We start from the raw sequence: 144,179 nt of genomic DNA, 5'->3' as shown, positions 1-144,179 counted from the left end.
GCGCCTTTCCTCGCCCGCCTCCTTTATTCTTTTTATACCCTCTTTTTTAAACAGAGCCGTAATAAAACACGGTTCGAGGCGCCGGGCCGTTATTGCAGGCGAGTGTAGCGGAGTAAAACGGCGATTGCAGCGCCACGGCAGTCTAGAACAGGTGCTGGATGCGCTCGGAGCTGCGTCTTTTCCTGGAGAATAAGTGCTCCTGGCTCCTGGAAACGTTCTCCGTCCTTTGACCGTCTTTTAACGGTTTGGACCTAAAGGGGATTGATGAGGAAGGTCCGATTAAGTTTACAGGGTGCATACAATGAAAGCTTTCACGACAGGTTGTCTTCGTTACTGAAGAATCTTTCGGGTAGTATGGCCGTAGTCTTTGTAGCTTCTTTCGTTTCGTCTAGAGCAGAGTTGGACGCCTTCAGAGGTGCTCCTGGTTTTGTCCAGCTCTGCCGACTGACGGGTCGGACGTTGGAGAGCAACGCAAGTACCCCTAAAGTAGGACGAGTTAGAAGCTGTGACACGACTGTCACACATCGCTCTCCGCTATTGTTTCATTTTTCTGCCATTACTGCGTGGTTATTTTGATGAGAGTACTGGGTATTCAACTTGAAGGGAGGCAACTTCTCAGCCAAGATTGCATTTGTAAAACCTCTGTTTACGATGACAGGTTTCGGTAAACAGAGGTTCAAAATGGTTCAAATGGCTCTGAGCACTATGGGACTTAACATCTGAGGTCATCAGTCCCCTAGAACTTAGAACTACTTAAACCTGACTTACCTAACGCCATCATAAGCATCCATGCCCGAGGCAGGATTCGAACCTGCGACCATAGCAGTTGCACGGTTCCGGACTGAAGCGCCTAGAACCGCTCGGCTTACGTGGCCGGCGGTGAACAGAGGTATCATCGTCTGATCCATGAATAGCGTACATAACGTGTAATGCACATGTCATACATATAAAACATAGAGTGTTATTACTACACCCCGAAAAGGTTAATTCAAGTGCCCAACTAGAGCTAAATGTATTCCATATCTCTAATTGGACACTTGTATTAACCATTATCGATTTCATTATTTTTATTCACATGTCTAATTCCGTAGGACCAAATTAAGGAGCAAATCTCCAAGGTCATGGAACGTGTCAGTACATAAAACTACAACATAAAGGTAATAACAGATAAAATAAAATGTTTATGAACCCAAAAGAGTCAAACCATAACTTCAAATAAACGCAATCAATAATGTAACACACAGGAATCATATTAATTTTCCGAGGGACTCCTCAGCAGAATAGTAGGAGTGACTCATGGGGAAACTGTTCAGTTTCGATTTGAAAGCGCTTGCATTATTACTAGAATTTTTGAATTCTTGTGGTAGCGTGTTGAAAACTGATGCAGCACTATACTGCACATCTCTCTGCACAAGAGTTAAGGAAGTGCGATCCAAATCAGATTGGATTTCTGCCTAGTATTAACTGAATGAAAGCTGCTGACTCTTGGGAATAAGCTGATATTGTTAACAAGAAACGACAGTAAAGAATATATATAGCGAGAAGCCAATGTCAGAAAACCCAGACTAGTGAACAGGGGTCGATAAGAGGTTCGCGAACTTACACCACTTATTGCCCGAACTGCCCGTTTGTGAGCCAAAAATGTCCTTTGAAGAGCTACCCCAAAATATAAAACCGTGCGACATAAGCGAATGGAAATAAGCAAAGTAGACTCCTTTTCGCGTCGAACGACCACTTACTTCAGATACCGTTCGAATAGTAAAAATGGCAGCGTTGTCTTCGAACAAAATCCTGAACGTGGGCTTCCTACGACAGTTTACTGTCTATCTGAAGTATGTGTAATAATTATTCACTCTGTGTATTACGTTTTGCACATTGTATACTATTTTTTATAATATCCTTTGCACTTCATGTACGCCATTCACGGATCGGATAATGGTAACTCTGTTTAGTGAAAATAGTCATCATAAACAAAGATTTTAAAAATGTAGTATTGGCTGAGGTGTTCTCTTCCTTCAAGTTGCATATTTACAGATCGCCTCTTGTCACTAGGATGACCGAGTGATGGGCATTTTTGCCTGGGAGGAAATATTTCCCCTTTTTTGTCACTGGGAAGGGGCACTACCGGCAGTGTTGCCAAGTAGGGGGAAAAGTAACTAAATATGGCGTATTTAAAAAGCATAACAGCGACTAAAATTCATGTTTGAGATTGACGACTTTGTTGGATTCTGCTTGCATATATTACGGAAAATATGAAGATGTTTCACTTCCATAACTCCCAAATTGTATTCTAAATTCGGTACTTCTATAATAATTTTGCAATATGTAGACAGGCATACGGAGAAAATAAGTACGCAAAATGTCTCTCTTGCGATAGTGGATTCTTTACTGTGTGAGGAAAACGAAAGAATTTGTTTGCCATTGTAAGAGGCGAGTAAGCCTTACTTCAGCTTAATCACACTCAATTTACGTACCAAAAATAAATGGTAAAAGCTTTCCTGAGTAAATGAACATAATTTATTCCTGTATTGCACGACCTAAGATGCTAGAGCAACTTGCACTGTGAAATCCCTCTAGACCAAAGCGCATAGGAAATCGTTGTTATTCATACGAACCACCTGATTCCGTGTTCAAGATGATAGGGACAATGTCAAGTAACACGAGACATTCTGCTCCTGACAATGGAGCAGCCGGACCTATACAGTCATCTTCAAGAATGGAGGAATATCTAATTGAGAATGAGAAATTATTGTAAAACACATTATTTTCGATAGTATCTGATTATCATTATCAATTTCATTTGAATATTATAACACATTTTAAGTGAAATTTGATATTTTATTTTTATTTATGTATTTGTTTTAAATTTGGGGTATTTTTATTAAAAACGACGACACTTTAAATAGGTTTTGGAACTTTCAGTGTCACCGAGTTGGCAACACTGACTGCCGGTGTGGTCTCTAGCTCCTGTCTGTTGGCAGAAGTGGGTTGGGAGTCTCATTACAAGAGGCGAGCATCCCCAGGAAGTTGAGCAGTTTTGCGCAAGTGCGGCCGCAGCCCACTCCGTGCTTTTGCTGGCTAGGGACAACGCGTATCCTCGCTGAGTGTAGAGACTGCCGTGTCGCTACTACTGTCCCCAGAGAATAACTTAGCATGACAATCTTGCCTTTCCTTTACAGACATCAAAGGACATGGCGACGCCCAAGCAGCGTGAGAAGATCGGATGCTTTCAATTTTTGTGGTATCCAATCGAATGAGTCACTGCCATCACCTTGGTTGACCAACTGGTGAGACACAGACCAGTACCAACCTCGTGTTTTTTAATGTGTTTTTTTGTACACTAAGAGTGAGATGTTTCTGCTATATTCCCCTGGTTTTTCGTTAAATAAGCTATTTTCTGGTTCGTCACATAGGCAACAGCATTGAGTCATCCTCTCAACATGGATTTTTTTCCTGACAGTTGGGAGTTGACAGTGGAGAAGGAAATTTGTGGGATTCGTTTCCCAGCTGTTGTCTGGCACAACCTATGTGATTTTTGGAGAAATGTGTCGCAAACGCGGTAGCACGACCCTTATCCTGAGCAATTCGCAACTTTCTTGTTCTACCACGGAACTTGTGTTTTCTGTTTGATTATAATTTTTGGTCACTTTTGTCTTGTCAACTCTGAATTCGTGAGCTGCGTTTTCTCCGCACGCCTTTTGCTAACCCTCTCTCCTAACTGTATTAGCGTCATTTTATGTAGTTTATGACGTTTTAGAGAACATTGCTCCTTGTCAATTTTATGTGTATTGCGTTCATCATAAAGAGCAAACAAAAATATCTGTATTCTGACATAATTGTCGTAAGGGGTGTGACCGAAATATAACTTACATGTTTATTTGACAACAATAGTGAAGCCGTAATCATGCATCTCGTAATTATTGTCAGATGTATGGTCATAATTCCCATTGCATACTACGGTCGTAGGTTCGAATCCTGCCTCGGGCATGGATGTGTGTGATGTCCTTAGGTTAGTTAGGTTTAAGTAGTTCTAAGTTCTAGGGGACTGATGACCATAGACGTTAAGTCCCATAGTGCTCAGAGCCATTTGAGCCCATTGCATAACCTCTAACTGATGTTTTACGCTTAAAAAGCTGTCGTAGTTGGTTGAAACCGGTAATGTAATCCTTTCTTTTTAAAGAAAATATTTTCTGTACTTTGACTATGGGTTCACTATTGTAGTGTCAAATGAACATTTAAAAAACAAAAATTTGTTATATGCAGACTTGACTTAGATTTCTAGCTCCCGTAATTGCTCTGCAACTTTTCTATAGTGAGGGGACCCACAAATATAATCTGTTGTGTAACTAAGTTGTAGTTCTCAGTGTGACACAGTATTTGTTGTATATAGTGGTCAAACACTATCAACTTCTGTTCGAATTTACAGAGGCACACCATCGGCTTTCAAAGTTTACACTTAGTCAGCAGAGAAAATCCCTGTTAGTGATAAAACTTAACTATCAGGCTGTCATCTCTCAAAGATAAAACCTATCTGTCGACTCTGTAGAGCTACTGTTCATATAAGATTAAATTTCAAGACTTCTTCATTCCTGTAAAAACTGCCCCTATGTTTATATATTTAGATGAATTTTCAACACCCTTCTATAGAATTACATCTCAAATACTTCGGTCCATTTATTTTCCGGTTTTTCCAAAATCTATAATTCACTGTCATAATACTGTGGGCTCCAAACGCACATTCACAGAAATTTCTTCCTCAGATTAAGACCTATGTTTGATTCTAATAGGCTTCTATTAACCAGGAATGTCTTCCTTGCCTGTGGTGGTCTGATATTTATTTTCTCCTTGCATCGTCGGTCATGTGTTATTTTGTTTTCAAGCTATAGCCACTGCCCATAAATCGTTAAGAATTTTGCATCATCTTTTCTTTTAAAGTTGTCCCCATTTTCATATATTTCGATGGTTTCTCTATATATCCGTGGGTAATCGTTCATCATTCTGGATAAAATTGTGCTTTCGGTAAACTTTGCTATAACTGATTTTTCTGTTTTGCATAGCCGGCAAAGACTTTTGTGTTCCTTTAGGCGTGTATTCACGCTTCTCCCTTTAATTACAATGTGGACCTTACCTCACGTACATGGAATGCTGTAAAGCCCGTACGCTGAAAGTGGACGGATTTTCTATTTATAGATATGAGCGCCTGACATATTTTCTTTGTTGGTCTAAAAATCGAACTGATGTTATTTTACTGTTATATCTTACCGATCTGATCAGTTACTTTTTTAATAAAAGGACGAGAAACAGCTTTCTTCCATCGTTGTTTGTTCTCCGGGACGATGTTAATTATACGTAGGACTCTATCTACTAACTTTCGTGTACAGCAGTTTTTCTCAAGAGCCTGCTTCAGACGTTTTAATTTCGGATGTAGGTGGTACGTGGTGCTCCAAGGTCTCAAACTGTTTCCACATACGGAGCCAATGTTCGAAAAAGAATACTTCAGAATGTTGAATGAGCAATGTACGTGAGTGATATATTCGTAAACTTCCTATGTTCCATATCAAATGAAGGGTTACCCATGGATGTCGAGGACGTCATCTTTAAAAACAATCATGGGTAGTGTGCCCACTGCCAAGACTCGAACAGTTACATTTGATGACAGGCTGTCGCAGATGAACCCTTTAATTTCCAATGGTCAACGGATTCAAGATCGAAACCATTGCCTTGAAGACAAACATAAAGTATATCTACAGGACAGGTGGCTTGTAATTAGGGAAGGTTTATGAGGATCTCTCCATTGCCAAAAGATTTCAGACTAGTCTCCCATTCGGATCTCTAGGAGGGGACTGCCAAGGCGGAAGTGTCCAGGAGAAAAAGACTGAATAACCAACGAAAGGGTAACGTTCTACGAGTCGGAGCGTGGAATGCTAGAAGTTTGAACGTGGTAGGAATTTTTTTTTTTTTTAGTCTTCTGTCTGGTTTAATGTGACCCGCCACGAATTCCTCTCCTGTGCAACCTCTTCATCTCAGAGTAGCACTTCCAGTCTACTTCCTCAACTATTTACTCGGTGTACCTCTGTCTTTCTCTACAGTTTTCCCCTCTGTTGCTCCCTCTAGTACCATGGAAGTCATTCCATGGTGTCTTAACAGATGTCCTGTCATCCTGTCCCTTCTCCTTGGCAGTGTTTTCCATATATTCCTTTCCCCTCCGATTCTGCGCCGAACCTTCTCATTCCTTACCTTATCAGTCGACCTAATATTTAACATTCGTCTGTAGACCACATCTTAAATGCTTAGTTTCTCTTCTGTTGCTGTTTTCCCACAGTTCATGTTTCACTACCATAAAATGCTGTGCTCCAAACGTACATTCTCAGAAATTACTTCCTCAAATTTAAGCCTATGTTTGATACTAGTAGACTTCTCTTGGCCGGGAATGCCATTTTTGCCAGTGCTAGTCTGCTTTTGATGTCCACCTTGTTCAGTAGAGAAGCTACAAAATCTGAAAAGGGAAATGCAAAGGCTCAGTGTACACATCGTGGGCGTCAGTGAACCGAAATCGAAAGAAGACAAGGATTTCTGGTCAGGCGAGTATATGCCAATATCAGTAGCAGCAGAAAATGGTATAAGGGGAGTAGGATTAGTTATGAATACGAAGATTGGGCACAGAGTGCGTTACTGTAAACAGTTCAGTGACAGCCATGTTCTCATCAGAATTGACAGCAAACCAGCACCGACGACAATAGTTCAGTTAAACATGCTGACGTCGCAAGCTAAGATGAAGAGGCAGAGAAAGTGTATAAGGATAGTGAACGGGTAGTTCAGTACACTGCGTGAAGGGAGATAAACATCTAACAGTCATGGCGGATTGGAATGCGGTTGTAGGAGAAGGAGTAGAAGAAAGGATTAGGGAAGAATATAGGATTGGTACAAGGAATGAGAGAGGAGAGAGACTAATTGAGTTCTGCAATAAATTTCAGCTAATAATAGGGAATACTCTGTTCCAGGATCACAAGAGGAGGAGGTATACTCGGCCGAGAGATACAGAAAGATTCCAGTTAGATTACATCAAGGTCAGGCAGAGATTCCAAAATCAGATATGGGATTGTAAGACGTACCCAGGAGCAAATATTGATTCAGATCACAAATTAGTGATGATGAAGAGTGGGCTGAAGTTTAAGAGACTAGGCAGGAAGAATTAATGAAACAATATGTGTAATACGGGAGTACAAAGGAATGAAGAGACACGCTTTAAGTTCTCTACGGCTATAGATACTTCGATAATGAATACCTCAGTAGGAAATTCAGTTGAAAAGGAAGGGACTTACTAGTAATAACTGCTTTCGATTCATGTAACCTGAGCACATAATTTGTCAAATTTCGCAATTGGTGGATGTGCAGTGAAAGTAAAATTCGCGCGGGTAATTACGGAAGCTGAAAATCACCGGAAAGAGTAACTGCTGCAAAATATCTAGGCGTCTGGACTGACCTAAACTTACTAGTAATAACCGTTGTCCATTCATGTAACCTGCGCACATAAGAGTTGACAAATGTCGCAGTTGGTAGACGTGCAGTGAAAGTAAGGGGCATAAATGACGTAAATTAGATAGTAGTTATTACAAGAAGTACTATGTTCCAGGTTGAAAATATTGTCATTTATCAAATAGTAGAGGACTGTGGAGGTAAATTAACGAAAAATAGGAGAATTTAGAGTTCTTATGATGATTTATCGACAGTTGTCTTTCTCACTCACCATTCGCGTATGGAATACGGAAAGCGGGAACAAATAATAGTGGTAGTAAATGTAACCTCTGCCACACACCTTAAGGGGGCTTAAGCAGTACAGCTGTAGATTCAGATAATTTGAGAAGACAAGGTTCTGACAGTCACCTGCGTGCAACATGATAGATAAGCAATACAGGTTCCTGGAGAAGATAAGAGTAAAGAACGAAAGAAAGAAAGAAAAGTCGCTAAGTTTAGTTGTACCTGGCGTCCGTTGCTAGAAAAGATGTAAACAAATATACCACTGAAACTTCCTGGCTGATTAAAACTGTGTGCCCGACCGAGACTCGAATTCGGGACCTTTGCCTTTCGCGGGCATGTGCTCTATCATCTGAGCTGAGACGAGATACTGGCAGAAGTAAAGCTGAGTCGTGCTTCGGTAGCTCAGATGGTAGAGCACTTGCCCGCGAAATTCAAAGGTCCCGAGTTCGAGTCACGGTCGGGCACACAGTTTTAATCTGCCAGGAAGTTTCATATCAGCGCACGCTCCGCTGCAGAGTGAAAATCTCATTCTGGAAATATACCACTGTCGGATGAAAGTGGCTGTGTACAACAGCAGAAAACATCTTCAAGATATACAGGGTGCGTCAAAAAAATGTATACCACTTTGGACTGTCAGACAATTTATTTCCCGTTCTACAAGGTTAAATAGCTATGTTTCTTCAACAGGTGGCAGCAGTGGCAAGGAATAAGTGCAACATGGCGGACGTGCGTTTGAGCTTTGAAGCGCGGAAGCAGATAATTAAGTGGTACTGGAAGTTTGAGAATGTCCCTGCGGTTCGAAGACAGTGGAGAAGTGAGTATGGTACAGAACCACCTTCAAAGTTAACGATTACACCTCTACGAGACAAATTCGAAATTCGTGGAACAGTGTGTGATGTGCATAAAGATCGATCAGGGCGACCTCGTACAGCTACAAATGATGATTCCACAACTGCGGTCTTGGAACTGTTTCAGTGTTCGCCTCAAAAATCTTCAAGGCAAGCGGCACGTGAGAGTAATGTAAGTGCTAGTAGTGTGCTACGCATTCTGAAGAAAGGCAAGTTTCGTGTGTACATTCCAAGGCTGGTGCAACAGCTAAGTGACGACGATCCAGATCGAAGGTTAGAATTTTGTGAATGGGTTCAGGAGATGGTGAGACGTGAACTGGGATTTCTGGATAACATAATTTGGTCGGATGAAGCCCAATTCAAACTCAATGGAACTGTCAATAGGCACAACTGTGTGTACTGGGCTGAAGATTATCTTCACATTACAGTTGAAAAGTCTATGAATTTGCCTGGTGTAATGTGTGGTGTGGTTTGTCTGCAAGGGGACTCATTGGGCCTTTTCTCTTTGAAGGTACTATTACTGGAGAAACGTACCTAACAATGCTTGCTGACTCCATATTCCCTGCCACTCGTGCATTATACGGTAATGATGAGTTTTATTTCCAACAAGGTGGCGCCCCGTCGCACTATCATAGGGACGTACGAGCATACCTGGATCACAATGTGCCAGGCCAGTGGATAGGACGCAGGGGACCAATCGAGTTTCCTGCACGCTCTCCAGACCTCACGCCGCTGGATTTCTTCTTATGGGACACAGTATAAGATGAGGTGTACAAACGTAAACCACGTAACCTAGACACACTTTGGAATGAAATTCAGGTGGTGTGTGCAGAAATCTCATTGGACACTGGTACGATGTACGTAAGCAGTGGTGACTCATACTCAGAAATGTATTGATGCTGAATGCCACCAGTTTGAACATTAATCACATTTGCAAAGTACAATTATTTTTCCAATTGGACTTTAAGCTTTCCATTTACAGAAATTTAACATTCTAGAACGGGAAATAAATTTTCTATGACGCTTCAAAGTGTGTATACTTTTTTTTGACGCACCCTGTATTATTTAATGTACAACTGTGTTCTCGTGCAGCACCTAGCGCTCTTAGATTTTAAATGAAAGCCTGTTAAAACTACGCCACTGATGAGACTTTCTGCCTTCTTGGAGATGAGCCGAAGCTCCAACAAGAGACGTGGATTTGCGCCTGACAGTTTCCTCTCGAGAGGTACGCCAGTCGGAGTAACGGGTAGGATGTACCTGCCGCTGGCGTGGAGGGAACTTTTTAATCTCATCTGACGAGAATGCAGTTTTCATTCTTACACTGCAAACAAAAATGTTTTCCACAAACTTGTGCGCCGCTCGCCGTCCAAAGGCAGAGCCGTTTTTGTGGGCGTTCACTTCTCCTTCCCTCCCCCGCCCTACTCTCCCCACCCTTCCACCATCTCCTACCCTCAATCCTTCCTCCTCCTCTAATATTTTTTTTTCCTTTCCTTTCTCTAATGGAATTGTAGGAGGGAGTATAAAATCGTAAGTTATTTACGAGGAGTAACTAACAGGGCGATAGCCGGAAAGCTGCTTTCAACGTTTGCTCTTCTCTCTGTTCACTTTAAATGTTCCAGTCTGTACTCCAACTCCCGATTCCCTTCCCTGTTTTCTGTCCTTCTCCTCTCCTCTCATGGTTGGTTCTCAAACCTGCGCCTCTTCTATACATAACAGAAATTAAAGTCCTCTGTCTGTTTCAGAAGCTATTGCGGGGATTGCTTTCGTTAATAGACAGAATGATTTACGAGGAAGACTTATAAACGTCGCTACAAATTACGCAAAAGTAGTCTGACCGTAGATATTTAGTGCTACCCGTGCGAAACTGTGTCGGTAGGTAGTTTCATATATTTTTGAAAAACTATCACTTGCAATAAAACTACAATCGGCATTTAAGTGCAGCGAAAAAACCATAAATAGGCAGAATGATAACAAACCAAACCCAATCATTATTTGTCACATAACCCACAGTTAGAAAAAACCATATTAATTATAGAACATATGTCCACTCGTGATCATTTGTATCTAGATAACCGTTACGCATTAATAGCATCAATTTTTCTTCATTTATTCTTTTTTAAATAACGTTATGATTTATGTCAATGTCTCTCTAACTACAGATTTTCATATACTACATGTCAAAGTGTAACTCTTTTTCTACCTTTCGGTAATTTTCATTGACAGCATAGATACGCCTTGCATGGTAAGTGATTTATCCATAGTGTACAATTGGGATGACTTCTACAATATGTGACACAGTTTCTTTTTTCAAGGCAAGTTAATACGCTACTGTAGTCTGGCCTTGTGCGTAACTCTGTTAACACATTGCGTAATGCATAAATCGGATGCTTTCCTGCACACTATAATTATAATGCTGTTAATATATGACGCTGAACTACATACAAATTATTATGACTGTTCGCATGCCCAGCAACTGATGTTTTGTAAAAATATAGGTTTTATGACGAATGTTATGTGACGAGATTCAGAAACAAATGGCTCTGAGCACTATGGGACTCAACTGCTGTGGTTATCAGTCCCCTAGAACTTAGAACTACCTAAACCTAACTAACCTAAGGACATCACACACATCCATGCCCGAGGCAGGATTCGAACCTGCGACCGTAGCAGTCGCTCGGTTCCGGACTGCGCGCCTAGAACCGCGAGACCACCGCGGCCGAGATTCAGAAACGCCGTAAGTAAACTGTACACTGACTTTTAAGTCAATAAAAATTTTAATTTATAAATACCAAAATGCAGAGATTTATTCTTATCGATATTTGCAGACCTGTCACAGAAAATACATTATAAATAAAAGTGTTATGCGTATGGTGAAAAATACTCTTTAATTATAGTAAACTTACTATGAAAAAACCAATAGTAATTGATAACTGAAAGCAATATTTGAAAGTCTGCAAGAAACTGAGTTTCCTAAGAAATGCCCAGAAAGCATTCACTCGTTTACGGATTAGATCGAATCAGAAACACGACGTATGTGCACAGTACAAGTGACAGAAGCTTACATGAATAAATAGTATCCATACAACATCAATTCTTTTAAAATTTTTCATTCGTCGCAAACGATGTTTCTGGACAGATCGGGACTACGTGAATAATGATTTAAGTAATAGAGTATCACACCCGTTCGGTTTTTTTCCACGGATAACACGTCAAAGTTCATAAATTTATTTACATTTTAGAGTGTAGTGAGTGTGTACATTGGATGTGATGTCCGCGTATATGCTGTTCTGTTTCTCTTTCACTTCAGACGCCTTTTTATATTCTCAAAGTATCGTTCCTATTTTACCACGCAGAAATTCACACACACGCAGCATCATTCACGGTGTCAGTTTACGTTAAATCATAATATAGTAAGGAATGCGTCATTAAAAATCTGGTATTTGTCACCTATGTAGCAAACAAATGAAACAAGGGAGTTTGCTGTGATAGACCAGAAGAATTCTCCAGGGAGGTAAGAAATTGTGTCTCTATTGAGAATGTAATAAATGGATTTAAAGGTACAGTAAAACCAAATTAGATGGGACATAGGAAAGAAGGAGAGAAGAGCGGATGAAGTAGAGAACGTACTGGGGTGGGGCACATAGAGCTCGGAGAAGAATGGCCAAGCCAGCGCCAAAGGCGCCATTGTGCGCTCGCGAGATTTATTAGCGAGTTTTAAACTTGAGACTAGGAACTGATTACTTTTCGTCAGTTCCATTTCAAATGAACATCGCCTCTGGTGCGCAGATAGGGCACTGAATCAGAGAATCGGAATAAAGACGGTCTTATTTGCAAGCTGCACAGAATCTCGCGGCCAAGAACCTGAGCATTACAGCCACTCTAGTAAACGTTAGATGGATTTCCGCGTGACGCTTTACCTCCACGAAATCGCAATGAAATCCATCATTCCACCAGCGGTCCAGGCTACCATTAGACTGCAAGCTCAAGCAATCGTAACGCCTTATCAGAGATGCAAACTGCTCCCTTTCATGTAAGCATTAGGTCAATTTTAATAACTGCCGCAGCTGTTATTTAGTCTCGCTCCTCACGTATACGCGAAAAATGTGTATAGGGCAGACCCTTATACTTGAGGTTGGTGCTTGTAAGAACTGTTTCGAGCGCAAAAAAGTCTGATTTATCCTAAAAGATTGTTTCAACCAACATGTTTTAACGCGGCAGAAGGTTCTGTTTTGAAATCGTCATGAATTATACATCCACGTGGTAACGTAATGATGACTGATGATTTCTATGACTGATCTGGTGGAACGATCCTTACTAGATGTCGATGTGTTTTCCAATATGATTTTCATAAAATTTTAACCTGTAGAGAACAGCTGGTCGAAAATGTTTCATAATACTACACCTGTTTCAGATGCAGACAACTCACAATTTATGATTTGTTTTACAAGAGATGCAGATACTTTACAAACATCCCTAAATTAATAATAGTTCAGTAGAAGTTCTATAGCTAACTGCTCAATCTTTCCTTCTGGTCTCCTTTTGTCACGTGCGTGTCAGAATTATTTATGTCCGAATTTCGTACTTCAGATGTACACTGATGAGACAATAGCCTGGGATAGCGATACGCACATATACAGATGGCAGTAGTACCTCGTACACAACGTATAAAACGGCAGTGCATTGTCGGAGCTGTTATACGTACTCAGGCGATTCATACGAGAAAAGGTTTCCGACATGATTATGGCTGCACGACGGAAATAAACAAATCTTGGATGCAGAATAGTAGCTGAAGTTAGACGCATGGCACATTACATTTCGGAAGTCTTTAGGGAATTCAACATTCTGAGATCCTCAGTTTGAAGCGTCTGCCGAGAATACCAAATTTTAGGCATCACCTCTCACCGCAGACAACATAGTGGCCGACGGCCTTCCATTACCGGCCGAGAGCGGAGACGTTTGTGTAGAGTTTTCAGTAGTTACAGGCAAGCAACACTGCGTGAAATAACCGCGGAAATCAATGTGAGACTTACGACGAACGTATCTGTTAGGATAGCGCGGCGACACTGAGCATTAATTTTCTATGGCAGCAGACGACCGACTCAAGTGCCTTTGATAACAACACGACATCACCTGCTGCGCCTCTCTTGGGCTCGAGACCAAATGCGTTGCACCACAGACGTCTGGAAAACGGTGGCCTGGTCAGATGAGTCCCGATTTCAGTGGTAAGAGCGGATGGTAGGGTTCGAGTGTGGCACAGACGCACCAAACCATGACCATGGTTGTCAAAAGGGCACTGTGCAAGCTGGTGATGGCTCCATAAGAGTGTGGGCTGTGTTTACATGGAATGGACTGGGTCATCTGGTCCAGTTGAACCAATCATTGACTACAAATGAATATGTTCGGCTACTTGGAGACCATTTGCAGTCATTCATGAACTTCATGTTCCCAAACATTCCACCGAGCCACAATTGTTCGCGACTGGTTTGAAGACCATTCCGGCCGGCCGAAGTGGCCGTGCGGTTAAAGGCGCTGCAGTCTGGAACCGCAAGACCGCTACGGTCGCAGGTTCGAATCCTGCCTCGGGCATGGATGTTTGTGATGTCCTTAGGTTAGTTAGGTTTAACTAGTTCTAAGTTCTAGGGGACTAATGACCTCAGCAGTTGAGTCCCATAGTGCTCAGAGCCATTTGAACCATTTTTGAAGACCATTCCGGGCAGTTCGAATGAACGATTTGGCTACCCTGATTACCCGACATAAATCTCATCAAACATTTTTGGGACATAATAGAGAGGTGAGTTTGAGCACAAAATCCTGCACCAGCAATACTTTCGCCGTTTCTGACGACTACGGAGGCAGCATGGGTCAATATTTCTGGAGAGGACTTCCAACGACATGTTGACTCCATGTCACGTCGAGTTGCTGCACTGCGGCGGAAAAAAAGATGTCTGATTCGATATTAGGAGATATCCCCTGACTTTTGTCACCTCAGTCTACAGCTGTTACACACGATGGTTGCTTCAGTTCTTCAAACGGTAACTTACTTCTTCAATTGGCCCTTCTCCTTCCCTTTCCTTCTCTTCCCCCTCCTACTCCTGTCTGTATCCTTCTTCTACTACTACCTTTCCCTCTTCCACTTCTTCCTTCTTCTTCTCTTTCTACTGTCTTCTCCACATCCTCCTCCTCTTCTTCCTTCTCCTCCTCCTCATCCTCCTGGTTCTACTACCATCTATTTTTTTTCACTTCAACAGCGTCTTCTCTCTACCTACACCTATTAATCATCTATTCTCTACCTTCTTGTCCACCTTCTCATCCTCCCCTTTCTTCTTGTATTTTCTACCTTTCTATCCTCCTCCTCTCCTTTCTTCTCCTTCTTCTACTACCTTGCCCTCTTCTAACTTCTCCTCTATCCTCTTCCTTCTTCTCTTGCACATCCTTTCTGCTTCCTCCTCATGCACCACCTCATCATCATTCTTCTGTCATCTCTTCTTCCAACACTTCATTCACCTATCCTATTCTTCTGCTTCTACCTTCTCCTCCTTCACCTGTTACTATCTTCTCTTCCTCCTTCTGTCTCCTCTTCCATCTCCTCCTCCGTCACTCCTTTATTTCCTATTTCTTCTTTGTCCCATCTCTTGCACCGATTCACCACGTAGGTCTTCATGTCTGGAAATGGGACTAGAGAACTGAAGGAACAGAATCATATTCACTCGGAGTGTCCTCCATTTAGAGCTAATGTCTTAGGGGAGTGTGTTTCTACAGTAAGCCGAGGACGACGCGACGATTGCCGCCTTCCCTCCCCCTGAGCGCCCCTGAAAGGCGAGCGCCGGCTGCCCGCCGTACAGCGCCGCTTGGCGGGCTGCCTGCGCCGGCTGTGCACAGAAGCGGCTAAGTAGCGTAATTAGGCTGTGAATGGCCGCCGGCGCTCTATTCATTACGTTGTATGGCGGCCAGGACGCCTGCCAGCTAATCAGCGCAGCCTGCAGATGACGCGGGCCCGGCTGCCGTCTCAAAACTCTGTGACCGGCCGGCACAAAGCACTGCCATCCGGTGACTGCTGATGTTACCGTAATTTCACACTGACCCACTTCTAAAAAAACGACAAAAATACACTGCTCTGCAATACTGCAAAACCTAAGGACGAAATAGATAAAGTAACATAAGACATTAGCTGCTAAGTGGAAATTAATTAAACGGCCAAGGCTTTCTATCTGTGCGTAATGTGTTTTTAAAATAGTTTTATGCGATAACGAATAGTGGCAGGGTTGAGAGATATAGTGAGTTCGTTCGTAGCTTTGGTGACAGTGGAAGAGTTAGTAAGTGACTAGAAACGCTTTGATTTGGTTTCGTAGTCGGTCCTTTAGCAGAGCGATGAGTTTGTAATATAAACACTTTTCTAATGTGTGGATCACTGCGCCGGCCGCGGTGGCTGAGCGGTTCTAGGCGCTTCAGTCCGGAACCGCGCGACTGCTACTGTCACAGGTTCGAATCCTGCCTCGGGCATGGATGTGTGTGATGTCCTTAAGTTAGTTAGGTTTAAGTAGCTCTAAGTTCTAGGGGACTGATGACCTCCGATGTTAAGTCCCATAGTGCTCAGAGTCATTTGAACCTTTCTTTTTTTTTTGTGGATCACTGCGAAATTTGCGGTTCGTATGGAACACTGTTGTGCGACTATGAAATCTAAAAAAAAAGATTCCACACATCGTGTCAAAATAATTGAAAAATATTGCAAGTTCGCGCAGAGTACTGGACATTCTTTGTAGGATTAGAATAGATGTTTCATATTCGGACAGAGAGATCCGGTATTTCATGAAATACGTTGATAGGATGGTAAAAGTTTGTTTCAAGTTCAGTATTCCCTGCAGTCTCGAAACTGATTTGTGCGTGATCCACCTCTTCGAGCAAGACGTGATTATTCGTGAGTACCTCCATGGTCTCAGGAGACGACTGCACAACTACAAGACAATAGACAATACACACATATCGGCGGACACAGAATCTCACATTACAGGTGCTCACTACAGGCACTAATTGTGACGCATCAGACGTCAACAAGTGTGTGCGACATGTGCGCGTGTGCAACGACAGCAGTCCGTTGTGGAAATCTGCGAATAAATGCGACAATACGGAGTGAAGGATTTGTCCACATGTTCTGAAACGTCTGCCCTCTGGTGGTGGGTTCCGTAACCAGGCCACAACGCGTGTTATTAATCGAAATTTGGAAAGATGCTGTGTTCACTGATCTTAAGTAATAGAACCCAATATGTTTTCCTCGACGGCGAGTGTTCATCATAGAGAAGGGTACCGTCAGGAGTGCCCCAGGGAACTGTGACAGGACCACTGTTGTTCTCTATGTACATAAATGATTTCGCGGACACGGCGGGCAGCAGTCCGCAGTTGTTTGTTGATGATGCCGTAGTGTGCTGTAAGTTGAGTGACTGTAGGAAGATACAAGACGACTTAGACAAAATTCCCAGTTGGTGTGATGAATGACAGATAGCCCTAAATGTGGAAAAAATGGTTCAAATGGCTCTGAGCACTATGGGACTCAACTGCTGTGGTCATCAGTCCCCTAGAACTTAGAACTACTTAAACCTAACTAACCTAAGGACATCACACACATCCATGCCCGAGGCAGGATTCGAACCTGCGACCGTAGCAGTCGCACGGTTCCTGACTGCGCGCCTAGAACCGCGAGACCACCGCGGCCGGCTTAAATGTGGAAAAGTGTAAGTTAATGCGGATGAATTGGAAGAACAAACCTGTACTGTGCGGATGTAGTGTTACTAGTGTCCTGTTTGACACAGTCAAGTCGTTTAAATTTCTGGGCGTGACATTGCAAAGCGATATGAGGTGGAACGAGCATGTGAAAACTGTGGTAGGGAAGGCAAATGATTCACTTCGGTTTATTGTTTGAATTTTAGGAAAGAGTGGTTTATCTGTAAAGGAGACCATGTTTAGGACGCTGGTGCGAACTGTTCTCTAGTATTGCTCGAGTGTTTGGGATCCGTACAAGGTTGGATTGAAGGAAGACATGGAAGCAATTCTACATCTACATCTATACTCCGCAAGCCACCCAACGGTGTGTGGCGGAGGGCACTTTACGTGCCACTGTCATTACCTCCCTTTCCTTTTCCAGTCGCGTATGGTTCGCGGGAAGAACGACTGTCTCGAAACCTGGACAGCAAGCTACACCGCGGTGCAGAGCGCCTCTCTTGCAGAGTCTGCCACTTGACTTTGCTAAACATGTCCGTAACGCTATCACGCTTACCAAATAACCCTGTGACGAAACGCGCCGCTCTTCTTTGGATCTTCTCTATCTCCTCTGTCAACCCGACCTGGTACGGATCCCACACTGATGAGCAATACTCAAGTATAGGTCGAACGAGTGTTTTATAAGTCACCTCCTTTGTTGATGGACTACATTTTCTAAGGACACTCCCAATGAATCTCAACCTGGCACCCTCCTTACCAACAATTAATTTTATATGATCATTTTATATGATCATTCAGAGGAGGGCTGCCAGATTTGTTACCGGTAGCTCCTAACAAAACTTAGGTGTTACGGAGATGCTTCGAGAACTCAAATGGGAATTCCTCGATGGAAGGCGGCGTTCTTTAAGGGAAACACTATTGAGAAAATTTAGAGAACCGGCATTTGAAGCTGACTGCGGAACGATTCTGCTCTCGCCAACTTTCACCGCGCGTAAGGACCACGAAGATGAGATGAGAGAATTTAGGAGACGTACAGACAGTAGTTTCTTCCTCGTTCGGTTTGCGAGTGCAACAGGTGGGAAAATGATAAGTACAGGGTACCCTCCGGCACGCACCTTACAGATGTAGATATAGATGTAGATGTGGCAGGTTTCTCTGTCTCCTGACGTTTTCGTGCAGTCGTCTTGTGGAACTCGGTGGCTGTTATGAATGTACAACTCTTTCTCTGCGGCAGTAGATCAGCCTTTATGACTAACATAACAAATTATTTCCTCCGACGGCTGACTGACTTCACTCTGAGATCCATCACTCCATATAAGTAGTAGAGCTGTTGGAAATTAAACTTGGAAGGAAGGATAAAACAAGACGTCGACGACGATCTCACTGGAGGCGGGGGAAGAATTCGGGTGCGGGAAGAATGGAGAAAGAAATCGGCAGTGTCCTTCTCAAACGAACCACTTCATTATTTGCCTTATACAGTTTAGGAAAACTACGAAAAACCTGAATATGGATGGCCATTATGCTAACTATGCGCTGCCTCGATGGGTAAATTAATCGGGTTCACTGGTAGTCGTCATCGAGCATAGCTGCTGATAGAGATAGTACAGCAAATACCACTTTGATCCTTGATCAATTTTCAATAGTTTTTATCAAGTTTGACCCTGTCCTCGATTTATTACACTGCCAGCGTCGTATCCTGAATTTATCCATTGTATTCAATGTCGCCAAGAATCTGTATAGCTTTTACACGCGTCATACACTGTTGAACCGCATCATTATGAACAGCTGGTTGATTCACGTTTGGAACACAGTACGGTAGCAATTCTGCGTTGGCTATATTCGACAAGTTTACAGAGGTAGGTGGCACCATACGCCTACGAATTCTTGTACATTATGGGCCGGCGATTAGCGGGTGTAGATCGCGTCCAAGACATGTTCTATCAGGTACATATCAGATGAATCTGACGCCCAAGTGCTCTGTAACAATCCTCAAATCGCCGTAGCACGATTCTGGCTTGGAGACACCGACAGCTATCCCGCTGGAAAATGGCACCTCCGCCGGAAAGACATCGAGGTTGAAAGGACGTACGTGGTGCACAATAACGCACAGTTAGTATAGTGCCTTCGAATACTACCGTAGGTCCTATGGAAACAGAGGTGAACTTCGCCCATAGCATAAACGTGCTCCGACTGGCCTGCGGTATACCCTGCATATTACGAACAGCTGTTCGCCTGTATTAAGGCGTATCTGCACACGAACATCGGCATGGTGTGAAAAGGATAGAGATTCATCCGGCCAGTCGACACGTTTCCAATCTCCACGATCCACTGCTGACTGCAATCGTGTCTGATGATGTCATTGAGTCAACGCGAAAACACGAAGGGATCGTCCGTGTGGAACCTCATTTTCAATACTGTGCACCTAACGGCGTGCTCCGATACAGTTTTGCCTGTACCAGAATTGTACTCTGTCGTTCTATCTGCCACAGATCGCAATCAGTGCTGCTTTACATAGTGGTCAAGCCTTCGATCTCCACGACACCTTATCGCGTACTTGTCGTTTCACTGCCTTCAATCACTTGTCATAGATGCTCACGACAGAAGCACAACAGCAGACCAGCTTCACCGCTTCCGAGATGGTTGTTCCCAGGCGTTGTGCAAGAACGAGGTGCCCTCTGTCAAAGTGGCTTTTGTCACTGGATTTCCCCGTTTGTGTCCAGCACTGTCGCTAGAATGAATTGGTGCTCGTCTCTGCTCCACTACTTGCGAGTGAAACTATACGGTTCAGGAACCTTTTCAAGTCTCAAACATCTATGATGCAACCACGTGGGCTAAGACGTGAATGGGAATTTGGACTGAGGAAGGAGGCGTAGTATCATTTCCTATTCTGCATCTTTATTGATATGGATTTTACTTAAAAGGTGTGAGGAAGTAATTTGCGGCGTCTGAGTATGGGCCATTGCGGCATCCTCACACCGCGCGCTGGCCAATAACGGCCACTCGCAACGGAAAAACCACTCGCAGAACCATTGCGCTTACTACATGGTGCGTTTGAGGTTGAATGGGACCAAACTGCATGGTCATCGGTCCCTTGTTCCATTGCACCAAGTCCATGGGTTAAAATGGAAAACATACAAGAGACACCACAGGAGGGCGAGAGGGACAAAAAAATAAAAAATAAAGAACAAAGTGGAACACACCAAGGACAATAGAAGACAAGAAAAGCGCAGACATATAAGAAATAGGCAGAAGAGCTTAAAACAGTAGAGCAGATGACCCGAGCTGGTTGATAAAAAAGGATGAGCCAGCCACTCTGCAACAAATTAAAATCTCTAACCTAAAAGGACTAGGATAGAAAGCACGGGGAGACAAAAAACAGGAAGTAAAACTTAAACTGAAGAATAAAAACCAGCGTCACGTATAAAATGTAAAACCAAGTTAGCCATGGAGGCATCGTCTCCTAAAATAGAAGGAAAGGAGTCAGGGAGATTAAAATTCCTTCTTAGAGCGGAGAGGTGTGGACAGTCCACGAAAAGGTGGACCACTGTCAAACGTGAACCGCAGCGAGAACATGGTGGGGCCTCACGCCGGAGAAGACAGTCATGCGTCAGCCAAGTGTGGCCGATGCGAAGGCGGCAGAGGACCACAGAGTCCCTGCGAGAAGCCCGCAGAAAAGACTTCCACTCATTTGTGCGCCCCTTGATGGAACAGAGTTTATTGGGCGTAACTAAGCTGCGCCATTCAGCATCCAAAATCCCGAGAACTTTGCGGCGTAACACCGAACGGAGGTCAGGTTCGGGTATTCCAATCTCCAGAAGCGGCTTACCAGTGGCCTGTTTGGCCAGGTTGTCAACAAGCTCATTTCCCGGGTTTCCGATATGCCCCGGGATCCATACAAAGATCGTTCGAGGGCATAAACCGACCCCTGGATGGAAACTACCAGAGGATGGCGTGGGTAGTACTCATCAATGGCCTGTAAACCACTCAGCGAATCACTGTATATCATGTAGGACACACCGGGGCAGGAATGAAGATGATCAAAGGCACGAGAAATGGCCACCAGCTTGACAGTCAAGACTGCAGCCATCCGGCAAGGAGCGCTGTTCAACATGAGCCGAGAGAGCATAGGAAAAGCCTACGCGACCATCAACCAGGGAGCCGTCAGTATAGATGACTTCAGAACCCTGGGATTCGTCAAGAATGGATAAGAAGTGACTGCGGAGTGCCTCAGGAGGAACAGAGTCCTTGCGAAAGCGCGATAGGTCCAGCCGTAGCTTCGGCCGAGGTATACACCACGGCGGCAGTTGTGAATGGACCCGCACGAGACGCTGGAAAGGTAATGCCTCGAGTTCCAGCAGTATGGAACGAACACGTACAGCGATCGTCATCCCTGACTGGGGCCGCCGTTCCGGTAGTGGAATCACACTGCTCGGAAACAGAAGACGGTAGTTCGGGTGCTGAGGAGAGCTATGGACGTGCGCCGCTTAGTGGGCGAGCACTTGGCGGCGCCTGATGTGCAATGGAGGGACTCCAGCCTTCACGAGGAGACCGGCCACTGGACTCGATCGAAAAGCGCCCGTCGCTAGACGGACACCGCAGTGGTGCACAGGATCAAGCAGTTTTAATGCCGAGGACACTGACGAACCATATACGACACTCCCATAGTCGAGTCGCGACTGAACTAAGGCTTTGTAGAGCCGCAGCAATGTAGAGCGATCTGCCCCCAAGTGGTGTAGCTCGGGCTGCGGAGGGCGTTAGGTTGCCGCCAGCAACCTTCTTCGCTTAAGCTGAAGAATGTGGGGGGGGGGGGGGGGGGCATGTTAGTCGGGCGCCGAAAACCAGTCCTAAAAAGCGATACGTTTCGACTACCCGTAGTAGATGGCCATCAAGGAAAAGGGATGGGTCAGGGTGGACTGTCCGTCGCCAACAGAAGCGCAAAACGCAGGTCTTGTCGGCAGGGAAGTGAAACCCATGGTCGAGAGCCCATCACTGCGCTTACTACATGCTTACCTATATTCCGCCAATAGCAGGGTTTGAAGTGTCGTCTGTTGGTCAGACGGCTCCGTACGCTACCTCGGCGGGAGTTCGCTCAGCTGTGGATGGGACTCGGACCGCACCGCGCTGCATCACTTGTGCAAACCAATGTGCCTCTAGCTGGTGCCCCTCCAGCTGCGGCTGTCATCTCTCACTATCCGAAGTACGCGTTTCCACGGTTCATTCCCTACACGAGGTTTGTGACGTGTAACCCTCATTATCGTGGAGGATATCGAAACATCTTTTACTTGTGTATTATGTTACACATTATTTTCGTGAGGCAGGTTTCAAGCGAGGGATGCCGCAGAGCTGGCTCGTAGTTTCCGCCACGCGGAGCCATTACGAGCCACTTAGAGGAACAACAAAGACGCCGCGCACGAGGAACGCTAGAGCCACCATCCTTCACATCTGGCCGCTATTTCCGGTACAAGTGAGCCGAGGCGGCGGTCGGCCTCCTTTATGAAGCCTCGCGTCACCGTTTCTTTTTTTCTTTACGAATAGTTGGGTTGCACTGACAGGCGTCAGGACGCTGGGGCGGATCGGTTTGACTAATGAGGCGAAGCGAGAGGCAGGCGTCTCCTCTCGCGAGACGGCGGCCGTAAATCAAAGCACAGCAGCAGCTGTGGCCGCGGCGGCGGCTCCGGAGGTGTCGGGCAGCCGCCTGGGCGCTCGCTTCCTCGGGACGCCTGCGAGACACCTGCGGAGCGACCCAGCTTCCAGGCAGCGAGCAGCATTTTAGTTGCGGTCGCTGTGGAGCGGCGCCGGAATCGGTCAAAGGTGGCCGGTCTCTACCAGTCACTAACCAAATCTCCAAACAAGCTTTTGACAAATAAATGGCTCAAGCTCTATAAGACGTAACAGCTGAGGTCATCAGTCCCCTAGGCGTAGAACTACTTAAACCTAATTAATCTAAGGACATCACACACGTCCATGCCCGAGGCAGGATTCGAACCTGCGACCGTAGCAGCAGCGCGGTTCCGGACGGAAGCGCCTAGAACCGCCAAGCTTTTGACATCGTCGACCAGACTGTACTCTTTGAAATACTGTAGACAGCAGCGATAAAACACAGGTAGCGAAAGGTTCTTAATCGGGTACCTCGCCAGTCACGGTTTGGATTTCAAAAGGGTCATTCTACCGAGTCAACTATTTACACATTTCCTGAGCGAAAATTTTAAATGATATAATATCACTGTGCCCTGACTGTCTCCGATGCTCTTGCTTTTGCGGTGTTTTCTCTGTCCAAACCATACAGGAGATAGACAGAATAAAGTGAAGAGTGTAGTAATGGGGTGGTTGTGTTCGACGGTCAACAATGCAGGTAAGGCATGTGTTGCGCTGGACTATGATTGTTCAGTACGGACTACGCATCAGCGCACGTTGTGTGTGAAATCTTATGGGACTTAACTGCCAAGGTCCAGTGCAATCCAGTGCACGTTGTTTACGAGTAAAGCGCACTTCGTATTTGCGCTCAGAGGCCGAGGTCGACGTGCAATGAAAGACCTAACAGAGTTCCAAAGAGCGAAGATTATGGGGGCCCGATTAGCTGGAGCATCAGTAACCAAGACAGCCAACTTATTGAATATTTTAGGAGGAACTGTTTCAACAATCATGACAGGCTACACAAAACATGGAAAGACATCATCGTGTAAACGTAATAATGGGTACAAATCAAAACTACATGACAGAGATCGTCGTACGCTAACACGAAATGTATCAAAACAACACAAAACTACGACGGCTAAAGTGATGCATAGCTCAGCAGCCATCTTAGAGACCCCGTATTTAATTGACACTGTCCGCCGAGAACTTCATAAAGCGAATATTCACGGACTAGCTGCTATGCCAAAATCATTCGTGACGACGACCAACGCAAAGAAGCGTAAAACACGGTGTCAGGAGCATAAAACCTGAATGGCTGATCAGTGGAAACACGTCATATGGTCCGACGAGTCAACGTTCTCGTTATTTCCAACATCAGGCCGGGTTTACGTCTGAAGAAAGTCAAAAGAAGCTTCCGCTCCTGATTGCTTGATTCCAGCGACTAAGCATCTAGTTGGAAGTGTGATGGTGTGGGCAGCCATATCATTACTCTCAAAGGCTGTGTTACACCCAATGATAATGTGAACATTTTAGGTGATCAGCTGCATCACTTGATTCAAATATTGTTCCGCAACAATGATGCTATATTTCATGAGGATAATGCAGCCATTCACACAGCTAGGACAGTACAATCGTTATATGAGGAGTATGCGTCTGAACTGCAGCGTCTTGCCTTACCAGCACAGTCCCTTATGGGCGGTATTGGAGTGCAGACTCTGGAGCAGATTTCCGCCTCCTTTGTCACCATGGGAGTTAGAAGAGGTTCTGATCGAAAAGTAGCATAACATTCCACTCGAGACTATACAATCATGTGCCATATTCCAAGAAGAAGGTTCCAAATGATTGGAAAAGAGCACAGGTAGTTCCAGTTTTCAAGAAGGGTCGTCGAGCAGATGCGCAAAACTATAGGCCTATCTCTCACATCGATCTGTTGTAGAATTTTATAGCATGTTTTTTGCTCGCGTATCATGTCATTTCTTGAAACCCAGAATATACTCTGTAGGAATCGACATGGATTCCGGAAACAGCGAACGTGTGAGACCCAACTCGCTTTTGTCCGCAGCTCGTGGTCGTGCGGTAGCGTTCTCGCTTCCCGCGCCCGGGTTCCCGGGTTCGATTCCCGGCGGTGTCAGGGATTTTCTCTGCCTCGTGATGACTGGGTGTTGTGTGATGTCCTTAGGTTAGTTAGGTTTAAGTAGTTCTAAGTTCTATGGGACTGATGACCATAGATGTTAAGTCCCATAGTGCTCAGAGCCATTTTTGAACCAACTCGCTTTGTTTGTTCATGAGACCCAGAAAATATTAGATACAGGCTCCCAGGTAGATGCCATTTTCCTTGACTTCCGGAAGGCGTTCGATACAGTTCCGCACTTTCGCCTGATAAACAAAGTAAGAGCCTACGGAATATCGGACCAGCTGTGTGGCTGGATTGAAGAGTTTTAGCAAACAGAACACAGCATGTTGTTCTCAATGGAGAGACGTCTACAGACGTTAAAGTAACCTCTGGCGTGCCACAGGGGAGTGTTATGGGACCATTGCTTTTCATAATATATGTATATCAATGACCTAGTAGATAGTGTCGGAAGATCCATGCGGCTTTTCGCGGATGATGCTGTAGTATACAGAGAAGTTACAGCATTAGAAAATTGCAGCGAAATGCAGGAAGATCTGCAGCGGATAGGCACTTGCTGCAGGGATTGGGAACTGACCCTTAAGATAGACAAATGTAATGTATTGCGAATACATTGAAAGAAGGATCCTTTATTGTATGATTATATGATAGCGGAACAAACACTGGTAGCAGTTACTTCTGTAAAATATCTGGTAGTATGCGTGCGGAACGATTTGAAGTGGAATGATCATATAAAATTAATTGTTGGTAAGGCGGGTGCCAGGTTGAGTTTCATTGGGAGAGTCCTTAGAAAATGTAGTCCATCAACAAAGGAGGTGGCTTACAAAACACTCGTTCGACCTATACTTGAGTATTGCTCATCAGTGTTGGATCCGCAGAGAAGATCCAAAGAAGAGCGGCGCGTTTCGTCACAGGGTTATTTGATAAGCGTCTTAGCGTTATGGAGATGTTTAGCAAACTCAAGTGGCAGACTTTGCAAGAGAGGCGCTCTGCATCGCGGTGTAGCTTGCTGTCCAGGTTTCGAGAGGGTGCGTTTCTGGATGAGGTATCAAACATATTGCTTCCCCCTACTTATACCTCCCGAGGAGATCACGAACGTAAAATTAGAAAGATTCGAGCGCGCACGCAGGTTTTCCGGCAGTCGTTCTTCCCGCGAACCATACGCGACTGGAAAAGGAAAGGGAGGTAATAACAGTGGCACGTAAGGTGCCCTCCGCCACACACCGTTGCGGAGTATAAATGAAGATGTAGATGTAGATATGCGGTGCCCAACGCTCTGCAGGAGGGTGGAGTACGGACTAGTCTGCACGAGGCATCGCAGGGGTCAGTTGGCGCGTGGTGTATGGCTGTGCCGTAGTGGTGTCGTCATCGCGGCGCCGGTGACTGTTGGCGAGCGGAAGTGGACTGTGGCTGTAATGACCAGGAAACATAGTCTCTGTTCAAGGGTCGTTCCACCTTCGCGCTACGACGAGACCCCCGGAATGTGGCCTGGCTTGTACACCTATGGCAGCTTTTCAAATGGTGAGCTATTTGTCTAGTGGATTGTTCTCAAGCTGTGATCGATCTGTCAGGCCACTCTGTCTGTGCGAGGGATGTTCTACTAAATCACTTGAGTATTGAGTTTGCATCATTGGTAATCGCGAGTGGAATTAAGTGACCTGTGATCTGGGTGACATAGCTGTCAATTCTTGTTTTCTGCCAGTTGTGGTCGATATAGGGCATATTTGTATCTTATCTGAATGGACTGCTACTTTCACGATTTGTCAGTAAATTCCTCGCCAGCGTGCTAAAGGGTTACTTTCAACTTAAGTTGGATTTTGCTGTGCCACTTTCTGTCTGTGGCCAGTTGTAGCTGGTAAAACCTTGTGCCTTCAAAGGGTGGTATTCTTAGCAGTTAAAAGTGTGTGCAAGTTTTCGTTATTTACTAAGTCCTGACTGCCTCTGCAGATGACCTTTTGTGAATGTTGATTTGATTCAAGCTGTCTTAACAGGGTAATTAACATCAACTGTAACTGCAGTTTACTGCGCAATACTGAATTACAGAAGAAAATCAAACTGACATTATAACTTTTTTCAATCTGGTGTGTACTTTTCGCTGTATGTCAGTGTCTTCAGTAACAAGGAACACCCTGTACTATGATTTCTACCAGTTATTCGTCACTATGATTCTATGAGTATTTCCCCAATATATTTTCAGGAGTTCGTGCCCCACAGCTCGTAAATATGTGATAAATGACATGTTACCGCCTTGAGCTGCTGATAAAATTCTGGTTTTACACAACCAGTTTCGATCGACTGACCATCATCAGATTCATAAAAGTATTCATAGCATCACTTAAGCTGAAACACGTCAGATGATAAAACTGTCAGCCAGACACTGTTGTTGTTGTTGTTGTTGCGGTCTTTAGTCCTGAGACTGGTTTGATGCAGCTCTTCATGCTACTCGATCCTGTGCAAGCTACTTCATCTCCCAGTATCTACTACAACCTACATCCTTCTGAATCTGCTTAGTGTATTCCTCTCTTGGTCTACCTCTACGATTTTTACCCTCCAAGCTGACCTACAATACTAAATTCGTGATCCGTTGATGCCTCAGAACATGTCCTACCAACCGATCCCTTCTTCTAGTCAAGTTGTGCCACAAACTCCTCTTCTCCTCAATTCTGTTCAATACCTCCTCATTAGTTATGTGATCTATCCATCTAATTTTCAGCATTCTTCTGTAGCACCACATTTCGAAAGCTTCTATTTTCTTCTTGTCCAAACTATTTTTCGTCCATGTTTCATTTCCATACATGGCTACACTCAATACAAATACTTTCATAAACGACTTCCTGACACTTAAATCTATACTCGATGTTAAGAAACGTCTCTTCTTCAGAAACGCTTTCCTTGCCATTGCCAGTCTACATTTTATATCCTCTCTACTTCGACCATCATCAGTTATTTTGCTCCCCAAATAGCAAAACTCATTTACTACTTTAAGCGTCTCATTTCCTAATCTAATTCCCTCAGCATCACCCAATTTAATTCGACTGCATTCCATTATCCTTGTTTTGCTTTTGTTGATGTACGTCTTATATCCTCCTTTCAAGACACAGATATCATATCGTATTATAAGTAACATCGTCACATAATAGCATTGCAAGACTCTTTATCTGGTAGTGGGGGAAGCAGGACAACCGTCGTGGGAAGAAACGACGTACGTTGGTTTTAGACGCGCGGCCGTAGAATATTTGACACTTAGCGTGCGGCTGACGTAATATTAGGGCACTTGCGGGAAATGAAAAGGTGTGGCGGACGTAATATAACGTCGCGCCAGTTGTGAAGATTTTACACGGTGTCAAACGTATATTAACGGCTCCCGCAAACGTATGGCAGGTCTTGAGGCTTTGCAGTTTTTTTTCTGTAGTAGTAGCGGTACCACTGGAAAAATTCGTCGTTTTTGAAACCTTTGTTATCGTCTCTTGCTTCCCAAGCATTACCTAATATCAAATTCTCTTTGATTCGTGCGTTGTGTGTGCTTTCGTGTTGATGTCGTGTTCAAAATGTACAGTGAAGAGGAGAAACCTCTGGAGCAAATAATTTACAAAGTCCATGGCGAGTCGACAGACGATGAGAACTAATAAATTTTTGGTGACGTTTCAGATAACACGTTCATCGTGTTACTTTCACAGAGTGTGTTTTTACGAAGGATTTTCCTGAAATTCACTCAAAAACTCAATCCCAGCACGTGATTTCGGGAGCGTACTGGTGAACTATGTATTTATCCATGTTTCACTTTCACACTGTATTTCAATACGAACGCTAAATTTAGCTTTGTTCTTGTATTTCTTTAGATTTACATGGACTGTAAAAGAAATTTCAGCAGAAAGATCACTTGTTGGCTTACCAGGGTATGTATTGGAATACCAGAACTCCTTTCCAGTTTTTTTGTGATAATTAGTGTTATCACATTTAGCCCCAGCAGTATCAAAAAAGTATATTGAAAGTAACATCCATTGAAAGTTCAACAACATATTTGTACAAACGAGTTATAACTTCCAAAATACCACCAATTTTAGCCAGTACAGGGGTATTGGCAGCTACATACAAGCCCAGCGGTGTAAGTAATAATCCACGTGCTTGTGTTTTACGTAACTTCCTGCAGATTTCACAAGTGACAGGGAATAACAATTTCAGGTACATATTTTAAGCCCTGGGTGTGTTACGAACTGAGTGAATACACGTGTCGCTTTTTTCCAATGTTACTTCATAATAGGTAACTGTGAACAGTGGAGCCTAAGTATCGTATTTATGGTAAAATATACCACGAAAAGAAAATGTAGGACGTGTTAAAAGATGATCAGTTTGGCTTTAGCAAAGGTAAAGGCACCAGAGAGGCAATACCAACGTTGTGGTTGATAATGGAAGAAGATTAAAGAAGAATCAAGACACATTCATAGGATATGTCGAAAGGAAAAAGGGTTTTTTTTTTTTTGGTCATCAGTCTACTGACTGGTTTGATGCGGCCCGCCACGAATTCCTTTCCTGTGCTAACGTCTTCATCTCAGAGTAGCACTTGCAACCTACGTCCTCAATTATTTGCTTGACGTATTCCAATCTCTGTCTTCCTCTACAGTTTTTGCCCTCTACAGCTCCCTCTAGTACCATGGAAGTCATTCCCTCATGTCTTAACAGATGTCCTATCATCCTACCCCTTCTCCTTATCAGTGTTTTCCACATATTCCTTTCCTCTCCGATTCTGCGTAGAACCTCCTCATTCCTTACCTTATCCGTCCACCTAATTTTCAACATTCGTCTATAGCACCACTTCTCAAATGCTTCGATTCTCTTCTCTTCCGGTTTTCCCACAGTCCATGTTTCACTACCATACAATGCTGTACTCCAGACGTACATCCTCAGAAATTTCTTCCTCAAATTAAGGCCGGTATTTGATATTAGTAGACTTCTCTTGGCCAGAAATGCCTTTTTTGCCATAGCGAGTCTGCTTTTGATGTCCTCCTTGCTCCGTCCGTCATTGGTTATTTTACTGCCTAGGTAGCAGAATTCCTTAACTTCATTGACTTCGTGACCATCAATCCTTATGTTAAGTTTCTCGCTGTTCTCATATCTACTACTTCTCATTACCTTCGTCTTTCTCCGATTTACTCTCAAACCATACTGTGTACTCATTAGACTGTTCATTCCGTTCAGCAGATCATTTAATTCTTCTTCACTTTCACTCAGGATAGCAATGTCATCAGCGAATCGTATTACTGATATCCTTTCACCTTGTATTTTAATTCCTCTCCTGAACCTTTCCTTCATTTCCATCATTGCTTCCTCGATGTACAGATTGAAGAGTAGGTGCGAAAGGCTGCAGCCTTGTCTTACACCCTTCTTAATACGAGCACTTCGTTCTTGATCGTCCACTCTTATTATTCCCTCTTGGTTGTTGTACATATTGTATATGACCCGTCTCTCCCTATAGCTTACCCCTACTTTTTTCAGAATCTCGAACAGCTTGCGACATTTTATATTGTCGAACGCTTTTTCCAGGTCGACAAATCCTATGAAAGTGTCTTGATTTTTCTTTAGCCTTGCTTCCATTATTAGCCGTAACGTCAGAATTGCCTCTCTCGTCCCTTTACCTTTCCTAAAGCCAAACTGATCGTCACCTAGCGCATTCTAAATTTTCTTTTCCATTCTTCTGTATATTACTCTTGTAAGCAGCTTCGATGCATGAGCTGTTAAGCTGATTGTGCGATAATTCTCGCACTTGTCAGCTCTGCGTTAAAAAATATAAAATGGTGCAAGATGTTCGAAATTCTGAGGGCGTTGGTGTACGTTGCAAGATCTGCTCTGAGATGAAGAGGTTGTACAGGAGAGGAATTCGTGGCGGGCCGCATCACACCAATCAGAATACTGATGACTCAAAAAAAAAAAAAAATAAATAAATAAAATAAAATAAAATAAATAAATAAAATAAAAAAAGATACGTGATGGCTTTCGTAGCTCAGTTGTCAGCTTATATAGCTGCCATACATAGGACGCTGGTTCGACTTACGGTACTACCAACGATGTTTCCTTGGTGGGGGGACCGTTACGGAGGGCACTCAATCTGGTGACTCCAATTGAAGACCTAGTTGACTGCGTAACAGCGGCTCCACGGCCTGGAAGGTCTACAAAACGGACGGGAGAGCGGTGTGCTGATCACATAACTCTCCATACCGGATCCACAAGATGATGCAAGACGGAGGACGACTCGGCGGCCAACAGACATCCCTTGGGCCTTCACAGCCTGACGAGGATCTTGCATGCTACGATAACTACCAGTGAGTGTTTCCCAAATCTGGGGTAACTAATATCATAGCAGAACTCTATCTTCAGCTGGCAGTAGGAGAAACAAGAGGACAACCACTGTGGGGAAGAAACCGGGTACGTTGGATTTAGGCACGAGGTAGTAAAACATTTAATCCGCATTGGTGCGTTTTACGTAACTTTTTGTAGCACTCACGACTGAGAGAGAACTACAATTTTAGATAGAATGAAATTTTCATGCAGCCGAGTGTGCGGTGATGTGAAACTTCCTGGTAGATGAAAACTGTTCGCTGAAGATGATAGGAAGGTAGAAGGCGGCTTACTCGTGGAAATAATGCGTTGGGAAGGGACCTGAGTTGTGCTTGGGTAGCTCAGTTAGTAGAGCTCTTCCCCGCGAAAGTCTAAGGTCCCGTGTTCGAATCTCGGTCCGGCACTCGTCTGCCAGGAAGTTTCGACAATTTTACTTTGTAACTAACCTGTTTCTACGGATTATTACGTTAAGATTAAGGTCGCCACTGACTCTAACCATACAACTAATCAAAGGTTTGGCCGAGTCGGAAAATAAATTAATTTGATCACAGACCAAAAACTCATAAAATGCATACGTTGTGATGTCGCTCATATGGGATGGGATCAGCTCCAATCAACACACCTGAAAATAAGACTTAATCTAAAGCATTTGTTTTAAAATAAAAGGGGAAACTAATCACTGGACCTGTGCGTAAGGAAACGCGTTGGATGTGCTAACGGGAAAGCTACGAGGTGAGTGGCTTAGGTGCAAAAACGTAACCTCGGAATACAAAAGAAAATTGTGGATAAAATCATTTATTCCTAAGATATGGATGTGAGGCATGTACACAATTCCTGATAACCTTAATTCCTAAAACATTAAAGAAAAGCATCGATACATTCACCGTTATAATCGACACCTAAAATCATTGGTGTGAATCATTCATACAACTGCTGTTGCCTGATAACTGATCGCAATAACTCGTGAAACGGTATACTTTTCGCAGTACACCCGCGTGCCCTCGTGGTTTGTGGAGACGGAATTTCTAGGTATTGTGGCCAAATTGCAACAATATCACATCACGTAATCGTGAACAGTTAACATTCTTTAAAACAAACATGAGTTCGGACAGTTAGTGATGACGGTAGCCCAACAAACTCTAATGTTCAACCACGTGGTTGGCTCCCCACGAACGAAAGTTACATAAAGCAAGGAAAATTTACGAGAAGGCAAAGCTATTAATATTTAGAAAAATAAAAGCTCATACATTCACAGCTGAAGGCAAACAGACATTCATTCAGAAGCGAGTGCTCACTTCTTATCGACACCTTTGTGTGGCGCTCTTCCGGCGGATCCAAGTCTGCTATAGAAACTTACTAAAAGAAAAATCTGCCAAAGTTTTGCATTCCTTGATGCTACAAGGCAAAGCAATCTTTCAGAGTTGAAAAGCGAGACCAAAAGCTAACAGCTCTCCTCTCGCCAAGTAACAACGCGCCACGCGGTCAGTCTAACTCACCCTTCTTCGACTGGAGCACAGCTGTGGACGCTTCCCGTACCGGCGGCAGACTGCCTCCCGCTTTCGTCTCCAGCCTCTTCCAGGCTCCGCATGGCCCGGAAAACCCAAAGATGCCATTTCCTCCACCAACTTAACGCAGGTTGATTTCTCACAAGTAGCGCAAACCTCTTTGCGTACTTGACCACTACGAGAGTTGGCTATTCTGTACAACTGCTGTCGAATCTGTATGACTATCGCAGACTTTCTGCAGCAGACTACGCCACCGTCTAGCAACATCTACATCTACATCTACATTCATACTCCGCAAGCCACCCAACGGTGTGTGGCGGAGGGCACTTTACGTGCCACTGTCATTACCTCCCTTTCCTGTTCCAGTCGCGTATGGTTCGCGGGAAGAACGACTGTCTGAAAGCCTCCGTGCGCGCTCTAATCTCTCTAATTTTACATTCGTGATCTCCTCTGGAGGTATAAGTAGGGGGAAGCAATATACTCGATACCTCATCCAGAAACGCACCCTCTCGAAACCTGGCGAGCAAGCTACACCGCGATGCAGAGCGCCTCTCTTGCACAGTCTGCCACTTGAGTTTATTAAACATCTCCGTAACGCTATCACGGTTACCAAATAACCCTGTGACGAAACGCGCCGCTCTTCTTTGGATCTTCTCTATCTCCTCCGTCAACCCGATCTGGTACGGATCCCACACTGACGAGCAATACTCAAGTATAGGTCGAACGAGTGTTTTGTAAGCCACCTCCTTTGTTGATGGACTACATTTTCTAAGCACTCTCCCAATGAATCTCAACCTGGTACCCGCCTTACCAACAATTAATTTTATATGATCATTCCACTTCAAATCGTTCCGCACGCATACTCCCAGATATTTTACAGAAGTAACTGCTACCAGTGTTTGTTCCGCTATCATATAATCATACAATAAAGGATCCTTCTTTCTATGTATTCGCAATACATTACATTTGTCTATGTTAAGGGACAGTTGCCACTCCCTGCACCAAGTGCCTATCCGCTGCAGATCTTCCTGCATTTCGCTACAATTTTCTAATGCTGCAACTTCTCTGTATACTACAGCATCATCCGCGAAAAGCCGCATGGAACTTCCGACACTATCTACTAGGTCATTTATATATATTGTGAAAAGCAACGTGACACACAACCACATTCATTCAATCACACCACTATGAGACTTATGAGGAAAGAGAAACAAGGAAAAGAAAGAGAAATGCTAGTGAAAATGGGCTACCGGACTAATGAAAGGTGGCTACAGGAGCCTTTCAACTTATTTTAAGCCCCGGCTGTGTTACAGTGTGAGAGAATATTTGGGCAGCTTTTTCTCAGCTACTACTTTATAAAAGATAAAGGAATCGTTTTGAACCGAGCGATGTGGCGCAGTGGTTAGAACACTGAACCCGCGTTCTTGCCATCCAGATTTAGGTTTGCCGTCATTTCCCTAATATCGCTTCGGGCAAATGCCAGGATTGTTCCTTTGAAAGCCGGCCGCTGGTGGCCGAGCGGTTCTGGCGCTACAATCTGGAACCGCGCGACCGCTACGGTCGCAGGTTCGAATCCTGCCTCGGGCATGGATGTGTGTGTTGTTCTTAGGTTAGTTAGGTTTAAGTAGTTCTAAGTTCTAGGGGACTTATGACCTCAGCAGTTGAGTCCCATAGTGCTCAGAGCCATTTGAACCATTTTTTTTTCTTTTGAAAAGGGCACTGCCATTTCCTTCCCCATCCTTCCCTGCTCCAATCTTGTGCTCCCTCTCTAGTGACCTTGTCGTTGACGGGACGCTAAACATTAATCTCCATTCGATCCTTTTGCCGCGATCTTCTAAGTTACAGATACCTTAGTGTACATTTCCGACTTACAGAAGCTGGTGACCGTTTCGTGAGCGCAACTCTGTCAGACGACTGTCTGAGCGCGCACGGTACCGCACGGCGCACACATGTCCGCAAATATTGTCCAATCTGAGCGGGCGATAACATCTAATGTCCCAACCGCCACCTGTCGCCGCGGACCCGGCGGGCCTATCGCCGCTTTAAATAATGCACTTAGCGCGCCCAACAGTAGCCACAATTAGCGCGCCGGCGCGGCATATCGAATGGAGCTAATCTGGTGGCGAGCCGGCGAGCGCGGCCAGGTGAGCGGCCGGCCGCCCCTAATTGGCCGCGGGCCTGCGGTGGGGCGCGCCGTGATTGGTCGCCGGCCGCGCGTCACCCCTCAGCCGGACGTGACGCTAATTATAGCAGTCGTGGTGTGCGACGTGGCCTCTGCGCCGCGGCCGGTCAAAGCGCGCCGCCCCCGACGACGTCTTTTCCTTACCCGGCGGACCCCTCCGCCGTCGACTGCCTAATTTGACAGCGATAATTTAATGACGTCGCTAATTAACGCCTTTATGCGACGCCGCCTCCGCCAGCGATTCGGACGCAGCGGCGAAGCGGCTCGGACTGGAGGGGGTTCCCCTACCCTGCAGCTCTGCAACCCGCGCACCTCGTTTAGCAGCTTCTGCCAGCTTTTCACCCTGCAGGCTCTCTCTTCTGCCTCTCTTTTCCGTCTCTCCTTTAATTTTTTAGCCTCTCGGGCGTCGCCAAATATGCGAAGAGGCAATCACGGGTCTTGCTATAATCCGGGTTAAGAGCTTTTTAACAATTAGCCGCTAGCATAAAACTTCGCTGAAAGAACTAGCACGGAGGACGTTATAAATTAAATTTTCGCCTTTAAGAACCGCTGTAATTTCCCTGTTTTTCAGCAGAGTGCACCACGTTAAGAGAGAACAGGTGAGTTTGTTTCGCTCGAACCAAAACAGTGACAATAAAACAGAATATAATCTGCTCCAAATACTTGCGAAGTGGACGCTTTTTTGTTATCTCCATTTAGATGTTGCTTTTCGTTCGTTATCGATTACGTGGTTATAACAGTGAGCTTTCTTTCTTTCAGAGCCCCAGCTGTAAGGTAACTTTGAATATAAAGGATCATTGCGAAACTGTAGTGAAGAACGAAATGGCCTTAATCATAAATAGTACATGTGCCAAACAAACAGGCAAAAAAAAAATTAAATAACAACAGCCACAAAAAACAATTGGACACAAGGGAAGGGGAAGAATCAAGTGCGCAACGATATCTGAAAATCGGCTGTAGCTTCTTGTAAGGAAATATTCCGTGATATCATTTAGAAATATTTGGAATGAAAGTCTGGATGATTGGTTGGAGAACTGATCCACTCTGTCCTGCCGGTAGGAAAAACAAGATGGTATTAAAATGGATGCAAACTAAGAGACGATTGCCACTTCATACCATTTATCCCGCATTTTGAAGCCATAGTCTGCCCAAAATTACTTTAGGATTGACATTTCGGCAGGAGAACGTGAAGGCGCGGAACGAAGTTACCAAGTCCTGCACGGAACACACACGTAATCTTACATTTCATTCAACTCTCTCTAACAGCAAACGATTCATTTTTTAAATATGGAAATTGCCTCAGTGTTTTACATTACATTTTGATTATTAATATGATATAAGAGCAGCTTACGAAAATGCATTTTCTCACGAAGTTATCGAATTTTCGGCACGTGGGAAACTTTTCTGCTATTGAAGTTACGTGAAAACATTGTGGGAATGAAACCTTAAGAATGCATTGTGTTTTAGTATTTTCGAAAGCAGAACTCTGAGATGTCTAGTGGGAGATAATTTGAGTGAAATATGACGCACAATGGTCCGTTCGCCCTTCAACTACTAATCGAGCGCCCATAGGGTTTCGACACGAGAAAAACATTGCTATAGGTTCGTAATGAAACTGTTATTACTGTTTCTGACGCACCTACTTAATTCTAACCCAAAAAAGATTAAATGTGTTCATCACGATGGGAAAGCGTATTTTAAATAGGCTAACCTCTAGTGTTCAGAAAGAACAAAAGCGATACAAATAAAGGGTCTCTGTATCACAGAAATTAAACTGTAAACAGTGACATTTATTCCAGTATGAGATTTTCACTCTGCAGCGGAGAGTGCGCTGATATGAATCTTCCTGGCAGATTAAAACTGTGTGCCCGACTGAGACTCGAACTCGGGACCTTTGCCTTTCGCGGGCAAGTGCTCTACCAATCTTAATCTGCCAGGAAGTTTCATATCAGCGCACACTCCGCTGCAGAGTGAAAATCTCATTCTGGAAACATCCCCCAGGCTGTGGCTAAGCAATGTCTCCGCAGTATCCTTTCTTTCAGGAGTGCTAGTTCTGCAAGGTTCGCAGGAGAGCTTCTGTAAAGTTTGGAAGGTACTGGCAGAAGTAAAGCTGTGAGACCGGGCATGAGTCGTGCTTCGGTAGCTCAGATGGTAGAGCATTTGCCCACGAAAGGCAAAGGTCCCGAGTTCGAGTCTCGGTCGGGCACACAGTTTTAATCTGCCAGGAAGTTTTGGTAATATTTATTTTGTGTGATACAGACTGAATTCCTGAGATTAACTTCCACTGGAATTAGTTGATTTTAAGGCCTTCTTACTGAAATTTCAAAGCTTGCGACGATATAATTTTGTTACGTAGGCACTTACAGATGTAAACTGTGCACGCCAAACATTTAGCTAAATCCTCCTGTACTCCATTTTCACTGGGATAATGGAAAAACTTCACTGATCTCAGTCTCGTTGCTATGACGGATTGAAGTGTCATTACCGCTGCAACTGTCACTGTCCTCATTTAATCTCCTTTACTGAATTTCCCATATGAGCTTTGTTCTGCCAAGCTCTGCGTATGGCGTATGTGTGACGACTTTCTTCCAGTCATCAGAGGTGACGTTCCTGAGAGCTTCTCTTGTGAGTGCTTCGATTGCACAGAGGGTAAATTTATTATTATTCCTGGTAGCTTAATCTTAAATTGGACCGGACGATATGGCCGAGCGGTTCTAGGCGCTTCAGTCCGGAACCGCGCTGCTGCTACGGTCGCAGGTTCGAATCCTGCCTCGAGCATGGATGTGTGTGATTTCCTTAGGTTAGTTAGGTTTAAGTAGTTCTAAGCATAAGGGACTGATGACCTCAGATGTTAAGTCCCGTAGTGCTTAGAGCCATTTGAACCATTTCTTAAATTGGGACCATCTTATCGCACTGGGTTGAAATGGCACTGGCTGATTGGTAGCTTGACGACGGTTTGCCCATGGTTTTCGTATCTTTTTTTGACCAGTCTGTCGATTTCGTATAGAGAGAATTGTGGCGTATGGAGAGATATTTTTTACATAACGGCCAAGTCATCACTTCCATCGACATTATGATACTGAAGCCAATCAGTCATTACCTCCTTTCGATTTTCATGGTAGGTACCGTTTCCACAACAACTAAATGATTTGCGTTACATAGAACAATTGTGCAGTTTTTCAAGATTTGGTGTTAGCGAATCTTCGAAACACTTTGTAAATGTGCCATGCAGGTATAGCCCCCCTTTCTATGAACAGCTTACGGCCACGGGAACATCAATAGCGAAAGTCTATGTTGTATAAAACTGTGGTCAGCATGTGTGACTGCCCTGGAAAAGTCCTGATTCTTTAAGTGTGGTCAGTTAGTTTCTGAGTGTCCGATATTCCTTCCTGCGATAATAATGATAAACATGATTACGAATCACATCCTCTGGAAGCGAGGCGATTTTGGTAATCACTATCAGTAAGACGTTTTTTCCCATGGGTGTTAAGTTTCGATGGCTATTCAGCTCCGTTTTCATTGCCAAACATGTCCTTCCCAACCGTCACAACAGTGTTTTTATCTAGCTGCAGCTGTTTTGTCGATTACTTTGTTAAAGGAGTGCAGCAGTTTTAACGTCTATTTAAATACAAAAAACCAAAAACAAGAGCAACTGTAGAACTGTTATCTCCAGAAAAAATAATTTAGCAGCTACGGACCTGCACGTAAAATTCTCCTTCTGATATGACGGAGAGGATCATGAATCACTACGGATGTCATAAATTAATTTAATGATCGTTCGAAATGACTGTCTCACCAGAGGTCTGTATGCCACAAAAAAGCTAAAGAATCAGTTAAAGGACGGCATTATATTTCTAAGCAACTATCCCGGAAAGTAGAACCTAATTACGGTCGCAGGTTGCCTATCTAACGGTTTACAGGGGTAACAAAAATGTGAGTTTCAATATTTCTGTTAATTAAAACCGAATTTAAAAACCTAAATGCTGCCATAATCTACTGATTAATCTTATGTTAAACGTTTAAAGCAATGAACCAAGTATACAAACTCAGGCTCTTTTTATTTTTATTTTTTTTATAGGCAGCGTAACAGACGGCGCGCAAATACCCAGACGATAGTCATCCAGTATTTGAGAATAAGAATACTTAGCGACTTCCGTCAAACCTAAAACATAATGTCAATCCCTTACGAAACACTTTTTCGCTGACACCCCTCCACATAATGGTGCAGTACACCTAAACTATCAGAAAACACATTTTAATTTCTTACTGTTTTACTGCCGTCTCTATTCGCACCACAGTTTGTAGGCAGTATCCGCATACACCACTGAATGTACCTGCGAAATAATATCATTGTGTGACACATAGTTTAGAAGATATGACACCATAGACATACAGGTGCATGAAAAATTAGCTTCCGCTTAAAACGAAGCGAAAATTACCCAGACTGCATTCATCCAGTGTATGATAATGAGGGCACTTGGCGACTTCCAACAAACTTCAAGTAAACTTTCGAAACTTTGCAAAACTTTTTCTCGCTTGGACGCTTAACGTAAGCATTTAACACGTTAACTCATTTGTAAACTAACCAGTCGTTGGAAGGTGTTTTGTTATGAGAATTGCATTATTTAAAGTATGGACATGCATTGTTTACTGGTGAGAAACTAATGACATATAGGAATCTATTTCGTGTTTACGCAATGATTTCTAAGTAGACGATGGTTCTGTCTGTAGTTAAATGTATCCCAAAGGATTTATGTTTCACTCACGAAAACATGGCCTTTGAAACTGTCACCCATCTTCGAAGCACCATCCATCGTCTGTTCAGACTAGAAATACCTCTGGAATGTCGCACTATCAATCACGTTACAGTGGGGCGGAGATTACACGCTCTTCTCTCTCGCCCATTCTCCACATCAGTCACAGTTCCTATTTCCGCACCTGCTGACTATGAACTCCAGCCTTGGTCCCGACGTACGTTGCCACTCCTCTCTTCGCTCGTACACCTCACTGTATGCGCTAGGTAAAACTTCACCTGCTGATGTTGCAAAAAGCACTTGTCTGCCAACAAGGAGTAATGGACCCGGTTTCTTACTTGTTTGTGTAAATTACTGAGAAAAGTTAACAACCTTGGGACAATAGGAAAGTTACCTGTATAGTAGATAATTGTTTTGGGATTATCAATAAATCTTGGAAAATAATTAAACGGCTCAGGGATAAGTCTAATCGGTGTCCAGGATGGCGCTATGGAAATGTCACTGGCAAATGTTACTGGCTGATGACCAGGTGATATTTACCGAAGATAGTGACGACTATAGTTTTGTGTTAAGGAAGCTGTTTAACTAATTTCAAATGTGGAGTTCGAAAACTGAACATACGATGGTGTGCAATGAAAAAGAGAATGATTTACATGTTGGAAAATTTATTATTAAATTTTTGTTTTTATTTAAAATGTGTAGATGTAACTATGCATGTGAATGGAATGAGTATTCGTGATATTAGAAATAAAGATGAACATCAACAAAAGCAAAACGAGAACAATGGAATGTAGTCGAATTAAATCGGGTGATGCTGAGGGAATTAGATTAGGAAATGAGACAAAGTAGTAAATGAGTTTTGCTATTTGGGGAACAAAGTAACTCATGATGGTCGAAGTAGAGAGGATATAAAATGTAGACTGGCAATGGCAAGGAAAGAATTTCTGAAGAAGAGAAATTCGTTAACATCGAGTATAGATTTAAGTATCAGGAAGTCTTTTCTGAAAGTATTTGTATGGAGTGTAGCCATTTATGGAAGCGAAAAGTGGACGATAATTAGTTTAGACTAAAAGAGAGTAGAAGTTTTCGAAATGTGGTGCTACAGAAGAATGCTGAAGATTAGATGGGTAGATCAAATGGTTCAAATGGCTCTGAGCACTATGGGACTCAACTGCTGAGGTTATTAGTCCCCTAGAACTTAGAACTAGTTAAACCTAACTAACCTAAGGACATCACACACATCCATGCCCGAGGCAGGATTCGAACCTGCGACCGTAGCGATCTCGCGGTTCCAGACTGCAGCGCCAGAACCACGCGGCCACTTCGGCCGGCTGGGTAGATCACGTAACTAATGAGGAGGTATTGAATAGAATTGGGGAGAAGAGGAAATTGTGGCACAACTTGACTAGAAGAAGGGATCGGTTGGTAGGACATATTCTGAGGCATCAAGGGATCACCAGTTTAGTATTGGAGGGCAGTGCGGAGAATAAACACCGTAGAGGGAGACCAAGAGATGAATACACTAAACAGATTCAGAAGGATGTAGGTTGCAGTAGGTACGGGGAGATGAAGAAGCTTGCACAGGATAGAGTAGCATGGAGAGCTGCATCAAACCAGTCTCTGGACTCAAGACCACAACAACAACAGAAATAAAACAGCACAATGAAACTCAGTGAGCCGGCCGCGGTGGTCGAGCGGTTCTAGGCGCACCAAACTGGTGCTAGACACACAGGACCTGTGTCTGGAGTTATGATCTGAGGTACGATATTTCCATACATTCATTCATACATTAAACCTTGTTCCATAGATCATGAATACGATATTTCGTAAGCGACTGCTACGGTCGCAGGTTCGAATCCTGTCTTGGGCATGGATGTGTGTTATGTCCTTAGGTTAGTTAGGTTTTAGTAGTTCTAAGTTCTAGGAGACTGATGACCTCAGATGTTAAGTCCCATAGTGCTCAGAGCCTTTTGTACCATTTTTGAAAGTCAGTGTTTGGAATAACAAAATCGCACATAAAACTGAAAGATTTTATGCAAAGCAATAATAAAAATGATGTGTGTACATACGTGGGACAGAATCTGAGAAACAAGAAAGAGTGAAAAAGATCAACTGCTGTACATCGAAATAGGTTACAGGAGATGAAGTGCCAGTTTCTCCCAAGACTAGAGACCATCATATATTAAGAAATCAGAAAAATTATGGAAGTTGTAGTTAACATCATAAAAGCTATTAAGAGAAAGAAGTTACTGTCGTACAACCATTTAGAACGAATGGTTGATAAATTATAGCCGAAGAACGTACATCTGTGGATCTTAGAAGGAGGATAGAAACGTGGTCGACCTCCTAGAAAGTCGATGACAGATTTCAAGGAAGCTATGGGCTGAGAGAATCTCCAACAGTGAGACTGGGAAGCCCGTAAAATACAGAGGCCCAGATGCGAGAAATTACATTGGTCTGACAAATAAATCAGCCACCCAGAAGACAAGGTCGGATGTCTATGTAACTTCGTACACGTACACATCATCGGCGAGAACGTAAATGATTATAGAGTTGCAGTTCTCTGTGACACGTAGGACAGCCACCAGAGTGCATTGCTGTTGGTTGTATTAAATATTGTTACATGACCTGATAGGATATATAAGGGGTGTGATCAGTGTCAAGTGAGATGTCGCGTACTCGTGTGAGACATCGTTGTCAGAAACAGTCTGAAAGAGGCCTCATTCTAGGTCTCCGGATGGCCGGATGGTCGAGTCCAGATTCGTGGTGCATTAGGATGTGGACTGCGTGGGAAGACGAGAGCAGGCATACTTGCCTTCAAAGTTCTGGTCGAGCACGACTGACCACGACGAGGGAGGATCACAGTATTGTACACCATGTTCATCGTAACACTTCCACATCCACCGTCGCTATCCGAGAACTGTACTCCCTGCAACATCATGTGTGTGATCCTGAACCACTAACTGGAGACTACCGGCGGCCATGGCGTTAACACCACATCGTAGACTGCCGCTTTTGGAGTGGTGCCGTGGCCGGGAAGCACGGACTGCTGACGAAAGGCGACAGATTGTCTTCAGCGATGAATCGCGGTTCTGCACTGCCCCGGATGACCATCGTCAGTGAGCTATTTTGGAGACGCACAGCGGTGTTATTCCTGGTGTCAAGGGGTGGAGATCTGAATGATTAAGGGAGCTCTGACGACACAACAGCACGCCGCGGACATCGTGCATCCTCATGTGTTACCTCTCATGCGACAGTATTCTGTTGCCATTTTTCAGCAGGACAATGATCGATCACCTTGACATGTGTCTCTAAGAAATGTCTGTGTGACGTTGAGGTATGCCAGTGGCAATCAAGATCCCCAGACTTGTCCCCGACAGTATGTGAGACTGTCTCGGACGCTCTGTCCCAGTGCCAGTACACACTATTTCTAACATCCTTACAACAGCTGAAGGCCATCGTGCCTCAGGAGATGCTGCAACAGCTTTACGGCACTCTTCCCAACCGAATCCAGGCCAGAGTAGGTGCACTCATAGTGCCATTTTTTTACTCCATTTTGTTATCACTTAAATAACATCACATATCCATAAAATTTCATTTCCTTCCCTTTCTGGATGCTTCACTTTTCTGTCAGGCCGCGTGTACTACACAGATTAAAATCCCCCGCCACAGTTTCTGCCTGTATGTTCAGACTTGTCTCAGGAACTACTGTCGGGATTTTGATACAGTTTTCAGTAATACATTCATGAGGAAGATTTGGGTATATAACTTCTTACCGTTACAGCATACAAGTTGTCCAGCCTTAGCTAGTGCTACCCGAGCGAAGCGTGAACAGGTAGTTAGTATACAGGATGTGAATTTTAAGTTAACAAACCAGAATAACTCGAAAAATAAGTTTCGCACGAAATAAATTGTAGAATCCAAAGTTGATTATTTTCGAGGGTGACATCTGCTGGTGCTAATGTTAGCCTGCCACCCCAGCCCCCTCGGGGGTGGGGGGAGGAGGCAACTTTAAAATTTCAAATGGGAACCCCCATTTCTTATTGCAGAATCAGATTCTACACAAAAAACTACGTACATTTTGTCTTAAACATTTGTTTTGATTCTTGGTAGTTGGCGCTGTAATTCAAGAAAATCCATATTCTCATTTTTGCGTGAAAAATGGTTACGGATCAATAAAAAATTCCAATACTTATTTACTTCGTAAATTTTTATTCGCTAAAACTAAAACTCTCCCCATATGGAGAGAGAGGAATTAGGGTTGTACGAATGCTGACCCAAATACTGTATTAATTTTTTCCGCAGATTCGGATAAGTTTTCTTCGTTTCGTGGTCATGACGCCCCACAACTTTTAATTATCAAAGAAATCATCTGACTAGCTAACTAACTAACCAAACATCCTACTTACTAACGAGTGAACTCATTTTTTATTTATGCATAACCATTTTTCACGCAAAAATGAGGACATGGATTTTCTTGATTTACAGCGCCAACTATCAAGAATCAAAACAAATGCTTAAGACAAAATTTACGTAGTTTTTTATGTAGATTCTGATTCTGCAATAAAAAATGTGGATTCCCATTTGAAATTTTAAGTTACCTCCCGCCCCATCCCCAGGGGGTGGTCGGCTAATTTTAGCAACAGCAGATGTCCCCCTCGAAAATAATCAACTTTGGATTCTACACGTTTTTTCGTGTGAAGCTTATTTTTCGAGTTATTCTAGTTTGTCAACTTAAAATTTACACCCTGTAAAACGTCCCCTTTGAACAATTATACAAGACTGTGCTTAAACTGACACACAATATTTTTAGCGCAACGCAATCTGACTTTCAAAAATCCGTACAAAAGAATGGCCCTGACTAACACTAACCTATACCTTACACAAATCACTTACCCCACAAAAATCTTCGTTACTCGAACCATTGCAATACAGCGAGCGCCACTACTGCCAGCTAAATAAAAGATTCAACTACGGAAGGCACTAACTACTGATAGGCATAGTTAGCAACTGAAAGATTTTAATAGAGAACAAACAATGTATTTACCTTAATAGTCATAATATATATAGCAGTTCATGACATCCCTTCTTACAAATGTACTGTTTCTGATGGACACACGTCCGGATCATCCGCTCTCAAAACTCCGCCATCTCACTTCCCCACATCCACCACTGCTGGCGGCTCACCTCCAACTGCGCACCGCTGCGCGCTGTTAATATCCAGCTGCCCAACACTACAATGGCAGACAACAATGCAAACCAGCCACAGACTGCACACAGCGCAGCCAGTGATTTTCATACCGAGCGCTACGTGGCGTTACCAATAAGAAAACCTAAACAGCCTACTTACACCTGTATAGAATGTAGTACAAATATAATGGGCAGTTATGTAGTATATAGGCCTAACCAGCACGAAAATGACGACACTAATGCCCAGAAAACAATAGATTTTAAAAGTGAAACACAGATCTCCTGTAAACACTTCTGTCGAAACAAGTGCATGCAATCGCTTTCTCAGTTTTCGTCCGTTTTTTCCGAGGGGGGAGAGCTATGTTTAGCTTGAGGATTGAATGGAAAACATCAACAATCTCGTAGAAAAAATAGGCAGTTACGGAGAAGCGAGAGTGAGCCATAAATTGAACCAAACCTGAACTGACCGGGGCAAGCCACACGATGCCGAGATTACCAGCTGCCCGTTTGTGGGAGCTCGATGGAAGAGAAGGCTACAGGCGACTTCTTTATCTCGCCTTTTCTCGGTTGCGCAGATAGTCTCGAAATTCTAACGAGATCCCCGTGAACAGAAAGGGGCGATTTTGCAGCCTTCGTTAACTTAATCATAAGCCATAACATCGACAAGGGAAACACTAAGACAAAATTCATCACAAACATCAGAGACGCACGCGAGACGATGCCAAAAGATAACACAATATTTCATCTAAATATGCCTCGAAAATGGATAACCCGTAACATGTATGAGGATCTATCCATGAACAATAGATGCAGCAAACTGCAAAGACCCTACTACTTCTACCGAAATTTTTACGTATCTAAATTCCTTTTCCTCGACCTAAAACTGGGACATTGCGTCATAGTGAGCTTTACATTACTGTATACCTCAGAAGGCGTACACAATTCAGTAAACTAGTACGAAGGAATAGAACGAATATGGTAAAAATCTTGGTCCCCATCAAAGAAGACAGTGTACACCGTATCATATACAACAAGAACACTGCCAACATCTAGGGAGATTATAACAGAAGTGAGAAAGATGAAGCCAATTTTCTCGTGACTCAAGGGTCTTCAGCGCCTTCTCTAGAGGGGAAGAGACTCGTGTCGAGTGGAAACACCTTAAGCAACTGCCGGCCAGAGTGGCCGAGCGGTTCTAGGCGCTACAGTCTGGAACCGCGCGACCTCTACGGTCGCAGGTTCGAATCCTGCCTCGGGCATGGATGTGTGTGATGTCCTTAGGTTAATTAGGTTCAAGTAGTTCGAAGTTCTAGGGGACTGATGACCTCAGCAGTTAAGTCCCATAGTGCTCAGAGCTGAAAGTTTATCGCAAACGTCATGGACGACCTGATAAGTACAATATACTTATCACAGCAGATTCTCCGCACACATCAAACGGCAGTCCAAGTACTTCTGGAAAAGTAGCGCAATGGGGTCAGAAAAAAAAGAAAGCAGAATGAGATGTGTTTTGGATGTGTGATCGACACGGAAAAATATCTGTGATTTGTTCTTTTCTTCAGAAAACAATGTCCATACTTCACCCTCTTTGTATCTTTAATGCACTGGGAACGCAAGAACGATTAACGCTTCCTAAGTTATTAAAGACCTCACAATTCAGAATCGCAGTAATAAGCCTAATTAATGTCAAGGAGTAGAAAAATATCAATCACAATATTGTGACAGAATAGAGCTGTATTCTATTTAACAGATGAAAGCAATTACACTCCTGGAAATTGAAATAAGAACACCGTGAATTCATTCTCCCAGGAAGGGGAAACTTTATTGACACATTCCTGGGGTCAGATACATCACATGATCACACTGACAGAACCACAGGCACATAGACACAGGCAACAGAGCATGCACAATGTCGGCACTAGTACAGTGTATATCCACCTTTCGCAGCAATGCAGGCTGCTATTCTCCCATGGAGACGATCGTAGAGATGCTGGATGTAGTCCTGTGGAACGGCTTGCCATGCCATTTCCACCTGGCGCCTCAGTTGGACCAGCGTTCGTGCTGGACGTGCAGACCGCGTGAGACGACGCTTCATCCAGTCCCAAACATGCTCAATGGGGGACAGATCCGGAGATCTTGCTGGCCAGGCTAGTTGACTTACACCTTCTAGAGCACGTTGGGTGGCACGGGATACATGCGGACGTGCATTGTCCTGTTGGAACAGCAAGTTCCCTTGCCGGTCTAGGAATGGTAGAACGATGGGTTCGATGACGGTTTGGATGTACCGTGCACTATTCAGTGTCCCCTCGACGATCACCAGTGGTGTACGGCCAGTGTAGGAGATCGCTCCCCACACCATGATGCCGGGTGTTGGCCCTGTGTGCCTCGGTCGTATGCAGTCCTGATTGTGGCGCTCACCTGCACGGCGCCAAACACGCATACGACCATCATTGGCACCAAGGCAGAAGCGACTCTCATCGCTGAAGACGACACGTCTCCATTCGTCCCTCCATTCACGCCTGTCGCGACACCACTGGAGGCGGGCTGCACGATGTTGGGGCGTGAGCGGAAGACGGCCTAACGGTGTGCGGGACCGTAGCCCAGCTTCATGGAGACGGTTGCGAATGGTCCTCGCCGATACCCCAGGAGCAACAGTGTCCCTAATTTGCTGGGAAGTGGCGGTGCGGTCCCCTACGGCACTGCGTAGGATCCTACGGTCTTGGCGTGCATCCGTGCGTCGCTGCGGTCCGGTCCCAGGTCGACGGGCACGTGCACCTTCCGCCGACCACTGGCGACAACATCGATGTACTGTGGAGACCTCACGCCCCACGTGTTGAGCAATTCGGTGGTACGTCCATCCGGCCTCCCGCATGCCCACTATACGCCCCCGCTCAAAGTCCGTCAACTGCACATACGGTTCACGTCCACGCTGTCGCGGCATGCTACCAGTGTTAAAGACTGCGATGGAGCCCCGTATGCCACGGCAAACTGGCTGACACTGACGGCGGCGGTGCACAAATGCTGCGCAGCTAGCGCCATTCGACGGCCAACACCGCGGTTCCTGGTGTGTCCGCTGTGCCGTGCGTGTGATCATTGCTTGTACAGCCCTCTCGCAGTGTCCGGAGCAAATATGGTGGGTCTGACACACCGGTGTCAATGTGTTCTTTTTTCCATTTCCAGGAGTGTATATTCGCTGTATTTAAGAAAGGAAGTAGAAAGGGTTGTAAAACTCACAGAAATGTAAGTGTATTATGTTCGCTGGCTAGGCACTGCGGAGAAATGTTAAAAAACACAATTTAGAAACATTTCAATAACTTACAAGACCGAAATGGGTTCGGGGCCGGTCGTTCATGTGGGGATGGTATTTTCACAGACTTAACTTCCTATTACGTTCACACAATTTGTTTCTAGTTAATTCTGATTTTTCGTGGTTATATTCACTTCCTAGTGAAAGGAACAAAACAGTTTTTATCGGTTGCATCCGCTGTATTTTTGCAGAACTGGTTCGATGATCTGCGATGTCGAGATCTGTATCTCGGAGTAAGGTAATCGTGTCACTACCTTAGTACAAGGTATAGGAACGTACTTTCGTGATACAGGTAATTTCCTGATATTTTTTATTAACTTACTGAGTCGACACCTGTTGAAGGGGGAACGCGCGATTTGGCTTGTAATTGCTTGGGACATCATTGATGCTAGATACTGTCGACCCTGCTGCACTCTATTCATCATACAACTAATAACAAATTACTTTACGTACATATGAAATGATCTACCTGTACCACGAAATTAACTACCACTGTCTGTGGTACTTGAAAATTCCACTTTTACTTGTAACATAAAAAAAATATTACATTTCTATTTCTACTTGGTACTTAGCACTATTTATATAACTGGTTCAAAAAGGAAACAGACAAACAGGTGATCTTGCAAACAGAAACCGCCAGAAATTCTTTTGCATCTCATCTGTTCGGAATACAGACTGTAATACAACGGATGACGTCAACTCATCTGAGGGACGTGGACCAGAGTAAATGAGTCGCAGAACAACAGGTAAACAAGCACAATGAAAATAAATTTTCTGCCCAACAAAAGGGACGCCAGGAGCTCAGCTGCGTGCTGGGATGTAAGCGCGTGCAGAAATCCGCAACAAGAAAGGAAACGGGCAGGGGAGGGGGGCGAAAAGCAGGAAAGAAGAGTGTGCAGGAAGACATAATAGACCCGGGATGCGGCAGGGGAAAAGGGAAATCCGTGTTAAGACCGAGATAAAGAGGGCGGAATTGATGTTGAGAGCAGTGAATGAGCGCGCAAGGGGGGAAGGGGGAGGGGAAAGGAAGGGGTGGGCAGAAAAATCGTCCGCACTGGTGGCGACAGAATGGTGGCCTTAGGCACACCCGACGCAGGTAACGATCGCACTTCGGTGTCGTTCAAGACTACCCACCACTCTATTCATGTCATGTACACTGACGGGAAGAAAATCACAGCACCCAGAAGCAGGCGTGCGATATAAACGAAAATTTGTAGGCGTGTTTTTACATCTGAAAGATGTCTATTCAAGTTTCGCGCCAGTCGCATAAGAGTACGAGGATGTAAATAAGGTTTGCTTTAACGCTGCCACTGTAACGGTCGTGAGCGTTAGTTACCATCCAGATTGCCCCTGGAGAGTTGATATGAAGGGTAGGGTGGAGGGAAGGGTAAAGGGCAGAGTGGAGGCGTGTTGTGTTTCCCACGAAAGCTGGTTCCGCCAAGGTGCCGGTGATGGCTGTGTGTTGTTAAAAGGACCTCAGCTGAGAGCATGGAATGGGTTGATCTGGTGGAAGAGACCAAACGGCGAGGTCATCGGTCTCATCGGATCAGGGAAGGATGGGGAAGGAAGTCGGCCGTGCCCTTTCAGAGGAACCATCCCGCATTTGCCTGAAACGATTCAGGGAAATCACGGTAAACCTAAATCAGGATGACCGGACGCGGGACTGAACCATCGTCCTCCAGAATGCGAGCCCAGTGTGCTAACCACTGCGCCACCTCGCTCGGTTTGAGAGCATGCAACCAAACTGTCTGCGTGCTAGACACACATGACCTGTGTCTCGAGTTATGATCTGAGGTACGATATTTCCATGCATACATACATACATACATACATACACACACCACATACATTCATTAATCCTTGTTCCATAGATCATGAATACGATATTTGGTAAGCGACTGCTACGGTCACAGGTTCGAATCCTTCCTAGATTAGTTACGTTTAACTAATTCTAAGTTCTAGGGGACTGATGACCTCAGATATGAAGTCCCACAGTGCTCAGAGCCATTTGAACCATTTGAACCATTTGAAGTAATGCAAAACATTTTTTCTCGGGCAGTTCCGGATAAAAAAAATCGATATCTGTTGTGGAACGTCGTGGAATATTTCCTCTCCAGCCCCTATAGTTTCAAGAAGTTCTGACAGACGGCGGCGCTATATGCAGCTTTCACAATGGGATCTGTAACGTAGGTCCGTTCTGAAGAGAGAGCTGCCACTGAGTTTCTTTTCTCTTCGCGGAAAACCATAGCATCGCAGGCGCTTGCAGAGAGTCTACGCAGATGTGGCACCAGCGAATAAAAGTACGTAGAGTCGTTGGGCGAGGCGTATGTCAGCATCGCATCAAGGCCGCGAAAACCTTTCCGATCTCCCGCGTCCCGGCCGGCCGCATACGGCTGTGATTCCTGCAATTTTAGAACGTGAGGACATTCTCATTAATGGTGAACGACAGATCGCAATTCAACACTTTGCGGCTCAGTTCTGAGCAACAGAGAGGAGCTCAAAAAACTTTGTTGGACTGTCCTTCCTCATCTGTCAGACAGTCCAGATCTCTTACTTTCCGACTTCCGTCTGTGGGGCCGAATGAAAGATGCACTTAATGGGAAGCAATACGTGGATGACGGGGTGGTTATTGATGCAGCACGACGTTGCTTTCGGCGTGAACCGGTAGACTGGTACATGTGAGCCCTTGGAGTAAGGTGGCGTAAGGCTGTCGAATTTAATGGATATCACGTTGAAAAATAGGAGATACACTACTGGCCATTAAAATTGCTACACCAAGAAGAAATGCAGATGATACACGGGTATTCATTGGACAAATACACACTCCTGGAAATGGAAAAAAGAACACATTGACATCGGTGTGTCAGACCCACCATACTTGTTCCGGACACTGCGAGAGGGCTGTACAAGCAATGATCACACGCACGGCACAGCGGACACACCAGGAACCGCGGTGTTGGCCGTCGAATGGCGCTAGCTGCGCAGCATTTGTGCACCGCCGCCGTCAGTGTCAGCCAGTTTGCCGTGGCATACGGAGCTCCATCGCAGTCTTTAACACTGGTAGCATGCCGCGACAGCGTGGATGTGAACCGTATGTGCAGTTGACGGACTTTGAGCGAGGGCGTATAGTGGGCATGCGGGAGGCCGGGTGGACGTACCGCCGAATTGCTCAACACGTGGGGCGTGAGGTCTCCACAGTACATCGATGTTGTCGCCAGTGGTCGGCGGAAGGTGCACGTGCCCGTCGACCTGGGACCGGACCGCAGCGACGCACGGATGCACGCCAAGACCGTAGGATCCTACGCAGTGCCGTAGGGGACCGCACCGCCACTTCCCAGCAAATTAGGGACACTGTTGCTCCTGGGGTATCGGCGAGGACCATTCGCAACCGTCTCCATGAAGCTGGGCTACGGTCCCGCACACCGTTAGGCCGTCTTCCGCTCACGCCCCAACATCGTGCAGCCCGCCTCCAGTGGTGTCGCGACAGGCGTGAATGGAGGGACGAATGGAGACGTGTCGTCTTCAGCGATGAGAGTCGCTTCTGCCTTGGTGCCAATGATGGTCGTATGCGTGTTTGGCGCCGTGCAGGTGAGCGCCACAATCAGGACTGCATACGACCGAGGCACACAGGGCCGACACCCGGCATCATGGTGTGGGGAGCGATCTCCTACACTGGCCGTACACCACTGGTGATCGTCGAGGGGACACTGAATAGTGCACGGTACATCCAAACCGTCATCGAACCCATCGTTCTACCATTCCTAGACCGGCAAGGGAACTTGCTGTTCCAACAGGACAATACACGTCCGCATGTATCCCGTGCCACCCAACGTGCTCTAGAAGGTGTAAGTCAACTACCCTGGCCAGCAAGATCTCCGGATCTGTCCCCCATTGAGCATGTTTGGGACTGGATGAAGCGTCGTCTCACGCGGTCTGCACGTCCAGCACGAACGCTGGTCCAACTGAGGCGCCAGGTGGAAATGGCATGGCAAGCCGTTCCACAGGACTACATCCAGTATCTCTACGATCGTCTCCATGGGAGAATAGCAGCCTGCATTGCTGCGAAAGGTGGATATACACTGTACTAGTGCCGACATTGTGCATGCTCTGTTGCCTGTGTCTATGTGCCTGTGGTTCTGTCAGTGTGATCATGTGATGTATCTGACCCCAGGAATGTGTCAATAAAGTTTCCCCTTCCTGGGACAATGAATTCACGGTGTTCTTATTTCAATTTCCAGGAGTGTATTATACTAGAACTGACATGTGATAGCATTTTCACGCATTTTGGGTGCATAGATCCTGAGAAATCAGTACCCAGAACAACCACCTCTGGCCGTAATAATGGCTTTGATACGCCTGAGCATTGAGTCAAACAGAGCTTGGATGGCGTGTACAGGTACAGATGCCCATGCAGCTTCAACACGATACCACAATTCATCAAGAGTAGTGACTGGCGTATTGTGACCAGCCAGTTGCTCGGCCACCATTGACCAGACGTTTTCAATTGGTGACAGATCTGGAGAATGTGCTGGCCAGAGCAGCAGTCGAACATTTTCTGTATCCAGAAAGGCCCGTACAGGACCTGCAACATGCTGGCGTGCATTATCCTGCTGGAATGTAGGGTTTCGCAGGGATCGAATGAAGGGTAGAGCCACGGGTCGTAACACATATGAAATGTAACGTCCACTGTTCAAAGTGCCGTCAATGCGAACAAGAGGTGACCGAGACTTGTAAACAATGGCATCCCATACCATCACGCTGGGTGATACGCCAGTATGGCGATGACGAATACACGCTTCCAATGTGCGTTCACCGCGATGTCGCCAAACACGGATGCGACCATCATGATGCTGTAAAAAGAACCTGGATTCATCCGAAAAACTGACGTTTTGTAATTCGTGCGCCCAGGTTCGTCGTTGAGTACACCATCGCAGGCGCTCCTGTCGGTGGTGCAGCGTCAAGGGTAACCGCAGCTATGGTCTCCGAGCAGATAGACCACGCTGCTACAACGTCGTCGATCTGTTCGTGCAGATGGTTGTTGTCTTGCAGACGTCCCCATCTGTTGACTCAGGGATCGAGACGTGGCTGCACGATCCGTTGCAGCCATGCGGATAAGATGCCTGTCATCTCGACTGCTAGTGATACGAGGCCGTTCGGATCCGTATTATCCTCCTGAACCCACTGATTCCATATTCTGGTAACATTCATTGGATCTCGACCAATGCGAGCAGCAATGTCGCGATACGACAAACCGCAATCGCGATAGGCTACAATCTGACCTTTCTCAAAGTCGGAAACGTGATAGTACGTATTTCTCCTCCTTACTCGAGGCATGACAACAACGTTTCACCAGGCAACGCCGGTCAACTGCTGTTTGTGTATGAGAAATCGGTTGGAAACTTTCCTAATGTCAGCACGTTGTAGGCGTCGCCACCGGCGCCAACCTTGTGTGAATGCTCTGAAAAGCTACTCATTTGCATATCACACCATCTTCTTCCTGTTGGTTAAATTACGCATCTGTAGCACGTCATCTTCGAGGTGTAGCAATTTTAATGGCCAGTAGTGTAATATGGCGTATTGAAATCCTGAATAAAACCATCGTGCTTTCAGAAGAAAAAATGTTGAATTACCTACTGAGCGCCCCTCGTAACTTTCTCAGCAAGAAGAGATAACAGAGTAATTCTTAGACACTTACGTACCTCGTAGGAGGAGACAATAACAGCAATGGCCTAGGAAGACGCCATTTTCATAATTTCGACAAACTGTTTACGAAGACATCTGGAGTACAGCGATCACCAAATTCGTACCCTTCACGAGGAGATGAAGGCGGAGGCAAGGCAGCTCACACAAAATAGGGAATTGCGGCAGTTTTTAAACAGAGTTACAGCAGACACTGGGGTTCAATCTGTGCGAAACCCCCCGCCGGTCAAATATCCAGCTTCGAGCGAAGAGAGGTCCCAGTAATAAACGGAGCAATTAGAGATATTTTTGTGTGCCGACGCGGGTTGACAGCACATAAAGCGAGACACCGTGATTAATTTAATTGAGCGTCAGTTGATACTAATTGTAATTGCTCGTGATTACGTAAACCACTTCCTCTACCAATTTCTTTTTTTGTTTATTATGTGCTTCGAGCAAATCAAACACGGCGGTGAACTGCGCGCTGAAATTTCTCTCGGTGCGTTCTGGTCACTGCAGGAACAACCCACCTATCCTTCCGTGGCATGCTTTATTCATCAATTATATCGCTAGCAGACTGAAGGCCGAAAGAGGCGTGTCCGCAGCTATGAATTATTGCCCTCCCCCTGTTTAGATAACTCTGTGCTTGCGCACGCAACGCCGGCTCCACGAAATTGCCCGCTTATATTAAATTTTCTGTTCGGGACACAAAGAACAGGGAGCAATCGATCTAGATACTTAATACAAAATAGCTGTTACAGTTTTCATTACCTGTATCAGAGATTGCTTTCACAGATTTTTTATGCGTGTGGAGTTTCCCAGAGTTATGTTGATAGTACGTAACTAATCGGATTTCCAGGGCACAAGCTCGTTTACCTGCTCTACAACTGTGTGTAACGTATCTCGTGGGGACATGTTACCTAATCGTCGTCTTTCAGTTAGTGTAATACAGTAGTTGTTTCTCTAAAGACATTAATTAAGAATATTACAGAGATTTTTTCAATGCCAATAGCAGTTCAGGATTCATTCGTATTATCAAAAAGCATTTGCTGTTAATAGTCACAAATTTTATTTATTTCATTTGTTTTGTGCACAATGCTTTTTAGGAAACTCTCAATTGCGATGTCTTACGTAATTATATAAGGTTTCCCTCAGCCCCATGTTCAACAAAATAAAAGGAATAGAAGAAATAGGTAGCTACCCCATATCAGAAGACAAAAAGGGTATGCTTATCTTCTTGCTTCGGTGGAGAAAGATAAAAGGACGTCATCTGCTTGATGAAAGACATTTTTTTCCCTTCAACTGTATTCGCTGGTGTGGGTTCTGAACGCTATAGGTTTGGAAACTCGAGATCGACACACACATACTCGTCATACCCAGGGTATACATTTCCGATCTATAAGTACCAACTTTACTTGAAGCCTGATCGCCGGCCGGAGTAGTCGTGCGGTTCTAGGCGCTACAGTCTGGAGCCGAGCGGCCGCTACGGTCGCAGGTTCGAATCCTGCCTCGGGCAGGGATCTGTGTGATGTCCTTAGGTTAGTTAGGTTTAATTAGTTCTACGTTCTAGGCGACTGATGACCTCAGAAGTTAAGTCGCATAGTGCTCAGAGCCATTTGAACCATTTTTTTGAAGACTGATCCAACCATAAAACTGCTTGACATATGCATCGAAGTGTACACATCGGATTTGTATGAAACAGCACAAGTTGGCTGATCGCAAATGATTCATGAAATCTTTCAAGGCCCCTGAAGATGAATCTATAGTGTTTTGAAATAGGTACCACTTACAATTAACATCAATAAAGACAGCTGGAGGAAAAGAAGAAAACATTATTTTCGTCGATGTTAAGAAGCGTTTTATGGATTGTAAAACTTTCCTAACACATGGCACAACTGCAGGAAATCGTAGTTCACAATTAGATCTGTAATCCTGATCCATTACAAAATTTTCGAGCCAGTAAAATAACGTTACTGACAATGTCTTGCTCCCAGAACACAGACGTGCTCAAAAGATATACAAAGTGGCAGAGAACTATGTATATGAATTTTTATACACGACCCACGGCACCCATTAGGGAAAATCGGACAATGTTTTGAAGAAATATACAGACTGAATAAAATGCATTAGTTTTTCTACAGCCACACTGGCAAGATGCCATGGAGTTGTGACTGGTGACATTTATTTAACCTATTTGTTAAGGGTAAAAAAGTCTCCAAGGTGAATAAAAAGATTCCTTCGAAATATTCGAGAGCGTTCAGATATAAAACAAAGATAAACCGATGGTTATTTGTTACTAAAATATTTTTGCTTCCATGCTGTGCTGACAGGCCAAGTATGGTTAACGAAAAGAACATGGAGCGATGTAATAAAATTTGACTTTATTGCATAACACGAAAACACGTCTCTATATGAATATTTAAATTCCTCAAAATTTTAGGTACGAAATTTTGCTTTGGAATGATAAGAATACAGATCGTTTTACTTCGTCTGTTAACTTTTCGCAAGTAACTCGCTTCCTAACAATGTTTAAACAAAGCCATTCCATAATTACATGTTTCATGTATTCCAGTTTCACGCCGAAATTTCCATTACTATGTTGCCTTTCCGAATCAACATTTCACGTTATACCTATCCGATGTAGCCCTTTTATAACTTTTTAAATTAGAATAAATTCTGCCAATGGAAGCTACTAACTAAATCGATGATATTGTTTCGTTCGCTGATTATACGCCCACTTTCCGCAAATAAACCGAATGATTGCTCATTGTCATCCTACCAGTCGACGTAATACTTCCAGATTAATAAGTCATTACTTTAACAAACTTTTAAAATAATTTTGCTGCGACGCAGCTGCATGCGAACTTCCGCACGAAATCCGAGCAGCAACCGCCTGTTCGCATTCTGGCACGTGGTCGCTAGCGCCTGGGCGTTATAGAAAGTAAGAGAAAGACCCCTGCCGAAAAGGCCGCTAGGCTCCTAAAGTTTCAGACAACCAATGATGTGTAAGGGGTACGATGTACTACATCATACTACTATCGATTGTTTTACGCCTTACACCAACCGTAATGTCACACAGCTTTGTTGCTGTTTTCGTCGTGCGCAAATGAACGGAAGGAATGTGCGTGATTGATGATAAGTCTGTGTCAATATCTCAGTAACACTTCACTTCAAATTACGTAAGAAGAATATACTTTTATATATATATTTAGTAATGAGTCGTGCAAGAAACGATAATAACGATTAATGTATTCGCAATTAAATTATTGTGAGGTTACTAGAACGATGCAGAAGCTCACAGTAACGTAAAAACCATATTCAAGTTGTAAAATAACAAAAATTCTGTTGCAAAAGGAAATTACCATACGAAATTCCTCGTGTGCCAGATAAATGAAAGAGATAAAAATCGAGACTGCCAGATATGAACGCTTTGTATTCTATGTTCAAGACGAAATTATTTAGACTCGCAGCACTTCAACTACAATTCGTAACGTATAAAATCTGTGTAATTCAGAAAACGAAAAGGATTCGCTGTGCTGGTAGGTCAGCAGCCTGAACATACTAGAAAATAACGATCGTAGTCATTTCATAACAACCTTCTCGACTTAATCAATCATAAATAACTGAGGCGTATCGACTTTCCGCTGCGATTGTGACCTGCTCCAATGGCATTTTCTTCTCGTTCCACGTAGGGTGACGTCACCACTAGCCCAGGCCTATTTTAGACTTCTTGGAAAGGTGTTCACTGCTTACGTATTGATACGGCTTGCACAAGCAGCAGCTAATCCGATGATAGTGCATTTAATGATTCTTCTTAAAATTAATTTAAGTTCCGAATGATGATAAAAGAGGTAAACGTATCTTTCAAGTACCAATAAATTATTATGGTAAGTTGTTGGCTTTATTTCTGCTATTAGATAATACTATTTTTGGCGGGAATTATGAACAGATGGCAGAAATATCTGCGGCGACTGATAACCTGATTCTTTTAGACTGGCTCTATGAAGTGTATCTCTAGTTATTGGTGCCCATACGAAAATACACTAAGAGTCTTTTCTTGAATTTCGCTCCAGTATTGAGGGGTGAACTGCAAATGTATTCTTATATAGCTTGCCCACATTTATATGAGACAGCACATAATTTCACTGATCTCGATTTTGAATAATGTCTTCTACCAAAGCGGCAAAAAATAAAATTATCTTTCTTCGAAATCACGAGCTTACAAAACTAAAAACAAAAATAATAAATCTGATGAAAACGGAAGAAATCATCCCCTACACAGTAGAAGCAATTTCAAATGTTTTTGCTGAACAGTCATTTTAGAATGAACAAAAAACGTCACAGGATTCTGAAAAAATGGGCAATAAAGCGATTATGTTAAGTTTGGCGAACACAGGATAATTAAAAGTATTTTCGTCTTTTCATGGCAACGCACCCAATACAGCAAAGATTTCCTTAGATATCGGGCTAGACACAGCTTCAACAAATTATTCTTTAAATAGCAGTTCTCCTGTTAATAAACTAGGGTAACTTATTTCCAGTTAGTTGTAAGGTGTCAGGCAAATCCAACACCTTCCATGAAAACCCTGACATGATAAGCAAATCCAGTAGTATGTCTCATAGCTCCGAATAAATCGTGACATTAAATTAACCAAAGTAATACGAGTAACGAGTGAGCAAATGGAATACCACAGACTAACACAAGAATGCCTAAATGCATGTCATACCTTCCCACCGTGAGACAGACGCAGTTCCGAGGGGAGAAACGAGAACAGAAGCCGAGAGCAGAACCGTGTTAAAATAGAAAGCCCTACGATAAGGGACGGACACCCACGTTGCCAGCTAACCGCCAGGACCACCCCCCAGCCCATGTTGAAAGCTAAAGCCCTCCAGAAGAACAGTATAGATCTTACGATAACACTAAGAGGGCCACACCAGCCGCAAGTTTTAGCGTGAGACTTTTTCGCGTCTCTGTTACGTTGCAAACGTTAAAAACATTGCCCCACCACGAAAAGTAACCGCCAGGACCACCCCCCAGCCCATGTTAAAAGATAGAGCCCTCCAGAAGAACAGTATAGATCTTACGATAATACTAAAAGGGCCACCCCAGCTGCAAGTTTTAGCGTGAGACTTTTTCGCGTCTCTGTTACGTTGCAAACTTTAAAAACACAGCCAGATAGGTTTTTTTTAAACCAACTTCGGTAAATTGTAGTAAGGAGAAGTTAGGAGAGAGTTGCTTCCGAGTCGGCGAGGTGCGTGGAGCTGTGCCGACCGACGCCCCCTGACACTGCCTAACCAACGACGAGGTAATGAACGCACGAGGTGCGGCATAACAGCGCATAAAGCTTCACTCAGAACTGCAGAAGTCTCATCTGTTACACCCCCGTTTTGCGTAATACTAGTGTCGATCGTCAATTAAAGCTCATGGTATTCACATTTGCTACGTAAGTTAAAATCTGAAACGCTATGATTTTTCTGTTATATAATTATTGAGAAGCCACGTCAGCCACTGTAATTTACGACAAGTTAGATAAGTAATTAACGATAATTGCGGGTCACTGTAGACCATTTTGATAGTTTTCTCTTTTGTGAAACTTAATTTAAACCTATATTATAGATGTGATATGACATAGGTCATCCTTCGATCCATTATAGAACTTGGAAACCCATTCAGGGAATATTGGTTCACATTTTTGTTGAACGCAGTTGGTTTTTATCATCCTGTATTAAAACATTTCCTTTTATCAATAGTGCAATTTATGAACAATGTTTTGTGAGTAGAATAAAATTTCCAGTGGTAAACTTAACTGATTTTTCGGCGCTATTTTACCAGCTAACTAAAAATAGGAAAGCCTTGAACCCCTTCCACTAAATTTAGTTAGTATTAAAATTATTTTACAGGGAGTGCAGTGGAGATGGCGCTGAAATCATTAATATTTGGTTATATCATCGCTAGTCTCACTGAAATCTTCTAAACTCTACATGTCATGTGTGATCTGGCGTCTCCTTACCAGCAACAGGTCTCAGGTTCAAACTAGTCAATTCCCTAAAAAACACGCTCAGAGCGTCGTTGCGCGAAAGTGGTAGGGAGACACGACATAGAACAACAGACACCACGCAGAATGTTAGATAGTGTTACTTGGTTCAAATGCTTTCAATATGCTTTACACATTTTAGAGTATTAACGTGGTTTTGACTAGTTAGAGCACGGCGCTGTTCCAGTTCCGTATGTGTCAGATTGACAGCATTCACCTTACAACTGGAGGCTAACAGATTCTTATTGTTATTGTTTCAGCATCAGAGATTGCTGTGGTTCAGATTTTTCCTCCTGTAACTTTCTCGCGGTGGAATCTCATTTTGCATTTCTTATGAATGATGCAACAGATTCACCCGAGGGCTTTCCATACAATTTCTCATCTCCATACGCCTTCGCTCCATTGTTCCTTCGATGCGTGAGCTTCTGTTTGGAAATGTTCACACTTTTTTTTCCATTTTCCATCTCGTTTTAGTCAGCTTGTTTGTCTTTGTCTGTACGTTAGCAGTCAAACAGAATAAGCAGCAGGGCTATATGCTTTCTGACATTTGTCATTCACAGAGAACTGGAAAATCAGCAAAATTCAAGTGCAACTTGCATCTAATGTCTAACGTGAACAGTGAAAAAAATCTGAAACTGGAAGACCGAGGAAGTGAAAATTTGAACGGACTAGTTTTCACTGGCAGCTCAGAACGCTGTAATGCACTTGCATGATTGGCTCAAATGGGTCAAATGGCTCTGAGCACTATGCGACTTAACTTCTGAAGTCATCAGTCGCCTAGAACATAGAACTAATTAAACCTAACTAACCTAAGGACATCACACACATCCATGCCCGAGGCAGGATTCGAACCTGCGACCGTAGCGGTCGCTCGGCTCCAGACCGTAGCGCCTAGAACCACACGGCCACTCCGGCAGCCGCATGATTGTTTCCCTCGATCATTATCTGCATAGATAGCTGACAGTAAGAGATGAACTAATGATTACCAATATGTGCATCTAAAATCGAAGCATGCGGCCATCTATCCCATCGGGCGTAACTCTGAGCATCCATCTCAAATTTGCTAAACACTCTCATACACAGAGCCAGGATTATTTCGGACAAACATCACCTCGGCTCCGAGACTAATCGTCTTACGACGACGTTCCGAAGGAATTGGGATTCAGTCCCTGATATCAGATCAAGTCTACCGCGGAAGTCAAGACGTGATGCCGTTCGATCAATCCCAGAGGACCAACACACAGCGCGGCTTCCATTCAGCGGTGCAGCAACGAATAATATGGGCGCATGCATCTCCATGTCCGTTTACAGCGACGCCTGTGGGGTGAGGATGACACGGCGGCCGGTCGGTACCATTGGGCTTTCATGGCCTGTTCGGGCGGAGTTTCTTTTTTAGTTTTTATCTTCCACGCTCACTAAATCAGACGGCCTTCAAGCCACTGAGGAAAATGAAGGAAATTTTGCAACCTATTAAAGATAATCTCGGTCTGAGAACAGCAAGGATTAGTAATATTCGTTGTGAGTGTGGTAGTTACGTGGAAGCAGTCTAAACAGACTATTGGGGTCTCTGTTTTGACCATGAAAAAGTTCAAAAATTTTGAAAAAATCAGTGCTTGCCGAGCACAGTCTTAGGAATAAACACAAGATTACGTTTGGATAGGGAAGGATTTTGAATACAGCTTCAAATTATTCACACTCTGTGATTACGGGAGCAGTGTGAATTACACTATGCGATAAATTCAGTTAACTCCGCTGATTATGCACATAGCAACACATGGAACCGTGTGCTTGTAAAGAAACAAAGTACAGCTAATCTTCATGCAGTTCACTACCTGGAATGAGATTTTCACTCTACAGCGGAGTGTGCGGTGATATGAAACTTCCTGGCAGATTAAAACAGTGTGCCGGACCGAGAATCGAACTCGGGACATTTGCCTTTCGCGGGCAAGTGCTCTACCAACTTTTTTTTTTTTCGTTAATGGTCGTTGTGTTTGGTCGCTGCGGACGTCGCAAGACATCCTGCTCAAGTTCGGTGGTTGATCCTTCCACTCAGTTTTTTTATTACAGAGGCCAACCGGCTCTCTGACCGAACACGCTGAGCTACCGTGCCGGCGACTGAGCTATCCAAGCACGACTCACGCCCCGTCCTCACAGATTTACTTCCGCCAGTACCTCGTCTCCTACCTTCCAAACTTTACAGAAGCTCTCCTGCGAACCTTGCAGAACTAGCACTCCTGAAAGAAAGGATATTGCGGAGACATGGCTTAGCCACAGCCTGGGGAATGTTTCCAGAATGAGGTTCGCAGGAGAGCTTCTGCAAAGTTTGGAAGGTAGGAGACGAGGTACTGGCGGAAGTAAAGCTGTGAGGACGGGGTGTGAGTCGTGCTTGGGTAGCTCAGTTGGTAGGACACTTGCCCGAGAAAGGCAAAGGTCCCGAGTTCGAGTCTCGGTCCGGCGCACAGTTTTAATCTGCCGGGAAGTTTCAGTTCACTACCTGTTCTGAGTGGTCACGCTGCAAGAAAAGCGGGTGCAGCCGTAATCTAGGAACGCAGGGTGCGACACTTCAGCATGGGCCGTCACCATAAAATGATTATGATGTAACAGAGCCAAACACATACGGTCCTCTGGGCATAAAAGTGGGAGCCTTGTCAGTTGCACGACAGTCGGATCCAAACCAGACGACAGTGAGCGAGACAGTCATTGGAAGTTGGTATTTTAACCAAATTTGAAGTTGAAACGACAACTTTTTATCCAAACTGAGGTTTAGCTATGGGAGTAATTACAAGGTAGACAAGTGTCAACAATCAAAGCGTGACGTATCACAACTGAATATCTTTGATAACACTAATTGGCAGTACCGCATGTGCATGTTACCACTCCTGATATGTTTTATTAATATTATTATTGTTATTGTCATACACATACAGCCCGCCAGAGGACCACGCGAAGGGTCTACAGTCGGCCGCGGTGGCTGAGTGGTTCTAGGCGCTTCAGTCCGGAACCGCGCGACTGGGCAGAGTGGCCGATATTGTGTATACCGACTGTTGAATCATTGAAGCTTCCACCGGATGGCAGTTTAGTAAACATACGACACTTTTACAGAATAATGTAAAATATTGTAAAAGATATGCCGTAGTTTAACAACTAGTAGAAGTAGAGTACATTACAATGTTTTATACATAGAAATTCGAAAGTTGCACAGATAGGGCCAATGAAGGTGTAGGTGGTAGACATTGACAAATAAGATAGTGCAATACATTGGACTTGCTTCAGTAGCCGTTGCAGACACTGTTTTCATCATGATTTTGCGACTGGTTGCTGCATATTTGGTAATTTTACTATTACTATCATTTAAGCAATATTTTTTTAAACTACCAAAGAATACGCCGCTGCAGTAAGTTACTGAATTGGCAGTAGAGAGAATAGCAGTTCACTTCCTCGCCCGGCCATTCCGATTCATTTTGTCCGCAGTTTTCCCAAATCGTTTGAGACAAACGTCGGCGATAGTCCCTTCGAAAATGACACGGCCGATTTTATTCCTTGTGCTCCGCCTCTAATGACCTTGTCGTCGACGGCACTTTGCGCCCTAATCCTCCTTCGTTCCAAAGCCTCAGCCCTCCGTGGGGTGTCAACACGGCGGCGTAAATCTACCCGTGTGTGCAGCGCAGGAGACAGCGACGAGCGACCTCGATATTCCAGAGTGCGCGCTCTCGACCGGCTCTCTCCTAGCGAGGGATCGATAGCGGCTCCGTTGATGGATGACAGCTGGCAGGCAGCCGAGCATCAGCAGCGTCCGAGGACTGCCCCTCCCCCCCCCCCCCCCCTACTCGCGCTGCTCACGGCACGTACGCTTCACACGTATGAAGTGTCTCTCTTATTTCCTACGCATCGAACTCAAGAGGCTAACTCTGCAATAATATGACTGAGTTGAAGGTTAGTCAATCCTGATCTAATGGACTGCTATTGGGTATTATCTTCAACTGCTCCACATTTAACAGTCACGTGATACATCAGGTCGGAAATTTCTGCCTCGGTTACTCACCTAGGGTCGTATGTTGGAGGTGTTAGTGTGTGGGAGAGATGATGGCTCATCCATTTTTACTTCAGCCATCAGCCAGCAGCATATATCTGCCCTAGTATTTTAATAATTTCTCCGCTGAGCTCTAATTTAAACGGAAATTTTAAGGCATAACATACAATTAATGTGTATTATGTGAATGTGTACATAAGAACTTTTAGGAAAATATTTTTTTTATTACAGTCTTTAATTTTTTAGTCATTTTAACCAACCCCGTTTCATCCTATTTTAAACAGGAAGCTAACAGCCTCGACGTCATGCACCCAACAGTCATATTATGAGTATGGTCATCATCATCATCATCATCATCATCATCACCACCGAAGCCATCACCGTCATCGTCCCCGTCATCGTCATCATCATCGTCATCATCATCACCAACATCGTCATCATCAACACCAACATCGTCATCATCATTATCATCGTCGCCATCATCATCGTCGCCATCATCATCATCATCATCGTCGTCGTCATCGTCGTCACCATCATTCTTATCTCTATGGCAAGAAATCCACATTCATACACAGTAATAACCTTTCTGTCTTACACTTCTGTTTAAATCTCGCACTTCAAATATCGTTTGCTACTTTACAGAAATTAATAATGTGGAACGACTTTCAATGTGAACATTTTGGGTTAGGCTTTACCGCGACTGTTATTGTTATGAAATGAAACAACAAGTTTACTGTTACCAGTCATCGCTCTATTTATATCCACGACGCGTTTCAAAGGTTTAAACCTCCATCATCGGGTAGATTTACATTAGTTAGTATGACATTTGTGTGTGTGTGTGTGTTTTGTGTTACGATTTTTCGGAGGAACTTGTGGCACTGCCTAGTGTTTCTCCACTAGGCAGTGCCACAAGTTCCTCCAAAAAATCGTAACACAACACACACACAAATGTCATACTAACTAATGTAAATCCACTCGATGATGGAGGTTTAAACCTTTGAAACACGTCGTGGAAATAAATAGAATGGTGACTGGTAACAGTAAACTTTTTGTTTCATTTAATCTGGGACGAAATTTTCACTTTGCAGCGGATTGTAAGTTGATATGAAACTTCCTGGCAGATTAAAACTGTGTACCGGACCGAGACTCGAACTCGGGAAGATAAGAGACGAGATACTGGCGGAATTAAAGCTGTGCGGACGGGAAGTGAGTGGTCCTTGGGTAGCTCAGATGGTAGAGCATTTGCCCGGGGATGGCAAAGGTGCCGAGTTCGAGTTTCACTCCGGCACATAGTTTTAATCTGCCAGGAAGTTTCAATTAGTAATCTCATTCTGGAAACATCCCCCAGGCTGTGGCTAAGCCATGTCTCCGCAATATCCTTCCTGCTTCCAGAATAACGGTTAACGATTAGACAAATCCATACACATTTCTAGTACATTTTTAAATATATAACAGAGTACAAATTACAAACTTTCTGCATTTTTTGATACGGGGAGATGAATTGGGGGCCGTCTCGAAGCACCAGATATTGATATTAACCCTGGTAGTAGCACTGAGGTCAATATGACCCTATAAGCACACTGGAAATATATATACCACCCTTATTTTCAAAACTACTATTTTCGAAACATATGACTTTGTCCTCTGTGTTAGTTTTTATCCTATGATGTTTTGTTCAGTTTCATATTTCCAATACTTCAAAAGTGACTCATGGTATTTTACACTGACAATCAGTACCACTAGGGTCAATATGACTCCAGTATAAATTTATTTTTGGTTATCAGCGTAATATTTAAAACATATAATGACGATTGTTACTCTAAACAGCAGAAATGTGTGTTTTCATGTTAGTTCATTAAAATACTGCCAATATATCGAGTGTCAGTTACTACATCGGTACTCAGTGAAGCAAGAAAATCCTGGTAGTATGAGGACTGAGGTTTATCACGTGCCTCTTCTTTGATTTTTCAGCAAATACGCATTTGAGATTTGTAGATGAAGTGATCACAGACGAAGTGTTTACCCACCAGTTGTTTCCTGTGACGTTCATTATCATCAACACATCTATGTACCGTACCTCATCGTCAACAACATGTTCGTGACCGCGTCATTGCTCTTGTGGAGGAAGGAAATATGGCGGCGTTGGATGTTAGGATTGTTGGGAACACTGCGCAACGACGGATTAAACGGTTTTGGAAGAGTGGGATACAGAGCAAACCTGCAGCCGCAGACGCGAAAATCAGTGGTGATAATCGAACCTACCGATTATCCTTCCTTGAAGAAAATATCTACAGTAACTCGCGCAGTTTCATATTTTCGAACGAATCGGTATTTTCCACAGTAAATGATGGTCTTGTACAAGTATATAGATCTCATGGTGTCCGTTTCGATGTCAAATATATCCGTAAGGCACCTCGCAGTGCCCGTGTCTCTGTGGCAGTTTTGGGCCGGATGTGTTCCCGTGGACTTGAGATTATGGTGCCAAGTGCACTCGTACTGTGTACAGTTTTAATCCTATTGGTGTGACAACGGTACCCTGAGGGATTTCCAGCAGGACCAGCCTCTTATAAACAAGCCACCTACACGGAAAGAGTGGTTTGCGGAATAGAACGAGACTTTTCCACTGGCATCTTTCTGTACCTCATTAAAAACGTATGATTCACGCGAGATAAATGGTCTGAGAGCACCTTGTAATATTTCTGGCTTATTCAGCCATCATATTACGGTCCAGGAAGCTATTCCCAGGGCAGTGGAGATGCAAGAAACATAGAGATGACGTAATGTGGGACGAGGTACCGGTTACAGATGTTAGATTCGCTACCATTCCCGTGAGAAAGACCGCCTGCATGATGCTGCTGCTCTGTGATTGGCTGCTGTGTTCGGCGGTAGGGCGCCAAAACGTTAAACTTTAGTTGCTATTATTAATTATACCTGACATCCAAATTACTTCATTTTTTTAAATAAACGTCTCTCAACAGCCAGCTATCAATCAGTCATTTCAAAATTATTAAAATCAAAGTATTACTAAAACAAAAGACTGACGATATTACGGCCGATGCACTTCAGTGGCGTTCGGGTCACGCCTTGCTGGCTTGGCGCGCGAAGTGTCTCGGGCAGTCCGGCTCTCCAGTTCTGACCGTTTCAGTAGACAGACATGTTGTCTGTTATAGCAGTATTTGTTTCATGCAATTTTATTTACTACAGTTTCGACCGTCGCTAGGTACAGACATGTTGTCTGTAATAGTAGTATTTGATTCATGTAATTTTATTCTCCAGTTCTGATGGTTCCAGTAGACAGACGTGTTGTCTGTGGCAGGATGTATTTCATGTTATTTTAGCCAGATATAATGACTGTGGAAAGATATGTTCAATACGTTATGATCAAGAAAAGTTTCTCGTGTCTATATCAATAAAAACGCGAGTGGCATCCCAAATGAGTTATAGTTTATTCGTAGCAGCAGTTCCTTGCGAAGTTAATTTCAGCCTCAAGAAAAAGAATCGACGACCTGCGTGCTGTTTTCTGCGCTGGGGACATCATCATCATGAAGACAGCAGGTTAGTAAAGTGTACAAGAACTTATGTATTCCACACAGGGCAGTGGAAACAACTAGGCACCTCACGTGTACTGCATGCACAGTACAAATGTGCTCAGTGGCACGTCATCTGCTATTAACACTATCTGACTTTTATTCCTTTTTCTTGCCGTAACCTTCGATGAGCTCCCGAGTGTATTTCTGGGAGGAGCTGCCAGAAAATGACAGATTTGTTACTCATCTCACTGGCTCCCTTCTTCACATGATACAAATACGAGTATTTGTTAAAGTCGGAGTCCCTGCAATGGGATCTTAATTGGTAGAAAAACCCCATGCCGTTTTGAGGACCGGAAACATCTTACGAATGGTTGATTCTGTTAATCTGGTGTTATCTATACAACATCTGTCGCAGTGAAACAAGGATGTCCAAAGGGGGTCTCTATCCGAATGTTTCCGTTTTTCTAAATTAAAATCTTTTGTTGTTCTGAAATACAGTGAATTGCAACGTTGTACAAATGTTGATGCAGAACGTAATTACTGCCAACACATCCTTTAAGCTACTATACTAAACAAGGAAATAACTTCAAAAAAAGTTATTTGCAGGAGGCATTTACCAGTGTACAAATTTGCATCGACAGGAACATATTTTTTTAAAACATACACTGATTTTACATTTTGTTCTAGAACATATGGTCTGTGCCATGTTGATGTACCTGTAGAACTTCTGTTAGATATAACTTAGTGAAACTAGCTGTAGAACTTTGCCGGCCCGTGTGGCCGTGCGGTTCTAGGCGCGTCAGTCTGGAACCGCGTGACCGCTACGGTCGCAGGTTCGAATCCTGCCTCGGATATGGATGTGTGTGATGTCCTTAGGTTAGTTAGGTTTAAGTAGTTCTAAATTCTAGGGGACTTATGACCACAGCAGTTGAGTCCCATAGCGCTCAGATCCATTTGACCATTTTTTGTATTACAAGAAAGAGACCATGAGATATTCGTGTTAATGATATAAATTATTTGTTAATACTGTTTTTAGATGAAAATTTTTGTTAATTAAAGTGTTCACAGCACGAGGTCAGACGTGTAATGTAAAGCATAAAATTATTACACTTTCGCTGAAAAAAGAATCCACTGAAACACTAAACACTACTTTGTTTCTGTATATGTATTAGTACAACTGCAGTATTTTGTTTGTAATTTTACAAGTACATGATCTCAGAACAATTTTCTTTCATCAGCTGAACGTGTTGCTGGCTTGAATGTGATTTCTTCATCGTCATTTTCAACTCTTAACCTATCTCCAGAATCACACGCAGGAAAAAAAAAAAAGTGCATTGCTGCCTACGTTACCCGACTACGTCATCACTACGCCAACTACTACGGTATTAACGTACTTGTTACTGCAGTTCCACTGTTGACTGCAGTTACTTTTTCAAAAAATGGTTCAAATGGTTCTGAGCACTATGGGACTTAACATCTGAGTTCACCAGTCCCCTAGAACTTAGAACTACTTAAATCTAACTAACCTAAAGCCATCACACACATCCATGTCCGAGGCAGGATTCGAACCTGCGACCGCAGCAGTCGCGCGGTTCCTGACTGAAGCGCCTAGAACCGCTCGGCCAGCTCGGCGGGCAGTTACTTTTTCCTCGTCTAAAATCGTATGAATAACATAGGGTAAATTTCCTTATGAGTGTTTGAGAAAGTGCTTGCTGCCTTTGAGTACTAATAACACGTAACTCACTCAACTGCACACACTATTACAAGTGTCGTTTATCTTCGATAAGGATGGGGGGCCGGAATTTTTTTATTTCCAATGCCTTGATCGCATTTTTTTCTTCATTTGTTCGACATTGTTTTCGTAATTTGGTCTGCGGATGCCTCCATACACCCCTCCGAACTGATTGTTGAATACAGATTTTATTTTTTTATATTTTATTTTTTATTTTTGACTAAGGAGATGTGTCAACCACTACATCACCTTGGATTTTTGGCTACACAGCTGCACTGACGAAGCTAGTCCTACGGCCCCCTTAACACAAAGTGCAGTTCATACCTTCAGCACGATCATTGCACTAGAGTAGACATGTGTAGATATGGTGACAACAATGCCACGGTGGTGTGGTGGTTAGTTCATGTGCCTAGTAAACAGAAGACCTAGGTTCAACTCCTGGCCTTCTTAGAAATTTTGATCCATTGCTTCAACTTGTATCCTTACTGAAGATGAAGTTGAGACTCGTATCTCCAGGAAATAGTAATTCCACCAGATCAAGTGCCATATATGGTTCAAATGGCTCTGAGCACTATGGGACTTAACATCTATGGTCATCAGTCCCCTAGAACTTAGAACTACTTAAACCTAACTGACCTAAGGACAGCACACAACACCCAGCCATCAGGAGGCAGAGAAAATCCCTGACCCCGCCGGGAATCGAACCCGGGAACCCGGGCGTGGGAAGCGAGAACACTACCACACGACCACGAGATGCGGGTGAAGTGCCATTTACTTTTATGAGCAAACTGTACATTTTGCAATGACATTGACTCCTGCGTAACATGATAGACAGTTGAAGCCATCGCAGATTTCTGTGATGTCAAGTGTACAGTCACCATCGACGAAAAACCATGTTCCTGGTCAGCTTGTGGATTACACTTTGGTAGCTGGTGGCTTTATAGTCAGTGCTTGTGTTGGGACTTTATAAGCCAGTAAGAGTTTTCTCGATTGTGCGACTGTATTATTTTCACGTTAAATTAGTGGACCGACAATGTAGAGATTGCAATAATAAAGACTAAGCTTTTACATTGGCGAAATCTAATTCATGAGACATCACCATCAGGCGATGACCTATAGATGGGCGATTGCCTAATAACTTAAGGGATGGAACTACAGTTAGACCACTGGCTGTCTACAATGCTGTGGCACTCTCTACACAAGAGAGAGTGTATGCGTTCCTCAGACCACGAACTGCATTAACCGCTCACTGTCCCGTCAAGCCCTCCACCCTTTCTAACGCGTGGACCGGCGTCAGAGGCCGTTTTAAGGCAGAACTGCCGCCTGCTTCGCTTCGGAATCTTTGAAACAAAGGGTAGCCGGTGAGAAATCCGCTTAGCTGTGCGGGGCGGGACGGGGGTGGAGCAGTCGGCCTGGATTACGCCCCCCTCAGACCTGTACGCCGTATCTGCCGCGCGCGGATCATCCGCCCCCACTGTGCGCGCTCAGCTATCGGCGCTCCAGCGCACTCAGCCCCCGTTCTACAAATGGAGTAATTAATGGCTCGCTGCCACTCAAACAATCCAAATCGTGCACAATACTTTGGCCTTTTCCCTCGCTGCAGTAACAATCCACATTCTCCATTCCTGGTCCAGTATCTCTTCCACGCTTTGGGAGAACGAAGCAACTTGATCTAAAAATCACTATCATACAATATTAAATATACTATCCGATCAAAAGTAGGAGTTCCACATACACTACTGGCTATTAAAATTGCTACACCAAGAATAAATGCAGATGATAAACGGGTATTCATTGAACAAATATATTATACTAGAACTGACATGTGATTACATTTTCACGCAATTTGTGTGCATATATCCTGAGAAATCAGCACCCAGAACAACCACCTTTGGCCGTAATAAAGGCCTTGATACGCCTGGGCATTGAGTCAAACAGAGCTTGGATGGCGTGGACAGGTACAGGTGCCCATGCAGCTTCAACACGATACCACAGTTCATCAAGAGTAGTGACTGGCGTATTGTGACGAGCCAGTTGCTCGGCCACCATTGACCAGACGTTTTCAATTGGTGAGACACCTGGAGAATGTGCTGACCAGGGCAGCAGTCGAACATTTTCTGTACCCAGAATGGCCCGTACAGGACCTGCAGCATGCGGTCGTGCATTATCCTGCTGAAATGTAGGGTTTCACAGGGATCGAATGAAGGGCAGAGCCATGGATCGTTACACATCTGAAATGTAACGTCCACTCTTCAAAGTGCCGTCAATGTGAACAAGAGGTGATCGAGACGTGTAACCAGTGGCATCGGATACCATCACGCTGCGCGATACGCCAGTATGGCGATGACGAACACACGCTTCCAATGTGCGTTCACCGCGATGTCGCCAAACACGGATGCGACCATAACGATGCTGTAAACAGAACCTGGATTCATCCGTATAAATGACGTTTTGCCATTCGTGCACCCAGGTTCGACCTAGAGTACACCATCTCAGGCGCTCCTGTCTGTGATGCAGCGTCAAGGGTAACCGCAGCCATGGTCTCCGATCTGATAGTCCATGGTGCTGCAAACGTCGTCGAACTGTTGGTGCAGATGGTTGTTGTCTTGCAAACTTCCCCAACTGTTGACTCAGGGATCGAGACGTGGCTGCACGATCCGCTACAGCCATGCGGATAAGATGCCTGTCATCTCGACTGCTAGTGATACGAGGCCGTTGGGATCCAGCACGGCGTTCCGTATTACCTTCCTGAACCCACCGATTCCATATTCTGCTAACAGTTATTGGATCTCCACCAAAGCGAGCAGCGATGTCGCGATACGATAAAGCGCAATCGCGATAGGCTACAATTCGACCTTTAACAATGTCGGAAACGTGATGGTACCCAGCTGAGTTCGTGCAATAGTTGTTGTGAGAAGCTCGTATTGTTGAGATGGTACAGAAGTCGGGCAGTCTGCATTGCAACTGCGAATTAATATTTTGGAATGTTACATCAAGACAGTATCCACCAAGGGATGTAAAAAAAAAAAAAGAAATGTTTCAAGTCAAGTATCGTGATAGGAAACTCTCCGCGATCACACTATTCAAGATATGTACAAGAAACGGCGGGCTGTAGGGTTCGATCACAGCGTATAGAGGGATAGGTGACCGACAGTAATGACCCCCTGAAACTACGGACCGTCATGCCACACATTTCTTTCCTCCCCAATTCTATTCAGTACCTCTACATTAGTTATGTGATCTCCCCATCTAATCTTCAGAATTGTTCTGTAGCACCACATTTCAAAAGCTTCTGTTGTCTTCTAAACTGTCTATCGTCCGTGTTTCAATTCGTTGTATGGCTACATCACCTGCAAATACTTTCAGAAAAGACTTCCTGGCACTCAAATTTATATTCCGTGTTAACAAATCTCTCTTCTTCAGAGACGCTTTTGTTCCCATTGCCAGTCTACTTTCTATACTTTCTCTACTTCGTCGCCGGCCGAAGTGGCCGTGCGGTTAAAGGCGGTGCAGTCTGGAAACGCAGGACCGCTACGGTCGCAGGTTCGAATCCTGCCTCGGGCATGGATGTTTGTGATGTCCTTAGGTTAGTTAGCTTTAACTAGTTCTAAGTTCTAGGGGACTAATGACCTCAGCAGTTGAGTCCCATAGTGCTCAGAGCCATTTGAACCATTTCTACTTCGTCCATCAACATTTATTCTGCTGCTCAAACGGCAAAATTCATCAACTACTTTAAGTGTCTCGTTTCCTAATTTAACTCCTTCACACCGCCTGTTTCGTTTTTTTCCTCACAGTTGATTTTAACAGAAAACAAGAAAGTTGTATTTGTGGCGAATCAGCTTATGATTAGAATACTACTAGGGAATCTGAATCGTACCAAACCTTATAATCGCACCCGCTCACAGATTAAAACTTTGCGAAATACTGTCATGAAGCTACTGTCCTGAAAGATCCAGCAGCAAGAGAGGTCTGTTGTACCTCGTATACGAATGAATCCAGCCGTTGTACCGAGTCTTTTAAGCTAACTCAATCTGAGTTATCGTTTCGATGTCAGTAACAATAAGAAACGTCAGAAGGAGGGTGGGGGGGAGTAGATGGACAGAAAGGGCGGTGGAGGAAACAGAGGGGTGAAGGAGAAGGTAGACAGAAGAAGAGTGGAGGTGGTAGTGGAGAGAGATGGGGGAATCAGGGTATGGGCAGAGGGAGGGGAAGGAGGAGATAGACCAAGAGAACGGTATAATGGTCGCCTAGTCGTAGATATTGCTATAATCGCACTATTTCACTCCCATTTACGGAGCTTGTTAGCACTTGATGTTAGGTTGGTGCCATTAAAATGCATTGTGGTAATCGCTGCTGCTTGCTGGATCGCTGCTGTGTCTCGATGCTAATGCTGGCTCTAAATCTGGTTGTCTAGGGGTAAAAAGATGAGGTCCCGTGTTTGTGATGTGCTTTTGATGATAAATAATGAGCGAAACCAACAAATATTTAAACTTCAAATGTTTATTACTCTGGTGGCCATCTTAATTCCACTGTCCACCAAAAACAATGACACAACACAAAGTAGGACTTCTTTTACATGTTCTTTGCAATGTTTATCCACCTCGAACAATAACAAACATACACTTTACCAAAGTGACATTCAGACTCCGCTCCCGACCCTTCTTGCTGCTTGTTTTTACAACCTTGTCAAAGAACTACTAAAAAGAGATATAGTTTATAAGTCACATGTACATCTGTTATTGCAATTTGTGCAGAAAAGTTATTAATTTATATCGAGTGACATAATTTAACAGGTTATTAAAATGACAGACAGATTTGTTGACTTGACAGAATAATTCTTTGTTACAAAAAGGCTGTTTTTTAGAAGTTTGTCAATTGACTTCTCTAATTTGCATAAATAAGTAAATAACATGAATTATTAAGAATTACATTGGTTATCGTCTAAAATAGGAGTGTTTACGTGAATACTGAGTGAAAACGGACCTAGTGAACAAATTGGTTTCACTGAGTGATTTTTATTTAAGGAGATTCAAAATACGTAAGTTGGCCACTATTTTTCGTACATCATATTAATTGTTTGGATGAACTTAGTGTTTTTACATGATGACATTTGCTGTATCAGTGATCAAGTGATGTTAACTTTTGTGTGGGTCAGTTATTCAGTATAATTTAATGGGTTGACTGTTTATGGAGACATGTTATGCAATCATTGTTAACATACACAATAACTTTTCTATAATCATAAATACTCGTTTAACTGGTTGAATTTGGAGGGTATCGCATACTTCGGTAATGTAAAGCCTTTATTAGGTTCCGTTACAACGGGGAGGATCAGATGGACAGCTAGAGGAGAGAGGAGGAGGTTAGGGCGTATTTCCCGTCCCCATACATATTTCGCAATGGTGAAGCATTTCCGTGTCGTTGATATCTTAATTTTTACCCAATTTTTGCACTCGGCACTGGATACCGTTTAATTAAATTCGGATCTCATTTCTTACGAAATAAGGGCGCCACAGGGCATAAAAGAGATATAAAACTCTTCGACAGGCCATGAAATCGAAAAATAAAAGTTAGCCTTGCAAGGTATCTGCGTGTTTATATTGAAACATCCAGACGCCCGCGAAAGGCCGTTGGAACCCAATAATTTACACTGCCGAGCGGAATCAATTGCTGCAAGTAGTTCGAGGGTCTTGAAGAATGCAGGACACGCCACGCGGCAGAACTGATGGAAATGTTTCCTACAGCGTTCGATTTCGCAGTCGGTGCGTGGCAAACGGAGCACTGCACTCGCCGAGGGCCGGAGGAGATGCCATTCGTTCTGCCTGCAGCGCCCCTGGGAACGGCCCGGAGAGAAGAGAGCACCAACAACAAGTGGAATAAAGAGCCATCCGGCGCGGAGGAGGCAGCCAGGCAGCTCCTGGCAGCGAGAAGGAGCGGAAGGGGAGAGGTGGGGAAGACGGATGGTCCTCAATACGGGGCCGTAATCAGCTATCAGAATTCACGGTCGCCATCTGCATGCCAAGCAGTCGACAGGCGCGGCGCGCGGCTCAACGAGCGCGTAGTGGCAGGCCTGGCGGCGGGGAAGTCCCGAGCAAGTGCAGGCAGCCTCGTCTCGCGTTTTGTACGTCACCGTCGCCCCAGAGTACCCCTCTCTTGAGTACATCTACCTACGACAGCCATAGCGCTCTAGTGGTAGAGGTTACTTCGTACCATTATTTGTGATTTTTGTTCTGTTCCATTCACGTTCGAAGTGAGGGGAGAATGATTATCTACACTACTGGCCATTAAAATTGCTAGACCACGAAGATGACGTGCTACAGACGCGAAATTTAACCGACAGGAAGAAGATGCAGTGATATGCAAATGCTTAGCTTTTCAGAGCATTCACACAAGGTTGGCGCCAGTGGCGACACATACAACGTGCTGACATGAGGGAAGTTTCCAACCTATTTCTCATACACAAACAGCAGTTGACCGTCGTTGCCTGGTGAAACGTTGTTGTAATGCCTCGTATAAGGAGGAGAAATGCATACCATCACGTTTCCGACATTGATAAAGGTCGAATTGTAGCCTATCGCGATTGCGGTTTATCGTATCGCGACATCGCTGCTCGCTTTGGTGGAGATCCAATAACTGTTAGCAGAATATGGAATCGGTGGGTTCAGGAAGGTAATACGCAACGCTGTGCTGGATTCCAACGGCCTCGTATCACTAGCAGTCGAGATGACAGGCATCTTATCCGCATGGCTGTAACGCATCGTACAGCCACGTCTCGATCCCTGAGTCAACAGATGGGGACGTTTGCAAGACAACAACCATCTGCACCAACAGTTCGACGACGTTTGCAGCAGCATGGACTATCAGATCGGAGACCATGGCTGCGGTTACCCTTGACGCTGCATCACAGACAGGAGCGCCTGAGATGGTGTACTCAAGGTCGAACCTGGGTGCACGAATGGGAAAACGTCATTTATTCGGATGAATCCAGGTTCTGTTTACAGCATCGTGATGGTCGCATCGGTGTTTGGCGACATCGCGGTGAAGGCACGTTGGAAGCGTGTGTTCGTCATCGCCATACTGGCGTGTCGCGCAGCGTGATGGTATGCGATGCCACTGGTTACACGTCTCGGTCACCTCTTGTTCACATTGACGGCACTTTGAACAGTGGACGTTACATTTCAGATGTGTAACGATCCATGACTCTGCCCTTCATTCGATCCCTGTGAAACCCTACATTTCAGCAAGATAATGCACGACCGCATGTTGCAGTTCCTGTACGGGCCATTCTGGATACAGAAAATGTTCGACTGCTGCCCTGGTCAGCACATTCTCCAGATATCTCACCAATTGAAAACGCCTGGTCAATGGTGGCCGAGCAATTGGCTCGTCACAACACGCCAGTCACCACTCTTGATGAACTGTGGTATCGTGTTGAAGCTACATGGGCACCTGTACCTGTGCACGCCATCCAAGCTCTGTTTGACTCAATTCCCAGGCGTATCAGGGACGTTATTACGGCCATAGGTGGTTGTTCTGGGTACTGATTTCTCAGGATGTATGCACCCAAATTGCGTGAAAATGTAATCAGATGTCAGTTCTAGTATAATATATTTGTCCAATGAATACCCGTTTATCATCTGCATTTCTTCTTGGTGTAGGAATTTTAATGGTCAGTAGTGTATTATGCATCGCTATGTCCCCGAATCTGTAGTTTTTCTAATTCCTATGTGACGCATAGGGCGAACATAGTACTTTGGTTGTCAAAAGTTTTCGAATTTCACTTCTGTAAAATTAGAATGCAATAAGATTTAAGCTGATAAATGCAAAGAGCAGATAATACATTAGAGGGCTGTATGAGGGGGAAGTACCTGGTGAACAGTTGTAAGAAGCAGTGGCAGTCGGTTAAGAGTTAGAATTTGACAGAGCTTCGTATGACTTGTTACCAAATAAGACGGGACGCATACATAACATTCCTTCGGAATTACTAAATTCGTCAGGGTAACCAAACGACGTGTTGCATATATGGGACTGGAGAAATACCAAACGACTCTTGCAAAAGTCCCAAATATAACCAGGACAGATACACGGCGACTATTATTGAGCAATATGAAGTAAAATCGTCATAACTTTTGAACGGTTTGCGTTAGGAATTTCAGCTGTACAGCTGGCCGCGAGGAATGATGGGAATCAGTACGTGCATGTATGGTTCGGCTTAGCGACGAAACCCAGTTTCATTTGGATTCGTTCGTCAATAAGCAAAATTGGCGCATTCCGGAGACTGAGACTCCGCATTTCGTGATAGATAAATCTCTTCACCCTCGACTGGTGACTGTGTGGTGTGCAGTGTCCAGTCACGGAATATTCGGTGCGATATTCCATGATGGCACGGTGACTACCTAACGGTACATGAAGGCTTTGGGAGATGGTTTCGTCCCCATTATCCAAAATGATTTCGACAAGATGAGGTTCATGCAGGACGGAGTTCGACCCCATCGAAGCAAGTTAGTGTTTGATGTTCTGGAGAAGGTCTTATGGGAACCGCATTCTGGCTCTGGGGTACCCTGAGGCCATTGGCAAGGGCCTCGATTGGCCGCTATATTCTCTGGATTTGAACACATGCGACTCCTTTTTGTGGGGTTATATTACAGGCATGGTGTACAGCAGTAACCCCAAAACCATTGCTGAGCTGAAAACAGCCATTCAGGTCATCGACAACATCGAAATTCCGACCTTCAGTGGGTCATGCAGAATTTCGCTATTCGTCTGCGCCACATCATCGCCAATGATGGCAAGCGTATCAAACATGCTGTAACCTAAATCCGAATATTTGTAGAGACGTTTACGTGTTGAATAAATTATGTAGACGCCGTATTTTGTAATTAATTTACGTTTTTTCATATAGTTCAGTAAATGTCAACCTGTAAGTGCGAGAACTATCGCACAACCAGCGCAACAGATCATTCATCCAAGTTGCTGGCAAAAATAATATACAGAAGCATGGAAAAGAAGACTGAGAATCTTTTAGACGACTATCAATTTGCCTTTACGGAGACAGTTCTAATTTAGCGCTTACTGATGGAAGCAGGACACGTCAATAGTGATTGTTGACATATAAAAGGCTCTAGACAATGTAAAATGTATAAACAAACATAATTCGCAGAAAACTGTTATATGCTATGGGGAAAGACTGGTAACATACAAGAACAATCTGGAGGAAACGCTGAGAACGGAACACAAAGAACGAATAAAATGATTTAAAATGTTGTAAGACTGGGATGCAGTCTTTCGATTCTGCTGTTTCATTTACACAACGACGAAGCGCAGGCAGAAATTAAACAAAGGTTCAAGAGTGGTATCAGACTTAACGGAAAGGATGTCTATGGTAAGATTCAGTTATGATTTTGCTATCCACAGTGAAAGTCGAGCTGAATTACAGGTCTTGCTGAATGTAATGAACAATTTTATGAGCACAGAAAACTGAGATTAAATAGAAGGAAGGCGAACGCAACGAGGAGTAGCAGAAGAGATAAAAGTAATGTCAAAAATGGGGACCACGAAGTAGAGAAATTGAAGGGATTGTGCTACCCTCGAACCAAAATAATACGTGACAGACGATACAAGGAGGATATGGAAAAAGCAGACTAGCAAAGGCAAAGAGAATTTGAGGAAAATATTTATGAGAATGTACGTTGAGTACAGCATTGGATGGTACCGAATGATGGGCTGTGGGAAAACAGGAAATTCAGGCGTTTGGTGTAAGTGCTACTCTAAGAAGAAAAGATCGGCACAGGCCCAATCTGATTTCGTGGGATAACCCATTTAAGCTTCTTGAGAACTGAAACGTCTCTATTAGATTCGTTTCATACTATTTAAATTGTATTTCGTGCTGTCACACTCAATTATTTGTAATTAAGTTTTGTACTTTGTGTTTCCCGCTATTCAGTGGTACACAGTTACATTAAAGTATCAATTTTTCTAATAAGCACCTAATCCTACGTACATTATCTACATTTTGTGTTCGCAAATTTCAAAAATGGCTCTGAGCACTATGCGACTTAACTTCTGAGGTCATCAGTCGCCTACAACTTAGAACCAATTAAACCTAACTAACCTAAGGACATCGCACACATCCATGCCCGAGGCAGGATTCAACCTGCGACCGTAGCGGTCGCTCGGTTCCAGACTTTAGCGCCTAGAACCGCACGGCCACTCCGGCCGGCTCGCAAATTTCCTTTCTCTCTTTATCGTCTGTATGAACACGTTAATTATGCTTACAAATTCAGTGATTAATTGTTGTTATATTAAATCTTTCCAATTTTAATTAAATTGGGTGGTGACTCAGCAAAATTTTATGGCACACGAAACTTGTAGCTGACTGCAGAGTTCCACAGTGAGTAACTTTTCGCAGTTTCTATTTGCAAATCACTTTCCACATAACGGTTCATCCACTAATAACCATTTAGCATCTCTGTTACACTTTCATGCGGACTATCCCGAGCTGTCTATCTCCTCTGACGCCTACTTTATAAAGAAACCAAACACTGGCACATTAGGACTCCAGAGAGTTTACCGCAGAGCGCCGTAAAAGTTCTATGTTTTACAGAGCGTACAAGAATTGAAATCGATTGTGAAGGATTGCACCATAATGGTAAGTTTCAGAGGATATCTGTGCAATATTTTATAAATAACAGTGAAGTATTTCTGTGTCATATGTCAGAAGTACAATCATCAGATACGACAATTTTACACAAGACTTCGGTGACGCTAATTTTTGATATCATAGCTGTAGGCGTACATATATTTCGGGTCTTCTGATTATTTGTAATCAGTGAATCTAATTGCGAAATGAAGTTACTTGTTCTAGCTGCCGTTGTTGGCTTAATGTGACTCTAAATAAAAATTTGTTAACTGCAAGACAAAACCATCTGAAAATATTTCAGAGGTGTGGACGTTATTCTTGCTTACGTTTTGGCCGTATTCAACGCGTTGTGATTTGTGTGCAACAGCAAAATTTAATGTAAATGAGGTAATGACTCCTAGGTGTTAATGCAGATCACATATTTTTTGTCGTATAATCTCATAAAAATAATTTAAGGTGGCTGGGTGCCTGTGATAGCGTGGTAAAGTTGTGTTAAACAACTGGTTTAAAGGTCGGTGGTTCGATTCTAGTAGGCACGATGTTTTTCAGAAAAAAATTCTTCTCTTTAGTGAATCAGAGAGATTCGTAGCGATTTCCTGTGCTCGAAACTATATCTGAAGGAAGAAGAATCAGAAACTATCTACGACAGGGGAATAAAAATTGCTAGGAAAATAACTGAGATACGTGCCGGAAAATCTCTTTTTTTTAATGCCGCGATGGCCTCTTATTATGCTAATCAACAACGTAATCATTTCCACATTTTCTGTTTCCGTAGCATCTGACAGAGATAAACTTTTACCACTCATGTAATTACGAAAAGTAATGACAGTCATGTGTTACATGTAGCATAGACGTAACTCTGCGTTCTATTCATGAGACTATTTCCAGCTACGATGATTTATACTAGTGAAGCAGTTTATCAGCGATCTAAATTGAGAACTATTTAAGTGTTTCAATAATTCATTAGCTTCAGGCAACACGCAAACTTCCGATGTAACGACCCAACGTAAATCTCTTCCCCATTCCCCGATTCAAATCACAAAGTAACAATTAAGTGGGTAACGTATTGAGTTCTGTCGAAGGCCAGGCCTACACAGCGTTATTTTCATACCAAAACTAAATGATAGACATTAAATTCTTCATCGCTCGAATACGTTCTCATTTTTCCACGAGAGCTGTCATTGTTAAGATCATTACGCGTTCATGTGGAATCTTTATTATTATATACAAAAATAGAGGCCAGTAGCCTCACTCTTAAATAGACGCAAAATTACCGACAACTGTCCGGAATTTACACAAATAAAAAAATTAAAAACCAACAATTTTGTTTATTCAAATGGCACGGCTGTATCGAGTTATTCACCCCAGCTACCTCTGCATACATACAATTTGGTTTCTGCTACAACCATATAGGGAACATGCAACAGAATGCATCTAGATGTGTACTGAATTGAGCTTCTCAATTATATTTTCAATTAAATTACCCTATGGTTCTGGAAAGATCTATGTTTACGACAGCAATTTGTGTCCATTCTACATGTCTGTATTGTTTTATTTTTTAAATGTCGTTTTTCCTTTAATAGAATGAGGCGTATGTTTCTGAGCCTATAAACTTAAAAAGCTATAATATTATATACATTATTATTTACCTGTGAGTCAAGTCTTGTTATCTACGAGTGAATTTAATTTTAGTACTATTTCAATTTAAAAAATGTATTTTCGTACAAGTATCCGAATGCAAATCAGTTTTTTATAAGCTCTCTGTCAGTGACATCATTAATTGCTATTCAGCTGTGACATCCTTGATTTCGCTCACCTTCTTGGAGGGTTTTGATGAAACACTATTTTTAATCGATACTGAGAATCTGGGTAAAAACTTTTGTATAGGTGAAAAGCTTTTGTGTCGCTGATAAATGCTGAAGAGCCAATAGTTCATTGCATTTCTCCTGCTCCTTTTGTTCTGAACTACAGCGGTTACTGAAACCTGTGATCTATGACAGGAATGTCATTGTGACTAACATCATGAGTTGCGGAATGAAATACCTTTATTCACTTTCGGTCTCAGTCTAAGTAACTATTTTCAGGTACCTGAATGTATCTACGAATGAAATGTTAAACAGCAGACATAATTACTGTAAAAAAACCTAAAAAGGACACTTAGAAGTTTCGTGGTAAAATATTCACAAAAGTTGAAAAATATCATTGTAAGAGACTTGATAGAATCAATTTGTAAGACAGCATTTATTCAACACTAATACGCGGATGGTACAATATTCATCGATGAAGACGTGAGTTATTTCATCAACATTGCAGAATAAAGTATAGCAGTCATCTTTACTCCCTACATGTGAGAGACGCACTTCTTGGAACCAGATGAAACTACTGGCTAGAGTTTGTAGTATAATGACAAATATCATGGGTAGCATACAGGTCTAACATTGCTTCATCATGTACTTGTACTATTCTGACTGCAACTGATTATTTACGTTCGCTTGTCACATAAATTTGAGTAAATTCGATAGCTATCACTGGAAGCTACGAACACATCTGTAGATAGATTGGTGATAACCTCTACGTTAAAATATGAAAATACATCGTACCTATTATTTACTTGAAGTCATTATTCTTAGAAAACGTTAAAGTTTTTACTTGAAACAGTACTGCTCGCAAGTTCGTTGCTATACAAAACAGCCATATCAATCGCCAAGATATCGTAATGTATTAGTCTTCCATTTTGTGATCGCTGCCAATGAAGAGACAGCTGTATGCATTTCAAAACTAAACAAAGATGCTTCATTACATCGGTATAGAAAGATTCTAAATTCCATGATTCTGCAAATACTTCTATTAGTTTCTTGTTATGGCGGTTCGGTACTTCCTCTGTCACTCGAAGGTCTTTTCTACGCAGTTGCTTGAAGTTTTTCAGTTACTTACTTTGGTAATATTTCACAAACATATTCATTTTATCTGTTTATTATCCGCTTATCCAATACATCAAGGCAACTGTGGACAATTTTTAATGCTTAAATGATCACTTGGCATATTTTAATACTTTTTCCAAGTTTCCTAAATGCTTGGCCGTGAGAAGGACTTTTGATGTGATTATGAGTCATTTCCTCTCGGTTATGTACTTCTCGAATAGCCAGGAGAACTAGAAAGATTGTGTGGCTGCCAGTTTTGTTGCCTTCTTAGCACCACCCAGGGGTCACGTGTGGGGAAAATTTCAGTTTACACCCACGGACGTGAAGCAACATTGATCCTAACATGTGGCTACCTGTCCTGAGTCATATACCACCCCCAAAAATACGACGAGAAGCAGCCTTGGTCAGGGAATACAACAAGATCGAAGCAAACCCTGAACTACCGGTACACATCGATATATCTGATCTGAGTATCAAGAGGCTTCGTTCAAGACATCCGCCTCTTGCTCTCGACAGCCTCACTGGGGCTGACATCAACTCTTGGAGAAGAGAATGGCTCCAAACTGACCCAAAAACTTGCCACCTTATGCCTTGTATTACTGAGGCAGTTCCTGGGTTTGATCAGCCCCGCAAGATCTGGTCAACTCTGAACCGACTAAGAACTGGGCATGGCAGATGTGCTGACTCACTCATCAAATGGGGAATGCTGCCTTCGACAGCATGTGACTGCGGCCGTCTAAGCAGACTATTGAACACATCAGAGAAGAATGCAGTGCCAGAGCGTTGAGTGGGGGCTTTGAAGAATTCCTCATGGCATCCCAAAAGTCCATTGAGTATATACAAGGGCTAGATGTTTGTCTGTGAGTATATGTAATGTTATGTAATGTAGAATAAAGTGATCCAATACTGAAATGTACTTAAATGCCATAAGCTAAATAAAGTAATAAAATGCTTAAATAAGCATAGATCTAAGCTCTACGGAAATATATTGTCACGTCCATATCGGACGACGGAAGGGCGAAATGGTAATACTCCATTGACGAGTCGTGTTGATTGAAATTTGGAGGAAGGAAAATGCCTTTGAACAGCATTTTAAAGGACTTCTGCTTGAGAACGCATTATTCGGCCTCTGAATTTCACACTACTGTGAATAAACTGAGCAACGTTCATCATATGGCACACTTAGTGCGATGTGTTGTGGAACAGTTAAGAGGGTGGGGAACCTCCGGCGTATGCGCAGGCCGTGGTACAGTAGAGTATACGCGTTGGTCAGTCGGTGGGAAACCTACTGCGCATGCGCGCGGCGCAGCTCGGCAGGGCTCCGAAAGGAGTCGAGCGGAGTCCGTCCCGCGAGGAGCTATTGCGTGTAATTTTAATGCAATCTCCCAAATGGCCGGCGATTACTTGAGCTCGTGCCAAGGGCCCATTCAACGGCCCCGGCGCAGGTGTGCCGTGGAAGCTAGGCCACAGTCCCTACGCTCGCGAGCCTGGCCTATCACAAGGTGCGCGGCGGGCGAAAGATTTACCTCCGTTCTCAGCTCCTGCACACAACACCACAGTTATTTTATGCAGCCATCGGAAATCGAGAACCTTTTGTAGTGCTCTCTGATTTGTTATTTTCATTTTCTTTTACAGCGGCACTTTTAATATCTCATCAGGCACTGTTTTCAATAATTTTCTACATCAGTCGAGCGATACTTGTCATACGTAGATAAAAAAAGCTTCGTATCTGTAAAAAGACAGCTGTTAACTGACATGGTGGCAAATAGTAGATTGGTCATTGGTCAGACCGCGCACACTGTTCATTATAGGTGCCTGGAGCTGCAGCATTCGCCTTTCGCATCTCAGTACGTCAGCCACAGCCGAACGTTGTCTCTACGCAGGACATTCTAAAAATTCTTCTACCGCGAAAGTCTTGGCTGCGACGTCATCCTTCTGGTATTCAGTTATTAAAGAATCTGTGGAACACGTTTGTGGTATCTCTTATTAGACGCGATGGTGGCTTTCAACACAACCACGTTTGTCACAAAATGTTCAAACGTGTGTGAAATCTTATGGGACTTACCTGCTAAGGTCATCAGTCCCTAAGCTTACACACTACTTAACCTAAATTATGCTAAGGGCAAATACACACACCCATGCCCGAGGGAGGACTCGAACCTCCGCCGGGATCATCCGCACAGTCCATGACTGCAGCGCCCTAGACCGCTCGGCTAATCCCGCGCGGCGATCACAAAATGGGAAGTGCAAGTGATATATGCGATGTGACAAATGTAGGTGAAAGAACGCCAGAAATCTGCCAGCTAGAGCATGTAAACTAACGAATACATATCGAGAACCACATGCATGAGTTAAGAGCGCTGGAAATCGCCACAGAAGATTCTTCCCAAATAAAAGAAGCGAAACGCGTTTGGCGATAAACAAACTGACTTCAATTTGTTGCACAGACGGAACATACCTCCACGAATTTAAAGCAACTAAGGAAAGACAGAAAACAGAAAAAAATGACGAATTGTACTTCACTTGTTCCATGCGAAATAGAGTACACAGAAGAAACACTGGAGACTGGAACAATGTTTGAAACGGGGGACATGGACTTCCTTCAGTAGTCTCCTGAAAAAATGGTACACAGTACAACAGTTCCACGTTTAATATTTACGTACCCATTCTTGTATCCACTATACGTGCCTACGTATTCACACCAAGAACAGTTCACATTGCCTTCAGACTCAGCACAGTTTTCAGCAAACCTTTTTTGATGTGCGTTTGAAATGTAAGGAATATACTTGAAGAAATGGTGCTGAATGGGAGGAATAAAAGGCAGCAGATCCAACATATCCTTCTTCTTTGCATCCGTAACTGCACGTCGCCGCTCGTAGAGGCTAGCTGGTCCTGGTGGCTGATGTGCTGGACTGTCTTAACCTCTCTTTGCCAAATTAATTTAATGAATTGTATGTCAAGGATCAAGACTGTTTTTGTGTTTTAGTGAATATGCACATCCCTTTTCGTACGGCAACCACTGAATGTCTAGCCAATTCGTTTTGTAACCATCAACGGTTTTCTTCCGGTTTACAAATGCTGCTTCCATTTTCTTCGTGGATAAAATGTCTGTATGCATCATGTGAACTGTTTTAAAACGGATTTTTTTCTTAGATTCTTTCACAATGGTTATCTAGTCATCGGGCGAATAAATATGGGTTGCATTTCTACTCTTTGCTTCTATCAAGCCAACGTCGGCTTTACTTGGTAGATGCGAATGCCCTGACACAAGAAATGTATGGTCTATGATTTTTGTTTCCATACCAGGTCCCTGTAATAGTTTCCTCAAAGGAAGAGCCATTTTAATGCTCCGATTTTGCCCTATGGAGCTTGTTCAGAATAGATTATGTTTTCGAAATTTTTGAAAACATAGCCAGCGATCTTAAAAGTAGTTAAAATTAAAATTTAAAACAGTCTTGATCGCAATCTTGTTAAAATATTTTCTTTATTGGAGTGAGTGACCGGTTTCGAATCTGTGAAAGAGTCATCTTCAGACTCCAGAGCGGTTGATGGACACTGCTTGAGCAGTTACACGAGCGTCGAGGCAGTCCATGCACCGCTCTGGAGTCTGAAGATGACTCTTTCACAGATTCGAAACCGGTCACTCACTCCAATAAAAAAAATATTTTAACAAGATTGCGATCAAGACTGTTTTAAATTTTAATTTTAATTAGATTATGATGTTGTCAAACCATGTATAACAAGGGTATAAGTGATAAAAAATGTGACATGTTTCGTAACACATTTTGAATTAAATTAGTTTACCATTATTTTCTTCCGAACAGTCGTCTCTGGCAAAAGTAACCATCATTTGCTGTAATGGAACTACAAAACCTTGAAACACGGCATTCAGTCGTCCGAAATACACTCATGTTCAGAAAAAACAGAACACCTTGAACGACCGGAGAACGACGTTCATATTCGCAGGTCGTGAACGTTAGTATGCTCTGCAGAAACAATTAGCCTTTGAACCATGTCTGCCCGAGGATTCAATGTCAGCATCAATATCGCGGCGCAAGACTACCTACATACGAAATATGTCTCTGCGGCTCTCGCTGAGCAAATGCGTAGGACGCCTCGCAGGCGTGTGTGCGAATCCTACCATCAAATCAGTGAGTTTGAAAGAGAGCGCATTATAGGCGTGAGAGAATGAGATGCATATTCCCGGGAAATTACGGCTCGTGTGAGACGAAGTGTTTCCGCAGTGTAATGGGTATGTGCGGAATGGTGCACGGAAGCCTGTAGAACATAACGAGATGGGTCAGGTCGCACCACCCACGCCACTTCCCGAGAAAATCGACACTTCATCCTAATAGCACTGTATGACAGACCTGCGACCTCCTCGGCTCTGGTGCAGCAGTGGAACCGTGTAACAAGTTGTACACTATCAGGGGTGACGATCCACCGCCGTTTATTACGGTATGGGTTACGTGCGCTTCGTCCACTTCTCCGCCTACATTTGACGAATGTGCTGAAACATGCTAGACGGCAATGGTGTACGGAATGACGTCACTGAGGACAGGAATGGCATCAGGTAGCGTTTTCGGACGAATCCAGGTTGTGTTTGTTTGAAAATCATGGCCGCATTTTGGTTCGCCGCAGACAGGGGAAGCAGCGTCACAGTGACTGTATTCGCACAAGACAAACAGCCACAACGGTTCACAATATATATAAATGACCTTGTGGATAATATCGGAAGTTCAATGAGGCTTTTGGGGGATGATGCTGTAGTATATCGAGAGGTTGTAACAATGGAAAATTGTACTGAAATGCAGGAGCATCTGCAACGAATTGACGCATGGTGCAGGGAATGGTAATTGAATCTCAATGTAGACAAGTGTAATGTGCTGTCGATACATAGAAAGACAGATCCTTTATTATTTAGCTACAATATAGCAAGTCAGCAACTGGAAGAGGTTAATTCCATAAATTATCTGGGAATAGGCATTAGGAGTGATTTAAAATGGAATGACCATACAAAATTAATCGTCGGTAAAGCAGATGCCACGCTGAGATTCATTGGAAGAATCCTAAGGAAATACAATCGGAAAACAAAGGAAGTAGGTTACAGTACGCTTGTTCGCCCACTGCTTGAATACTGCTCACCGGTGTGGGATCCGTACCAGATAGGGTTGATAGAAGAGATAGAGACGATCAACGGAGAGCAGCGCGCTTCGTTACAGGATCATTTAGTAACCGCGAAAGCGTTACGGAGATGACAGATAAACTCCAGTGGAAGACTGCAAGAGAGACGCTCAGTAGCGCGGGCTTTTGTTGATGTTTCGAGAACATACCTTCACCGAGGAGTCAAGCAGTATATTGCTTCCTCTTACATATATCTTGCGAAGAGACCATGAGGATAAAATCTGAGAGATTAGAGCTCACACAGAGGCATACCGACAATCTTAGTTTCCACGAACAATACGAGACGAGGGAGAACCGATAGAGGTAGTCAAAGTACCCTCCGCCACACACAGTCATGTGGCTTGCGGAGTATGAATGTAGATGTAGATATAGAACTCAAGCCTTATGGTGTGGCGTGCTATTGGATGAAACCAAAAATCGCAGCTGGTGCCTTTCCAGGGCACTGTGACCAGCGTGACATACATGAACGACATCCTGCGACCCGTAGTGATGCTCGTTCTGCACAACACCCCCGACGCTATTTTTCAGCAAGACAATGCACGACCACATGTTTCTGCACGAACACGTGGCTTCTTGGTGTCACAGGATGTCAGCCTTTTGCCCTGGCCCCGCCAGATCACCAGACTAAAAATGTGTGGGATATGGTGAAACGATAGGTGCAGTGCTGTGACCCAATGTCAACCACCACAAATGAAATTTTGAACCAGGTGACAGGACGCCATTCCTGCCTTATATGGGCCGATGCCATCACTCATGAAACAAGTTATCAAGGCCCATGGCGGACCCTGTGGCTACTAGGCAACAGCACAGGTGTTGAACCGAGGTGACTGAGATTCTAATCTTTTCTGCAGAAAATCCTTATGAAAATATTCTGTGAATGTGAACGTTTCTACCTCTAGTCGTTCAAGGTGCTCTGTTTCTTTTTATGAACATGAGTGTAATAAACAGCTGTTTCAGTTGCCAAGTCAAATGCTGCCATCTGTCACCACGCGGCTCAACTACAGACATCATTCACTGTTGTTGTTGTTGTGCTCTTCAGTCCAAAGACTAGATTGATGCAGCTCTCCATGCTACTCTATCCTGTGCAAGCTTCTTCATCTCCCAGTACCTACCGCAACCTACATCCTTCTGAATTCATCTCTTGGTCTCCCTCGACGATTTTTACCTTCCACACTGCCCTCCAATACCAAATTGGTGATCCCTTGAAGCCTCAGAATATGCCCTACCAACCGATCCCTTCTTCTAGTCAAGTTGTGTCACAAATTGCTCTTCTCTCCAGTTCTATTCAATACCTCCTCATTAGTTATGTGATCTACCCATCTAATCTTCAGCATTCTTCTGTAGCACCACATTTCAACAGCTTCTATTCTCTTCTTGTCCAAACTAGTTATCGTCCATGTTTCACTTCCATACATTGCTTCACTCCATACAAATAGTTTCAGAAACGACTTCCTGACCCTTAAATCTATACTCGATATTAACAAGTTTCTCTTCTTCAGAAACGCTTTCCTTGCCATTGAAAGTCTACATTTTATAACCTCTCTACTTCGACCATCATCAGTTATTTTGTTCCCCAAATAGCAAATCCCATTTACTACTTTAAGTGTCTCATTTCCTAATCTAATTGCCGCAGCATCACCCGATTTAACTCGACTACATTCCATTATCCTCGTTTTCTTTTGTTGTTGTTCATCTTATACCCTCCTTTCAAGACACTATCATTCCGTTCAACTGCTCTTCCAGGTTTTTGCTGTCTCTGACAGAATTACAATGTCATCGGCGAACCTCAAAGTTTTTATTTCTTCTCCATGGATTTTAATACCTACTCCGAATTTTTCTTTTGTTTCCTTTACTGCTTGCTCAATATACAGATTGAATAACATCGGGGATAGGCTACAACCCTGTCTCAATCCCTTCCCAACCACTGCTTCCCTTTCATGTCCCTCGACTCTTAAAACTGCCTTTTGGTTTCTGTACAAGTTGTAAATAGTAGCCTTTCGCTCCCTGTATTTTACCCCTGCCACCTTCAGAATTTGAAAGAGAGTATTCCAGTCAACACTGTCAAAAGCTTTCTCTAAGTCTACAAATACTAGAATCTATTTTCTAAGATAAGTCGTAGGGTCAGTATCGTCTCACGTGTTCCAACATTTCTAGGGAATGCAAACCGATCTTACCCAAGGTCGGCTTCTACCAGTTTTTCCATTCATCTGTAAATAATTCACTAGTCTGCGAGAAAGATCCCGTAATGCTGAGTGTGCTACGCCTCCGTTCTCAAAATACAAGTTTTGTGGAATTATACAAATTATACTCTATTCGTCTGATACATTAGAGACGCTTTTGTAGTGCTAGTGGGCAAGGACTCGCGCTGTGGTTTTCGAGTGCGCTAGCTTTGGTTCACCGTGTATACAGGGTGAAAAGTATTTAAACCGACAAACTCTGGGAGGTTGTAGGGGACAGCAAAACAAATATTTCCCCTAATGTCATTTTTTCCTATGAGGATTATTTAAACCGGTGGAGGCCGTATTACACACTTCAGTTGTTAGGGGCCGTATTACGATCTTCAGTTTGTAAGTAGGCTCTTTAGGTTTTTTTATTGGTAACGCCACCTCTGTATAAAAATCACCGGCTGTGCTGTGTGCAGTCTGTGGCTGCTTTGAATTGTTGTAATACTCGCCAATGTAGTGTTAGGCAGCTGGCTGTGAACAGCGCGTAGCGTTGCGCAGTTGGAGGTGAGCCGCCAGCAGTGGTGGATGTGGGGAGAGAGATGGCGAAGTTTGGAAATTTGTAAGATATACAATGATCTGTTATGTATATTATGAGTTTTCAACATTATTAAGGTAAATACATTGTTTGTTCTCTATTAAAATCTTTCATTTGCTAACTATGCCTATCAGTAGTTAGTGCCTTCAGTAGTTTGAATCTTTTATTTAGCTGCCAGTAGTGGCGCTCACTGTATTGCAGTAGTTCGAGTAACCAAGATTTTTGTGAGGTAAGTGATTTGTGAAAGGTATAGGTTAATGTTAGTCAGGGCCATTCTTTTCTAGGGATTATTGAGAGTCAGATTGCGTTGCGCTAAAAATATTGTGTGTCAGTTTAAGCACAGTCATGTACAATTTTTCAAAGGGGACGTTACAAGTTGTTAGAGGGCGTATTACGCTCTTCAGTTGTAGGCAACTGCTGTCCGCCAGTGTAGTAGTGCATTGTCTCTGTTTACTAATGGACCGATACACATGGAGTGAGTACACTGACATGGTTGGTGCGAACTACGTAGCTCACCACAGCGGACTAGCTGCACAGCTGGTTTATCAACAACAACTTCCTAATCGCCGTATCCCGCATCATACGACCTTCGCTGCTGTGTACCAACGTCTGCGTGAGACCGAGTCATTTAGCAGATTACCTGGACAGGGACGCCGTCGCACTGTAAGAACGCTGCAATTTGAGGAAGCTGTCTTGCAGCATGTGGAGCGGGATCCTTCAATCAGCGCAATTGCACGTAACATGGGGACGAATCAGACGAATGTATGAACAGTCCTTCGAGAGCAATTGTTACGTCCATTTCACTTATAGCGTGTCCACAACCTGGAACCAGTTGATTATCCACCCAGAGCACAGTTTTCACAGTGGTACCTGGAACAGTGTGAAATGCATCCTACATTTCCATCCTCTGTGTTGTTTACCGATGAAGCAACGTTCGGGCGTGATGGAATCTTCAACATGCACAATTCGAATGTTTGGAGTGAGGATAACCCACATGCCACAGTTACTAGCGTTCATCAAGTGCGGTCCTTCGTTAATGTGTGGGTCGGTGTGTTGGGGACTGTTTAATTGGGCCGTATCTGCTACCTACGCCATTAAATGGCAGGGACTATTACAATTTTCTCGCCAGAGCATTGCCAGAATTGCTCCCTACAACACAACGCACCTGATTCCAACATGACGGGGCGCCGGCACATTTCAGTCGTAGTGTGCGTCGATTCCTTGACCGACGGTTCCCAGAAACGTGGATTGGCAGAGGTGGTCCTGTACCGTGGCCTGCTAGATCCCCAGATATGTCCCTTCTTGACCTTTTTGTGTGGGGAGAGGTGCTCAACCTTCTTTACGCAACTTCTTTTTCATCAGAAGAGGATCTGGTTGCCAGGATAGTAGCAGCAGCAGGAACAATTCGGGATACTCCTGCGGTTTTTGCCCGTGTCAGACAGAACATGATACGACGGTGTAACTTTTGTTTACGTGTGAGTGGAGGCATTTTTGAAAATCTACTGTAATTGAAATTGGGTTTTGTTAATGTGTTGTCTCTTGGTCATAAAAAAATATCGAAAAGTGTTTCTCAGTTTGATTAATTTGCCGCTAAAGAAATCTTTCTCTACCGGTTTAAATACCTGTCATAGGAAAAAATGACAATAGGGAAAAATATTTGTTTTGATGTCCCCTACAACCTCCCAGAGTTTATCGGTTTAAATACTTTTCTCCCTGTAGAGAACAAGAGAGGTCCTATCACAGCTACCTGGAGCACTACTGGGATGGAGAGGAAGAGAAAATCATGCGGCATCATATGACGGAGAACGCTCGCTACACGGTCGAAAGACTGATGACTTAAAAATAAAAACATACCGGCGCGACTGGTGTGAGGTTTACGCTGCGAGGGACCGGCCCCGTGGCACAGTGCTGCACCTCCGGCTGGATGCATTAGGAGGCGCCCGGAGCGCAGCAGTCGCCTCGCCGTTAATGGTCGAAACCACTTATCGCCTGCAATTACGTTAATTAACTTCTCAGCCTCTCTCGGGCGCCCGGAAAGGGAAAGAGAGAAAAATAAATGGGATCTGAGGATCGGAGCCATTTCTTTCCTCCGCGGATCACAAAGGGCGTGAGAAGGCGGCAGCTGAGGCGGAGCCGCTGCAAGCCGACAGCCCGGATGGATCGCTCCACCGGCGCGGAGGCTGCAAGAAAGCGCGGCGCTCCGGCACCCGAAATCTGCCAGAAAGAGGCTAACTCGGCGAAAGCGGCCAAGACGAGGACAAGTCGTAACCTACAGACACGGGCAGCAAAATCTGCATTATGAGTATTGCAGATCAATTCTTTACGCACACGAAGTGTTGGGTGCTATTGACAAGGAATTTCAAGTTGATTCCGTATGTCTAGATTTCCAGAACTCTTTGGATACTGTACCACATAAGCGGCTTATAGCGATTTCGCGTGCCTACGGAATATCGTCACAGTCGTTCAAATGGTTCAAATGGCTCTGAGCACAATGGGACTTAACATCTGAGGTCATCAGTCCCCTAGAACTTAGAACTACTTAAACCTAAGGACATCACACACATCCATGCCCGAGGCAGGATTCGAACCCACGGTATAACCACTCATTACTACTACAATACAACTTTACTATTATTGCTAATCAAATACCCATGCAAAGAACACTTTCGCATATACTTACTGTACATATTATACATGCTATGCATACTATATATACAATAAAGTATGGCAGGCCACGCCCCACAAAAAGAGATTTCCGGCAACTTTCCCCCAAATATCTTAAATCTATCTATTTCTTTAAACTATTATTTGTGATCAGTGTTTGTAACTCGATACGATCATGAAAGTCGACAGACATCCCAGACGGTTGAAACTGGTTATGTACACGTCATACGAGTAGTGACGTCACAGAGACGTGTCACCAAGGTGAGCCTAACGTTTCCCACACAAGGAAAGGTGCATCGATTGATTAGAAGACGGAGTGAAAACCAAGTTTATGTTGCATGAACTAAAAATACCAGAGATGCCGTTAGTAGTAATGCTATCCAGATAAAATACTTCCAAAATTTTCCAGTATCGAAATTTTGTTTCCTATAAATTTCCCCAAGGTTTCAGTTTCTGCAAAAGTTCCCCCAGAAAAATATTTTTCCTCAAAATTGCGAAGAAAACTATCTGAAGTCGTTGAGCGTTCGCGCCAGACGTTATCATGGGCTGCAGTTAGACCTAAGAAGATCCCCAGATTTATCTTCTGCTGCTGAAAGCCACTTTGGAAGAGTGTTACTATGTTTACTCGTGTTACTCACATCCTCTTCCTGGCGTAAACCGACTCTGCTCTATGGGGACGCGTTTATTGATGGCCGAGCAGATTCTGTTACGAGTGAGCCTCTCCGGGACCATGAACGTGATACTAACGAGAGCATTGGAGCGGTAGTTTTCGACTTATGAGGGTTCTCTGGTCGGCTTTATTGCAGCAATGATCTTAATTTTCTTGGAGAGAGGTGGCGGATTTCGTATCACTGAGATATTTGAAAAGAAGATGTTCAGCTGTTAGAAAGTAGCAGGACTACTGTGAAACAGAAAATCTAGGTTTTCATGCTCTTCGTTAACTTTTATGCCCTCTTCCAATTGAACTGCTTCCGTAGTAGCAGTGTACTGCAAACTGCTATCCGAATGCTGTACCGCAGTGCTGAAGCCGCCCGCCAGTCACTGTAAGCCAGAGACGCTACTAAAATGGGCCTCGTACTCACCAACTATAAGCCAGAGACGCTACTAAAATGGGCCTCGTACTCACCAACTATAAGCCAGAGACGCTACTAAAATGGGTCTCGTACTCACCAACTATAAGCCAGAGACGCTACTAAAATGGGTCTCGTACTCACCAACTATAAGCCAGAGACGCTACTAAAATGGGCCTCGTACTCACCAACTATAAGCCAGAGACGCTACTAAAATGGGCCTCGTACTCACCAACTATAAGCCAGAGACGCTACTAAAATGGGTCTCGTACTCACCAACTATAAGCCAGAGACGCTACTAAAATGGGTCTCGTACTCACCAACTATAAGCCAGAGACGCTACTAAAATGGGCCTCGTACTCACCAACTATAAGCCAGAGACGCTACTAAAATGGGCCTCGTACTCACCAACTATAAGCCAGAGACGCTACTAAAATGGGTCTCGTACTCACCAACTATAAGCCAGAGACGCTACTAAAATGGGTCTCGTACTCACCAACTATAAGCCAGAGACGCTACTAAAATGGGTCTCGTACTCACCAACTATAAGCCAGAGACGCTACTAAAATGGGTCTCGTACTCACCAACTATAAGCCAGAGACGCTACTAAAATGGGCCTCGTACTCACCAACTATAATCCAGAGACGCTACTAAAATGGGCCTCGTACTCACCAACTATAAGCCAGAGACGCTACTAAAATGGGCCTCTAACTCACCAACTATAAGCCAGTGACGCTACTAAAATGGGTCTCGTACTCACCAACTATAAGCCAGAGACGCTACTAAAATGGGCCTCTTACTCACCAACTATAAGCCAGTGACGCTACTAAAATGGGCCTCGTACTCACCAACTATAAGCCAGAGACGCTACTAAAATGGGCCTCGTACTCACCAACTATAAGCCAGAGACGCTACTAAAATGGGTCTCGTACTCACCAACTATAAGCCAGAGACGCTACTAAAATGGGTCTCGTACTCACCAACTATAAGCCAGAGACGCTACTAAAATGGGTCTCGTACTCACCAAATATAAGCCACAGACGCTACTAAAATGGGCCTCGTACTCACCAACTATAAGCCAGAGACGCTACTAAAATGGGACTCGTACTCACCAACTATAAGCCAGAGACGCTACTAAAATGGGCCTCGTACTCACCAACTATAAACCAGAGACGCTACTAAAATGGGCCTCGTACTCACCAACTATAAGCCAGAGACGCTACTAAAATGGGCCTCGTACTCACCAACTATAAGCCAGAGACGCTACTAAAATGGGCCTCTTACTCACCAACTATAAGCCAGAGACGCTACTAAAATGGGCCTCGTACTCACCAACTATAAGCCAGAGACGCTACTAAAATGGCAACCCCCACCGTACTCACCAACTAAGATGGCGCAGTGGATAGACCGTCAAAAACTAAACACAGATCAGGCACGAAAACAGGAAGAAGGTTTACTGAGCTGTGAAAAAAGGAGCAAAATAGAAACAGTCAATGGTCCAAGCTCAAGATGTGATGACGGTGTCCCTCGTGCCCCATACATATTTCACAAAATTATGAAATGTCCGTCCGGTCATTGAGGTGTCTGTTCACTATATTCAAATTCTTATCTGTTTCGTCGTGCAACAACCGTCTGCAACAGCGAGGTGTAACGAAGGGAGCTCCAGACATGCATACGAGGTCTGTTCATAAAATTCTGGAACGTTGTCCGCAAAATTTTTCTACGTTTACCTTTTACTTATTGTGCATGGACTCCTTCGAAATACTCTCTTCCACACACAATTGATACGCCGCTCCCAATACTGCTTCAACTCCTGGAAGCAATTCTGGCTGGATCACACGAAGCACCGTCTGCGAGGTTATCTTGTCTATCTTTGCAAATCTTCGTCCTTTCAGCAGGGTTTTCAACTTTGGAAATAAAAAAGTGTCCGTAGGGGCCATGTCTGTGGAGTACGAAGGATGAAGCAGCACAGTGATTTCGTTCTTTGTGCGATAGTCACGCGCCAAAGGGGATAAATGCGCGGTTGCGTTACCGTCATGGAAAAGGCATGAACTGTCTCGGCACGTATCACACCGTTTCCTTCTCTCATTGTCCCCACAGGCTTCAGAACACGTCCCGATAGTACCATCGAAATAGTTTGTCCTTGTGGTACGAATTCACGATGAACTAATCCCTCAAAGTCAAAGAAAACTGTCAGCACGGCATTGACATTTGACCTGAACCGACATGCTTTTTTTGGTTTGGGAGAACCTTTCCCGGCCCACTGTGAAGATTAAAACTTGGTCTCAACATCATAACGGTAGATCCACGTCTCGTCACCAGCTATGACTCCCTTAAGGAATATCTAGGTGTCATTTGCCTGATCCAAAAGCTCTTCGCATGTTGAGTGGGGAAGGTTTCTGTTGTGGCGTAGTAAGACAGCCACGCCACTCGGAAGTAGCCGAAAGGCACGCGTTACACTCACGCAGACTAGACATAGGTCTGAAACAGGATACGTAATGAATGCTATAAAGAAAAGTACGTAGCTACTGGAATACTTAACTTTAATCCTTCATTTGTATACATCGTTCTTGATGAGACATGCTTCATACGATAACTATCAATTGCTATGGTGCCTTGCTAGGTCGTAGCCATTGACTTAGCTGAAGGCTATTCTAACTATCTGCTCTGCAAATGAGCGAGGCTTCGACACTGTGCATCGCTAGCTACGTCGTCCGTACAACTGGGGCGAGTGCTAGTCCGTCTCTCGAGACCTGCCGTGTGGTGGCGCTCGGTCTGCGATCACTGACAGTGGCGACACGCGGGTCCGACATGTACTAATGGACCGCGGCCGATTTAAAGCTACCACCTAGCAAGTGTGGTGTCTGGCGGTGACACCACAGTTTCTCTGGTCTTGACTCATGAGCCGTGGGACGAATTTGGCGGCGACACGATGCGTTCCAAGACGCTGTGTCAGGATTTCAGTACGCGATCGAACTGAAATGTTACATTCCTCTGCAACCTCCTGGACAGTTAGTATTCGACTGGCACTCAGAATTTCGCTGACGTTCCTGACATAGACGTCGAATGGTGTCCTGAACGAGAGTCATCTTTAACTTCCGCCCGGCCGTTCTTAAACCGTGTGAACCATTCGTAACACCGAGTAGGACTTACGCACTCATCACCGTAGGCTTCCTGCATCGTTTGGCGTGTCTCTGTAAAGGTTTTCTTGAGTTTCAAGAAAAATTTAATGCAGGCACGTTGCTCCTCTAACTCTGCCATCTCGAAATTCGGAAAGTGTGCGACACAACGTTCTACTCAGTACAACACTGAACAATAATTAAAAGACATGCACCAGTGAAACTTCCGGCATTTACACATTAAACACTGTCATGTGCAGAAATGCCAGTCGCATTTCGCTCCAACGCACCACTGGCACGAAACTACGAATGTTCCGGAACTTTTTGAACAGACCTCTGCGCCAGTACCACATGTTATGATTCATATGTTCCGTTTCGAAAGTTTTGACTCTTGAATTCCTTTGCTGTAACATACACTCATGCTCATAAATCAAGGATAAAATCAAGGATAACTGCAGAATGTGGTACCACACAACGTGGCACTACACAAAACTGGCGCTAATTGCAAAGGCACATAGGGAACACACACGACACAGATCTGTCAGTCCACGGTATTGGTGATAAGTTGAGAAAACTGTCGCGAAACACATGTGCTACAAAACGCCACTGTTCCTGCTCATGTACCCCGACATCAATATGGGATATGATCACCATGCACACGTACACAGGCCGCACAACGGGTTGGCGTACTCTGGATCAGGTGGTCGAGTAGCTGCTGGGGTATAGTGTCCCATTCTTGCAGCGGTGCCTGTCGGAGCTCCTGGAGTGTCGTATGGGTTTGAAGAAGTGCAGCGATACGTCGACCGATAGCATCCCAGACGTGCTCGATGGGGTTTAGGTTTGGAGAACAGACAGGCCATTCCATTCGCATGATATCTTCTCTTTCAAGGTACTCCTCCACGATGGCAGCTCGGTGGAGCCATGCGTTATCATCCATGAGAAGGATGGTGGTACCCACTGCACCCCTGGAAAGGCGGACATACTTGTGCAAAATGACGTCCCGATACACCTGACCTGTTACAGTTCCTCTATCAAAGAGATGCAGGGTCGTATGTACACCAATCATAATGCCACCCTACACCATCAAACCACGACCTCCATACAGGTCCCTTTCAAGGACATTAAGGGGTTGGTATTTGGTTCCTGGTTCACGCCAGATGAAAAACCAGTGAGGATCACTGTTCAGACTATACCTGGACTCGTCCCCCTGAACCTAACCTAGGACCACTGTTCCAATGGCCATGTACTGTGTTCTTGACACCAGGCTTTACGGGCTCTCCTGTGACCAGGGGTCAGTGAAATGCACCTTGCAGGTCTCCAGGCGAATAAACCATTTCTGTTCAGTCGTCTGTAGACTGTGTGTCAGGAGACAACTGTTCCAGTGGCTGCGGTAAGGTGCCGAGCAAGTCTACCTGTAGTACCCCGTGGCCGTCTGCGGGCACTGATGGTGTTGTGATCTGTGAACTTTCCGTACTGTGGCGCCTGCACACGTTTCCTGTCTGCTGGAATCGTTGCCATAATCTTGAAATCACTATTTGTGCCACACGGAGGGCTGTGCTACGACCTGCCGTGTTTGACCAGCCTCCAGTCGCCCTAGTATTCTGCCCCACATAACGTCATCAATATGTGTTCTTTGAGTCATTTTTAACACACAGTCACCATTAGCACGTCTGAAAATGTCTGCACACTTACTCGCTGCACCGTACTCTGACATGCATCAACACACCTCTGCGTATGTGGACTGCTGCCAGCGCTACCGTGCGACGATCGCAGGTCAAATGCACCGCATGGTCATACCCCGAGGTGATTTAAACGCACAAACCGCCCACCAGAGCGTTCTTTCACCATGTATCAGCATTATCCTTGATTTATGAGCATGAGAGTAATTGACAGTCTATACGCCATCTCGCCTGCTCTCACTATTCACTACATTTATTTGATACGGTAATACATTCTTACCATATGACTCATATTCTTTAACCAATGTATAGGACGACAGTTGCCGAGACTATTGAAGGAGATCGTTTGCGTCGATGACAGGACCGTAAGTTCATAATTTTGTGGAAAAAAAAGACTCGAGTGAGGTTTGAACAAGGATCTCTCACTTCGCTGTTCTACGCCGTAACCACGCAACCACTATGCCACGGTTTATCTTACACTACTGGCCATTAAAATTGCTACACCACGAAGATGACGCGCTACAGATGCCAAATTTAACTGACAGGAAGAAGATGCAGTGATATGCAAATGATTAGCTTTTCAGAGCATTCACGCAAGGTTGGCGCCAGTGGCGACACCTACAACATACTGACATGAGGAGAGTTTCCAACCGATTTCTCATACACAAACAGCAGTTGACCGGCGTTGCCTGGTGAAACGTTCTTGTGATGCCTCATGTAAGGAGGAGAAATGCGTAGCATCACGTTTCCGACTTTGATAAAGGTCGGATTGTAGCCTATCGGTACTGCGGTTTATCGTATTGCGACATTTCTGCTCGCGTTGGTCGAGAATGGGTGGGTTCAGAAGGGTAAAACGGAACGCCGTGCTGGATCCCAACGGCCTCGTATGACTAGCAGTCGATATGACGGGCATCTTATCCGCATGGCTGTAACGGATCGTGCAGCCACGTCTCGATCCCTGAGTCAACAGATGGGGACGTTTAGAAGACAACGACCATCTGTACGAACAGTTCGACGACGTTTGCAGTAGCATGGACTCCCAGCTCGGAGACCATGGCTGCGGTTACCTTTGACGCTGCATCACAGACAGGAGCGCCTGCAATGGTGTACTCAACGACGAACCTGGGTGCACGAATGGCAAAACGTCACTTTTTCGGATGAATCCAGGTTCTGTTTACAGCATCAACACGTCTCGGTACCTCTTGTTCGCATTAACGGCACTTTGAACAGTGGACGTTACATGCCAGATGTGTTACGACTCGTGGCTCTACCCTTCATTCGATCCCTGCGAAACCCTACTTTTCAGCAGGATAATGCACGACCGCACGTTGCAGGTCCTGTACGGGCCTTTCTGGATACAGAAAATGTTCGACTGCTGCCCTGGTGAGCACATTCTCCAGATCTGTCACCAATTGAAAACGTCTGGTCAATGGTGGCCGAGCAACTGGCTCGTCACAATAGGCCAGTCACTACTCTTAATGAATTGTGGAATCGTGTTGAAGCTGTATGGGCAGCTGTACTGTACACGCCATCCAAGCTCGGTTTGACTTAAGGCCCAGGCGTATCAAGGTCGTTATTACGGCCAGAGGTGGTTCTCCTGGGTGCTGCTTTCTCAGGATCTATGCACCCAAATTGCGTGAAAATGTAATCGCATGTCAGTTCTAGTATATTTGTCCAAGGAATACCCGTTTATCATATGCATTGCTTCTTGGTGTAGCAATTTTAATGGCCAGTAGTGTAATTCACTCGATGTTGCCCATCTTGAGCTTGGACCGTTCACTGTTTGTATTTTGCTCCCTTTTTTTCACAGTTCAGTATAATTTCTTTCTGTTTTCGTGCCTGACCAGTGTTCTGGTTTTGACGTGCTATCCACGGGGCATTTTACGACTAAATCTGAGAGGGTTGCGATGGGGAGTTTCCCATGTAAGGAACCGCTCCTGATACTTCCCAGGCGGCGAGTGCTGCGTTAGCTGCCGCAGCCGCCAGCCGCCAGCCGCGCGACAGCAGCCGCACACCGCACCGAGCGGCGCCAGTTGCGGGTACTCACCGGCGACCTCGAGCGTGGCGTTGCGCGACTTGGCGACGCCGGCGGCGTTGCGAGCCTCGCACCAGTAGACGCCGGCGTCGGAGTCCTTGCGGCCGTGCACGACGCGCAGGAAGAAGAGCGAGCCGGTGGGCAGCAGGACGCGGCTGGAGCGCGCGTCCGCCGCCGACGTGCGCACCGGCTCGCCGTCCTTGAACCAGGCGATCGTGGGCTCTGGCTCGCCGTCCGCCTTGCAGTTGAGCGTGGCCGGGTCGTGGCGAGGCACCGTCGCGTCCGTGGGGTGCTCCGTGATGCGCGGCGGCCGCAGCGGCGTGCCCAGCTGCAGACCTGCCAACACACACCCACACACACGTTACCTCCTGTGCCGAGCCCACATTATCTACCTGTCATCGTGTCCCATCACTCGTCTTAATGGATCAGCAGGCATGCGGAACACTGTCATGAATAAAGGTTTTCAGAAAAGTATGTTATCAATCACCTGTTTTGGTGGCAGAAATGGTTTCTTTTGTTATTACCGGTTGCAAGTCCTCTAGCCACTGAAATGGCCTAGACCATGTATCGGATACTACAATAACGAATTAGAGATTTGGGACACGGAGATGAGTGAAGGTTTTCAGAAAAGTATGTTATCAGTAGCACTGAAAGACCTAAGTCGAAACAAGGTCCCGGGAGTAGACAACATTCCATTAGAACTACTGATAGCCTTGGGAGAGCCAGTCCTGACAAAACTCTACCATCTGGTGAGCAACATGTATGAGACAGGCGAAATCCCCTCAGACTTCAACAAGAATATAATAATTCCAATCCCAAAGAAGGCAGATGTTGACAGATGTGAAAATTACTGAACTATCAGTTTAATAACTCACAGCTGCAAAATACTAACTCGAATTCTTTACAGACGAATGGAAAAACTGGTAGAAGCCGACCTCGGGGAAGATCAGTTTGGATTCCGTAGAAATGTTGGAACACGTCAGGCAATACTGACCCTACGACTTATCTTAGAAGAAAGATTAAGGAAAGGCAAACCTACGTTTCTAGCATTTGTAGACTTAGAGAAAGCTTTTGACAATGTTGACTGGAATGCTCTCTTTCAAATTCTGAAGGTGGCAGGGGTAAAATACAGGGAGCGAAAGGCTATTTACAATTTGTACAGAAACCAGATGGCAGTTATAAGAGTCGAGGGGCATGAAAGAGAAGCAGTGGTTGGGAGGGTAGTGAGACAGGGTTGTAGCCTCTCCCCAATGCTATTCAATCTGTATATTGAGCAAGCAGTAAAGGAAACAATAGAAAAATTCGGAGTAGGTATTAAAATCCATGGAGAAGAAATAAAAACTTTGAGGTTCGCCGATGACATTGTAATTCTGTCATAGACAGCAAAGCACTTGGAAGAGCAGTTGAACGGAATGGACAGTGTCTTGAAACGAGAGTATAAAATGAACATCAACAAAAGCAAAACGAGGATAATGGAATGTAGTCGAATTAGGTCGGGTAATGCTGAGGGAATTAGATTAGGAAATGAGACACTTAAAGTAGTAAAGGAGTTTTGCTATTTGGGGAGCAAAATAACTGATAACGGTCGAAGTAGAGAGGATATAAAATGTAGACTGGCAAAGGCAAGGAAAGGGTTTCTGAAGAAGAGAAATTTATTAACACCGAGTATAGATTTAAATGTCAGGAAGTCGTTTCTGAAAGTGTTTGTATGGAGTGTAGCCATGTATGGAAGTGAAACATGGACGATAACTAGTTTAGACAAGAAGAGCATAGAAGGTTTGGAAATTTGGTACTACAGAAGAATGCTGAAGATTAGATGGGTAGATCACATAACTAATGAGGAGGTATTGAATAGGATTGGGGAGAAGAGAGGTTTGTGGCACACCTTGACTAGAAGAAGGGATCGATTGGTAGGACATGTTCTGAGGCATCAACGGATCACCAATTTAGTACGGGAGGGCAGCGTGGAGGGTAAAAATCGTAGAGGGAGACCAAGAGATGAATACTCTAAGCAGGTTCAGAAGGATGTAGGCTGCAGTAGGTACTGAGAGATGAAGAAGCTTGCACAGGATAGAGTAGCATGGAGAATTGTATCAAACCAGTCTCAGGACTGAAGACCACAACAACAACATGTTATCAATCACATGTTTTGGTGGCAGAAATGGTTTCTTTTGTCATTACCGGTTTCAACTCACCTAGCTACTAAAATGTTTTAGAATGTGTATCGGATACTACAGTAACGCATTAGGCCGTGTATCGGGTACTGCAATACTGTTTGCCATGTATTAGAAGCTACACTAGATTTTCAACGCTAAAATGCCCGCAAACAATGCCCATAGTCGACGAAAAACACTTTATAAAGCTTCCAGGGTTCGGTAAGAAACTTCCGCACACTTTTAGCTTTAATTGACAGTATTTGGAATAACTGAAGTGTAGTCGTTGGGATAAAGGTAGCTGTGGGAATGAAGAAAAATCAGATTTAAAAATAAAAATAAATCAAACGACGTGAAATAAAGAAACTTCCTGGAAGATTAAAACTGCGTGCCGGACCGAGACTCGAACTCGGTTCGCAGGAGAGCTTCTGCGAAGTTTGGAATGTAGCAGACGAGGTACTGGCGAAAGTAAACTTGTGAGGACAAGTCGTGGGTAGTTCAGTCGGTGGAGCACTTGCTCGTGAAAGGCGAAGGTCCCTAGTTCGAGTCTCGGTTTGGCACACAGTTTTAATCTGCCAGGAAATCAGGGAGTTTCATATCGGCACATACTCCGCTGAGGAACAGAAATTTCGTTCTGACGTGAAATAATAATCGTGAATTTATGATACAGCCTACATACATTTCCGTGTGTCCAGAAATGTGTTTTGCTTTCGAAATGTTTCTCTCGGCTTGTAAGACAGGCAGATATGAGGGACTGTCAGTACAGCAACATAACGTATATCATCAACACGACAAACATTTTCAGCTACAGTAAGCGCGTTAGGCAGTAGCAGCAAAAGATATATCACACTTAGAGGGAGCAATTACAAGTACAAGGGTTGTCCAGAAAGTAAGTTCCGTTCGGTCGCGAAATGGAAACCACAGTGAAAGCCAGTAACGTTTTATTTGCAACAGTTAGGTACACCTTCCAACTACTTCTCCGCATAGTCGCCGCTCCGACTTTGGGTGTTGTTGTTGTGTTGCATCAACTTTCCAATATCCTCGTCATAGAAAGCATCCACCTGTGCTTTCGGCCAGTTACCTACACTGGTCTGCAGCTCGTTGTCGGTGGAAAAATTTTGTCTTCATAGCCAGCGGTTTTTGTGAGTATAGATGAGACTCAGGGGGAGCCAATTACGGACTGTATTGTGGGTGATCAAACACTTCTCATCGGAAACGCTGCAGGAGCGTCTTCATTGCCCCTGCGGTGTGCGGCCGAGGATTGCCATGAAGAAGGAACCGCTCGACAGTTGTGTTATGTGGGCTGCATGACACAGGCGAAATCTCTAACCAGGCCTTCATACTTGGCGGGAGACACTATTCCCTACGCATCTTTACGTGCTCACTGTTCACTCAGAACTGAAAAGAGCGACGCGACACGCTCGACGGGCACACTAGAGACACTGACCAGCATATCTGTGCTTTACCGGATTTTCCCAGTGGTTTCAATTTCGCGACCGATCGGAACTTACTTCCTGGACAGCTCTCGTATACAGGGTGTTACAAAAAGGTACGGCCAAACTTTCAGGAAACATTCCTCACACACAAATAAAGAAAATATGTGGACATGTGTCCGGAAACGCTTAATTTCCATGTTAGAGCTCATTTTAGTTTCGTCCACCTACGCTCAATGGAGCACGTTATCATGATTTCATACGGGATACTCTACCTGTGCTGCTAGAACATGTGCCTTTACAAGTACGACACAACATGTGGTTCATGCACGATGGAGCTCCTGCACATTTCAGTCGAAGTGTTCGTAAGCTTCTCAACAACAGATTCGGTGACCGATGGATTGGTAGAGGTGGACCAATTCCGTGGCCTCCACGCTCTCCTGACCTCAACCCTCTTGACTTTCATTTATGGGGGCATTTGAAAGTTCTTGTCTACGCAGCCCCGGTACCAAATGTAGAGACTCTTCGTGCTCGTATTGTGGACGGCTGTGATACAATACGCCACTCTGCAGGGCTGCATCAGCGCATCATGGATTCCATGTGACGGAGGGTGGATGCATGTATCCTCGCTAACGGAGGACATTTTGAACATTCCCTGTAAGAAAGTGTTTGAGGTCACGCTGGTACGTTCTGTTGCTGTGTGTTTCCATTCTATGATTAGTGTGATTTAAAGAGAAGTAATAAAATGAACTCTAACATGGAAAGTAAGCGTTTCTGGACACATGTCCACATAACATATTTTCTTTCTTTGTGTGTGAGGAATGTTTCCAGAAAGTTTGGCCGTACCTTTTTGTAACACCCTGTATTTGTCGCTTCGGAAAGTATAATCGTGGGACAGACGGGCAGAGATAATGGACTACTGCAGTGGTCACGGTTATAACCTACGACGATGCTGTATACAAATCATTCAGAAAATAAGTTATTTGTAATAAGAAAATGTTAGTTAGTTTCCTAAAATATAGGTATGAAGCTGCGCGTCCACGATGCCTCTTTTATCTTAAAATTTTCCCCAAATAGAAATTTTAACGCAAAATAGGTAGGCAATGTCAGAAGCCGTTTAGAAAACCTTCCTAACTATACCTCATTCGTCCCTGCACGAATAGTAGGTGTTGAGAAAAAGGGATGTTGACTTGAGAAATAATATACAGGGCTATTACAAATGATTGAAGCGATTTCATAAATTCACTGTAGCTCCATTCATTGACATATGGTCACGACACACTGCAGATACGTAGAAAAACTCATAAAGTTTTGTTCGGCTGAAGCCGCACTTCAGGTTTCTGCAGCCAGAGCGCTCGAGAGCGCAGTGAGACAAAATCGCGACAAGAGCCGAGAAAGCGTATGTCGTGCTTGAAATGCACTCACATCAGTCAGTCATAACAGTGCAACGACACTTCAGGACGAAGTTCAACAAAGATCCACCAACTGCTAACTCCATTCGGTGATGGTATGCGCAGTTTAAAGCTTCTGGATGCCTCTGTAAGGGGAAATCAACGGGTCGGCCTTCAGTGAGCGAAGAAACGGTTGAACGCGTGCGGGCAAGCTTCACGCGTAGCCCGCGGAAGTCGACGAATAAAGCAAGCAGGGAGCTAAACGTACCACAGCCGACGGTTTGGAAAATCTTACGGAAAAGGCTAAAGCAGAAGCCTTACCGTTTACAATTGTTACAAGCCCTGAAACCCGATGACAAAGTCAAACGCTTTGAATTTTCGGCGCGGTTGCAACAGCTCATGGAAGAGGATGCGTTCAGTGCGAAACTTGTTTTCAGTGATGAAGCAACATTTTTTCTTAATGATGAAGTGAACAGACACAATGTGCGAATATGGGCGATAGAGAATCCTCACGCATTCGTGCAGCAAATTCGCAATTCACCAAAAGTTAACGTGTTTTGTGCAATCTCACGGTTTAAAGTTTATGGCCCCTTTTTCTTCTGCGAAAAAAACGTTACAGGACACGTGTAATTGGACATGATGGAAAATTGGCTCATGCCACATCTGGAGATCGACAGCGCCGACTTCATCTTTCAACAGGATGGTGCGCCACCGCACTTCCATCATGATGTTCGGCATTTCATAAACAGGAGACTGGAAAACCGATGGATCGGTCGTGGTGGAGATCATGATCAGCAATTCATGTCATGGCCTCCACGCTCTCCCGACTTTACCCCAAGTGATTTCTTACTGTGTGGTTATGTGAAAGATTCAGTGTTTAAACCTCCTCTACCAAGAAACGTGCCAAAACTGCGAGCTCGCATCAACGATGCTTTCGAACTCATTGATGGGGACATGCTGCGCCGAGTGTGGGAGGAACTTGATTATCGGCTTGATGTCTGCCGAATCACTAAAGGGGCACATATCGAACATTTGTGAATGCCTAAAAAAACTTTCTGAGTTTTTGTATGTGTGTGCAAAGCATTGTGAAAATATCTCAACTAATAAAGTTATTGTAGAGCTGTGAAATCGCTTCAATCATTTGTAATAACCCTGTGCTATGGTCTTCAACATTTATATTTACATGACTTTATATTGTCATACTGAAAACATAATTACACAATACTGATGTTCCAACATAATAGTTATTTAATACAGGGTGAGTCACCTAACGTTACCACTGGATATATTTCGTAAACCACATCAAATACTGACGAACCGATTCCACAGACCGAACGTGAGGAGAGGGGCTAGTGTAATTGTTTAATACAAACCATACAAAAATGCACGGAAGTATGTTTTTTAACACAAACCTACGTTTTTTTAAATGGAACCCCGTTAGTTTTGTTAGCACATCTGAACATATAAATAAATACGTAATCAGTGCCGTTTGTTGCATTGTAAAATGTTAATTACATCCGGACATATTGTAACCTAAAGTTGACGCTTGAGTACCACTCCTCCGCTGTTCGATCGTGTGTGTCGGAGAGCACCGAATTACGTAGGGATCCAAAGGGAACGATGATGGACCTTAGGTACAGAAGTGACTGGAACAGCACATTGCTTCCACATGCTAACACCTTTTTATTGGTCTTTTTCACTGACGCACATGTACGTTACCATGAGGGGTGAGGTACACGTACACACGTGGTTTCCGTTTTCAATTACGGAGTGGAATAGAGTGTGTCCCGACATGTCAGGCCAATAGATGTTCAATGTGGTGGCCATCATTTGCTGCACACAATTGCAATCTCTGGCGCAATGAATGTCGTACACGCCGCAGTACATCTGGTGTAATGTCGCCGCAAGCTGCCACAATACGTTGTTTCGTATCCTCTGGGGTTGTAGGCACATCTCGGTACACATTCTCCTTTAACGTACCCCACAGAAACAAGTCCAGAGATGTAAGATCAGGAGGACGGGCTGGCCAATTTATGCGTCCTCCACGTCCTATGAAACGCCCGTCGAACATCCTGTCAAGGGTCAGCCTAGTGTTAATTGTGGAATATGCAGGTGCACCATCATGCAGATACCACATACGTCGACGCGTTTCCAGTGGGACATTTTCGAGCAACGTTGGCAGATCATTCTGTAGAAACGCGATTTATGTTGCAGTGCTCTCCGATACACACGATCGAACAATGTAGGAGTGGTACTCCAACGTCAACTTTAGGTTATAATATCTCCGGATGTAATTAACATGTTACAATGCAACAAACGGCACTGATTACGTATTTGTTTATATGTTCAGATGTGCTAACAAAACTAACGGGGTTCCATTTAAAAAAACGTAGGTTTGTGTTAAAAAACATACTTCCGTGCATTTTTGTATGGTTTGCATTAAACAATTACACTAGCCCCTCTTCTCACGTTCGGTCTGTGGAATCGGTTCGTCAGTATTTGATGTGGTTTACGAAATATATCCAGCGGTAACGTTAGGTGACTCGCCCTGTATATATGAAAGCGTGCTGTCTGTTCTTTTGGACATGTCCGGAAGAACATACACAACGCATCCATATAACTGATTCGTCTCTATGGGCAATGAATCCACCACGGTCAGTGCGGTCCGCAGTTCGTGGTCTAATGGCTGCGTGTTCGGTCAGAGGGTTAGCTGCCCTATGCAATGAAAAACTGAGTCAACGGCTCAACACTGAAATTGAACTGGTGTCATGGGGCATCCGCACCGAACAAATGCAACGAACAATATCGAACAAAATGAGAAAAAAAAAAGAGTTAACGTTGCTGCCTCTGGATCACATGGTCTCGGGTTCGATTCCCGGCCGGACTGAGAATTTTCTCTGCCCGCGGACAGGTCTTTTTGTGTAGTCCTCAGCATTTCATCATCATCATCATCATAATTCGTGACAGTTGCTAGATTGGACTGCGTTAAAAACTGGACTGTGTAAAAATTGGGACTTTGTACGGGTACTGATGGTCACGCAGTTGAGCGCCCCACGAACCAAACATCATCATCATCATCATCTTCATTGCGCATGCTTGCACGATCACGTCCGACCTTCTGTCGGAATCTCAAAGTAACAAGTAAGGGGGGACATGGACTGGGGATAGGTGGCGCTGGGTGAGAATTTTTGTCGCTCAGGAGGCGTGCCGATATAGTCCATGCAAGTGGAATCAACACTGTGTCAGATTGTCGTACTGGTTAACGCAACTTCACTCCCCGCCGCCGAGTTAGCATAAGGTCCCGACGCAGCTAACATCAGTAGCCCCTTTCGTTTCCTTTCCTCCCCCTCCCCTCTCTTCACCGTCAATTGACATAATATTTATATAATAGTTCGTTATGAACTGCCTTTCGGCTTACCACGCCATCTTCAGAAAGCCAAAAGCCATTTCATAGCGAACTATTAAATAAATACAAGAGATATTTTTTTTTCCAACCTCCAGTCGGTCGCAAAATTAAAACCACAGTGAAAATGCGATGAAGCTTTGTGCAGGTGTGTTGTGCAATGTCTCTAGTATGCCCATAGATAGCGTTACCGTCGCACTTTTCAGTTCCGAGCACACAGTGGGTACGTAAGGACGCTTAGAAGTACAGAATATCGCGCCAAGTGTGAAATGTTTGCAGAGAGGTTTAGCCTGATTTCATGCAGCCCACATAACGCCTCATGCGTTTACTGCTTCAGGCCAGAACTCGGCTGCACACTGTAGGTGTAACTACGAAGCTCATGCAGCGTTTTCAATGGGAAATGTTTGATCACCCACTATACAGCTTAGACTTGGCTCCCTCTAATTTTCTGGCTATGAGGACGTCCGTTTGGCACAGACCAGCGTAAGGAATTGGCGGAAAGCACTGGTGGTTACCTGCTATGACGAGGGTATCGCAAAGTTGGTACCCAGCTGCGACAAATGTCTATGTCGGATCAGCGACTATGTCGAGAAGTGGCTGTAAGGGATAGCTAACTGTTGCAAGTAAAATATTTTTGATTTTTAGCTTGGTTTCCATTTCACAATTGATGGGAGGCTAAAAAAAAAAGAAAAATAGCCCTTGTATTATTGTGGGACCTCAATATTGTCTATGTTCTCAATATATCTATTTTCCTGCACTTATCGAAGAAATATTCTATAAATATTACAATATTCAATTTAGTCTCGCAATTTGAGAAAGAAAAGGAAGGTTTCTGACGAACAGTAGTTACACCCATATTTGCGACATATATGTTTCTAAGGAAGTTTGACTGTGGCTAATGCTTGATCTACTTCGACAACGACCACGTCATCTGTAAAAAGACCGAAAGACTAAGCAAACTATTAAAATACGGAAATTGATACGTAATCTCGCGAAAGAGCTTCAAAAACTTCACAAAAAAGTTATTGCATTTCGACAATTTGTATTTCACTGAAGAGCTTTGAGGAAGGAGTAAACACAATACACTTTAAATTACGACAGAGCTGTCGCGTTGGGATAAAATTCACGTAGCCTACAAATAAGTAAATCAAAATTCTAAAACACACTTAAGTCTCACAACTATCGATACCAACATAATATTTGGATTTTTATAACATTGATGCAGTTATCGACATTATTACTGACAAGATATTGGCACCAGGGAGGTAAAGACCTTTGAGAACCTCTTAATTTCAAGTATGAAGTGTAACAGGTGATAAACATATTTTTTCGCGTGATCTGACAGCAAATTAACAATTTCGGATTTTTCCCTGTACTTGTACTGTGAAAATTTGCTTCTTGCCAAATTTCATGATTCTAAGTCAACGTAACCTACACTATAGGTTTTGATGTGTGTTTTCGAGTATCAAAATATGCGATACAAATGGCTGTTTCTTGTGGTTTCATTGACTCAGAAACATAAAATTTTTACGCCGCCAGTAGATTATCAACCTTAGTACGTGACATACATTTGAACTTGATGCGCCAAACTGTTCCAAAGAAAAAGGGTCTTAACAGACAGATAGACAGACAGACAGAAGGATAAAATTACAAATATATAATATAATTTTTTCCATATTTTGCAGTTTCAAACGTAACTATATTCAATACACCGGAATTTTTAGCATCCTCATACATTCTTCTCTCCATAACGATGCTAAAAAGTTAAAAACGCTTACCTTGGACTACGTGTAAACACTGTTCATTTTTACTACTATTTCACACATATTTTTCGCGATTGTGTTACGAAATTCATAACCTAACACAGACATTTTCATGACTGGAATATGCACTTCACTTCATTCAAGAGAAAAAACGAAGCATGTATTTACGCAAATTGCACCTGATGATGGACAACAGAATCCGAAATGCATCGTAAATTTAATAAAACACGAAAAGTTGTGACTGAAGGCGTTTTTTAATTCGGACTTCCAGTGGACAAAAATATATTATTTTTCGTGTGTATAGTTACAGCTTAACAATTAGCGGCTTTTTTCCTTGTCTTGTACAGTTAAACCTTGCTTATTGCCAAATTTCATGATTCTAGGTCAGCAGGAAGTGCACTAGAGTTTCTCATGAGCGAATTTTCAAAAATGGTTCAAATGGCTCTGAGTAAAATATCGTTCAAATGGCTCTGAGCACTATGGGACTTAACATCTGAGGTCATCAGTCCCCTAGAACTTAGAACTATTTAAACCTAACTAACCTAAGGACATCAAACGCATCCATGCCCGAGGCAGGATTCGAACCTGCGACCGTAGCAGCAGCGCGGTTCCGGACTGAAGCGCCTAGAACCGCTCGGCCATAATGGCCGGCAGCGAATTTTCAAGTATGAAAATATGTGACATAAATGACTATATATTTTGATGGAATTTATTTAGAAGCTTAAAATTCGTACAGCAGCAAGAGACCACACATCTTAATGGGAGACCTAAATTTACACGTGTTATGTAAACTCCTTCCTGAGAAAAAGGTTCTTAAAAAATCGGACGGACAGACAGACAGACAGACTGGATAATAATGCGATCTTATAAGGGTTCCGTTTGTACAGATTCAGGTCCGAAATCCTGAAAAAGATCAAAAATGCGAAATTTAGGAGTTGCAAACGTGACGGTGAATGCGAGCGTCGTCCGTATGCAGAGAAGTCGCCTCTGTACCCGCCTGTGATAAACATTACAACGGCAGGAGAATCACGTAGCCCGTGGCCCGGATGCGCAGTTCCGCTGCTCCTCGCACGGCAAGAGCATATTTTACTACCGGCGAGGATTTTTATTTATACGGGCGACCCGGGCGCACGCCCGCCGTAAAAGACCACTTGCCGCGATAGGCGGCGCGCACGTAACGCATAAACAATACGCCACGCCGGCCCCGGCTCCGGCGGAGGCCCGCCCGACGTTCGGCCCACGGAGGGCTATACAGGACGCGACGGCGGCGTCCCAGGGAAAACCCGGCAGAGTAGCGAGTAGCGAGTAGCGGCGGCGATTACGGGGCCGCGCTGGGGGCGGAATTAGGCCACAACTCGCCGTCGCTCTCTCCGCTTCGCTCCGTCCGGCTCTCTCTCTCTCTCTCCCTCCCTCCCTCCCTCACCCTCCCCCCCTCTCACTCTCACTCTTTCCCGTCACTCTGTCCGTCCCTTTCTCCTCTTTGTTCCGGCAGTGCCCGATGATGAATCGCTGACGCTGCAGAGTCGACAAAACTGCGTTATGCGCTCTGCAATTGTGTCCTGATGGGGTGCAGTTTTGCGCTAACAGGAGTTGCTTGCGGCAGAAGACCCGAATGGAATTACCACTCTGCTGCGCCGCTGATAACAACGCCGCCTCCCCCCCCCCCCCCCCTCCCAAACCGACAAGTTTACACGTGCTGATTGAGTTATAACGTCCTCGAGGCGAGGTTCCAATTGCTAGATCCTGGTGAGCCTCACCTACTCGGCTAGTAGCTAGGGGTGGTGGAGCACAGAGTTCGCTAGAACGTATTCTCCGTTGGCGCATTATCAAATACACTCCTGGAAATGGAAAAAAGAACACATTGACACCGGTGTGTCAGACCCACCATACTTGCTCCGGACACTGCGAGAAGGCTGTACAAGCAATGATCACACGCACGGCACAGCGGACACATCAGGAACCGCGGTGTTGGCCGTCGAATGGCGCTAGCTGCGCAGCATTTGTGCACCGCCGCCGTCAGTGTCAGCCAGTTTGCCGTGGCATACGGAGCTCCATCGGAGTCTTTAACACTGGTAGCATGCCGCGACAGCGTGGACGTGAACCGTATGTGCAGTTGACGGACTTTGAGCGAGGGCGTATAGTGGGCATGCGGGAGGCCGGGTGGACGTACCGCCGAATTGCTCAACACGTGGGGCGTGAGGTCTCCACAGTACATCGATGTTGTCGCCAGTGGTCGGCGGAAGGTGCACGTGCCCGTCGACCTGGGACCGTACCGCAGCGACGCACGGCTGCACGCCAAGACCGTAGGATCCTACGCAGTGCTGTAGGGGACCGCACCGCCACTTCCCAGCAAATTAGAGACACTGTTGCTCCTGGGGTATCGGCGAGGACCATTCGCAACCGTCTCCATGAAGCTGGACTACGGTCCCGCACACCGTTAGGCCGTCTTTCGCTCACGCCCCAACATCGTGCAGCCCGCCTCCAGTGGTGTCGCGACAGGCATGAATGGAGGGACGAATGGAGACGTGCCGTCTTCAGCGATGAGAGTCGCTTCTGCCTTGGTGCCAATGATGGTCGTATGCGTGTTTGGCGCCGTGCAGGTGAGCGCCACAATCAGGACTGCATACGACCGAGGCACACAGGGCCAACACCCGGCATCATGGTGTGGGGAGCGATCTCCTACATTGGCCGTACACCACTGGTGATCGTCGAGGGGACACTGAATAGTGCACGGTACATCCAAACCGTCATCGAACCCATCGTTCTACCATTCCTAGACCGGCAAGGGAACTTGCTGTTCCAACAGGACAATGCACGTCCGCATGTATCCCATGCCACCCAACGTGCTCTAGAAGGTGTAAGTTAACTACCCTGGCCAGCAAGATCTCCGGATCTGTCCCCCATTGAGCATGTTTGGGACTGGATGAAGCGTCGTCTCACACGGTGTGCACGTCCAGCACAAACGCTGGTCCAACTGAGGCGCCAGGTGGAAATGGCATGGCAAGCCGTTCCACAGGACTACATCCAGCATGTCTACGATCGTCTCCATGGGAGAATAGCAGCCTGCATTGCTGCGAAAGGTGGATATACACTGTACTAGTGCCGACATTGTGCATGCTCTGTTGCCTGTGTCTATGTGCCTGTGGTTCTGTCAGTGTGATCATGTGATGTATCTGACCCCAGGAATGTGTCAATAAAGTTTCCCCTTCCTGGGACAATGAATTCACGGTGTTCTTATTTCAATTTCCAGGAGTGTATATCAAAGAACTTCGCAAAGCAATATGACACGTTATTACGTTCAAGGCCGCTTTAAAATTACACTGTTCGCATTGCCGGTTTCGGCACCTAGTTGCCATTTTCAGATGTAATCAATCCACTAACAACATACGAAATATGTCATTCAGTACCGAAGAGCGTTGTAACTAAGGATGGTGTGCCTAGGAATAAACAATGGTTTTTGGTCTACGCTTCAGTCTAGCGACTGATTTTAGAATCGGATGAAGGAACTAGCACTAGAGATTACCAAAAGCAGTTTCTGGCGTTTTATACATTTTTTCGATGCCTTTAGACATTTGAAAATACGAGGGGCGTTTGAAGTCCGTGCAAAGTCCGAGAGATGGCACCACCGGTTCGTATCGAGGTCATGTTTAGTTAATAGCATCTTTTGAAAGAATGCACACCAAATTTCAACCACATTGGTCTATTTCTTTGTGTTTAGCATTCGTGTGATTCAAGGAAGTAGAGTGATTGTCAAAAAATGGACGAAAAAGAATTTCGTGTGGTGATTAAAAATTACTTTATGACAGGCAAAACGCCTCAGGAGATTAAAGAGAAGCTTGATAAACATTACGGTGACTCTGTACCTTCGTTTAGAACAGTTTATAAATGGTTTCAAAATTTTCGGAGTGGCCATATGGATACAAGTGATGCTGAACGTTCTGGACGCCCAGTGAAGGTTACGACTCCAGAAATCATTGATAAAATCCATGATATGGTGATTGATGACAGAAGAGTTAAGGTGGGTGAGATTGCTAATGCTGTGGGCATCTCCAATGAATGGCTACATAACATTTTGCATAAACATTTTTATATGAGAAAGCTATCCGCAAGATGGGTTCCGCGATTGCTCACACTTGACCAAAAACGGAATCGTGTGAAGTGTTGCAAGGATGGTTTGCAGCTGTCAGGAAGAATCAGCAGGACTTTAAGCGTCGTTTCGTCACTATGGATGAAACATGGATACATTACTATACTCCAACAAACAACAATCTAAACAATGGGTTACCGAGGGAGAATCTGCACCAAAAAAGGGGAAAACCATTCCTTTGGCCGGGAACATTAAGGCGACTGTCTATTGGGATTCGCAAGGGATAATCCTCATCGAATATCTGGAAAAGGGTAAAACTATTACAGGTGCATATTATTCATCGTTGTTGGACCGTTTGAAAACCGAGATGCGAGAGAAACGTCGGCGATTGGACAGCAAAAAAGTCCTTTTCCATCACGACAATGCACCAGCATACACCTCAGCAGTTGTGGTCGCAAAATTAATGGAAATAGGATTCCAACTCGTTTCACATCCTCCTCCCTCTGACTACTATTTGTTCCCCAATTTGAAGAAATCGCTGGCGGGACAAGGTGAGGAGGTGATTGCAGCAACTAATAGCTATTTTGCAGACTTGGAAAATTCCTATTATTTGGAAGGGATCAACAAATTAGAGCAGCGTTTGTCGAAGTGTATAGGTCTAAAAGGAGACTAAGTCGAAAAATAAAAAAAGTTTACCCCAAACAAGTAAGTAGTTATTATTTTTGCACGGACTTTTCAAACGCGCCTCGTATTTCGTGTTCTACACATTGAAGTTCTGTATACTAATGTATACTAAGGGGACCTGATACTGAAAAGACCACAAATTTGGAAAAAAAATGTTTCTCTTCTATAGGAAAGAGCACTTCATACCGATTACAAAAGTATATATTTATGAATATTTTCGTATTCCGTTTGTTCGTACATTTAATATGAACGTAATGTTGATACGTGCTACGTCCCTGTGTCACTTTAAAGTAAGAATACGTGATCTATTCTTCTATCCCTCATTTTTTTCGGCTCTTAAATATGTTTTGTAAATACAAGTGTATCCTGGAAGGCTCTGACTACTGCTGAAATCTAACTAAAGGCGTAGCTACAAGGCTATGGGTTATCTGCTACAAAAACTTATGATGTACTCGTATTCGTTTAGTTTTCGCTACTTGAATTTGAAAATTGGAAATTTGTGGTAGGGGCTATGGGACAAAATTGCTGGGGTCATCGGTCCCTAGGCTTACACACTAATTAAACTAACTTGACCTAACTTACGATAAGGACAACACATACATCCATATCCATGCCCGAAGGAGGACTCGAACCTCCCTCCTGCCTCCGACTGGGGAAAGGGGGGGGGGGGGTGCCAGCCGCGCCGATCGAGACAAGACGCCACAGACCGCGCGCGGTTTTTATTTGAAATTTAAACACATGTGTTTCGTATATAGTGCTTTGTTGTCCAACTTCAGTGTATGTGTTATAAGTGAACAATAACGAAATTAAACACCAGACAGAGGTTTCCAGGCAACCAGTTTAAACACATCATTTGCTTCAATAGCTAGATATTGAGCGTGCAGGCGGACAATACACTTACAAGCATTCCTTGCTGTAAGTCTGCAGCTCGTGGTCGTGCGGTAGCGTTCTCGCTTCCCGCGCCCGGGTTCCCGGGTTCGATTCCCGGCGGGGTCAGGGATTTTCTCTGCCTCGTGATGACTGGGTGTTGTGTGATGTCCTTCGGTTAGTTAGGTTTAAGTAATTCTAAGTTCTAGGGGACTGATGACCATAGATGTTAAGTCCCATAGTGCTCAGAGCCATTTGAACCATTTGAACCTTGCTGTAATGGAAGAAATTAATTCTAAATAAAGGGAACTGGTAAACACAGATCTTCTTAGGAGATATCTCCATGGTCTCTGACACAATAACAATGAAAGCTTCAACAGGTGCGTAGGGGAGCTAACACCAAAAACTGTATTTGACGGGCTGATAGCGCTGAAGTAGCTGTAATGGATGCAGTAATAAGTTTCAGAGATTGTGTTAAATCCCAAGAATCATGTTCTGACAAAAAAAGGTATCCTTAATGGAAGGAATATGGTGTCAATTCTAACCGTTATTGATCGGCTGCGAGTAACTAAAGAGGAGAGAGCTGCAGAGGCTAGGTCTCTGAAGATCATGAGCATGTGTCATGCTGTCCGCAGCTCGAGGTCTAATGGTTAGCTTTGCTGCCTCGGGATCATGGGGTCCCGGGTTAGATTCCTGGCCGGGTTGGGGATTTTCTCTGCCCGGGGACTGGCTGTTTGTATTGTCCTCATCATTTCATCATCATCACCATTCGTGGCAGTGGCTGCATTGCATTGTGTAAAAACTAGACTGTATAAAAATTGGGGCTTCGTACGGGCGCTGATAACCACGCAGTCATAAAACACAATGCTCATGAAATTCTGATATCTGCGAAACCAAATATGAATATTAGTGGTTTGTCTTACGCATGCACGATTGGTACTTGGTGTCCTCCATGCGATAGGCCTGAAGGTGAAGTGACAGGAACGTAAAACCTGTTGCTAATAAAACAGTATCAAAGTAATGGCTGTTGGTACTGTATTATCACATTTCAGCCACCAGCTGCTGACCCATGCTCCTGAGTTTACGATGGAATTACGTTTACACTGAAGAGGGGAAAAAATGGTACACCTGCCTAATACCTTGTAGGGCCCCAGTGAGCTGGAGGGAATTGACACCATTAATCCTGCAGAGCTGTCCATAAATCCGTAAGAGGAGAGGGGGGGGGAGGTCTATTCTATACGGCACGTTGTAAGCATCCCTTTGTTTAAACTCAGAAGAGTCTTCCTGGAGCCACTCTGTAGCAATTCTGGACGTGTGAGGTGTCGCATTATCCTGCTGGAATTGCCAAAGTCCGTCGGAATGGCCGGACGCTGTGGCCGAGCGGTTCTAGTCGCTTCAGTCCGGATATGCGCTGCTGCTACGGTCGCAGGTTCGAATTCTGCCTCGGGCATGGATGTGTGTGATGTCCTTACGTTAGTTAGGTTTAAGTAGTTCTAAGTCTAGGGGACTGGTGACCTCAGATGTTAAGTCCCATAGTGTCTAGAGCCATTTGAACTGTCAAAATGCACAATGGACATGAATGCACGCAGGTGATCAGACAGGATGCTTACGTACGTGTCACCTGTCAGAATCGTATCTAGACGTATCAGGGGGCCGAAATCACTCGAACTGCACACTTCCCACACCAATATAGAGCCTCCTCCAGCTTGAACAGTCCCCTGCTGACGTGCATGGTCCATGGATTCATAAGGTTTTCTCCATACCCGTACACGTCCATCCACTCTCGATACAATTTCAAACGAGACTCGTCCGACCAGGCAACATACAGGGTGATTCAAAAAGAATACCACAACTTCAGGAATTTAAAACTCTGCAACGAGAAAAGGCAGAGCTAAGCACTATCTGTCGGCGAATTAAGGGAGCTATAAAGTTTCATTTAGTTGTACATTTGTTCGCTTGAGGCGCTGTTGACTAGGCGTCAGCGTCAGTTGATGCTAAGATGGCGACCGCTCAACAGAAAGCTTTTTGTGTTATTGAGTACGGCAGAAGTGAATCGACGACAGTTGTTCAGCGTGCATTTCGAACGAAGTATGGTGTTAAACCTCCTGATAGGTGGTGTATTAAACGTTGGTATAAACAGTTTACAGAGAATGGGTGTTTGTGCAAAGGGAAAAGTTCTGGACGGCCGAGAACGAGTGATGAAAATGTAGCACGCATCCAGCAAGCATTTGTTCGCAGCCCAGGAAAATCGACTCGCAGAGCTAGCAGAGAGCTGCAAATTCCACAATAAACTGTATGGAGAGTCCTACGAAAAAGGTTAGTTATGAAACCTTATCGTCAACTACCCGAGGCGATGGATCGGCCGCCAGGCAGCCCGTGACAGAGCACTTCATCACTGGCCTCCAAGAAGCCCTGATCTTACCCCCTGCGATTTTTTCTTATGGGGGTATGTTAAGGATATGGTGTTTCGGCCACCTCTCCCAGCCACCACTGATGATTTGAAACGAGAAATAACAGCAGCTATCCAAACTGTTACGCCTGATATGCTACAGAGAGTGTGGAACGAGTTGGAGTATCGGGTTGATATTGCTCGAGTGTCTGGAGGGGGCCATATTGAACATCTCTGAACTTGTTTTTGAGTGAAAAAAACCTTTTTAAATACTCTTTGTAATGATGTATAACAGAAGGTTATATTATGTTTCTTTCATTAAATACACATTTTTAAAGTTGTGGTATTCTTTTTGAATCACCCTGTATTTCCAGTCATCAACAGTCCAATGTCGGTGTTGACGAGCCCCGGCGAGGCGTAAAGCTTTGTGTAGTGCAGTCATCAAGGCTACACGAATGAGCCCTCTGTTCTGATAGCCCATATCGATGATGATTCCTTGACAGGTTCGCACGCTGACTCTTATTGACGGCCTAGCATTGAAATCTGCAGCAATTTGCGGAAGGATTGCGCTTCTGTCACGTCGAAAGATTCTCTTCAGTCGTCGTTGCTCCTGTTCTTACAAGATCTTCTTCCGGCCTCAGGGATGTCGAGTATTTGATGTTTTGCCGGATTCCTGATACTCACGTACACTCGTTTACTGGCCGTACGGGAAAATCCCCATTTTATCGTATCTCGGTGATGCTGTGTCCCGTTGCTCGTGGCCGATTGTAACACCACGTTTAAACTCACGTAAATCTAGATAATTTGCCAGTAAACAATCTAAGAACTTCGTCAGACATTTGCTGTTTTATATAGGGCTTGCCGACCGCAGCGCCGTATTCTGCTTCAAAGGGCTCTGAGCACTATTGGACTTAACTTACGAGGTCATCAGTCCCCTAGAACTTAGAACTAGTTAAACCTAAATAACCTAAGGACATCACACACATCCATGCCCGAGGCAGTATTCGAACCTGCGACCGTAGAGGCGTCGAATTCTGCCTGCTTACATATCTCTATATCTGTATATGCATGACTATACCTGTTTCTTTGGCACTTGAGTGTATTATTCACTCCCTTCAGCTGATCTTCCAAGCCCTTTGTCGTCTCCTCAGCAGACCTCACAGATATTATCTCTTGTCCCTGATGTTTAATTCCATTCCCAAACACCTCCTTTAATGCTGGGCCAATGTACCGATCGAATAACATATGGTATTACGTTAGAACCTTGTCTCAGAACTACTCAACTGTTGCTTCCCTTTCATATCCGTTGACTCACTCTTGTAATCGTCGTCCGTTTTCCGTAAAAATTATAGATACCTACTGTATTTTATCTCTGCTACCTTCAGAATTTCTGAGTGTATTCCAATAAAAACTGCAAAAGCTTTCTCTAAATATAGAAGTGCTGTAGGTGTAGGTTTGCCTTCTACAGGTCATCTTCCACTTACGTCGTAGTGTCGGTACATCCTGTATTCCTACATTTCTCCGGCACACAAACTGATTATCGATTCATCACTGAATAACACTGGTCAACAAAGTTAAACCTTTACTCCGCATCTGATTTGTAAGTGGGTAGACTTACCTAATTTTGTGGTGCTGAATTCACCGATAAAATCGACTTTTCTGTATCACGTCACATTTCCCTGCTACACAGAAGATTCAGAATTCAGAAACAGTACTGGCGAATATTGGTAGAATTAATATGAAGAAGTAATACATATTTAGAACTGAAACTACTTATTACGTATGTATGGACATGACGCCAATAGATGCTCCAAATGAGTTTATAACATGTTTTCCGCTTAGGTTTTCTTTGGAATTCACAGAAGGTGACAACGGTGCGCCTGTAGCACTACTATACACAAAAATCCTGACATCTAAACAAAAGAACACTATATATCGAAATAAGGAAAATAATAAAACCCCTTAAAAACCGAAAATATTTACATGCTAGAACATCTTGGAAGGTATATTCGGATTCTACACACGAGAATAGATACCAACTGATGCATCACATCCCAGATACGAAGTGGCTTTTGAGTAGTGATAATTAGTTCAAATGGTTCAAATGGCTCTGAGCACTATGGGACTTAACTGCTGAGGTCATCAGTCCCCTAGAACTTAGAACTACTTAAACCTAACTAACCTAAGGACATCACACACATCCATGCCCGAGGCAGGATTCGAACCTGCGACCGTAGCGGTCGCGCTGTTCCCGACTGTAGTGCCTAGAAGCGCTCGGCCACCATGGCCGTGGAATAATATTGCCTTCGTTCGTTCTCCCAAGGATCTTAATAATTCTGGGGGAACTTCGTCTATGCCACGCGCCTTGTTTTGACTTACGTCCATCGGTCCCCTGTTAAATTCTTCTCGTGGTATCATATTTTCTGTCTCACCTAAATCCACTTTCTCTTCCATTCCGTATCGTCCTCATGTTCGTTTCCTGCTATATATTCCTTCCACACTTGACTCCTCCTTCCTTCTGATTATTGCTGCTATTCTTTTCTTCCAATATCCTACAGGCAGCATCTATCTCCCCATAATCATGCATGTTTTTACAGATTTTTAGCTTTAACAAAGTCTTTAGTCATGTTCGATTCTATAGCAATGATTGTGCCCCTCGACCGTGACGTAATCCAAGACAGAATGAAGCTCAGCATCGATCGTAACGTCATCTGCATTTTTTGTTACACTGCAGATGGATTTCAACCGACAGCACCGCTACCTTCAATTATAAGTACTCACGCAGACTGAACGAAATTATGACGACACATGTATATTAGACTAGAATATGTGTCGTTATAATAACGTTCAGTCTACATGACTACTTATAGCGCACTGATGATAGGTGCGCCGTCAGTTGAAATCTAGATCGGCAATACAAGAAAAAGGCACATGGCATTACGACCGATGTTGACCTTCTCCTTGTAGTAAAATCTTTACTCGTGGCCCTTCAGAAACAAGACTGTGACTCGAACAACGTTTCAGATGTTGTCGTCTTCAGTCCTGAGACTGGTTTGATGCAGCTCTCCATGCTACTCTATCCTGTGCAAGCTTCTTCATCTCCCAGTACCTACTGCAACCTACATGCTTCTGTATCTGCTTAGTGTATTCATCTCTTGGTCTCCCTCTACGATTTTTACCGTCCTCGCTGTCCTCCAATACTAAATTGGTGATCCCTTGATGCAGCACATGTCCTACCAACCGATCCCTTCTTCTGGTCAAGTTGTGGCACAAACTCCTCTTCTGCCCAGTTCTGTTCAATACCTCCTCATTAGTTATGTGATCTACCCAACTAATCTTCAGCATTCTTCTGTGGTCCCACATTTCGAAATATTCTATTCTCTTCTTGTCCAAACTATTTATCGTCCATGTTTCACTTCCATATATGGCTACACTCCATACAAATACTTTCAGAAAAGACTTCCTGACGCGTAAATCTATGCTCGATGTTAACAAATTTCTCTTCTTCAGGAACGCTTTCCTTGCCATTGCCAGTCTACATTTTATATCCTTTCTACTTCGACCATCATCAGTTATTTTGCTCCCGAAATAGCAAAACTCCTTTACTACTTTAAGTGTCTCATTTCCTAATCTAATTCCCTTAGCATCGTCTGATTTAATTCGACTGCATTCCATTCTCCTCTTTTTGCTTTTGTCGATGTTCATCTTATGTCCTCCTTTCAAGACACTGTCGATTCCATGCAACTGTTCTTCCAGGTCCTTTGCTACCTCTGACATAATTACAATGTCATCGGCAAACCTCAAAGCTTTTATTTACGCTTCTGACTTAGAAAAAAAAATTGCCGTTAAAATCACAACAAATGGTTGTATCAAAGGTGTGTGTGTGTGTGTGTGTGTGTGTGTGTGTGTGTGTGTGTGTGTGTATGTGTGTGTGTCAGTTCTACAGTTTTATACTAACTATATTGGTTCACCAAGTGTCTAATTAAAAGAAAATAATGAAGTAGTGCACAATTTGCAAAAATTTGCATCTCCGGAAGTGAAGAATTACGATTAATAAGAAATAGAAATTCTGAAATGTTCTCATTCATATGTAAAGCCTCAAGCCGAAACTAATGGATGCCTCTCACCTGAGCCACATTCCAGATGATAAATTTGACAACAGCACTCTTTGCATATCGTCCAAGGAGGAGCCTACGTGTGTGACAAATTTCGTGCAGACAAATTGACATGCAGGCCGCGACATCTCTAACAGCTGACAGGATAATAACTTTTTAAAATTCCGGAGCAATACGGCAAGAAATTTCTGACGAACGCCTCGGCGCCGCGTTAAACGCATTACCGTCGGAATATATTCCGGCCCATCAGTCACGTCGGCATCCGCAGGGCCCTGGGACGAATTGTGCGCGCGAGTTGTTAAACATTTCCGGCGTCGCCTGCCGGGTATGGGGGCGATTCCTCGGAAATGTAAATCGGAATCGATTTCCCATTACTTTGTCTTCCTGAAATATTGAAGAGCCGAGGTCGGGGCTCAATCATTCACGGGCCACCTGACGTATCGGGTTAACGTCTTCGGCGGTTTGCCTGCTTTCCTTCGACCAGCCGAACACCATTTCGGTCGACGGCTGTCGAAAATACATCCTAAATCATTTTGACTACCTGTTTATGTGCTCCGAGAAAGCAGGAAGTGTACCGATTCCTATTCAAGTTTTCTGTTCCCTTAGCGAATCTTGTTACATTTCTTACGTACCCATGGTAACTTACTAACAGTAACCACATCCATTATGAGTCCCTGGACTGGTTCTAGGCGGTTCTCCACGTCAGACTACCCCATGCATGTGTCTTCATCGCGGCAAAACTACTGTAACCGAGATCCGCTTGAACTCGCACTTACACACACCATTACTTCATGGAGGAACATATCCATGGTAGATGCTGGCGTCCATTCAGATTTGGCACAACTTTGAAATATGGAAAGTTCTTGATCGTACAGTTATATACTAAGAGTTTGTAAAGGGACATCCTAGTCTAGCATTGCTTTTCCTCAACAGTAGTATTCGATACCAGTAATATTTTCAAATTTTGGACAGGTCAGTATTGTCTCAGCTGTTTTTCTGAATAATTTCATGCAGTTTTATATACGATATGTTATATTTCAAGCTAAAATTTATGAAAAGGAATTACTTTATTTTCGTTGTTACTGTCGATATGTACTAGCTCCGAATGTACTGTCAAAATTATTTTGTTTAGAAACATAGTTGCCCAGATCGTCACCGAATTACCGCCATGTTTCACTCTACACAGCGAGCAGTCTGCATAGTAAGATTTGGACGTCCTACGCCACATGCAAACTTCACCAGAACTTGGAAACAGTGTGAAACAAGACTCATCCCACTAATTTACTTTCTTCCATTGTTTCACATTTCAGGTTTTAGGGGTTCGGCAGCAAGTTTTCCTGTTGCTGTCATTTTTATCACTGATGGGTGGTTTGGAATTCTACTCGCTCAACAATTCCAAGCTTACGGAGCTCCCTTCCTGTTATTTTACAGATGAAAAGCTTCGCGAGTGCGCCATTCAGTTCTGCAGTGACTTTTGTAGCTGTCGATCTCGTATTTTCCGTCACGAACCTCTACAATGACAATTTCGTCCGCGTTGTGACTTAGAGGATGATGTTTTCCCGCTTTCCCTTTATGTGGTATTACTTTTCGATACGGTGCCTCTCGGAACACCAAACACTTCGGTTCTCTTCGTTAGGACAGTTTGCTCCATACGAGCACCAACAATTCGTACAAGTTCGAATTCACTTAGTTCCAATGTAATGCACTCACAACTACAAAGGACACTCTTCTAATCACGGCTGACACTTGCAATATATAGAGGAAATTACACAGGTGCCGTTCGTGGTAAAATGAAGCAACACAACTTGCGGCCTTGGGTAGCGCCTGCATTTGTGTCCAAGCATCAGTTTCTCGCGATTATATTCATGTTGGCTCTCCAGACGGAATACAACGTCATCTCGACACAATATTGCGGCGGTCCACCTTGCCGCCATCTTCAGGTGAGTAACCTCCGGCGAGTTAGTGCGACGGTTTACTCACCTGAAGATATCGGCCAGGTGAACCGCCGAAATATTGCGTCAAGGTGACGTTACGTTTCGGCTGGAGACCCAGGATGAATATCATCAATTACTACACCGCGAAAGTTTACGGTGCCACAGTTCCTCGCGACGTTTGCATATTTTTGTGTAACCCCTGTAATTATTAACCGAATATAAAAATTTTGAATACTGCGATGATCTGCTCTTACGTTAAAGGTTTAACACACAATAAGTCCAAGTTTTAAGTGAGATTTTATACGAATGTCTTGAGACAGCGCAGCTCCAGGGGCACAAATTACTCAGACTGTATTGAGAGATGGCCATTGTCCTCGGCAACGGCAACTCTCACTTATATTTCTAATAATGTAACAATATTTAATACAATTGATCGTCGTGTTCTTCTAAGAACACGAGTCTGATCGTAATAATATCTTTTTTTGATCGTAATAAAATCATTTAATTTCCTTAGCACAGATTTACTGTTGGTGTCTGCAAACCAACACCAAGTTATAAAAGATTGACCAGAGGAATCGAACTGTTTTTATTGATTGAATAAGTATAAGAATGCCCACTGTTTCCTATATTTCCTTATTCTATTGAGTCCACAGCAGGAAATGAATGTATGAAAATAATTGCAGGAAGAATGTTTGGGGAGAGAATAAGGATCGAACGACATTTAGCGATTGTGGTTGTACGATAGGGAACAACTAGTCGATAGGCAGCGATTATGGAAGCTCTGAAACTTCAGCCTTTGGCTGTAGCGAGGTGTAGGAAGGTTGGATAGTCTGCAAAACGTACGTTTCAGTCTTTGGGAGGCAAAGCGCGGGATCTTTCCCATTGTGTAGAAGGGAGGTTTGACCGGCAACTTTAAACCGGGAAAATTCTGAGCTGATGACTGGTTGGGAGCCGCCCCCACCACGAGCGATCAGGCGAGAAGAACGGTAGCGTGGGTCCGAGTCGGGGACTGCTGCTGAAGACTTGGACGAGAGAGGACGCTTTTCTGACATGGGTCGACCGATGCTCGATCTGAGTGTGGGAAATGTGCCATATTTATGGTAAATGGTTTCACATTAGGTGATAACCCTCTTTTTGCAGATAGACGTAAAGTAATATTAATATTTTGGGGGAACGAAATTTGTTTACGTAGGTAATGTGCAATAGCAGGTGATGTAGAAATGTTGCTTTGCTTTGTGATATTAATTAGCAATTTTGGGGTTTTATAACAATTTCGCGGTGAATAATTTAATCGTAATTTGTTGAGCAAGCAAGTTCATTAGAAAAAATGAAATATTTAAGTGCGTGTGGCAATTTACTTAGTTTTACTCCTGGCTCTCACCACGTGGGGCTGATGAAGAATCTTATAACTAGTGGAGGCACGAGTGCTACGGACCTGTAGCATGTAAGTAGGAAGTGTGCTATTACTTGAAATATGCGCGTGGAATTAAGTACTGTTAAAATTTTTCAATTTTGTTACGTATCTGCAATCTTGAAGGATTTAGTAACGTGGATCCTTTGTTAAGAAAATGTGGTATCTCGTGTGAAAGCGTGTGTCGAATTTTAGCAAACCAAGTGAAGGTAATGCTTGCTTACTCATGTTTATTGGAATGTAGAATCACGAGGGGAAATTTTCTGAATAATTAATATTGCAAAGCAGCGAAGGAGATTAGTAAACTGATAACGTAGCCACGAACGTTGGCTGCAACAAAGTAAGTAGTTCAACTTGAGTGTGTGTATGTTGTATCTGAAATTCTGGAAGGGTTTTCATGTGTCAATGGGTGAAGTTGTGTCGGGAGTAAGCAGCAGTACAATATTGGCTATTAAAGTGAATGATCACATAGGCGCGGAATTTATATGTGATAATTTTGGTTTTCGGTGGGATAATTTTGAGTAGAGATAGTTACTGAATAGTGAATATCGGAACTGCTAACGGCTCGATCCTTACTTTTCTCCTGTGCATATGTTGGTGCAGTAATTGTGTGTGCATGTTGATTAATGGATACAGTTATGGAATATCCTTTTCTTTCGATCCAAAAGTGGGCATTTGTGCTAATAAGAGATACCATTCTGTAGAAGACCATAGTTTTAGTAAAAAAGTCAGATGCGTTAACGAAAAATTTAAATACAATGTCAGATGCGTTAAATTTTACAGTGTTAATAAGAAAGTCAGGTGCGTTTCATTTACATTGTGGAATATGATGCAAATTACATGCTGTGTAAAGATCAGATGCGTTAAGATTTGTTTAAAGAAGTGAATTTTTTGTTCTTATAATTATCTGAAATGTTTAATGAATAAACCATTTGTTATATAAAATTCAAATTTGAGTCAGAACATGGCTTCTATAAGAGTAGACAAATCTTTAATTATTTTATTTTATTACCAGATAAAAAAGAAAGTTATTTAATGATTTTACTATATGTTTGATTGCCAATCACTGGGCCAAGCAGAATTGACATAGCTTTCAAGTTAGGGCATTTATGCAATGGTCCTGCAATTAAATCCGTTGCGCGTAGTGTTAAACTGAAGTAGTAGAGGGAACCTTTCAATATTCCCCCCACAATGAGAATGAGAGCATTTAGCGATTTACAACAGACTCTGAAAATAATTTTAAGCCTTTAGAAACTTTTTCTGACTGACATCTCCCACAAAATAATGAAGGGAAAAAGTTTATCACTTTTTTTTATTTTCGATGTTCGTGCAGAAAAGCTCCAATATCAAGCATGAGGTTTTAATTTATCTCTTCTTTAGAACTAACCCTATTAATAACACTTTTAGCAAACAGTATCCACGTACACCACTGAATATACCTGAAGAATTATGTCATTGTTAAGACACAGAGTTCAGAGGATTTGATGTCATACACACTGAGAACCTGTTTTATACATGGAGTCAGATTCGTTAAAGAATCGTTGGGGGGGGGGGAGGCGGGGGGGGGGCAGTGGTGAGTTACAGATGACCTAGCCTCTTCTTTGTAACAAGGAGCGTCAAACGGATTCAGTTATAATAACATCTGGTGAGCGCTCATTCACCGAGCGCCGTCATTAGTAATTCCTTTTCTTTCAAAGATCAAAATTAGGACAAAAGTTAATAATAAACATCGATAGTAATTAATTATGGAACAAACGAGTTTAACAAATAACAATATCGTGAGGCACCCAGGTGCAAGCCTTTAGGTCTGACGGTTCATCTGCTGCTTGCGTGACTATTTACTGATTAGTTATTCAAGAAGCAGCGCCTTTGGCGTCATCAGACTATGGCGACACAGTTCGTCACCTTTCCGCCACAGAAAAATCTGACGTGGTCGCTGAAAATAGAGCACGCGACTTTGACGTCAATCGTCAGCAAGGATAACTACTAGGTCACGAAGGCAAGTAATAGTACGTTTGGCAAAACAGTCATCGCTCTCAGAACAAAGGCCGGAGTGGACGATATTTACTTCTCACTTGCCAAGACTGGACATACAGCACTCGAAACAGTTCTTATTTATTTATCAACTATCCAGTTCATCTACACCAGTTAATGTTTTAACTTATTTAACAGCTTAATACGCCTTTTGAGTTTGATGTAGTCTTTTATAAGCTAAATCTTAATCTAAACACACAGTATTTGTTTGTTGAATACCTTTACTACTATAATTATCATTCTTTCATTTCGTCTACTAGTAGTTTTCTACATCATTATTTTCTATTCGCAGTAGTACGACAATTTTTGGCACAGGAAACCAGCTCTGGACGTTCTAGTCTACCTTTACGTATTTTACAAATAGTTTCCCCTTACTGTCCGATTTTATTGTAGTAGCTACTGTTACTACTTACTCTATAAGTACTACAATATTCATAGAAAACCCACCAACACCAACTTAATTTTATTTTATTTTTTTTTTGCAGTGTTACATTTACACGATCATGATTTCGGCTTAAAATGCCATTATCAAGTGTTTTAATGTGGTATACTCAGTCATGAAACATATCAGAAATATTGACCCTTAGACAATGTGTCTAATAATGTATTTTAAATACGACAGTATGCCTTCTTAGGCACTGTATAACATTAAAACACTTGATAATGGCATTTTAGACCGAAATCATGATCGTGTAAATGTAACACGGCAAATAAAAAAAAAACAGTCTAATGGCGGTACTGACTTTAAAGAAATGTATTATGACTGTGGCCCCACATTATGAAAAAATTACCAACTTAAATGTATCATGGCAACAACGAATCCCACTACTTACGCTGCTAACATTATGCCCCTACTTTCACTGTTGTGTCTTACTTGCTTTTATTTTGCTTTTGATATTGGTTTGATAATTGACCTGAAAGTACAGCTCAGTAGTGCCTCATTACCTCTGAAGTAATAGAACCAAGTATGTTGTCCTGGACGGCGAACGTTCATCAGAGACAAGGGTATTGTCAGGAGAGTCCCAGGGATGTGTGACACGGCCGCTGTTATTCGCTATATACACTCCTGGAAATTGAAATAAGAACACCGTGAATTCATTGTCCCAGGAAGGGGAAACTTTATTGACACATTCCTGGGGTCAGATACATCACATGATCACACTGACAGAACCACAGGCACATAGACACAGGCAACAGAGCATGCACAATGTCGGCACTAGTACAGTGTATATCCACCTTTCGCAGCAATGCAGGCTGCTATTCTCCCATGGAGACGATCGTAGAGATGCTGGATGTAGTCCTGTGGAACGGCTTGCCATGCCATTTCCACCTGGCGCCTCAGTTGGACCAGCGTTCGTGCTGGACGTGCAGACCGCGTGAGACGACGCTTCATCCAGTCCCAAACATGCTCAATGGGGGACAGATCCGGAGATCTTGCTGGCCAGGGTAGTTGACTTACACCTTCTAGTGCACGTTGGGTGGCACGGGATACATGCGGACGTGCATTGTCCTGTTGGAACAGCAAGTTCCCTTGCCGGTCTAGGAATGGTAGAACGATGGGTTCGATGACGGTTTGGATGTACCGTGCACTATTCAGTGTCCCCTCGACGATCACCAGTGGTGTACGGCCAGTGTAGGAGATCGCTCCCCACACCATGATGCCGGGTGTTGGCCCTGTGTGCCTCGGTCGTATGCAGTCCTGATTGTGGCGCTCACCTGCACGGCGCCAAACACGCATACGACCATCATTGGCACCAAGGCAGAAGCGACTCTCATCGCTGAAGACGACACGTCTCCATTCGTCCCTCCATTCACGCCTGTCGCGACACCACTGGAGGCGGGCTGCACGATGTTGGGGCGTGAGCGGAAGACGGCCTAACGGTGTGCGGGACCGTAGCCCAGCTTCATGGAGACGGTTGCGAATGGTCCTCGCCGATACCCCAGGAGCAACAGAGTCCCTAATTTGCTGGGAAGTGGCGGTGCGGTCCCCTACGGCACTGCGTAGGATCCTACGGTCTTGGCGTGCATCCGTGCGTCGCTGCGGTCCGGTCCCAGGTCGACGGGCACGTGCACCTTCCGCCGACCACTGGTGACAACATCGATGTACTGTGGAGACCTCACGCCCCACGTGTTGAGCAATTCGGCGGTACGTCCACCCGGCCTCCCGCATGCCCACTATACGCCCTCGCTCAAAGTCCGTCAACTGCACATACGGTTCACGTCCACGCTGTCGCGGCATGCTACCAGTGTTGAAGACTGCGATGGAGCTCCGTATGCCACGGCAAACTGGCTGACACTGACGGCGGCGGTGCACAAATGCTGCGCAGCTAGCGCCATTCGACGGCCAACACCGCGGTTCCTGGTGTGTCCGCTGTGCCGTGCGTGTGATCATTGCTTGTACAGCCCTCTCGCAGTGTCCGGAGCAAGTATGGTGGGTCTGACACACCGGTGTCAATGTGTTCTTTTTTCCATTTCCAGGAGTGTACGTATCCGATCTGACGGACTGGGTGAGCACCATATGCCACTGTTTGCTGGTGACACCGTGGTGTTCGGAGACGTGTCTTTGTTGCGTGACTGCAGTAGGATACAAGATGACTTACTTACGCAGAATTTCTAGTTGGCGTGATGTTCGAATGAACCTTTAGTAGTGTGCTCATTGACACAGCCACTCCGATTAAGTATCTAGGCGCAATGTTGCAAAGCGATGGAACAAGCACTGAAGGATGTCAGAAGGGAAGGCGAATGATCGAGCTCGGTTTATTGGAAGAATTTTAGTGAGTGTGGTTCGTGTTTAAGGGGACCACACCCTGCCTATCTAACCCGTGTTAATTTAGGCAAGTACTTGACCCATTTCTGAAAAACTATTTGATGCAGAACCTTAACATTTTTACTGTATGTTACACGATGCTAATAGAGTCAAGTGTATTAAAATATTCTTTATCCATATTATAGTTTTTAAGAAATACTTTTTAAAATTTATTAACCAAAATATTAAGTTTTTTCTGCAGAAAATATTTTTTTGTGAACTTCCTAATGGGGGAATATTAATGAAAGTAGCACCAGAGGTGGATTTTTATGTTATGCAGAGTCTCTGAAAATTTCATTCGTTTATCTACGATAGTTTCTGACATAATGGGGCATATGTACTGAAAATTTTAGTTTGTGACAAATTGACTTTAAAGAAAAAACTTTTGAAATTTGTTACTTACATTTAATTAAAACTGTCCTGCTGTATATGATGGCCCTTCTTTGGCCTCTAGCAGGTCTTCCAGCTTCTTTTTTACGTTCCGGGATGTTTGTCTCACTTTCTTGGCCATATTAGATGCAGAACTGTCTGCATCGGCTATCCTCATTTTATCGCAATGTTGCGGCCCAGTGATCATATTTTCACCAGGATTAATTCCCAGCTTTTTCAGTACCCAACAATTTCCAATATTACCACAATTTAATGTAATAACAGAATCATGAAGTCCTAGTTTCATTGTATGCATGCCTACAAATACAATTTTAAGAAGGCGGTTCCAAATTATGTTGTTGAAACATTCATTTGGGTTCTGTGTCTGCCCATGCAGACATTTCCTTAGAAGGTTAGGATGAGCCAAGTCTCTTAAAATAAGTTTAATTGCTGTAATAACAGTAGCAGGAAGAGAATGCTGGTGAGAATAAGATTCTCTAGTTGCCTGATCCCTATTGTATTTGCACCACGAATTTTCTCCTGATGGACACAATCCATTACATGGCTTATCATCGGTAGAGGACTTACGGAAGAATATGGCCAAACATCTCTCTTCATTGCCTCCAGATTTTCTTTGTTTCTTCTAATTGCCTGCCCATAGTATGCCTGCAGGTTTTCTATTTCAGTTTTAGTTATCCAACCCAGTCCGGTCAACAATTTTCCATTTTTTGAACATGGCCTACACATTCTATTTTGCTAATAATGGCATCTCCATATGGCTTAGAGTTCACAGCGGGTGGGCTGACAGTGGGTGAGAGAAAAGTGGGCGTGGCACATAAACACATGGGGGTAGGAAAATGCTCTTAAAACGCCCGAAAAAAAAATTTCAGCAAAATCCTTTTCAGAGTTCTTAAATAAAACCTTAATCTATCGAAATATGATCAAAACCGAAAATTGATTTTTTCCGACCTGAACCACGGTGTGGTACTCTTAAAGGAGACTGCCAGTAAAACACCAGTGCGACCCATTCTTGAGTACTGTTAGTGTTTCTGGGATCCCCACTAGGTCAGATTAAAGGATGACATAACTGCAATTTAGAAGCGAGCAGCTAGCTTTGTTGTCGTTAGGGTCGATCAGTACGTGAGTATGGGGGAGATGCTTCGTCAATCAAATGGAAATCCTTGGTGGGAAGATGACTTCCTTTTCGTGAAAGACTATTGAGGAAATTTAGAGAACCGGCTTTCGAAACTCACTGCAAAACGATTCTAGTGCCACCAACGTTCATTTGGCGGAGGTAAGAGTAATTAGTTCGTACGGAGGCATACAGACAGTCGTGGTTTTCCTAGTGGTACAGGGAATTACTACAGTAGGAGTGGCACACGGTTCCAACTGTCATTCACCCTACGGTAGCTTGCAGAGTACGTACATAGATGTAGATGCAGAATCAAAAATGTAGACTCAAACCTTGCATCTCTAGCTCCCCTCTCAGTTTGGCACTCAAGCGGAACCTTGCGACGCTTCGACCTTAAACCTGCCCTGCGCTCACCTCAGGGGCAGAAGTAGAGCGGCCACTGCGGTCTTGTTAGAAGTTATGAGAGGGTTAATGTTTGATTGTTGGTCTTCTAGCACTGCCAACACTCGGGCTGAGCGATCAGTTGCTGTGGCATAAATTTCAAACTGGAGGAAGATGGATTCGTGAAGGAGCGTTGTAGATACAGTCATATTCAATGAGGTCCATATTTTTAGCAAGGAATATTATGTTAAGGGTGCTGTAATAGGGTATTGTAATACAACGCAATGAGGAGAAGAAAAATGACACTCGAAACATTTCGTATGAATCTATGATCATGTCTCATTTTTAAAAATATAACTACAAATATTGTTATTAATCAGTTAATTTAATTTTCTCATTGTTAGAGTATTGAGGGGCGATCTGTTTCAATTGTTAAAAACCATTCAGAACCAAAAACGCACTAAATTTTTTTATTCAAGACAACCGGTTTCAACAGTCTTTGCTGTCATCTTCAGATCTTAAACATCTTTTTATAGTAAAGCATGTTCCTTTAAGCTTGTGTATGCGGTTCAGCGTAAAATGAACATGTTTTACAGCAAAAAGATGTTTAAAATCTGAAGATGACAGCAAAGACTGTTGAAACCGGTTGTCTTGAATGTAAGATATTTAGTGCGCTTTTGGCTTTTGAATGGTTTTTAATAATTATTTAATCATTCGTTCACACAGGCAGAGCAATAACACTTCGTCATTCAATTATAGTGCCACTACTTTGGTGTCGCTGAGCAATCTGAAACAGAGAACAGTCGACACGAAGTGTTCTGAATTATGACTTTTAAGGGGCTCCGGAAAGGCTCAAAATCATGAAAAGTTCAATTTTTACTTTTTTGCGTTTTCTGAATCTGCAGACTATTACCTTTTAATAGATATATAATTTATTCAATTCCGAAGACTACAACTATTTTTAAAGTTTTTTTGAAATGTGTTCTACATGGGCGTGACCCACTGTGGCGCTGTTAAACTGCTGTCAAATGGTGTTATTATTAACGTCCGTGTTCATCAGGTATATTTTAGTGATGTGAGATAAAGTATGTGTTGTGTCTAACCTGTGATGGTTCAATATATATCGCTGGTGTGATTGTCGTTTGTTTCGTGTTTATTTACTCTGTCGTTATCTCGAAAATATTCGTAATTAATTCTGTTTCTTCAGTCTCTGTTTTGTTGAAGTATAATAATGAGTAAAAGTAAAGTTATTAGAAATCCTCTGAAGGCTTTTAAGAAAAGGAGAAATGTTGGAAAGCCAAAGGTATTTAGAAATATGGGAATGAAGATAGGTTCTAACATGGTACGAGCGATGCTTGCTTTAGACAAGGAACGCCTTCCGGCTGTAGACAGGGCTGTAAAGAGTCTAGAAATACAAGCAAGAGTAAACAGGAGGAGGAACAAGAGGAAGCTGGAGGAGGAGTTTGCAGAGGATGAAGATAATCCATCCTATCGACCTGGAATGCACTAAAAAGTTAATCCAATCTTTGTCGCTCGATTCCCAAAACTTTTATTTTCTCATAGTAATTACATGTTTTCTAAGGATCTTCCTAACATATTTGTTTCAAACTTTCAGTAAATGTTACACAGTACCTTCTACATAATTTAACACAGCCTTTTTCGAAAAAACTGTATATTTTTGAATATATAAATAAAAAATTGCAAAAAAATGTTGTGAATTTTCATTACAATTGAAAAAGAATCATCTTTAATAACTGAACTAAAATTTTGTAAAATCCCTGTGTTAAGTTGTAGCCCATATTCCAATAAATAATCTGTAAAAAGTTCAACTTCCTACCTCAAATACTTTGTGAGGAAAGATGTAATTTATAAGCGTTATTTTAACATTGCAAGTATAGGGCGTTCCGGAGCCCCTTAAAATCAGAACTTGTGGACTGGTGGCCGACTTATCAGGCCCTTACTACAGCTAGACAATTAGGAGCTCATAATACACTAGTTTATGTACTTTACAAATATGTTGCTCAGTTGCTGATTTCTTTAGCTATTCTACTGGGGGCGCATGACATACTAATTTCTGCACTGTACGAATATGTTATTCGGTTGTGGATGTCCACCACATCAAATCCTTTGTCATTTATGCAGTCTCTTTTGTAGCTGGCTAACACTCGAAAACAGAACAGATGACGGTCCGGTAGATCTTTGACTTTACATGATCCTTACTCCGAGAATCGCAGGTGACGCTTCTTGTTCACCACTTCATACAGACTGCCTGCGTCCTTGCATTGACCTCGCCTGTAAATTGGCCAGCGCTAGAGACCGTAGTTTATGTAGGTTAATGTGCAAGTACTGGCTGTTGAGCAAACATATTTGACGAACACCGCTCCATTCTACCCATTTTTATTTATTTTACGGATAGTTTTTTATTTTTAATTAATTAATTAATTAATTTTTTACTGTCCGTGATGTTAAGACCCCGCTTCTACTTGACACTATTACTACAATACTCGTAGGAAATCCACCGTCGCCATCTTAAATTTACCACATCAGCTACGAATACTAGTACTTCAGCTAGTAATACTATACCGTTACTTCAGCTATTAACCGAGCGAGGTGGCGCAGTGGTAAGCACACTGGACTCGCATTCGGGAGGACGACGGTTCAATCCCGTCTCCGGCCATCCTGATTTAGGTTTTCCGTGATTTCCCTACATCGTTTCAGGCAAATGCCGGGATGGTTCCTTTGAAAGGGCACGGCCGATTTCCTTCCCAATCCTTCCTTAACCCGAGCTTACGCTCAGTCTCTAATGACCTCGTTGTCGACGGGACGTTAAACACTAACCACCACCACCACTTCAGCTATTACGAGGGTTGGAACTTTAATAGTGCCAACTATTGGTTTACAGTTCGTACAAAATAGATACGTGTTTCGAAGTTTTACTGACTGATGCATTGTGTATAACCCGTTGCCAGCGATGTGGAAGTCCTATGACACTCTTTGCAGTGCCAGTTGTGTTGATAGTTCGAGCGGCGCGGTCTATCGTCCGACGAATTTGTAGCAGTTCTGAAGCGAATGCCATGAAGTGTTTCCTTCAGATTAGAAATCGCGTTGAACTTACGAGGGCTTAAGTCAGGGGAGTGTAGTAGGTGGTATAGCACTTAGCAGCCCCATCAGTCAAACAAATCAGAACAGCTTGCACTGTACGTGCTTGAGCATTGTCCTGCAAAATGATGGTCAGGTCCTGCAGAAAGTGTCATCGCTTCTGTCTCTATGCTGTTCATGTTTGGAACACAACCTACGACCAGCTTAGAGACAGAAGTGATGACACTTTCTGCAGGACCTGACCATCATTTTGCAGGACAATGCTCAAGCACGTACAGTGCAAGCTGTTACTGATTTGTTTGACTGATTGGGCTGCTAAGGGCTATACCACCTACTGCACTCCCCTGACTTAAGTTCAGTTTATTGCTATTGTTATTACTATTCAAAATCCCAGGTGCGCTGGTTATGTAAACGCCGATGAACCAGAAGTGTCTCGTTAATCTTCTGAGATTGTTTAGTTAAACCACTTAGTAGAAAACTTTTTAATGTTTATTAATTATGCTGATATTGTTTAACTCTGATGAAGTAACTGTTGTTTTGTGGTTCAGTATGTACATACAGTTTCTCAGAAAACTGTATGTTTGTTATCTTGGCAGGAAGACTAAGATAATAAAACCTTGTGCTGATACGTTGGTCACAATTATCCTATCATCATGAGCTGTTACGCTGATTATGCGATAGTGTTCGCACTAATCTGCCTAATCATTGCATTACGTCCATTTTAATAAGAGTACATCTCTTTTTTCTTCAATTCTTTGTATTCCAGCCTGCTACTTCCGTACAAGGTAGCTTTCCATTCTTTTCCTACAGCATCTGGAGAAATATAAAAGACGCTTAAACGAATATGCAGTGTATGTTCTTTCGGTTATGTCTAAAACAACAGACATTATTTTGAAACAACAGCCACTATAAGTTAAGACACAAAGGAATTACAGAATTTTGGTCTGACGGAAGGCGTACTAGCGTAGCTGCTGCAGTTGCGATGACCACTGTCTGCGGATGGCGCAATGGTCAGCGAGTCTGCCTAGAAAGCATGAGCTCCCCAGTTCGAATCCTGATCCGGTACAAATTTCCAACTTTCTCCAGTGATTTCAATCAAAGCCCGCTCGCAACTAGTGTCTGTCATTCCTTTGTATTTTAATATATAAATGTGTCAGTGTTATTTAAATATCTTTGTTTATTGTTTTTAAATGTTTGAAACTATCTGTCTGACAACGCAGAGCCTAATCAGGTACCACCCTCTTTACGGACACAGTTCCAGCGTGTCAACGCGGCCCTCTGGAGACCAGCTGGACTGGAGTCGCTCTGCACCTCGCGTGACGCCGTGATTGTCTGCCCCTCCTTACCGGGCTGAGGCGAAGATTGCGTGTGTCGCATCGCTCGTTCTCTACGCCCCCGAAGTGGACCATCGATTTCTCTATTGCTCGTCCCACAGGAGGCTACTGCCCACTCTTTTCTACAGCCCTATCGTCCGACCTGTCTGAACGTTGTTTCATTATCTCTCCTGCCGTGGTTGATGTCCAGTCACACCGGATAAAAAATTCGTTAGCTGCAGGACATATGCCCCTAAAACCAAGTAACACCGCTTCCAGCCTTCATAACGGTCTCAGTGCGATAAGAAAGGGTCCGTAACATTCTTCAGGAATGCATGTCCATCTGAAATGACTCACTGATGATTACAACTCTTAAGAGCATGGAAAATGGAACTGAGGATCTGTTAGATGAGAATGCAAAATACGATCTGTTAGATGACGATCAGTTTGGTTTTACGAAAAGTAATGGCACCAGAGGACGTTCTGAAGCTTTGGTTGTAAATGGAAGTAAGACTGCAGTAAAATCGAGACACATTCATGGGATATTCTGCCTGGAAAACAGCTAGGATATTCTACCTGGAAAACAGCGTTCGACAATGTGAAATGGTGCAAATTGTTGGAAGTTCTGAGATAATACGGATAAGCTATAGGGAAAGACGGGTAATATACACTATATACAAGAAGCAAGAGGAAACAATAAGAGTGGAAGGTCAATAACGAAATGGACGGATTAAAAAGGGTCTAAGACGGGGATGTAGTCTTTCTCCCCTGCTGTTCAATCTACATGTCAAAGAAGCAATGAAGGAAATAAAAGAAAGGTTCGAAAGTGCCATTAAAATTCGATTCTACTGAATGGAATGAACACTCTAATAGGTTCAGAATATGGCTTGAGTGTAAGTCATGGAAAGACGAAAGTAATGAGAAGCAGCAGAAATCAGAACGACGAGAAACTTAACATCACAACTGGTGATCACTAAAGGGATGAAGTTAAAGGATTCTGCTACCTAGGTAGCAAAATAACCAAGGATGGACGGAACAAGGAGGACATCAAAGGCAGACTAGCACTAGCAAAAAGAGCATTCCTGGCCAAGAGAAGTCTACTGGTTTCATACATAGGTCTTATTTGAGGAAGAAATTTCTGAGAATGGAGCACAACTTTGTATGACAGTGAGACTTAAAATGTGACAAACCGGAAAGAGGAGAATAGAAGCATTGAGATGCAGTGTTATAGAAGAATGATGTAAATTAGGTGGACTGATAAGATAAAAAAAAATTATCTCCGGAGAATTGGCAAGGAAAGAAATACATGGAAAATTCTGACAAGAAGAAGGAACAGAATGGTAAGACATCTGTTAAGATAAGAGGAAGACAGAGACTGGGTTTAATCGAGCAAATAATTGACGATGTAGGTTGCAAATTAGTACAGGAGAGGAATTGGTGGCAGACCACATCAAACCAGTCAGAAGAATGATGACTGCAGAAAGAGCTACCAGACTGCGAAAATGTTAGTTAAAGTGTCTCACCTACAGAACCTACAGTGAAAGACATATTCTATGGAAATGAGACTGAGTGATTAGCGGACAGCAAAAAGTCATGGAGGGAGATCAGATACCATGAAATACGAGGGGCATTTGAAAAGTTCGTGCAAAGTCTGAGAGATGGTACCACCAGTGTGTATCGAGGTCATGTTTAGTTAGTAGTATATTTGGATAGAACGCACACCAAGTTTCACCCATATTGGTCTATTTCTTTGTGTTTGGCATTCGAGTGACTCAAGGAAGTCGAGTGATTGTCAAAACTGGAATTTCTTGTGGTGATTAAACATTACTTTATGAAAGGCAAAACGCCTCAGGAAACTAGAGAAGCTTGATAAACATTACAGTGACTCTGCACCTTCGATTAGCACAGTTTATAAGTGGTTTCAAAATTTTCGGAGTGGCCATATGAGCACAAGTGATGCTGAACGTTCTGGACGCCCAGTGGAGTTTACGACTCCAGAAATCATTTATAAAATCCATGATATGGTGATGAATGACAGAAGAGTTAAGGTGCGTGAGATTGCTAGTGCTGTGGGCATCTCAAATGAATGGGTACATAACATTTTGCATAAACATTTGGACATAGAAAGCTATCCGCAAGATGAATTCCGCGATTGCTCACGCTTGACCAAAAACGGAATCGTGTAAAGTGTTGCAAGGATGGTTAGCAGCTGTTCACGAAGAATCTTCAGTACTTTAAGCGTCGTTTCGTCACTGTGGATGAAACACCTATACATTACTATACTCCTGAGACCAAAGAACAATCTATACAATGGGTTACCAAGGGAGAAACTGCACCAAAACAGGCGAAGACCATTCTTTCGGCCGGAAAACTGTTACAGGTGCACATTATTCATCATTATTAGGCTGTTTTAAAACCGAGCAGCAAGAAAAACGCCTGCGATTGGACAGCAAAAATGTGCTTTTCCATTACGACAATGCACCAACACACGTCTCAGCAGTTGTGGTCACAAAATTATTGGAAATAGGATTCCAACACGTTTCACATCCCCCCTATTGTCCAGACTTGGCTCACTTCAACTACTATTTGTTCCCCAATTTGAAGAAATGGCTGGCGGGACAAAAATTATATTCAAACGAGGAGGTGATTGCAGCAACTGAAAGCTATTTATCAGACTTGGACAATTCCTGTTATTCGGAAGGGATCAACAAATTAGAACAGCATTGGACGAAGCGTATGAGTCTAAAAGGAGACTGTTGTTGTTGTTGTTGTTGTTGTTGTTGTTGTTGTGGTCTTCAGTCCAGAGACTGGTTTGATGCAGCTTTCCATGCTACTCTATCCTGTGCAAGCTTCTTCATCTCCCAGTACTTACTGCATCTTACATCCTTCTGAATCTGCTTATCGTATTCATCTCTTGGCCTCTCTCTACGATTTTTACCCTTCACTCTGCCCTCCAGTACTAAACTGGTCATCCCTTGATGCCTCAGAACATGTCTTACCAACCGATTCCTTCTTCTAGTCAAGTTGTGCCACAAACTCCTCTTCTCCCCAATTCTATTCAATACCTCCTCATTAGTTACGTGATCTACCCATCTAATCTTCAGCATTCTTCTGTAGCACCACATTTAGAAAGCTTCTATTCTCTTCCTGTCCAAACTATTTATCGTCCACGTTTCACTTCCATACATGGCTACACTCCATAGAGATACTTTCAGAAACGACTTCCTGACACTTAAATCTATACTCGGTGTTAACAAATTTCTCATCTTCAGAAATGCTTTCCTTGCCATTGCCAGTCTAAAAAGGAGACAATGAGGAAAAATAAAAAAGGTTTACCCCTAACACGTAAGTAGTTTTTATTTTTGCACGGACTTTTCAAACGCCCCTCGTATGAGCGCGACTTGTAGCTTGCCTAGCGGCATCATTAATGTGAATGAAGGAGGCAAGGGCTAGCTGTTCCCTGATAAAACTGAACAGCTCTTCTTCTTCTTCGACACCGGATTCACCTTGCGTGATCCCTGCGGAGCGCTAAGACATGGTACGTCTGGGTATCCACTTTTCAATATCGGTAGCCTAAAAGCGCCCGCCATTATCCCTGTAAGAACGTATTGAGAAAAATGTGAGAGTCGCGTCCACTTTTCTCCCCGCGGAAACCACTTAAGGTAACTCGGCGTCACGGGCCAGCTTGTGGCCGGTTTCTTGCAGCCTCAGCGGCGGTCGTCTGGGGACGCGACGCGCCACGCCGCCCGGCTCTCGTCCGGTAATGTCCTCATCCCCCGCTGAGGCGCCGAGGGCGCCAGCCCCGGCGTTCCCGATTCCAGAGTAACCGACTGGAAGCGCCTCCGCCGAGGGCCCGTAAATAGCGCCCGCCGAGCAGAGAAAAAGGGGACGGAGGTCGCCGGAGGAGGCAGTCGCGTGCGGCGCGCGTCCTCCGACGCACCGGCCGCCCACGGCGCGCCGCGGCGGTTCTATTGATTTATATTCCATCAAACCGCCTATCAATATTTATATCTCGTCAATCAGCCGACACGCCGCCATTAAATATTGAGCCGTTCCGGACGCGGCGGCGTCGCGACACATCCAGCACTGCCGGATAGCCGAAAATTTCCCTTCCTCTCGAGCGGTTGTCCTGCGATTACCAAAGAGGGCGAGACTGCTAAACGCCCCAGCCGCTGCCGATCGGAAGGGAATAAATTATCGGCGGGATTTTATTAATCTAATTTCAAAAATGTCTGCTCCGAACCGAACAAAAAAAAAAAAAAGGATCGTACCGGACAGAAATGTTACGCAGGACGGCAAAAAAAAGGATTTTTTTTTTTCCAGTACTGTAGTGTTTGCAGTCTCGGAAGAAACGAATTAGGCAATCCATTACGTAGCCAGAATGAAAAGTCGAGGAATGACAATTATTTCACCAATTAGTTGGAGAGGTCTGAAGAAGTGGCGCCATGGTGTTCGAACGAAACGGAACGGAATCTCCGCTTTCTTTTCCCTCCTTTCCTTTTCGTCGTTGCTCTCCGGCGAATACGAGATGAGACCCGCCCTTGTTGCTTTGTTAGCATTTTACGCGACCGCTGGAGAATCAATACGGAGGGTGCACGAGAAGAAACTCTTTCTTTTTCTTTTTTAAAGAAAAAGAAAGCACAGCAGATCGCTCCATCTGTCAGCATTCTTGAATAGCGAATGAGCTTTATTTTCGGCACTGAAAGTTTACCGTAAATAGATCCAGGACAGTCGAACGCCTTTCACACGAATTCCAAATCAGTTACGAGGCAAGCGCAAGCTGTTACAATTTTATTCGGCAATTTGTCTCTGGAATACTATTGACTGAACTGAATGGAATATGTACAGAGCAATTCGAAAAACGTTAATTACTTACCAGCTTACATTACGTCCAGTGACAGCTACGAACGTAAAACACACCTCGAAAAATGTTCTTCCTCTAGGTTATGCCATCCTCTACTGCTATCCAATAAAGAAGAGAAGCATAGACAACATTTCTTCGAAACTTCCAAAATCATATGGGAAATTGGCACACAACGACTGTTCCCGGCTGCAAAATCTATGAGTCTGGGGATGTACCACGAGACTCTCGAAAAAAAAAAAAAATATCCGGACAATCACTAAGATAGCAAGGGAAGCTAAGTCCGAAAACTATCGCACATTCAGCTTAAAAGTCCATTTATGCAAGATCCTGACAAGAATAATAAATGGGAGAACGAGAAAGAGAATTGAGGATCTGTTAGATGACAACCACTTTGGTTTTACGAACGGCAAAGGCACCAGAGAGGCATGTTCGACGTTGCGCTTGGTAATGGAGCCAGGAATTGAGAGAAAAATCAAGACACTTCCAGAGGATTTGTCTATGTACTGTAAAACATTCGAGAACGTAAAATTGTGCAAGATGTTGAATATTCTGAGAAAAATAGGAGGAAGCAATAGAAAAAAACGGATAACACCCAATTTGTTCAAGAACCAAGAAGACGAAGGACGAAAAAGACGAGTAGACCAAGATGGAAGTGCTCGAATTAAAAACGGTGGAGAACAGGGATATGGTTTTTCTCCAAAGTCGTTGAATCTCTATATCGAAAAATGACCGAAGCAAAAGAAAGGGGGCTAGGAGTGGATTAAAATCCGGGTTGTAAGGTTTTCAATGATGAGATTCGGTGATGACACTGCTACCCTCAGTGAAAGCGAGGAAGAATTGCAGAACATACTGAATGGAATGAAGAGGCCTTTGAGCACAGAATACTGATTCAGAAAGACGAAATTAATGATAAGTAGCAGAACTGAGATCAGTGAGAAATTTGTCTTCGCAATTTGTGACCTAGAAGGAGACGAAGTTAACCTTGAAGGAGACGAAGTTAAATTACTCTGATACCCTGGAAGCAAAATAACCCATGATGAACGCAGCGGCGAATTGTACGGGCAAAGAAGGGTAATAGTATATCGGCCTTGATCTGAAGAAGAAATTTCTGAGAATGAACTTGTCG

At 43.9% G+C, this 144,179-nt stretch overlaps 1 protein-coding gene across 1 annotated transcript; it reads right to left on the bottom strand.

Annotated features, from left to right (window-relative positions):
• Positions 1-35,305: 35,305 nt before the first annotated feature.
• On the bottom strand, positions 35,306-138,253 carry LOC126237500 (roundabout homolog 2-like). Its single transcript, XM_049947758.1, has 3 exons — positions 138,124-138,253; positions 101,438-101,761; positions 35,306-35,400 (listed from the first exon to the last, which is right to left on the bottom strand). Exons 1-3 carry the CDS (start codon positions 138,251-138,253, stop codon positions 35,306-35,308), a joined length of 549 nt encoding a protein of 182 aa, XP_049803715.1.
• Positions 138,254-144,179: the final 5,926 nt, after the last annotated feature.

The sequence above is a fragment of the Schistocerca nitens genome, chromosome 1 (genome assembly GCF_023898315.1).
Source record: "Schistocerca nitens isolate TAMUIC-IGC-003100 chromosome 1, iqSchNite1.1, whole genome shotgun sequence".
Classification (NCBI taxonomy): Eukaryota; Metazoa; Arthropoda; class Insecta; order Orthoptera; family Acrididae; genus Schistocerca; species Schistocerca nitens.
Note: the sequence above shows the minus strand (reverse complement) of the source record. Positions and strands in the feature narration are given on the sequence as shown.

Coding starts and splice junctions, on each gene's coding strand:
- LOC126237500 (XM_049947758.1), bottom strand. CDS start 138,253: ATGCGACACACGCAATCTTCGCCTCAGCCCGGTAAGGAGGGGCAGACA. Junction 101,762..138,123: donor GACACGCTGGAACTGTGTCC/GTAAAGAGGGTG, acceptor GTGTGTTGGCAG/GTCTGCAGCTGGGCACGCCG. Junction 35,401..101,437: donor CGCCACGCTCGAGGTCGCCG/GTGAGTACCCGC, acceptor CGCGGGTTGCAG/AGCTGCAGGGTAGGGGAACC.